Raw genomic sequence first — 144,179 nt, forward strand, 5'->3', positions numbered from 1 at the left:
AAGTTTGAAAAAGTTGTGCATCCTTAAGACATTTGTGGGTTTTGGGGGATAACAATGTAAAATGTTGAACAATTAAAAAAATTATAGATAAGTTGCCTTAATTATGAGGGAAAATATATTGTCTTCTTTGCTCCTAAAAATTGTTTGACGCGATTACTTTTCAGTATTAAGTGTTTTAATTTCATGTTTTAAATTTAAAAGATCTCAGAGAAAAGAATTCTAGTTGGGACAGGTAATGTTTAAGAAAAAAAAATTAAAGCATGTGTTAGAACAGTTTGTTCATGTAACTTGTGTGGGAATTCCTCTAAAATCCAAGGAAACACCATGAGAACCCAATAAATAGAAAACATTAAAATATGGTTAGAAGAAATGTCCCTGGACATTAAATTCCATTCTTAGCAGATCCCCAATATGATCATTACGTTTTAAAAGTGTTTAAAAAGAATACAAGGTTCTTCCCTGGATGATTTTAAGAATCTTGAAAAAAGACGGAAGGAAAGAAAAGAAAGGTGATTAAAATATTTTTGGAAGAAGAGGGTCCCCAGAGCAGGCTGGTATGCAGTGTTCATTGAGCTGAAGAAACCTTAACATACTGGCCCAGGAATCAGCCAATGAGGAGGCTGAGAACCATATTTCCATAATGATGATTGGCTGGTGGACTGGAGGCTCAGCTGAGCTGAGGATGGGACGGAAATGCTCTGTTGAGAAAATAGCAAAACAACTTTCTGGCTTTCTGTTGTTTATTGCATATTCTCCAAATGATTGTAGTGATTCATCCTTTAGGAAAGCTTGTTTTGAAAACAAAAGAGGCACAGTTGTTCACAACGAAAGTGTTACTCAGCAGCCAAGGAGCTGAGTATAATCGTATTCTTTTATTTTTCTTTAAAATAAACCTGTCTCCTGATTTTTTTCTAACCAAGTATGTTAAGACTTCCTAGGCGATTCATAAGGGTTTGATTTAAATTATAAATTAGACAAGGGCTATAATTTCTGATACGCTTTCATCCTTGCTTTATTAATCTGTCAGCTTTGTGAAGTACGCACAAATACAATGTAGTTTGTAAAGTGTGGGAAAGTCCTTAAATTCTAGTGCCAAAAGCGTATGAAATACTCTCACAATTAAGGGGATTCTGCTACCCTCCATAAAGAAGCTATATTAGGAAATCTTTTTCATGTAGTCATATACGTATGAAAGCAAGAGATACATTTATCAATGTATTTGGTGTTACTCTCACAAATGTTTACACATACATAAAAAATCCACTGTCATTAAGTCATAGAGATTTTTGAAAACAACCAAAGGGGGAGCAGAAAAAGGGAGGCAAGGAGGAAAGATGGAGTAGAACACGGCTGTATCCTGCTGCCTTTTGGCCCTCTCCTGCTTGGTGGTTTGTATTTTGTTGTAGTTGTTTTAGATTCAAATAGAGCATTGACAACATTTCACCTCCACATTTTAAAACTTGGTTTTACAATCATTTTTTCCACCAACCATCTTTCTGGAAATGAGAATAATTCTATAATGCAGATTAAGCAGAAGTGTTTTTCAGTTTCTCCCAGTGACCATTCCTTGGCTAGCTAACAGACCAGCCATTCAGAAGCAATTTTCTTCAGGCTGAAATTATGTGCTGACCGTAGCAGATCACTTCCCATAATAACCCTTCCCCCACCCAATGCTAAATACAATCTGTCTCCTACCCACTGTAATAACGTGCAAATGACTGTAATTTTGCAGACAAGAAACAGCCCAAAGTGAAACGTGTCTAAACAGAGGTCGATTTGAAAAATCAGGGCTATTACCTAAATCTGTAAAATACATATTGTAATAAAACCAGCAACAGCAATCTCCAATAAGTAGTTTTAAAAAAATGTAACTTGTGTTTTGATCTTCTTTAGGCACCCGGTCTCCACTGGCATAAAAGAAAAATCCTTTTCCAGAAATGGTTTCATTACATGCGATGTAAACTGCCTTCCTTTGCTAACTGATCTGCAGACCTTGCTTGGGCACCCGTTCAGATATAGTAGCACACACCACACCAGAAAGACCCGGCAAGCAGAGGTAAGATTTCAGATACTTAACACTGACCTACATCACAGTTCTCTCAATGTGAGCAGTATACAGATGTTTTCCTTTAGAAGAATGTGCTGCTTTGCAATATTTTGCTGGGTTCCCTAGGACTGTATGGCATAAAAGGGACAAGATTTGCTGCTTTTCCTTTTGGATTCTTTTCAGGTTGAGGTTTGGGAGAAGGAATGGGGAAATACCGACACGTACAGGGAGAAACTCCTTTAACTTTACAGTTCTTTACTATTAAAATTCATTGTAGTCGTGAGTCTCAGAGCATGGAAAATTTGCTTTATATCATTTCAATTTGTTTAAGCAAAACCGTGTTATAAAGGTTTTGGAAGATAGACATCATTCTCCCTCCCTTGGATGTAGAGTCCCTTTGTTTTACGCTGAGGAGTTTAAATAGAAGGTGAACTAATAGAGCATAGAAATGACCTGAAAAGTTAACACAGCTGTGTTTTACAGTGTGTGTGAATGTCTGTATTCACAAAATGTATATCAGAATGTCCATGGGTCTCTCATGAGGCGTCTTCCATGGCAGGGTGAACACCATCCGTGTCTTGCTTCCCTAAGTACTTCCCCCATTCCTATGGGGATGAAATAAAATGTTTCTGTGCCAGGTCCTCTCTCTCCACTAGACATCTGTTTCTTGGCACTCTTTTTTGGTCCAGTGATATTTCAGGATATTGCAAAAACGTCAAATGTTTGACTGAGAACACTGCCTATCTCTTTTTGGGGACAGTTGTTTAGAGATGGATATTGTTAACAATACAGAAACTTGAATTGGATTTAGGAAGCATGTTTGAAAAGAGTTTTCTCTAAAAGACCTTTCCTCGGTAGCAAGTTAGGATGTTATCTCTAGGTAAAGTGAAGAACATCTAGTGTTTGTGCGGGTGTCTTAATAAATCACCCATTCCATATTCCCTAGAAACCAGGTCACTTGCCCACAGCCTTGAGGCAGGTCTGTTCATAACCAAGCCCAGACAGATAAGACCCTTTCTCCACAATCTTCCTGGGCAGCCAGAAAGTTTCTCATTATGTCTAAATTAAGTTTATTTTCTCATAAGTCCATTCCTAGGTAGGTTTTTTTTTTTTTTAAATAACTTTGCTTTCCACTTTTTCCCCTTGGTCTTGAACAACTCTCTAGTGTCAAAGTTGGCATAGATTTAAAAAAGTTAGACCCACGTACAGACTGCCTTCCAAATAAACAAAAATCCAAGAAATTATTTCTGATCCTTTTATGATACAGCACAAACCAGAGGACATAGGCACCAAAGAAAGACCACTGTGTTTTCCTGTGTTACTGCCTGAAGCCCCTGGCCTCAGCACTGAGCTCTTTGCCCTTAAAAAGGAGGAAAAGTCTTGTGCCAGGATCTTCTGATCACCTAGTAATGGAAGCAGTACAAGCAGGAGCTCAGCTGGTGGTGGTGGTTATTGGAGATGGGATAGCACTCTTTAACTGCTCCTTTTACACTATCCTTCTCCACCTCTTCTTTCCTCCTAGACTCCTTTCCAGACAGCTGCTCCCCTCTACCACATCTCTGAGTAGACACACACTAAGATGTAAAATTACAAAGTATACATGTTATACAATAGTGTACTGGTATTATCAACTATATGCGTGTGGATATCAGTACGCAGGCTAGTATGTTCCCTATCATCTTGATAAGAGAGGCGGATAAAATTTTCTTCTCTAAAATATGGTAGAACTTCCTAATTTTGTGAGGGGAGTAGCTCTGATTTTCTAAGCCGGTAGTTAATTATCTTAGTTTCATTCATCAATTAGCTGATAGCCCTCTGATGTCTCTTGATTGGCCCCTTTGTCAAACAAAAGAAAACAAACACTCACAAAGCCAGCAGAATGACTCTGGTTGATTCAAGTCTCTAGGCGGAACTTGGAGGGTAGGAGGTGGGGGCGGGGTGCGAACGGAGTGTGGAGATGTTGGAATGGAAGGAAAATGCTTGAATTTATCAAAAACGGTTTGGGTTAAATATGTGATTGAATTTGGCATAAGCCTTTATCTTTAACCAGGTGGGGTTTATTAAAAAGGTTGAAGAATTAGGGTTAAGTATTGAAGTAAGGGTTAGATCAGATTATTTGAATATCAGGAAGCCTAAACTTTGGTTTTAGTTACACTAAATCTATACTGCAGAGCCTGTGATCTGCTTTTACCAAGGGAGTGTGTTGGAGGTATTGCTTCTACCCTTTATGAACTTCAGCAGGTCTTATTTTCTATGCCTTTTCAAGTCCAGTTGTTTTAAAAGCTAATTATTGATTTTTCCAAGCTGATTATACAGGGTAGCCATGGGCTTCCAAAGATGGAAATACTCCAGGGACATAGGAGGTGTCTGAGTGATCTGGTCCTTTGAGGAACCACTCTTCTAAAAGAAGAAGAGTTAAAAATCAACGTGCATGTTCTATTAGCAGTGGGACACACACAAATTGTAAAATCTGTACGTTCAAAATTATAAAACAAATATGAAAGTTAAAATAGACGATAAGTGCGTATCAGATTATCTTCTCTGCCCTATTTGTTAATGTACGGCTTTGCTTTGAAAATAAATCTATTTAGGCAGATCTAAGGACTATTATAGATTGCATTCCTCTAGTTTATGTACCCCAGCAAAGGATGGAAACTGCTGTTTATTACTATTTTAGCATCAAATCGAGTTCATCTTGGGTAGTGAAACAACTAATTGGCATTTAAAAAAATGAACTAAATACATCGAAAGCTCAAACACGAGTCAATAGACATTACTTAAAACATGTGACATAAATATTTTTATTGATCCACAAAGTCATCACTGAATATTTATATCATAAGCAATCTTCTGCTAGCTCTAATTCACTTTATATGTCCATTTGACTCAGTTAAGACACATTCTTAAATTGCGATTGTCGTGTGGAAATTACAAACCCGGTAGTGCTGCATCTTTAACACTTGGGATCATGACACTTTCAATTAAATTCAGTGCACCCTTTGACTTTAAAATTTCCATATTCCAGCTCCTAAAAGTGATGGAAAATAACAATGAAAAATTAAAACTAAAAGTGCTTTAAAGGCTTAACATATATAAATACATTAGCTTAAGTATATTAACGGTTACAGTACGATACTTGTTATTGTTAAACTTGTTATTTCATATTAACCTCTCTGGTCCTATGACCTCAGAGTCCCATTAACTTGGTTGCTGGCATTTGTCCTACAATACATTCTAAAATATTTTTGTGTTCTTGGTGGATTGCACGGTGCTGCGTTCAGAGGACTTTGACACCGGCTCTCCCCAAGAGAGGGTTAAATATTTGGGGAAGGGGAACTCTGACAATCCCTCGGCTTAAAAATGGTACTGGGACTGTTTAACGGGTTAATCTTCCTAGTATATTTATCTCCCACAAATCGATTTTTTAAAAAAATGAGACTAGCCCGAAGTGTTAACATGGTTGGCCGGGACCTCATTTTTTAAAAATTAAAAAAATTTTTTTGGAGCTGCCTAGGACCAGGTGGAAAAGCTTTGTTACTAATTCCAGGGAAGAACCTTTCACGTAGTGGTGGTTAAATGGTTGCCAGCTTTCACATTTCATTGCTTGTGGACCAGAAGCCTGGGAACAAAAGGGTTACTTGTTTCCCCACCACCGCCTTCACCCCCAGATCGATTTTTCTTATTTAATCAGCGAATAAAATGAGAGACACAAGGAAAAAAAAAAAAACACCCATTGAAAGAAGGGCAAAGTGGCGGGGGGAGAGTTGAAAGCCAGAAGGTGCAATACAGAAAATCAGTCCGGGGAGTTTGCGCTGCCGAGTCCTTGCAACACGGAATGGAAGCCGGCAAAACGCTCGCAGTCATTTCCACACAGCCAACCTCCCTTTTCTCCTCGCTACGCGCTAGTGGCTCATTTGGCTTCCCTCTGCCACCGAGCGATCACATACATTATTTCCCCCAAGATAACACAATCAAACTTATATTTACCGACATCCTCTCCTCGCAGCCTGTTTGAGATTTGTTTTAATAAATAAGTGTTTTATGTGAATGATGTAGTAATTGAAACAGGCGCACCATTTTTTTTTTTTTTCATCTTACTGCAGGAGGTTCCTCAACCCCAATCTGGTTGGAAAATAAAACGCTTTGTCTCCACAACCGCCCCCCACCGGACCCCCACCCGCTCTCAGTGTGTGTTTTATACGTGTGTATATCTCAACCCCCTACAGTAGCCAAGAGAAAGCAGCTAGCCAATGAGAGAGCCCAGTTTCATAAAAGCTGCTCTCTGATTGGCCCGATGAGAAAGGGCAATGGGAACAAAGAAAAGTCCCTTTCAGGTATAGAGGCTGAGAGCTCCTTTTGCTCCACTCCCCCTGTGTGTGTGTTGTGTTTCAGTCCTGATTTCAGTGTTGCAGAACAAGCTTGTTGTGTGTGTGCACCAGGGGAATTTTTCTTTTCTTTTTTTTAATTTGCATTTTTGTTTTTATAAAAAATACACAGGCCGGTCTGTGACATTTGATGGTCCATCTTCTTTAATAATAAATTTGTTGAAGAGATTATAATTTCCAAAATAAAGCGGCTGCAACCAAACACATTCAATGCAGTTAGAAGGAAAAGGTCAACTCGATCCAATACAGACCGTAAGTACGGTTGCGTGGTGTGTCTCTATATAGCACTTAGCGGGGACTTCATGCAGGGGAATGTGCGAGTTTTATGCATTGAAATGAGGAACTAGTTACAGGGTTTGGCTTTTGCATTGAGAACAACAATCCAAGAAGGGTGAATTTTTATTCAGTGGAGGGTGAAGCATTTGTAACTTCTTCACACAAATTAAGCTTGACTGGGCACTCGGGGTAACTTAGAGTAAACTACCTTTGGGGCTCTAACCCAAGGAGAATAAAAGTGACACAGTTACAAATCTTGATCTGGAGTGTCCATTCTCTAGCGCACCTCACCCCTCCCTCTCCTATCCTAGCTGGGAAGGACCCTCTTCCAAACTGAACCAGGAAAATGGGGGCAAGGGCAGAACAAGCCGATTTCTGTCTCTTGTCACATCTAGTGCCCATAATTTAATATTAAACAAGGGAATAGTCACCCATTACCTGTAATGGTTATAATTACCATTTTCCACCTCCTTAAAAAAGCAAGCAGCAAAAACACCATTAAGGGAAAAAAATGCCCCACCCAGCCCGAACAAACCCGCAAATAGTAACAATGGTGTGTTTATTACAGGACCTGGATTGGGAGCTAGCAAAATGTTTTTCTTTGTTTAAGACATGAGGGGGGGTCCCTAAAATCCAAGTAGCGTGGAGGTGCCCTGCCCCCCTCGCCTAGTCGTCCCTATCCCTGGCCCCTTGGCAAAGACGGCAAATTGGAGATAAGCTGAGGAAAGGTTTATAAGGTGTTTCTTTAAAACATCTGCTTTGCTCTTGTACTCATTACATTTCACTCCTTCCGAACTTCCGAGAGCCTAGATCTGCGAGAAATGTTTCACATTCATAACTTGTAGCTGCTCCCACTGCAAGGGCGGGAGTGGGGGGAGGCGGCGGGGGGGGGGAGAGTGTGTGCCGGGGGAGGGGAGAGACCTTCAGCTTTTTTTTAAAGACCAGATCAGTATTTTCTTGATACGCTTGTCACCATTTTTGTTCTCACGACAACCAATTGAGCCCTTGATCCTCACGTGATGTGAAAGGCTTGCACTGTAACAAAATCGCTCCTTTTCGATGGTTGGTTGTTGCTAACTCGCCCATCCCCCTCCCCCAGCCCCGACATTTCCAGCAAAGCGACTCTCCACTTCCAATCTATCAACAATTCATTACTGCTTTTAGCTTCCAAACGCCAGCTAATTAAAAATACTAAGCCAAGCTCTGGGGCCATCTGACTAAACACAGGAGGGGGGGTGAGAGAGGAGGAGGAGAGAAAAATAAATAAAAAGGAGACGCACCGTTTGCTGCGACTGTAAACGGGAAAAACTGTCCTGAAAAAGGTCGCCTTAAAAAAAAAATCTTTTTTTGACTCTAATTATCTAATTACCACATGACTGATCGGCTTGAACGACAGCGGATTTTTCCCCCCCTCGGGGACTATACTAGGAACTCGGTTCCTTTTTCTTAAAACAACATAAAACAGGAAAACATCACATCCTTTAGGTTTCGAAGACTGAACCAATTTTAAACGCCGTTATTTTCCCTACCCCGCCGCCCCCCGGCCCCCACCCTGAATGCTGGTATAACTGGTTTATCAGCTCACTGAATCATCTGCTCCCCTCCCCCTCCACACCTTTCTTTTTTCTCCTCTTGCTCGACTTCTCATCCCACCCTTTCCTCCACCTCCTGCTCCCTCCCTCCCCCTTCCTCCCCCATCCCCTTCCCCCTCCTTTCCTCTTAAGTTAGTTCAAGAAATCAAATCTGTCAGGACGGGCGGAAAAATGCCACTTCCCGACTAACAGGCGGAATCCAGCCCAGATTTTCAGTCCTTTCTTCTTATTCTTTCTTCCCTTTCACTAATTTATCCCGATGTTAGCACATTCTGTCTTGTTACTAGCGGACGCCTGTAGGTTTGCTACATGGGATCATTACTTACTGATCACGGTGACTCTGAAGTCTGGAACTGAAGGCGGAATGAGAAGTTGGGAAAACTTTTTTCTCTAAGCTCTCTCTTTTTTAAAAACTATTATTCTCGATGCTTGTTAAGAGGAAAAAAACCCTTTGGTGCTTCTGTTGTGAATGTGAAACATTATCTTCCAGCTGTACAGTGACACATTTTTTTAAGGAGAAAAGGACTGATCCGTTTGCCAAAAGGGGGGTGGGGAAGTGGAATAATGTTATCGAGTGATTATTCTGGCTGAGATGTGTTATTTGGTTCCTTCCTTCTTGATCATTTGGTGTTTAAGTAAAATGAGGCACAGGCTTGTTTGCCGAGTGGAGTGGGAAAGGCATTTTGATTTGCTGGCCTAATTAAAAAATGATAAAGGAGTAAAGGTAAGCAATGTCTGTGTGTGTGTGTGTGTATGTATATTTATTTATTTTTTTCCTTGACAATCAACTGTTAAAAAGGGGCTGATCCCTTTAAAAACCGTTTTAACTGATCTTTGTCAAACACACACTCATTTGCGGTCATTGAGGCCACCTTGGCGCAGATCACTTAAAGTGTATGTCTTAATCAGTTTCCCGTACAGTCAGTAGCACCATATTTAACAGATTGAGCCAGTCTGTGACCTAGGAATACGGTAGAATTGTTTAGATGTAATTTCTTTTTCTCAAAAGGCATATATTTAGCCTTTTATTTGACACTGTCTTTTCTAAAATAGAGAAATGCTCTTAAAGACGTGTGTGTATATTTCAAAAATAAAATTGTATAAACTGTTGGGGAAGAGAGGATGGGGGGGTATGTGTATGGGGGCGTTATTGGTTGTTTTTTTCTGTTCCTTACTGGGAACAAAAACCAGATTGCCCAGACAATTTGTAAAAAGAAGTAATAAAATTAGAAATGAGGAAAATTTAGCAACATCATTCTGAAACTAGCCTTAGAGAACTTCCAGGGTCTGGTCTTTTAAAAACTGCAAGATCTAGGACATGTTTAAGGATGTTTAAAGCGTGTTCCTTCCTCTTGTCCGAGTGTTCAGGCTGTGTTTCTGGGGTTGTTACCATGTGTCTGTGCTAGAAAAAAAAATCCTAAACTCTTTTTTTTTTTCCCTTAAATCTTTCTGGACTTGACTCAGATCCTTAAGATATTTTAATGCTTTTTAAAAAGTGATTATCCTTGTGTTGTTGATAAAGGGCTTTTCTTTTTTAGCTACTGTAAGATGCTTACTGTCATGGGTACGTTTTTCGGGTTTGGTTATTTTTCTTTAAACCTGATATTGGACTGTGGAGACAATACATGAGCCACCTTCCTCACCATCCTTCCCTGTACCCCTCACTGACTCCCCAGTATTAATCGTTTTTTATTCTGGTAACACCCAGACAAGAAATATTCGACTTTTCCCCCCTTCACAGGAAAAGGTGGACCTGGACTGAAGGGTGTAAACCCCCTGGACCCATTCCTGGGGCAGGAAAAAGAAGAGGAAGATTAGAAGATTTTTTTTTTTTTTTTTTTTTTTTTAAGAGAAAGCCCAGCGGAGCTAAACGAATGTCCCCTCATCTCCAAAGGAAAGTTCATCGGATTTTTATTCTAGAGAGCTCATCTTCAGGATGTCAGTGAACATTTCTACGGCAGGAAAGGGTGTGGATCCAAATACGGTTGATACTTATGACAGTGGCGATGATTGGGAAATCGGGGTTGGAAATTTAATAATTGATTTGGACGCTGATTTGGAGAAGGACAGACAGAAATTTGAAATGAATAATTCCACCAACACCACTAGCAGCAGCAACTCTAAGGATTGTGGAGGTCTGGCCTCCAGTGGGGCCGGTGCTACCGCAGCCTTAGCGGATGGCCTAAAATTTGCTTCTGTTCAGCCCTCTGCTCCCCAGGGGAATTCACACAAAGAGACCAGCAAATCAAAAGTGAAAAGGAGTAAAACTTCTAAGGATGCTAATAAATCTCTGCCTTCTGCTGCCTTGTATGGGATTCCCGAGATCAGCGGCACTGGCAAGAGGCAGGAAGTCCAAGGGCGCCCTGGAGAGGCAACTGGCATGAATTCAGCGCTGGGTCAAAGTGTGAGCGGCGGCGGCGGCGGCGGCGGCAACCCGAACAGCAATAGTACCAGCACCGGCACCTCCGCTGCCACCGCGGGAACGGCCTCCTGCGGGAAAAGCAAAGAGGAGAAGCCAGGTAAAAGCCAGAGCAGCCGAGGCGCCAAGCGGGATAAGGATGCGGGGAAATCCAGGAAGGACAAGCACGACCTGCTTCAGGGCCACCAGAATGGCAGTGGCAGCCAGGCCCCTTCCGGGGGCCTCTATGGCTTTGGGGCCAAGAGCAATGGAGGTGGCGCGAGCCCCTTCCACTGCGGGGGCACTGGGAGTGGCAGCGTCGCGGCTGCTGGGGAAGTTAGCAAAAGTGCCCCGGATTCAGGGCTCATGGGAAACTCTATGTTGGTAAAGAAGGAAGAGGAGGAGGAGGAGAGCCACAGGCGAATCAAGAAACTGAAAACTGAGAAGGTAGGATAAAGACGCCTTCCTAGATCTCCTACTTTCCTCTTTGTGTGCATTTGTGTGGGTGCGTGGTGGGTGGGGACGTGCCTCTGTGTGCCTTACACTTCGTGCTTTCTGGTTCTTTGTGAGATTTCTCTTCTGTGCATCCTTCCTGTGAACTTTTGGTATGGGGCAGCTTAACTTGGGTGCAGTGTTTAGCTCCTGCTTCTGCTGCTGCTTGTGGTGCTAGTGTTTGGGTCCCCAGGTGGGAGGGTCTGGGTGTTCCAAGTACCTTTTGCCCTGCAGAAGGGCTCTTGGCCAGTCAGCTCGTTGCGGTGTGCTTTTAACAGAAAACCTGCTCCTGTACCCACTTACCTCTTCTCCTGATTTCTCCCCCTAAGGAGAACTGTCTTCTGTTTTAATTTACACGTCCTAGTATTTCTGGTAATGTGTCCTTAGGTGCGGGGTTCACGTTGCCTCCCCGGAGAGGTATGTCGAGGATTCGAATTTGCACTCCACCCTCCACCCATTTATTTTTTCATGATATTCTCCAAGATAGTCTTGTCAAAGGATATGGTACTGTTATTGGTCCCGAATGAAACCTTGGTCTCCTAGGGTCATTGGTTTCATAACCGTGTAGCAAGAATGGAATGGTTTTGGTGAGCGCCAGGACTCTTTCCTTGTTCCCTTGCCCAGTTCTTAGCTGGAGATTTAAGAGTGTTATCACTTGGATTTCTTGCCTGACCAGGGAGCTGAAATGTTGGTAAGAAAAGTGGAATGGACTTGGTGGATTGGTGTGCTGAAAGGTGAAAACGGAGCCAAAAGATACCCGAAATACGTGTTGCATTTGAGCGGTGGGGAGCGTTGATTTAGGTAATTCGGACCCTTTTTCCCATCTTTGTCATTGTCGGAAAGTCTAGTGAGACACTGCCTTCGAAAAACTGCCCCTCGTGTTGTGCTGCTTTGTGCTGGAGGCCTAGGACTTACTGGTCCGGCAATTACTGTGCATTAAGTGATGTCCCAAGAGCTGAAGGTGCTCTGTCCACAGAGCAGGTTGGGAGTGAACCGGTGGAGTGAGTGCTGTCTCTATAAAATTAACGTTTAATTCTACAGATTGTGCCTTGCAGAAGCAAATGCGTGTCGTGTGGTTCGTGGCATGGTTGTTTGGTTATATGCTTATTAAATAATTTGATCTTTGCTCTTTCTCACTTGGTCAAAATTGTGAAGTGTCTTTGGGTGATTATTTCTGTGTACAATTTCTCACTGCTGTCTATTTAAACCTTTTTCTTTTTGCAGGAATAAAGTTTCGGTTTTATGATTTTAGAAGTCGATGAAGGTACATTAAGGTGTAGATGATGCCAAAATCGCAAAAAGCCTCTGAACGCCTGCTTCTTCTAGCCATATCCCCTTGGTCAGACAGCATTTTACACTGATGACTTTAAAGGCATTAAAAAAAATACAATCCAGGTTTCGATTCTTATGCTGAAATGTGGACTTTCACATAATTTCTGCTAAAAGGCGTTCTGAAGTCTTCTTATTAGTACAGTAGAGCATTTACTTTTGTTGCCAGTAGTCTTCAAATTGCAGTTCTAATCTGCCCTAACTATCTAGATGAATTGCCCTAATCCAGTGCTCACAATGGCTGTGGTTAAGGAGTCAGAGCCATTTGATTGGATTCACTGCTGCCTGGAATGTGGGAGGTACTGCCCTTAGCCTTTTAATCTTCCAGCCAAATGTTCACAGTCAACAATTTTGTTTAGCTGGCAATTGGAACATTTCAGTATCTCAAAGGCTGCTGTCATGGCAACTGAGATGAGAGCGTGGTGTCGGTTCTCCAGTTTTTGTGTTCTTTTCACTTTCCAGTCACACAGGAAACTGGATGAAAAATGGAAGAATTAAGTTATTCATATACATGCAACTCATCTTCAGTCAGAGGAGTATAAGTGTGATAATGTGAATTACCTAAATAAAGAGCAAACAAGTCATGATGGGTCTGGGGTGGAGGGAGGGGAGCGAGCACAGTGCATTTAGATTCATACCACTGCCAACCGTAGCTGCTGGTATGGGCACAGGGCCCCTTCAGGGATGGCTCTGAGGGGCTTGAATACTGCAGTGTGGGCCATTCTCTGTCAAGCTATGGTGCTGGCTCAGGATCTGGAAGCCTGTTCCTTCAGCTTTCCTCCCCACGCCCACTGCACCCCAGAAGGACTTCTCTTAAGAACGCTTTCCTCCTTGGCACACAGAGATGGCACTCCCTTGTACAGATGCCACCCAGGGAAGTCGCTCTAATTCCACTAACTCCTGGTTGTGTAAAATTTGACTTCAATTTAGAAAATACTTCTTAATGACAAGGAGGAGACCTCTTGAGGCGGGAAAGATTTAGTAGGACAAGCTTTACCTGGCAACATAATTCGACACCGAGGCATCCTTTGAGAAAGGTTTTTTGATGTTTTTGTACAATGTTTTAATTTCAGCCTTGTTTGATTATCTGGGTTTGTGAAGAGTAAGTGTCTTAAGAGTGAAGGTGGTTAATTTTCAGCAATCGGATGTGGCTCATGAAGGGGTCAAATGTGAAAACCAAAGGGGGGTGTAATGTGGTGTGTGTGCTTTTTTCTTTTTCTTTTTCCTGGTTGGATGGTTCCAGGAGATTCATAAGACTTGCTGTCACCGGTGAATTTTCACAGCATGCTTCTATGTCTATTTTTGGTCTGTTTATTCTGTTTCTTCACTACACAAAGTCATGTAAAACATGATAAATTGGACCTTATGAGAGGTCCAATTATGAAATTAAATCAATGAGCGTTCTAGTCCTTTATGTGGAAACCACAAGTATGTTGTAAAAGTCGCCACTCTCTTACTATGTGAACAAAATCAAAACATGCCATAATTCTAAGATACTTGAGCTGTATTTCTATAGCCCATTTTGTGGTTAAGCCACCAGTGACGTGTCTGAATAAGTAGATTTGACGGTTTGGTTTTTGGTTGTTAAAACCAAAGCACCAAAGGTGCTTCCCCACCTGCCCCCTCCTTTTCTTTTGAAGCATAATAGCCTGTATTGAGGCTCTTCTGCATGTATCCTCCTTAACCGTCTTACAGTTTTGACCTATCAGACGGAGGCATTCGGCTGGGCTAATAGTTCAATACAGTACATGGGTTTATTTGATCGCTGGGATATTCCAAAATACATACAAGAATTCTTAAAAACAGCTGAGACTTCAAATACATGTGAAGAGCATAGGAGATCTTACGGTTGGGTCTTAGGATTCTGACTCTTCAGTATGCATTTAGAAAAGAGAATGATTTGAGTAATATCATGCTGCTTTCATTAAGCTGGTCCTTAACAGCCTAAGTGTGGGCTCTACAAATGGACCTGTCTATAAAGGATATCACTCATTTTATTTTATTCTCTTGTAGAAGCCTTTTTACACTTCACTAGGGAATTCTGGCACGTTTTCTAAGTGAGTGTGATTAGTTGAAGAACATATTTTGATTAATAAGTTTTGTGGATGATATGCTTCCCCCCCAAATACAGTGCCCCCTACAAATTCTGCTTAGAGAGTGCAGTTTATCTACTGTGAAATAAAAGGGCAGAAAGGTCACTTGCTATAATTAAAGAACAAAGTCCATTGTTGTTGGACAGCAAACTGTTTTGAAAGCTACATAAGGGATTTAGCTGTTGAAAACGTTGGTAACTAAGGGTGGCTCCCGATCAGCATTGATTCAGCTCCTTTCTTTTCTATAGGCTTCCTCGGAGGATGACAGGGCTTTTGCAGTGGGTGCAGAGGGGCTGCTCTTTCCCCAACGAAGTTTTCTGTGAGACCCCGTGGAAGCTTGGAAGATTTGCATAACCAGGCACATCACTGGGTTCTGAGCACAGTATTTGTAATCTGCTGGGCTTGCTGGAGAAATTTTAAAAATTACTCAGCAACTGATCAAGATTGTGCTAAAAGAGATAAATAACGTTTAGCAACTTTTAATAACTTTGCAAATAGTCTGTAAAAAAAAAAAAAAAGAGGCGGGGAGGGATTGATTGTCCAAGTGTCATGAGGTTAAGAATGCTCTTCAAGGGAAATTGCTTGGCTGCAAGATGGTTTTAATTAGGGTGTTAGAAAGACTTATTTTTCCTAAGCAGCATTTTATAGTTAGTAAATGAAATCTATGCCGAAAGTGCGAAGCAGAAATCTCCCTAACCACAGAGGTGTTCAATAACCAGATTCAAACAACATGGAAAGAACCATCTGTTCTTCGTTTTCAGCATGAAAAACAAGGATTGAACGGCTGAGATTTGCTCCAATTTTGACTGTGTGCCTTTTTTTTAATTTAAAAAAAGTTCACCTGGTACTTCATAGCAACTCGAAATTGCTGTAATATGAGCAACACTGTGAAAACACGTGTTCCTACATTTATTTTAACCAGTTCCACTTTTATTTAAAAGATTTCCAGAAGCTCAGCCATTGAACACTTTATAATGGTTATTCAGTTCCTGCAGGCAATCACAATGAGGGGTCAGTTCTTCAAAGATCTAACTATTTAGTCAGTATCTGAATTATTCTGTCAATTTTCCCCCTGGAGGCAAGGGGGGGGCAAAGGCTCTCCCAGGCTAACTCTGGTCAGCGTTTATCCGTTAATCTAATTGTACGTGGTAGCCACACCTGGACCGATGTTTGTTCTACATAGACCTTGCTCTGGTTCAGAGCTGTTAGTCTAGGATTGTTGATCATGAGGGAAATATTCTTTTAACACTGATAACTTTGGAGTCCTTGACTTTTAGATGGTAAGCTTCTTGGCTTCTGGTTTTAGTAAGAGCCCTGGGTAAAACATTATCCGGCCTTTGTTTGAGGTCTTTTATAGAAGCTAATGACTGGGCTTGTGCCTCCCTCAGATAAATGACATTATCTCTGAGTGGGCTGACAGGAAACAGACATGTTAATGGTGAAGCTGCGGGGAGGATCTGCCCGGGTTCTGACAAAAGAGTGGAGAAGGGACCCCTGGTTGTGGTCATTAACACATAATGCATTCTTGCTCTTCCTAAGAGGCCCTTGATAATTGGAAAGCTATTTTAGCCACAAGCACTTAAATCATAAATCTACCACTCCTAGTTCCTTTGCATTCTTAAAAGTAGCAAAGTAATGTGTTTTTTGTTAACAAGTGTGTGATCTGGTTTTTAAAAATGGTGGCAGTTCTAGGCGGCGTGGTAATGACGTTTGGGAGGGCTGCACATCCCACTGCTTCTATCAGATGGGATCTCTCTTTGTCTTTCACCAGGGCTCAGTCATCCCTCTACTGTAGTAAACGAAGAAGTGGGTCCAAAAAGTAAAAAGAAATCATTTTTATACTTGAAGATGTCTCATGGAGAGGGATAGAATCTGTTTTTTCTAAGTTGGGCAAAAGATTTTGCTCAGTGATTTGAATGTAATGAAACCTGCCTTTTGAAGTGTATGTTTAAAAAGTCATGGGTATAATTGAGTTTCAATGCAGTTTAAACTCTCTGCTTCTTGAACAGAGATAATTGCCATGTTGAACACACTCTAGAGGTGTAGAAGAGGTGGAAGGATCATGTTATTCTATTCTTTAATATTAAGCACTGGAAGTTTTTCATAGTAATTACTGTAGCACAACATAGTTTTGATTGCCAGCACTCTGAACTTGCCGGTGATCTGAACATCAAGGGTTTTGCTTGAATACTAAACAGTTTATTCCTAAGTTACTTGTATCACATTCTTGTAGAACATGGAAACCAGAACTAAGGAAATACTGGGCGCTCCTTAGCAACAGCGGAGTGGAAATAACCCCTCTTCACGAGGACAGTTGTCGATAAATAATAATACCCTTTTAATCTGTACATTTAAGGTTATAGGGAAAGAGAACAGGTGAAATCTCTGACCCAGGAATGACTTCAGTCATTACAGGCTCATACAGGGATCAGACTGGTACCCTGTGTCTGGTATTTATTTCATAGGTATGTGTGTAGAAATGTTATAATGGCATATATAGCTGTTGGGTTGGGAGTGGACTGGGAGTGTTTAGTAAGTGTGGGCTTTATTCTTTTAAAAGAAGTCACCGTTGATTTTCTGTTCCACTCTGCTGCCAAGTAATTGGCCCCTTCATATCCATCCAGTTCTCTCTCCCAGCTGAAGTTTCTTTAGTGACTTCTTGCTCTCCGTAGCAAGTTCTTTTTAATTTAAGCTAAAGGTTTTGGCAGTGCGAACAAAGCCTTTGCAACTGAATGAAAGGTTGTTAAATAATTCATAGTAGATTGACCATCAGTCGGGCTGTTTGTAATGCTATTTTGAGCGCATAAAGGATATTCAAGACGGGGAGATTGGCACCTTGCTCCTAGAGCTGAGTTCTGCTAAATATCTGCTAAATTTTGGTTAGAAATACCTTTGAGAAAGTATTAAAACAGATTATAGGTTTTGCCTGAAGAACTGAAGAGATTACAAAGCGAATACTTCTTATATTTTGATAGGTCAGTGGCCTTTGAACCACCTGTATCTCATCTGGTACTCAGAAGGCTTCCCCCCTTCCCCATGAAGCTAAATGAAAATTTAGAAATATATATTTTGGTTGTAATAGAGAACTCAACGAGAAGGGTGCTTCGGTCCAAACAAATGGGTTGGAAGTGATGAATAAATACTGCTGCTGGTTTTTCAAAGCTACTCTTTCTTCTTTCTCATCCCCACCTCCCAGCCCAGTTTGATTATTATTCACTGTGACTATTCTCGCTCAACCACTGAGCTTTTTGCAACTCCTGGTAATCCTCATTCTCAGCTAGCACCTTAAGAAAAACGTGCCTACGGGGGACATTTAGGCACATTCCAATAATGCCATATGAAGGCGGCTTTCACAGTTTAAAAATACATCGATTGTATTTTGTGTTGTACATAATGATTTTAGAAAGCAGATATTTAGGTTGTGGAATTGGCTTATTATCTTAACCAGAGAGCAGATGGCATGGTGCCACAGACGTATAATTTTACTTAAAGGGACTTTTAAGGTTTTGATGTGTTTTCTTTTCCTCTTATTTCCCTGATGGCTTCTTTTTATTGAAGGGTAACTTAAGGAGACCTGGTAGCAATTTTACTGCCTTCCCCCTGACAGTTTGAAATAATAGCTTGGTCTTTGGTTGTACTGATCTTCTACCAGTCAACTTGATTCTGGTTTTTGTCATGTGGCAGTGAATTAAGAAAAAAAAAAAAGGGTTTGTAGTATGTTTTAAGAAATGGACTCTTTTATATGCTTCAATTAGCAACAGACAACAAAGTTCCAATTGGTCACACTTTCAGGAACTCCTAGAAGTGACTGTTCCTCCTTTTGATTTAAGAAAACTCCTGATTTGGTTTCTTAGGAAAGCACGTCTGGTCCTTTGGCTGCTTTAGATCCACCTTTTTTGTCTTGTGCATTAGTTCCTGCAGGTTCAAAGGTCCTTTTTGAGTTGTTCTTGGTAGGTTAGCACGCTTTCCCCATACTGGAGGGCTGTCCTTTTTTTGGTTGCTACGCCTACCACGTGTTTGAATTCACTTGGCATAAAAATACCATTTGTTTCAATGACTGGATTTTACAGTTTTACCCATTCTTCACTTAGAACATCATCAGGATGAGTTGGAAAGCATCTCTCTCTTTTTTTTTTTTAACAAAGTGCGCATAGCCAGACCAGATTACTTTTGGATTTCCTGTCACCTCCTTGGCCGATTTATGGATGGCTCATGTTAAAAGCAACAATAATGTTTGAATTGGAAGGGCTGAAGCCTCGGGTTTTCATTCTTCACGGAGAACTGTTTATTTGTGTGTGGTTCACCACAGTACATGGATAATGCTATCAAATCTGTGCTTTATTATAGGCTTATGACTAGCACAGCAGCACTTAGTTATGTGTTTCTGCGTTTCCCTTCTTTGCCAATTCTTTTGTGATGGAAATGAAATTAGAACCGAATCTTTGCAGCCAAGGAGAAAATAGGCACAACAAGTAGAAATTGTCCCTTGAGCCAGTTCAGAAGTAAGCAGTGGTGATTTAAGAAACATTTTTCTCAAAGGAAGTGAAATCCATAGGAAAAAAAGGACTCCGATTTAACTTTTCCGTGAAGATCAGTGGAAGATGAGCCGCACACTTGGACAAATGGAGGCTGTTCCAACAGAAAGGCTTTACCCCTTTATATTGTTTCACATCTGAAGTAACTGATTGAAGAGCGGTTCCCATTCCCAAACCTTTCAGCTGCTTTGAAGGTGGAATGTGAGTTCAGTAATATTGTTGGCTTCTGCTCCCCGAAGGGAACAACATGATTTGAAGACAGAGCAATTGAGCTTTTCCGCATCAAACTCCATTTGGCCAATTGTCTCCATTTACATTCCTTGCCCAAATCCTTCACCAGCCTTTCCCATGATGCCGCAGCAGATGCCAGACACTGAAGTAGAAAGCGAGCAGCTGTTTCCATTACTCCAAGGCTGTATTATCCTCCACAATCTGCTTGCTTTTTCGCTCCCCTCCCCCACTGGAAAAAAAAGAAAGAAACCTTCTCTCCCTCTGACGTTTGCCCGCTCGCTCGGGTTTATCAGCCTGCGGATTTTCTATCTTATCAGGACCACGGATTTCTCGGCAAGGCCCGGTTTATTGTTCCGCGGGGGAGCAGATGGAGGGCCCTGGGCTCCGGGGAGCGTGGCCGGGCCCGCGCGCTCCCGAAGCTGGGGGCCGTGGCGGGGGCGCGCCGCCGGGGCCGCGCCCTCCTTCCCTCCCAGGACCCGTTTATAGCCCCGAGCGCAGTAAATCTGTCAGCTCTTCACGACGCCGTCACCTCTTTCTTCATTTGCTCCGGCTTCTAGTTTGACAACGTTCCCCTGAGGCGGAATTCTAATCTGCTTCCAATTAGTTGCAAAATGTGACTGAAATTTCCACATTATGACTGCTGTTTTACTTGCACGCATACATCCAGAAACAAATTAATGCTCTTGAATATTTATTTTTTGAGCCCTTGGATTTCCTTGAAGAAGAAGAGTTTCCAACTGTTGGGAATGACTTCCAGGATTTGCATTTTCTTCTCTGGAAGCCTTCTCTACTCAGTATATTGCACAATAACCACCGTGGGGTCCCCCCCATCTCTTAATAAGCCTTTTCCAGCTTTTTCAAGATTTCTCAAAATGTGTCTGTTCAAGTTACACAGATCAATTTTTTAGTATTTCTAAAATAAAACAAGGATGTTTGCCCGAGTTTAATGGAGGGGGCCTCCTGGTGCATGTTTTAATAGAACACGAATACACACAAATTTGCTTCTAAGTATAGCTGAAATACATTTGGTCAAGGCACAAAAGACTTGTTACACACTCTTAAATACTTTCATGTGATATTCAGAAACTGAACGAATCGAGCGATTAGTTAGCCTAACAGATACAAGGACAGCATTAAAGATGTCACTATGGGCACTAATGTTATCCTACCAGTTTGTGCCTAGATCCTGAGCACACCTTCTGGCAGCTGTTGGAACTCGTGGGCTGCAGCGGACATAGTCGATGGCTTCCTGTGACTCTAGTACCCCTTATCCTACATAATCCAGTGTTACGAGAATGTCTTGGACTCTGGGTTTCGGGATGGTTCTACTTTGAGGGAGCTCAACTACTCCAACTCTCTTTCCTCCTTTTTAGTGTTTGTTTTTTTTAACAAAGATACGGATCCATCTGATTATATGTAAATATTAGAGTTGTTTGCATCTTGGCTGCTGAGAGGTCAAATTTAGCTTTATTCCTTGTCTAAAAGACTACTCTCTCCTGTACTGCAAATTTTAGTACCGAGGCAGCGGGGTCTCGGCTTTAGTATTCGCAGGAAGGTGGTGGCCTTAAAGAATGTAAACAGCCACGTTTACTGGTGTATTTTATTGTAGTGTTCAGACTTCAGCATCTTGGCAGATTGATATCAACAGTAATAATGGACTCTAAAAAGGTGTGAAGAATTTTATTGATGGTAAAGTGGTTATGTTGATCACGTTACTCTGTATTAGTTTCTAAATAACACCTTCAAATGTAAATAGATCAAGTTTTTTCTACGACGTTGTCACATATAATCATAAAAGGCCTATATTGATTGATTTATAATGTCCTTTTTTAATGTGCTGTTTTCAATCTCTACAACCAGGAGGTGGAGCATTTATTTTACTATGTTTAAAAATAAAACTTATTTTAAATTATTTATTACATGTAGGATATAAATTATTCAAATTATTTTATCAAAAAACTTTCAGCTATGCTGGAATTCCACAAAAGAAGTAGGAACGTTCTTTGTTTTGCTTCCTTTCTTTTTACTCTATGACTGGTAGTAGAAAAAATAGCGAGATTGAAATCCTTAAAAATTTAAAATGTGGGCCTTTCAGGCTGTAGAGACTTCCTGGGTTTAAAAAAAAAAAAAGAGAAAAGAGTGGCCCCATAGTGAAATGCTCACAATGGGCACGATTGTGCTAGCCCCTCAAGTCCTGGGGTTCACTAATTGCCCTTTAATGAGGTCGGTCTGCCCCAGCTTTTCCCCTACCTTGGGAGGAAAAGCACACAAGACAGTTGGAGTTCAAGTGGATCTTGCTGTATTTGCAACTTAGCATAACTGCTTTGAAGGCCCCCAGGGCGCTTAATTGGGGCTGGGCATTTTTGTTTTGGGGGAGACTACACACAGCTCCCCATTGTGTGTGTAGAAGCCACCGTGCGTCTTGGAAACATTACATGCTTTTGTTGATGGTGCATAGTTTTATAAACTCCAAATGAGCTTATTGCCTTTTAACCACTGGGATCACTAAATAGTGGAAGAACCTAGAAGTCTCTGGGTTGGGTAGCCGCCAAGCAGTTAAAAAAAAAAAAAAAAAAGAATGGTTTAATTGTAGAGCAAACCATTTGTTTACAGATTAAGATTTATTCAGTCACCAAATCCTATGGACCAGGAGGTAAAAGAATGAGGCCTTAAGGTATAGGAATTGAGTGCCCGGTGTTATGTTTTGTGATCATGCTTAGCTGTTTTTACCCATGTTTTTCACAAAAGAAGAATGAATTGTTGAATGGTGAGAACTGCTTGGCCAAGTGTACTTTTTAAGCTCTAAAGAGAGAGGGGAGGAAGGAGGAGGCAGGTTGTCATTTCTTTGCTGCCTGGTCAGGAAGCTAAAGACTTAAAGTTTCTCCACCTGAGAGGGGGACACTGGCTGTCGCTGAATTTTCCTGTTCAAATGAGGGGGACTGGTGATGGTGGCGGTAGAGGTAGGGAGTAAAAAGTAGGAAGGAGGTGTGTGGGAAAGCGGGTGGCTGGTGGAGAGCCTTTGTTAAAATGGCCCTAGACAATGCATTCTCTTAAATAATTGGGACCCTTTTACAGAAATTCCCCACTATTTCATTAGTTAGTGGCCGTGGTACTGAATAGAGAGAAACTCTCCAGCCACGGCGGCAGGGAAGTGGTATATAATTTTGGGGGGGGGGAGGAGCTATTGCCTGGCAGCCAGAATTTCAGGTTGTCTTTTTTTCCTTCCCTCCCTCCCTCCAATAGAAGAGCAGAAATCCTGGCATTTGGTCCCACTGTAGTTGTCGTCCTTTTAATCCGTTTTTGAACAAAGGGTTTAAGGACATCACTAGATCACTAGTAAAGTGCTATTTTCTAGAAGTGTCATTTTGAACACTTCCCAATTCACTGTTTTTTATTTTTGCATTAATCTTCTTGGGAATGAAACCCTTTATCTCAAAGTGCTCTTTTGTGTATAAACTGTCACCCTAATGATAACTCTGGTTACTTACAAGTATTGTTTCTACGAGATGTCTTTGTATGCTGTTTGGCCATGAAAAAGCCCATTCCTTCTGTAACATTAAAATTACTTGTTTGCTACTTGATGCACATTTGATAAATTGAATTTTCAAATATGTTAAATTGGCTTAACATGATCTTGTTTTGTTTTTCTCCTTAACTAAGTTCTGGTACTTTTATTTTGGTATGATCCTTTTGAAATGGCTTGATTTTCGAGTCTAAATCATGGCTGATAGCTTCACTTTACAAATCTTTCCTTTGGCGGGTGGTGAGTAACAGGATTATAGGAATGGGGGCGCAGAGAGGGTGTAAAGATTTAGGTGTAAATGTTTTCAGACTTGTCAAACTAGTGACTTTTTAATGTGCCGTTGTTCATTCTAGATGCTTTTCTATTAACATTTTCTATGTTAGTAAAGAAAGAGACTGGATTTTATTCTGTGAGCATCCAACATAATTTTTCAAACTTTTAAAAAAATTTATTCAAGTATAGTTGATTTACAATGTTGTGTTAATTTCCACTGTGTAGCAAAGTGACTCAGAGATATATATATATACACACACACACACACACATTCTTTCTCATTCTTTTCCATTATGGTTTATCACAGGATGTTGAATATAGTTCCCTGTGTTATAAAACTTCAAACTTTTAAATCTCGTAAAATTCAGCACTGTCATAGTCACTAAGTAGACTGAATTTGTGTAAATACATTTTTTAAAAATCATGTTTTACCAAAGAGGTAAATCCCTGCAAAGGCCACCTAAATTTGATTTCTTTGGGTGTAGTTTGACTGATGATACGTGCTCAACCTAGGTTTACTTAGGAAACCAAAACAAAAATGCAAAGATAAAGAAACATAGCTCATGTTAATATTTATGACAGCCTAGAGGCTTTGCAAGATTGAAATCTCTTTGCAGTTTTAATCCCCCCTGGAAAGAAAGGTTCCCCAACCCCCCACCGCCCCAGATTGTTAGTGCCTCCACAGTGTGAATGCTTCTCTGAGGGTTTTAAAAAGCACCTAAACATACCCTGTATTTCAGTGAGTTTGGTCTGTGTTCACGTGTACATAGAGAATGGGGAAGCGGTGCTGAGCTTCCTGCCTTATTAACAAGGGTTCTCTTTTGTCTGATTCCTCCTCTCTAACCTGTTCTGTATACTATTTTAATTGGTTGTTTTTTCTTGTCCATATAAAATGTGAAAGGAAACATGCTAACCTTTTTAAGATGCTCTGAAAATGACTTTTATAAACCTGCTTACACCAAAGTCAGGTACTTTCTATTTTAGCTCACATGAAAGGCTTAAAGTCTCCTTTGAAAGGCTAACATACGAATCTATAAGCCTGCTATAAATTCATTTACCTTATTTCCTTGTAAAAACCAGTGTTTTCTACTTACCTGGAGTTGTTAGTACAGCTGCGGAGTTACTTCCCGCAGATACTCCTGTCCAGTCTTAGGTGGATGGAAGTTCTGTACCATCTACAACTCTTTACCTGTGACGGGCTGATGACACAAAATCACTTGCCCTTGTTGGATTTCAGCTGAAAACTTAAACACATTGAATTTTCCTTTTCTGACACATAGTGAAATCTGAAGAGATTTGTAGACTTTCATACTTGAAAAAATCTAGAAAATGCCCAGTGTATTCAAATCACATTTTTACTGGTGTTCAACATGTAGATACAGTTCTCTTTAAATTACCTCTGAATTTGGTGAGCAGCTTGTCAGCACACACTAGTAGTAGTAGGAAGTTTAATGGTGGAGGAAACATATACCTGTTTATCTTTTGCCTGGAAAATAAATTCTGCAGGGTTTTTGAAGAATTTCATTTTGGCTTGTTTGTAACTCACTCAGGGCTCTGAAGAGTAATACTCACTCTACAAATATTCTGTGCGATGTGGTCTGGTCGCCTCCATGTTATTTGAGCCTGGATGTGCGTGCATAATTGGAGAGATTATTGGAGAGAGAGTGTTTTGCTGTGGTAGATGTGGTTTAAATCCTAGCACTGAGCATAGCATTTACTTTCTCAGCTTACCCACAAAATCTGTGACTAATTTAGTGAATGTGAAGATTTTAGTCCAGATGGTTAGGTTTAATTGTAAAAACTGGAAAGATTTCAAAGTACCCTTTGGGGGAGTGCGGGAAACAACAACTAAACAACAAAAGAGAAGGAGAAGTAAGTCACTAAATATAGCATATTTGTATATTACACATTTATAAAACACACACCCACACCCACATATATATATATGTCTGTATATACAGTCAAGGAAAAGCTTGAAGAAGTTTTTATAGCAGTCAGCAAGAACAGCTAGGATCAAGAAGATAAGTGATTTTTAATGTTTAATGATTTAGTATGTTCTTTTTCAAGTGTTTCCTACTATTTGTGTGTTTGGCCTTTCCTGGGCTCAAAATAGGTTTCCTCTCAAGCGTGTTAAGAAGGTACCACTTTCCTGTCACCCTCTATTCTTGGTTAAAGAGTGTTGGCAATTACCTCATCGAGAGTTCGGGAAATACCACTCTTGCCCAGGCCTTGGCCTGTGCCCCCTCACTGTGGTGCTCTCTGAGGCTTGTGCCAGCCTGTTCTTCTGCAGCTGTGAAGCTCAAAGAGGGAGTAAGCTTGCAGAAAGGGGCTGATGATTAGTTAGGTGGTGATTAGTGCTATGGAGGGACCAGCCTCCTTTTCAGCATCATGTATTCTGAACAGCTCTTGTGCCAGCATGAGTACAGTCATCTGAGCGGCTGCTTTGAAAGTTGCTCAAGACCTTCTTCTGGCTGCTTCCTATTCAGATCAGACCTTAAAGGATAGAAATTGTCCCCTTCGCTTATTGTAGTTGGGATACCACTGACCTAAAGTCTTGGGCCAATAAATTAGCTTTGAAGTTGGTAAGCTAATAGGGCTCTAGAGTGGACTTGCTTTGTACTACCTGGAATTAAAAGGAGAGATGGGGGGAAGGAGAGAAAGTTATCAAGGGGCAGGAGAAGGTTAGACCATGGGGCTATTGATAAGATCTACTTGGTTCAAGTAGAATGGCTGGGATTCATGGAACAGTGATCTACGAGGCAAGCAAATGGAAATATGCCCAAATACATAATGCATGCGTACATATATGTGTGTGTGTGTGTGTGTGTGTGTGTGTGTGTATACACACACACACAGATTTCATAATATTCAGGAAATGTAGAGAGAGATGAGTTCAATTTGTATGTTTTTATTTACTGTGTATCCAGTGCTTTAACATTTGATTATTGAGCTCTCAGCATTGAAAAATGGCACAAGGAACAAGCGTGAGGTTGTCTTTCACGGTAAGGAAGATAAGCAGAAGGCCAGCTGTGTGAGGCTAATGATTTTCAGATTATGGAAAACCTGTGTAATACAGGCCAAGAGAAGGCGCTTCCTGAAGAGAAGTAAGTGTAGATCTTCAAGGCTATTATTGGGAGCATGGGAGAGCAAGATAAACGGAAGGCCAGCCACCCCAAAGCAGAGGTGATCTTTGCTTTGCTTTGCTTTTGCCTTGCTTACATTACTTTTAAAAATATCTTTCTTTTACCTTCTGGTATCTCCCCATCTGCTTAGAGCCTAATTTTTCTCCATTTATCAAGAGCTTTGCCCTACAGCAATCCATTGAATAAGTGATTAAGGTGATTTTAAGATGGTACCATCTTAAAAGTCTACTGTGAGTAGACTTCTTAAAGGCTCAAGAATGGAGCTCAAATGTCAGGACTTTCTGGTAGGAGGAGAGGCCGGGCTTCCCTGGTGTCTTCATCATACCTTTGGGGCGGTCATCTTTTCTGCCCCCAAAGCTTATTTTTTTGTACAGCTGAATTTTGGAGAGAACCTCTTCTGTAGATGTTTTTTAACATTTGAAGCTGACAAGGTGTAAGTGATGAGGTTGAAGCACAGTCTGACGTGGCTTTTTTTCCCCTCTGTCCTGATTTCATAGTGGATATTGTAAGGGACTTTTGTAAGGAGTGAAGCTCAAATTGGGACCTGATAGGCACATGAAATCCTGAGGATTGGTATTGCCATTAAGTTATGGGGAGAGTCAGACTTGATAGTAGTATAAATGTCACAAATTTCTATTTCCCATATGTGTTGATATATTTTTATATATATTTATATAATTTGTGTTTTCTTTCCACTTTTCTACTATACCTGATGAATTTGATTTGAGAAATAAAAATAATAGAAATAATGTGCATAACTGAAGAAGAGCTATGCGGGCAGCTGTACAAGGTCAAGGCTACTAGAATTCTAAGGACGCAGGTCAGAAAGATAATGGGTAATAAACTCACCAGTGCACCTGTCAACTCACCAGAGTTCCCCACAGTTTGTGCACGCAGTGGTGCCTCTAATTTCTCTGAGGCCTTGCCTTCGGGAAAGAAGAGGGTTTTAGGGCTGACAAAGCCCACGGCTGTGTATTTTTTTCTGTTGGAAACCCTGACGCATCTTAGGACACAGTGGAGAAGAGAGTCATTGGAAACAACGGAGTAGAAGATTGCCTACTTGTTGAGAACCTTTTCTCTTGACATTTCTTTAAGACCTCTGACGCGAGGAATTGGGTGTAAGAGATAAGTGTGAAGCAGGGTCTGATGTAGGTATGGTTTTGAAGCCCAGTTGCAGGGTAGAGAGCTGTGTCAAGTATGAACTTGAGATGGGAGAGAAAGAATTGGGCTGACTTGAGGGATATCAAAGCCTGTTCTCACGATTGGTTGGATATTTACACTTTTTTTTTTTTTTTTCTGGACACACTTCCTAGTCTTTCTCTTGGTTGACTGCACATGCTGTTAACTGCACCAGATAATACACATGGACTGTGTTCTGGGCAGACCATGTTGTATTGGATTGGGAGTTAGACTCAAGTCAGATCATGGAGGGCCTTGTAGACCATGGTAAAGAGTTTGGAGTTTAGTTTGAATATGATGAGAAGACTTTATGCAGTTTTGAGTAAGGGAGTGACATGATTTGGTTTGTTTCTAAAAAGTTGCCCTTGACTGCTGTGTGGAGAAATGACTATAGAGAGAAATAGGGAAATGAGTCAGTAAGACTTTTTCATTCGTCCCGGTGAGAGAGGATAGACTTCTTCATGGAGGTGGTGAGAAGTGTTCACATTGTCTCAGGTAATGAGGACAGGACTTGGCTAGGGAGTGGTGAGCGGATGAGAATTAAGGATAACATCCAGGATTTGGGGGTGGGTGTAGTCAAGAATTGGGACACACCATTGATATACCTCATAGCTGCCAGGTAATGATGCTCAGATTGGATGGCCAGTGCTAGAGGCGTTGATTGGAAGAAGTGGGAATGCAGGTGGGCTTTAAAGTCATGGGGCCGGAAGAGGTCACCTAGAAAGTATAGCTGGAGAAGACGGGGGCTCAGGGCTGAGCCGCGGAGCATTGGAGGAGCCAGCACTGCATTCACTGAGGAGGAAGATAACCAAGCCAGTCTGGCGTTTCTGGAAAGCAAGTGCAGAAATTCTAGCAAGCAGTGTAATCATGATGCAAGAAGATGTGTTAAATGATGCCAAGAAGTCAGGTTAAGATGAGACTCAGAATTGACTCCTGACTTTGGAAGGATGACTGTTGTTTGTGATCGACCTTAACACAAGTGGTCCTAGGTGAGGGGTGGAGAGAGCTTTGTGTTCTGACAGTAGAAATATTAGAAAGGGGAGGTGTCCGTGCAGGTCTCAGTTTATTCTTTCATTCATTCCTTCACGCAGCACATATGTTTTGAACACAGATTAAATGGCAAGCACAGCCTGGGTCCTGGAGATACAGTCAGCAACAAACAAAGTCTCTGCTCTCACGACCCTTATATTCTAGTATATTTGGGACAAATAAAGATATTTTGCTTGGTGTTAAGTGCTGTAAGGGAAAATCAAGCAGGAGGAGGTAGAGAGGGATGTGGAAGAGGAGAGTTGAGGATTTGTTTACACTTGAGTAGGGATGTGATAGCCAGTGAGGAGGAGCCATGTGACTCCCTGGGGAGAGAACTTTCTAGACCAAGGGGACAGCCTGTGAAGGAGCCTGGAGCAGGGAGTGTGTTTGGTGTGTTGCAGGAGACAGCAGGGTTGCTGGAGCAGCAGGAGGGGTGGATGAGAGGGCAAGGAGGTGAAGTTCAAGTGGCAGCAGTCAGGCCAGGCTCCGGGGATCCAGGAAGAGCTAAGTAAGACTCAGAGATGGGGAGGGATCGGTAGTTTTGAGCGGCGGCGGGCCAGGCTGTGGCTTAGGCCACACAAGGATCTCAGTGGGTGGGGATCTACCCTAAGCTTAACTTCCGTCCCTATTCCTCGAGTCTTTTGATTTCATTCTAGTTTCTGAGTGGTTAAGGGAGATGCGGGGTGGGGGGGGCGGGGGCGGGCGGTTATCTCACATGATTTTATCAACTGATTTCAGGTGCAAGATCATAAGTGTAAAATTTTTTTCCCCAGAGAATGGACAAAATGGCACCTTCCTCAGAAGACATTAAAAAGGGACTGTTACTTTCCCCAGAGCGAATGTTTACCGGATGTCTCTAGTTGTGTGTATACACACACACGCACACACACTATTGTATGAAATAGTTGATCATTACTAAAATTACTAACAACAGAAATTTAAAATGATGAAGTCATAGTATAAATAGAAATTCTAATTTTTTTTTTCTTGCATCCCATTGGAGTTCTTGTATGCTCCCTGGGGGTTTAACATGCCTCCTACTTTGGAGACTGATCTAGGGCCCTAAGAAACTAGTTGTATTTATTAAAATACTTTAAATTTGACCTGAAGTTTAAAAAGCAGTACATAAATTGTTAAGCTGTATGCAAATATTATATAATGGAAAGTAGATTTTACTTCCCCTTTAGACCTACTCCCCAGGGTCAACTACTTTGAACAGTTCTGTATGTCTTTCTTGAAATAGTTTCCATGTGTTCGAGCATGTATATTTATATATCTTGTCTCCTTATACAGATCAGAGCATAGTAAAGAAACAGATCTGCACCTTGCTCTTTTCACATAACTCTGTGTCTTAGATATTATATGTTCCCTTTCTATCTTTGATTCCATAATTTATTTAACTGATCCTCTGCTAATAGCATTTAGGTGTTTTCTAGTCTTTTTTTCTAGTTACAGAAGGCTCTGGTGAATCTCATTTTGAATGCATTTCAAGATTGTCCCCCAACTTGATTTCATCAGGTGTATTCCCACCAACAATGGAACATGAAATGCGTGTATTTGTACAATTTAATGCTGTGAGTTCTGATTTTTTGGCTTTAACCTGTGATAGATAGTAGTCCTTTTTAAAAATTTGTACTTTTTATGTTTACAAGCCATTGTATCTCCTACATATTGAGAATTCATAAGCTCTGAGTAATTTTCTAATGAGTTGTTGGTCATTTCTTATCGATTTTAAAGTAGTTGAGTGTATATTAGTTAAATTACTTTTTTTCATGTTTTACAAATATTTTTTCATGTGCTTACAATTTTTTTTTCCCCTGTCTCTTTGTTTGTCTTTTGATTCTGTTTATGCTAGTTTTTTTTCCCCCTGTGTAAATATCTTAAATTGTGTGGTTAGGTTTATAATTCATTTCTTTTTATGGCTTCTGGTTTTTGTACTGGTGGAGAAAGATCTTTCTGCAAGATTATTTAAAAATTTTTTTTCTTGTACTATTTTGATGGTAATTGGCAATCTTTATAGTTTTCAACTTGAAGGTGAACATGATTTCCATCTTACTGGCTTTTGGGGTTTATATTTCAATGTAAATAATATTTGACCCAGTATCCAAAATCCTTGAATCAAAGACATTGTTTCTTAATCAGAGCTGTATGTCTGGATCACCTGAAGAGTGCTTAATTTTTTTCCTTTCCCCAAATACCCTGTCCCAGGTCCCCTACCCATTTAGTGGGGGGAGGGGGCTTCTTTGGGTGCATTTAGAAAAAGCTTCAGATCGCTCATTTGAAGAAGTCTTTTTGGGAGAGCAGGAAGGACTCATGATTTGCAGTTCCAGCCCTAGGAATATTTAGAGCCTGGTAGACACCCTTGCTAGTGTTTCTTAGACTCCTAGAGCAAAGGCATGCCTGCGCAGTGAACTACTTACATAGTGAAGATGGCCATGGCTTTGCTTAGTTAACCATTTGGTTTGAGCAGGAGTAAGCTGCCTCACACGTTTTGAGACTGTATGAAGCATGCACTTGGAGTAGGTCATCTCTCCTGATCCGCTGGGCTTCAGAAAATTGCCAAGTTGCTATCGTGTCCTCTTAGTCAGCAGAGCATAGCCAATGAGCCCTACTGATGTTGGCCCCGTGCGCCTTCAGGTAGACTGTTCCCTGTAGCAAGTCCTTTACTCTGATTCCTGCCTGGGTCGTGATCCAGGGGAGAAGCTCAGGGACTGGGGATTGAGAGACTGGGACCCACCTGATGCTTTGGCGCTGTGTTCTTTCATGACCTTGGGCCTAGTTTCTTCTAGGACTACTGTGTCTTAGTTTCTTCTTGGACTATGTTTTCTGAGTGTCCTTTTAGTTCCAAAAGGAGTTGTAATTCTCCCCACTCCTAGCTGCTCTACTGGAGACGCGTGTATTTGATTTCTACCTCTTCTGTTTCCCCAAGCCTGAGACCTTGGAGGGCACGGGTTCCACCTTACTTACTTTGATCTCCTCAGCATCTAGCACTGTGCCTGATTCTAGGAAACGCTTGGTAACTACTTGCTGACCTGGCTTCTCTCTTAGTAGGGTTGTAGAGAGAGGAGGGCCTTGAGCCAGGCTCCACAGGGTCCACGTCTTCTATCTTTCTTCCATGCAGAGATCATAGGCAAAAACATTGCTGGGAATTATCTGGATTTTGGTATATCTTGCATTTATGTGGCATTTTTCATTCTCTAAAGCACCATCATCTGTATATAATGGGTTATATCGCACCGGCCTGCCTGGGTCTGCTAGAGCGTGTCTGTTGAATTTTAAAGATAAAGATGCTTTACCCGGAAGAGTTATGCTGTGTCAGAATAACAGATTGCTGTGGCATCCTGTTTGTGGCAGATTTTTGTCTGATGATTTCTTTGTCACCTGCAAAACCCTCAGGGCAAGAATGGAAGGCTACTCCTAACAAAAAAGTCATTATTCAAGTGAGAGAGAAGTGACTATTATAGCTTACAGCTTAGGCGTGACCTTAGGAAAATTGTTTAAACTGAGTTAACAATCTAACTTTGGAAAAAAAAAAAAAAAGCCACTTCCGGAGTTTGGAGTGTAATAAGATCTTAGGAACTCAGGGATGAATTTGGCCCCTTTATCTTTGGTGAAATTTGTCTAAGAACTTGGAGCACAGCCTGTTCTGACAGCTTTGGTGTATATTCATTGATTGTAATCATATGTCATTCATCGTCATAACTGTTATTGAATAGAACAGTGGTTTGATTTTTACCTTGAAGTTGCCTATTAAACTCATCATGTTATTAAAATATATTTTTCAAAATAAATGCACTTGCAAATATACATTTAATAGCCTGAGACGCTATGTGTTTCTTGTGAAAGACTTTTTCTTCTCTTCCAGTGTTGCTGTGTTAGGTGGCCAGGGCACAGTTGTGGTTAGTTACTATGAGTTCTAGAGTTTCTGACAATAAGAGAGCTTTGGCTGGAAAACTGCTAGAGAAAAGAAATCTCATAATCACAGGTGAAAAAAAAGATGATGAGGCCCATAACTGAAAACTGTAACATCTTTTGGAGTGAGCTTCTAATGCAGCATCAATAAAGCCGGGGAATAGTTTCTTTTTCTGAGGACACCCCCCTACCCCCCCAAGTAAGTTTCCCAGGTGCATTATTTACTCAGAAGGCTATTCCTTTCTAATATCAAAAATGCAATCAATAATTATTAGTCTTTGTACAGCGCCTAGCATCTTGCTGCCCAAGGAATGTTTGTTGAATTTATTAATACCTTCAATTATGTTTAAGTACTTCTAAAGCCATATCCTGTAGGTTTTTATGACAGCCTTCGAAGGTTGTCAGAGAACACGTTACAGTTCTGGTTTTATAGGTGAAGAAACTAATGCAGTGCCTTTACCTTTGCAAACATGTATTGAGGATGCACTATAATGAAATAGAAGGATAGCTCTTGCCCTTGACTTTACACTAGGTCCACGCTTCTTAAGACTATTCTAGGTTATGACTTTATTGAGCATCTATGGACTCTCTCTCTGGGAAAAAAAAAAAAGAAGAAAGTGCGCCTATGTGCAAACATAAACCTTTGCTTCTGTAATTACAGGGTTTCTCAGACTCCACAAAGTCTTTGAACCCCAGGTAAAGAATCTTTGATTTAACAATTGCTTGTCAGCAAGGCCTTGAATTAAGTAACTTACTTAGGGGCCAAATAGCTTGACTCCTAAGAAGTGACAGGGACCCCATACTTCTCTTTTCTCCCCTAATGATTTTTCCTACCACCCCGTGCTGATTTTGAAATGATAAGCAGCAAATGAAATATTAGGAAAACACTCTGTAAATATAGAGTGTTTTACAAATAAAAATGCAAACAGATCTCTCAGTGGCAGGGGAAACCCAGGCCATGCATTTTGTAGTGTGGCTTATGTTCTCGTATTAGGGAGCCTGCTGGAACCCCACTAAACCCTTAGTTGCCAACTATTTGGTTTAACCTGATCATTTACAAAGATGTAGCAGTCCTCACTGGTGTGTATGTTAAAAGCAATATAAATGAAATCAGTGCTGTGCCTGTGACATATATTTTTGCAAATGCTTTCTGTGTGTGGGTTGTGGGAGCTGGCTTAATTCTAACTGCAGAAATATCAGTGGGGTTTATATCTCTCTTCCTGAGATAGCTGGAAAGAAGGAATTTAAGTACTTAGAGACCACACATTTTGATTTTCGTCCTACTTTGGTCAGAACCATGTTGATTTGAAGCAGCTCATTAATGCGCAGGGTAGTACTAGTTGTTTCTCTTAGTTAATTAAATTTTGTTGGCTGGTGGAAGTAGAAGAATAATATGAGGTTTTACAGAATTTCTGATTGGGTAGAGACAAAGTCAATGGATACTTCTCCATGCATACTGTTAATAATTTAAAAATAATTCACTAATTCCACAGTGACCCCATTTGTTTCATTCCAGTACTTAAAAAAGGGACATGAGGGCTTGCCTGCCTTTCTTCACGAAATAGCTGTTTTACAGACCCTTACAAGTTCCCATATGTTAGTGAAAAACATTTCCCAAGAAATTGGCAGCTTTGCACTTTGTAGCTGATGCCAGCTACTTCCTTGGGCCAACTCGACAGAGAGGAGAAGGGAAAAAAGTGCCTTGTTTTTAGTGGCTGAATTACTCTGACAAGCTCTCACATTGCCCCTCCTCTTATTAATATTCTTTTTGATGTGAGCTTGTAAAACAGAGGATTGGCTGTTAATCTCCAGGATCTCAAGGGCTTTTGGCAGTGGCCCATAATTGATGTGTTCACATGGCTGTTGTCTGACTACTAATGATTAGACAGCAGTGTTATCTACCAGCTACATCAGTGTTGCTTATAAATCACACTTGATAAACTGCAGTTTCATTTCTTCAAAGCATCCCGACGTGTCTTCATACTTTGATAGAACTGCCAGAGGCATCTCGCGATTCTATGACAGCTTAGATTAGGTTTATTTTTCATTTCTGTTTGACAAAATATTAGACTTTCTAACGCATGAGAAAGAGAATGTGTTTGTTCCTCTAACCAGGCCCTTGGAGAATGATAGGCAGAGAAAGATAACCTGCTGTCAGTGGGAAGATGTACAGGTTGGGGTCCCAGGTTGTGTTTTCGCCTTAGGTACTCACGCCTAGGGGAATGGAGTGGGACCATGCCTGTTGGAGCTGTGGCACTCTGCAAGAAGAAAGGAAGAGGCCACTGGGGAGGAAGTCCTCAGAATGTGTGCCTCTGCTCAGATTGTGACATGGCGGGGGTCGGCCATCTAGAGCTGTGAGATTGCACTGTCACTGTGCAGTCACAGTGTGTGTTGACCCCATGCCTCGCGGTATGACTGCACTCTGTACAAGGGCAGGAGAAAGCAAGAAGCTTTTACTAGGGGAAGAGGTAACTGCCACAGAAATCATATCTGTTGTCCTCCTTCACTGCCCATATGGCAACACTTCACTGGCCCAACACACACCCAGAGTCCCCTCTCTGCCCAGAGCCCTGGGCTCTGCAGAGGTGAAACCAAGTTGCACGTTGCATGCGCACAAGGAGCTTAGATTGGGAACCTCTGCTGAGTCTTGGGCCTTTGTTCTGCTATAAACTCCTGTGTCCTTGAGCTAACTTTCCTCATCTATAAAACTAAAAAAAAAGGAAGACTAATTTCTACCGTAGTTTTACATATCCTTGGGGGCTGTGTTATTCCAGAACCCCTTAAAATCTTTTTGTTAACATTAGTTAATTAATCTTCACTTAAATTTTGAGATGAAATATTAGATTTCAAAGGAGTATTTATAATTATTTGTGATTTTAAGAACTGGCTTTTTAAAAACTGGTTTTTAAAACCACTGCTTTTAAGAGACAGTTATGTCGGCTTAAGGTGTGTCAGAGGTTATTTTATCAAACTACAATTTTTATTCAGAATAAAATTATGTGGTAAAAATTGGGAGGAGAGTTTTTTAAATTAATTTTTGGCTGCATTGGTCTTCCTTGCTGCGTGTGGGCTTTCTCTAGTTGCTGCAAGCGGGGGCTGCTCTGTTGTGGGGTGCGGGCTTCTCATTGCAGTGGCTTTTGTTGTGGAGCACGGGCTCTAGGCGCGTGGGCTTCAGTAGTTGCGGTGCACGGGCTTAGTTACTCCGCCGCATGTGGGATCTTCCCGGACCAGGGCTTGAACCCGTGTCTCCTGAATTGGCAGGTGGATTCTTAACCACTGTGCGACCAGGAAAGTCCCAGGAGCAGAGGTTTTGTTAATAAATTGTTAGAGTTTAAAGAGTTACCAGAGTTCTAGAATATAAGAAGGCGTGAAGAACACACTTAATACCAGATCTATCCTAAACAAATTCCCCCAGCCCACCCCACTAAAACAAAACAAAACAAAACAGAAGTCACATAAGATATCAAAGTGCTTCAGTTATTATTAAAGATATTTAAAGTGGTTGGTTAAAACAACTGCTTGATAGATGTGCTTTTTATACACTATTTGGTATTTTATGTACATAAAACTGTTTTCTCCAGTTTAGTTTCTTACTTGAGTCCTGACTTTTTTTTTTTTTTTTTGCGTTTTGGAGGCCTCTCCCTGTTGTGGCCTCTCCCGTTGCGGAGCACAGGCTCCAGACGCGCAGGCTCAGCGGTCATGGCTCACGGGCCCAGCCGCTCCGCGGCATGTGGGATCCTCCCAGACTGGGGCACGAACCCGTGTCCCCTGCATCGCCAGGTGGACTCTCAACCACTGCGCCACCAGGGAAGCCCAAGTCCTCACTTTTGATAAGTGTTAGCATTGAAGAATAGAGATGATTAATAAGCTGTTTATCTTAAAATGATTTGCCGTTGAAGAAAATGCCCTTTTTATTTTTATTGATTTTTATTTTATATTGGAGTGTAGTTGATTTACAATGTGTGTTAGTTTCAGGTGTACAACAAAGTGATTTGGTTATACATATATCTATTCTTTTTCAGATTCTTTTCCCTTTTAGGGTATTACAGAGTGTTGAGTAAGCATTTCCTGTGCTATACAGTAGGTCCTTGTTGATTATCTATTTTATGGAAATGCCCTTTAAAAAAAATTAAACAAAACAATGTAAATTATTTTGGTTATGCTATTAGATTTTAATGCTCTGTGGGAAGAATTCGTGATTAACTTAGAGAAGATAGTCTTTCAGTGATGTAAACGGATGCTTCATTTAGTTTTGATATATAAAGGAATAGTATTAGAGTTTCTAATGTAGCTGTAAAATACAAAAAAATCTATTAAGAGGTGTTGAGTCTTTTTGAGCATATAAAATATGTATGCATATGTAAGAGCTATATGTTAATATTAAAAATAATTGGAATATTTTAAAGATTTTTGATACCATATTTAAATAATTTTTTAAAAAAGCAGTATATATTATCTGAGTTTTATGAAGCTTATTACCATTATGGCAAAAATAAGTATGCGCTTTTTAATTTTAAAAAGATACCAGTTCTTCTTGACTGATGATTTAAATCATAATTCAAATCAACTAGATTTAAATTTAGCTTAGTCTAATGCTAACTCTCTTTGCAGGTGTTTAGCAACTGACTGGAATTTACTGTACTATTAAGGGATAGAGTACTAGAAATATACATTTTAATATAAATATGGAAAGTTCCATCGCCCACAGGGTGCTTATTGTTTGGTATTCGTGTATAGAATATGTCCTCCATCATTTGCTTTGTTTTGGGGGATGCATCATACACGAATTTCTTGTTCATTGGTTACATATCCACTAAAAAGTGCGGCTACCTGTTTATTTTGGAGCCGATCTCTTATGGTTCTATGCGAACAGGATTTAGAGTAGGTACTCTTTGGTAGGTATGAGATTGAGTGAATTGCCCCTAAAAATTAGGCTTAGTAATTTGTTGTAGCCGTCTAAAATGTATCCTGAAATAAGACACATGGTAAAATTAAATATTCTGGAAATACGGTTGCTAAGATAGTGTGACCCTGTCTCCCACCCTCTGCTAGCCTTCATTGTTTTTCGACACCAGAGAGTAACTAACTGGATTAGTGAGTGTGATAGTATACTTTTTAAAATTTATATTTGTGCTTTCTTTCGAGACCGTTTTCAATTTAGTTTGATTCTTGAAGTACCCCTATGAAATAGCTAAGGCAAGCATTCTTAATGCCATTTTGTGGACGCTAATCCTGATTTCATTATTAGACTTAAGATTCCTCCCAGGACACCAGTTTCTGGAAGAGGAAAAATCATTGTTTCTCCCAAATCAAATCAAATCATATACCTGATTCTAAGTAACTGTAAATGTTTGATTATAGATTTATCTCCAGATATTTTGATGTTTTTCATTTCATTTGAAAAACCTTCCTCTGGTTTCCAGAGACCATAGGAGCAGGTTTTTAATGTGTTGGTTTAGCCATGTGACACACTGAATAAGTTCTGAAAACGTTGCTTTTGTGGTTTTGGTGGAAACTGTGTGTGGATGACAGGGGCCGCTCATGTTGTCTGAGCGCTTACTACAGGATGAGGATGATAAGGGCTTGATTTGGGTGACCTCATTTCATGTGTACATTACATTAATTGCAAATTGGTAACATTATACACTGCAATCCCCACTTTATAGGTGAGGAAACTGAGGCTTAGCAGAGTTAAGTGAAATTGTAAGATGATGCAGCTAGTACGTAAGTGATCTGAGAGTCAAACACAGAGACTTATTTGTGACACACACGCTCTTACTCAGTTTAGAAGTGTTAGTGGGACACTTGGCATGAGACGTTGACCTGTCCGTCGTGATACTCTGTGAGAAGTGGCTTCTGGAACTGATGATCCTAGTTGTCCCATTTATGACTAGACTTCCGGATAAAAGAACCCAAGTTTTTGGGATCGCTTGATTCATTTCTAGCTCCCAACCAAATGTATTTGAGAATCATAATTTCATCTCATTCACTGGCTTAAGCCAGTGAAAATTAAGATAAAATATCCTGGTTTTCAAGATTAAAAATATGACCCAAAACACATTGCAGTTACACAGGATGCTTAAGATTCCTCTACTGGAATAGAGAGGTATAATTGATCAACAGTGTTGTTATTTCAAAAAACTTGACTTGTGTGTAAGCTCTGTGCAGGGAGGGATCTTGGCTGTCTTGGTTATCGTTATGTTAGTGCCAAGCTGTCATAATAAAGAGATGTTCAATAAATATTTATTGAGTTTTTAAAGTCATGACTGCTTAAGTTAGAATTGAAGTGTACCTCCTGTGTCTCTTTTGTGGGTTATGACTCCTGAGTTTTGATGGGAAAGCTAAGCATAGTAGTATATTAATTTTTTTTTCTTTTTCCCTCATTCAGAAATGAATCTATGCGCTTACTCCTTATTCCTGTACTTCTTCCTGCTTCCCTTTTTCCCTTCCTTCCTGATCTTTTCCAGCACCCCCCCATCTCATCCCTTTTCCCTCTCCCTGGTAACATTCATTGGAGTCCACCGGTGAACCTAAGTGAGCTATTGAAAGGACCAACATTTCACATTAACCCAGAGCAGGGGCCAGCAAACTTTTTCTGTAAAGGGCGCATAGTACCTGTTTTAACCATGTGGGCCCAGATGCAAAATCATGGATAATATGTAGGTCCTTACATGATGAGGGAAGGAAACAATCTCTACAGATGTTTTTTTAATTGATGAAAATTAAAATCTAATGATAGTAATTGAGTACAATTCGTTTGTAATACAGGTCTACTCATGAGAAGAATGGAATTCTCTTTTTATGGGGGAGGTGATAACATTTCACTTCATATGGGTTCAGAGTTAGTGGTTGTCATCATTAAATTGATTGTAACATTTCATTTTTAAAAAACATGCTTAGCTTGTGGGCGGTACAAAAAATTGGCAGTGGGCCAGATTTGGCCCAGTGGCCTTTGTTTGCTGCCCCTTGAACTAAAGACATCCCAGGCAGGGTACACTGTTCCTGATATTCTTCCTCTGTAAAGGATCGTTGCCTGGAGACTGGCAAGGCAGGGTGTTCACACTGGGGGAACTGGGACTTGCAGGCTGGGAACAGGAATGTAGGCAACGAGGGGACGTGTTTTTAAAGGTACCAGAGTAGGAAGATAGAAGGGAAGGCAAGCGAGTTTACCTCTACTTAGGGTCTGGCAGTGATTCTCAAGGGGAGGTGCCTTGGACCCTTCAGGACATCGTTTGGGGAAGGGCAGGGTCAGGTGGGGGCAGTCTGAAAAAGCATACTCAGAACGCCCACCGGTTTTGTGATAACAGCCTCCTGAAGTGAAGGTCTCATCATCATCTTGGCTGCCAGTGACACACAGAGATGGCGGCAGGAGCTGGCATTTGGGGATGAAATCTGGGTTCTCGCAGATCAAGTCATCTGATCTGCAGTCATGGTGGCTGCAGTCATGGTGTTGAGTCATTACTTCTTCACCTGGATTGAAACGGAAGGTTCCAGAGAGGTATAGGGCCCACACTGTGGGGCTGCCAGTGGCTGTTAGGGTGAATTTAAGGGCTTGCTATTAAAAAACTAGCAGTCTTGCTCTTCTGGTAGATGGGGGCGCGAGGCCCAAGCCAGCTCCCCAAGGGTGGGCACTGTCTCCCCTTGACTGCTCTTTGGTGTTGGCCACCAGACCTCCGAGACCATGGTGACCTTGGACCCTCTCTTCTTTGGTTTTGGTCACTCAGCTCTCCCCTGATTTGCTGTGACCTCAACAGACACGCCGCCTGCTCTTTTTCTGCCCCATCAGTGTTGGGGCCTGCAGGGTTCTGGCCCTTCTCTTCGTACTTTTCACATTTCCCCTGAGCCGTCTCGTCCTCTCTGCTGGCTTCACCACTTTCTCTCTGCCAGTGACTACTCTCTAGTCTAGATAATTCTCTGGAGCTCCACACCGTTCTGTCCATCCGCGTGATAGACATCGCCCCTCCACCCTCCGCCCATCCTTCCCATCCCAGGGAGTGACGCCCTGAGCCCCTGAAACAGAAACCTGGAACTGGTCCTCGAGCCTCCCCGCTTCCCCACCTTGCAGAGCATGGCCTCTCCCCCGACCCTCTCCATGGCCGCACCCTCTTCAGTGGGTGACTCTAGTAACTTCCTAACTGTCCTCCTTTCCTCCAGTTTCAACCCCCTCACACAGCTTCCTTTTTACCATAGAAACTGTCCATCCTCCCATGCCCCCACTTTCATATGCTCACCGCTCTCTGCTAACTTGGCAGTCACCCCCCAAATTCTTATCCTGACTTGGGCTCTTCACGAGCTGTCTGTTTCTCCATCCTTAATGTTCCATCTTTTTCCTGACCCCCTAAGCCCCTTAACCGACTGTGCCGTCCAGCATGGCTCAGCTCTGCCCACACCTCCCGCCCTTCCCCAGGCTCAGTCCTGCAGTTCCTTCAGATCCACCTTGAACACTCCCTGCCCCACCCCTTGGTGCTCCCACAGTGCCCTGGGCCTGACTGACCACCGCAGCCCTGACCCTACACTGCTCTGCAGCCACTGTTGGTCTCCCCAGCGTCCTCGGGGCCCCCTAGGGCTCACGGAGCAATGCTTGGTACGTGGTGGCACTTGGCCACCAAGATGAGTGAACGACTTCCCCACTGGTGAGGGGCCTTTAATCAGCAGCCCTTGTAAAGAGGAGGACACAGGGTCAATACACCATCTCCCATCACACACACCAGGTCCCACGCAGTAACACGTTGGCTTGTTGATTTCAGGACCTCTGCACAAGGAGTTGAAATAGTCTCAATCACGTGCCTTCTCCCTTCTGCATTAGCATTTGTTTCCTTTTATTCTAAAGTGGAATGGCTTAGCATCTTTTTTGTTAAAAACTAGTTTTTAAAAGAATTATGAAAGTAGTACATATTCATGTTAAAATTCATGCAAGCACAGAAGGCTATAAAATGAAAATCGATCCCTCCTCATTGCCCCGCATTTTTTTATACGGATTAAGTTTCTAGAAGGATGCGTAAGAAACTGTTAGAAGAGAGGATCTCCCTGGAGAATGACCTGTTGACTTTTAAAGTCTGACTTTTCCTTCTGTTCTCGGGAGGGAAAACAGAATTCTGGGCCTGTGGGCAGCTTTTTTGTCGGGGTTTGGGAGGGTTCTGTGAGAAGAGAACTTTAAAAGTTTCAGTAATGGTACAAAGCTTGGTAGAGGGCATGGCAGCCCTCACTGGGATAGCCTGTGGTCTCTTCTTTTGCTCCTGACCTTGTGAGGTAGCTTACCTCTTAAGACTTTAGTTTCCTTAGTTTATAAAATCAGACGAGAAAGCCCACTCTTGCCTTTCGGTAGAGCTGAAATAAGAATGAATGTAAAAAAAACAAAAAAAATCCAAAAAAGGATTAAAAAAAAAAAAAAGAATGAATGTGAGTGTCTCCAGGGTGTCCTTGAAGACAGGTATGGAGGTGGCTGGGGGAGCTTCGTGATTTTCTTTCGTTCTGTAATCGTCCATCTCTGCGATGAACTATGGAGAGCTTTACTTAGTTGTTTGATATGAAATTAAAATTTCAAAGCTTGCGTTAAGAGAGTGATGGCTGTTTTGAATCCGTGTTTGGAAGTTATGGAAGGATGAGGGATAAGATGTTGATGATGCAGACTGAGCATCTTAGACCTGAATTTATGTGAGCAGCGTTTAGGTTTTGCAGGGAGGGAATGGTACCAAGATAGTATGCTGGGCAGGATGTCACAGCTGCCTCCTTCCGTGGCTGGCCCACCCTGCTGTGGAAAGCGGGGCTTTGACCCTTCCCGAAGTGCAGTCTTAGTTCCCATAAGGTGCGACTCAGGCACTTCCTTGCTTGAACTTGTTATGACCAGCATGTATTGTGTCCATAATTTAAGTGTCTAAAATATTCGTCGAAAATATTCCTTTTAGGTGGTTGCAGGTGAGATTCTCTACTATAAAGAGAAGAAGTGCTGTTAGTTGAGAGGATTAGGAATAAGGTGATTTTTCTTTTTTTCCCCAAACAGCCTTCTCTTTCGTTCTTTCCCCTTCCTTTTTCCCTTCTTTAAATCATATCTGTGTCCAGAGATGGTTGAGGATGATAGGCCTCCAACCTTTCCCTAATTTCAAGGGGAAATTGGGGTCATGCAAAGATAGGCAGTACATTGATGGCCAGTATCTACGAAGATACCCAGTAGTCAGGGATTTTGAAATTGATTTCCTTGCTGATACAGGTGCACCCACGTGAAGCAAAATGCAGAGTTAAAAATTCAGAGTTTTACCTCTGGGCCTCCTTTTTTTAAAAGTTTCACTGTTAGGATTGGGGGCCAGATCTAATTGAAAGAAATGGGATTTGTGTGGAACTCTTCAGGAGTTTAACTTTACACAAAGTAAAGAGACTTGTGAAAAGGATTAATCCAAGAAGACAGACTTTTTAAAATAGCTTTTACCATTGCCTCCTTTGTGTGTGTGTGCGTGTGTGTTTAAGTGTCTTTGGAAATAGGCAGGATGTGAGGAAATCAGAGAACCCTTACGAACAAGATAGGAAAACACTGATCCTTTCCTGCTGTTTAAAACATGCCCAGCTTGCTGAACAGTGGAAGATGTCACCGACACTTTTAAAACAGGTGAAGGATCTGTCGCTCAGCAATAGGACAGATTCTTTTTTTTTTTGCAAAGAACACAAATGAGGCTAAGTATGTGACAACTGCTGTGGAAAGTGCCCGAGGCTGCGTCCCCGTGTCCCCTCCACCTCCACTGACAGCGCTTTCCTATGGAACTCAGCACAGCTGATGGAGGGCCTTCTAGGGGAGAATTTGGTTTGGCTTCAAAACAGCAATCAAAGAACTTAAGACACTGAGTCTGGAGTAGTTGAATTACACTGTCTTTCCATACTCAGTACCTTCTCTTTTGCTTTGAAAAATTGTCATGGCTAGAGAATGAAGTTAAGGATCGTCACTGTGGTTTAAAATATATTTTACACCTGTGGCTGGCCCGTGTGTGCCTCTGCCTTGTGACCTGCACGTATGGAGTCACTTCTGGAGTGACACGCTAATAGTCAGGGACCTTCCCTTGACCACCCCCCCGCAAGCAGCGCCACAGAGACCCTGGGCTGGCATTCTGCGACTGCAGCACGGCTGAGGTCCTGGTTGGAAAGAAAGCATCCGTCTTGGCCCCCTGGGCCAGAGCCCTGTTTCAGCCCCAGGCTGAGTCCTACCCGTTCAACGGAGAAGCTCTTAAAAGCACTTGAACAGCTAAAAAGTACTTTGGCTTTTTATTTGGGGCGGTCTCTGATCTTTATACCTGGGGATGAGAAAATGAAAATAATGGTATGATTCCCAGTCATTGTACCTAGCTGTTGCTTTTGGAGTCGGATGATTTAAAACAATAACAACAGCAAAACAAAACCTGAAGCAGCCGCATAGCACAGGGAGATCAGCTGGGTGCTTTGTGACCACCTAGAGAGGTGGGATAGGGAGGGTGGGAGGGAGACGCAAGAGGGAGGGGTTATCAGGATATATGTATATGTATAGCTGATGCATTTTGTTATACAGCAGAAACTAACACACCATTGGAAAGCAATTATACGCCAATAAAGATGTGTAAAAGCAAAACAAAACAAAACCTGAGCTTTGGTTTCCGTGAGGTTTTTAGTTGAGGTTTCTGGAGGGATGGCAGTATTTGCTTGGACACAGCGAGGTGCACCATTCTGAACTAGGTGTTGAGAAAAGTGAGCAGATGCGTGCGTTCTAACATGCAGAAAAGGGTCAGAAATCACCTGGGGAGGTAGGTTTCAAACATCTTGTGTTCTCTTTTACAATGAGAAGAGTTTCTTTTGTCGTTTGACCAATGTGGGTTCAAATTCTGGCTCAGCCACTGACCCTAAGTTACCTTTTAAGTTTAAGTTTCTTATTCCTCATCTGTAAAGTACTTTCAGTCATAGCCTGTGAGGACTGAATGGGACAATGCCCAGTATAATCCCTCCTGTGTTATATGTGTTAAACAGTAGCTACTGATGTCATTAGTGGTTTTACAAGAAAGCCCATGGACTTGGAAATCAGAGAGGTTTGGCCTTGAATTTCAGCTCTTTGGGTAAGTTGCCCATCCTCCGAGATCTTCAATTTCTGCTTCTATAAAATGGGGACATAATGAGTGTCAAAGGAGATAGACAACATATGGGGGGCCTGGTGCACAGTCGGCCCTTAGTAAGGGTTTGCCCCTGTTGTGTGGCGGCAAGTTGTAGAGCATGCATTGCCCTGATCACAGTTCTAGATGGAAAAGTCTTCACTACATGTAGGAAAGATAGACTTAGGAATGACAGAAATACAATTGTTGCAGTTGTGTCTGACAGGGATGGAAATTTACCCTTGACGAATCCTTTTAGGGAAAAGATGGGTGCTTAAGGAAACCATTTTTTTTTTAACATCTTTATTGGGGTATAATTGCTTTACAATGGTGTGTTAGTTTCTGCTTTATAACAAAGTGAATCAGTTATACATATGTTCCCATATCTCTTCCCTCTTGCGTCTCCCGCCCTCCCACCCTCCCTATCCCACTGCTCCAGGCAGTTACAAAGCACCGAGCTGATATCCCTGTGCCATGCGGCTACTTCCCACTAGCTATCTACCTTACGTTTGTTAGTGTGTATATGTCCATGACAGGAATAAAGACACAGACCTACTGGAGAACGGACTTGAGGATATGGGGAGGGGGAAGGGTGAGCTGTGACAGGGCGAGAGAGAGTCAAGGAAACCATTTTTTAAGCTCCCTTGCTCTACTCATGAAGCAGTGATGTCAGGCAGAAAGGGTAGTTAAAATGCAAAGTGATAGACTGTGCCAGTGGTCACCTTTAAAGAGCTGTGATTTCCCCTACACAAAGTGCAGTCTCTGTCTGATGCTTTTTAAATTAAAGAGGTGACTGTGGGCAATCTCATAAAACAGCCAAATACCAGGATATGGAGAAAATGTGAGCATTAAGTAATTGTGCCCTGGCGCGCTCATAGAAGGTAAAAATATTGACTCGGAGCAAAATAATAAAACACCACTCCCGCTCTGGTTGTTGGTGACCTGAGAATCCCAGGATTGAGGGGTTAAGAGCAAGATGAGCATGGAGATTCGTGGCAACAGATGGCAGAAACCTGGGCAGGCTCCCCAGTGGGAGTTCAGACCTGCAACGGGGTGTGGGAGGGAATCTTTCCTTGAGGCTTGCCCGTCTCCAGGCTGTGAACTTCCTTCCCCTCTGCCTGGCAGCGCTAGCCCTCCCCGCAGCAGAGCCACCTGACTGTCCCTTTGTTGGGTCTGAGCGGAGCCGGAGTGCCCTGCCGACCCCCCCTCACTTGCTGTCAGTTTGTGGGTCCTGGAAACCCATCACCGGCTGCCACAGTCCGTGCTCGCGTGATGCAAAGCTGCTGCCACTCACGCTCCAGCTTTGCAGCCTTCCTTGCTCATCGGCACTCAGGAAGCTCTTGAAATAAGGTGAACAGAGAAAATATTGCCAGAATCTCTCTGCAGATTTTTTCCCCCCAGTCCTCTGATTACACACCCTAAGTGCCGCTATCTGTGTAAATAACCTCTTCTTCCCCGCCTCCCTCTCCCCTCTCTGCTCCCCTACTCCCATACTCTTAGGCTCTCTCGAGTGATAAATAGCCGGGCTACTGCTCAGCGTGCACCAACACCTGGGAATAATCATGCAAAAATAACAGTGAGAGACTGCCGCGCGTCTGTTCTTGACATTAACTTTCCTCAGTTTGACAGGCTGCCACCACCAGCTGTTAGACTTATGGGTCTTTCTTTTTTTTTTTTTTTTCCCCACTGGAGATGGCTGCTTTCCTGCTTTCCTCTTTTGGGCTCTAGCTGGTTCCATCAGTGTCCCGTCAAGATAACAGAAAAGAGCTCTGACAAAGGAACGATCGCTAAAACCGGCCAGTTCTCTCTTCTGCTCTTTTATTCCATTTATTGGTATTATTTGACTAATAATTCCCCACCAATGTTTAAATGGAATATCTGATGATTACTATTTTAGGGTACTTCCCTCCAGAAAGGTAGTTATAACTGCCTCTCTTGAATTGCCTTTGAACGTAGCAAATCCTAGCATTTGGCTTTAAAGGGCCAAACCACCTATTGTTTTCTTTTCAGTTCAGGTCTCAAGTATATTTGTAATAATAATCATCATATTGACCATGGCAATAGCTTTTATTTATTGAGGGCTGTTCCGTACTGGGCCCTGGGCTAATGTTGTTGGAATGATCTCAGGTAGTAGTCACCTTAGCAGCCAAGTGTTATTTACATCTTACAGATGAAGCCACTGAGTCCCAGACAGATCAAGCACCTTGCCAAGGGTTCTTAAAGGTTGAGATGGATTCCGTATCCAGAGACTGATCCCTGCCCCGCACTGTCTTCTACATGCTGTTTTTTGTGCTCAGGCCACCATGGACAGCCCCTTGGATGAGGTTCTGCAGCGACACTTGTAATTTTGCTGGATTTGTATGTTGATTACTGCTACAGTCTTGCCCACTCTTGTTTTGCTAGCGGCGCCTGACACACAGCAGGTGTGTTAGTAATTATTTATTGGGTGGACATGTGATCGAGTTGAGGTGAATAAAAGGAGACTTTGGGGAGAGCAGTGCACAAAAAAAGAGGTACAGCTACAGACGAGTAGAAGGAGACTTTCTAGAAGTGCAGGACTCATCAGGGCCTGCTATAAAGGGGGGTTGGATTAAGCCGGTGGACGGCTGCCAGATGCCAGTGCATGAAAGGAGCAGTATTTCCTCAGGCTGAGCTTCTCAGGGTTAAGCCCTTTTTCTTATACTTTTAACACACTTTAACCGCCCTTAACCATGCATTTGGAGAGGATTATAGATTTATGTTAAACATAGTAGGATATAAAAAGGAGCTTTGTAAAAGTGGATGCAGGGTTAGAGAACTGTAATATCAGACCAGGGACTTTCTTTTTTCTTTTTCAAAGTCATTGTTTACTGAGCTAAGCACTGGGCATGAATCATCTCATTGCCGTCTTCACCACGACGCTGTGCAGGTTATTGTTACTCTTATTCCCATTTCTTAGGTCCAGACACTGAGCCTTAGAGTAGCCAGGTCATTTGCTCAGGGTCCCGTGCAAGCAAGTACCACCAAGGTCAGGATTTGAATCCAGCACAACCCGAGGTTTATCACTGCCCAAGTCCAAGTGTATGTTGCTTCCTCCCCGGACTCCCTCATGGGAACTGTTGCTGCTCTCTGTCTTAAGGAGCCTCATCGGGTGAAGAAATTACGTTTCAGTGTATGATCAGTGAGTGACTGAGAAATCAGGGTGCAGTGGAGTTGACCTTTTGTATAAGGCAACAGTAACTGTTGAAGATCTTTCAAAATCCTGCGTGACGTATGGTGTCACGTGACTGTGTATTAGCTACCATGAGATACACAAGAGAACCAAAACCTTTTTGAGGGGAACTTCTCCCACTGGGGGTGTTAGCTGGTAGGAAGAAATGGCCACACTCTGAATTATTTCCCTTTCACCTCTCTTTTGTCTCTAGTGTTAGTGTACGTTGAACCCGTTCTGTGAAGGTCCTGCTTGGAGGATGCGGCTCTTTTGTGCTCACCTGGGCTGCCCCTAGAGATGCTTAATTGCCCTTGCACACACTAACAGATATGGGCCATGGTTTTGTCTACAATGAGTAAGTTGGGTTAGATGACATTCTACCGCCAACGTTCTGTGGTCGTCTCGGAAAAGCTGGAAACGCCAACTCACTGCTTGTGCCTGGGTAGGTCACTGCAGGCTGAGGGAAGCTCAGGCCTGTCAGCTGATGCCACGAGGAAGGTGGGCCCAGCATAGCATGTGAGCCAATTATTATGTTACGAGATAGTGGAAATTCAGACTTTTCCCTAATTTTTTGTGTTGGTCAACAAATGAAAAGGTTTTTAAAAGTAGCATACCTGCCAAATAAAACCTGCCTCTGGGAGTAGCTATCATTCCCCACCCCTTTTCCAGTTGGTGAGCACTGGGGAAGAGGGACCCCCAGTAGACCACGTGGGAGGTCTTTGTTCTCCACTCTAAATCCTGAAATCTCAAGGGAGAAAAGTTCCCTTTTCTATTCTCACTGATGATGATGATGATGGGTACCTGTGGGAATGGGAGTTTTGAGCTACATGGAGGAAGTGAGTACAGTGGAAAAACTAAGAGAAATTCACTTGTGCAAGTCAAAGAGTTGAACCTTTAAAACTATATTACCTATTGAGTTCTCCTACCAAGTTTAAGAGTTTTAGACTATTACCACATTGGGGGGCTGTTTATGGTTAAGTTCATATTTACAGTGAAACTTCTCTGAATCTTACTTTTCTCATTTTAAAACAAGCATGCACAGGGCTCCAAGGTCCCTTCTTTAGATGTCATCAGCTGAACGGTTTTCATTGCATTTGAATTGTGTTAATGGAAATAAGTACAGTTAACTTGCTGGTAGGCCCAGGATACCATGGCCTCTCCCATCAAGCTTCTAGATTCTTTAGAAACTTCATCTTTGAAATTACATAAATATCCCAAATAAGTATGTGAGTGTATCTCTATACAAATATATTCATAAGCAGAGTTATACTGAAATAGGGCTTTGGTCTAGAAATTCTGTTGTGAGAGGATTCGTCATCACTATTAGAAGGCCAAAGAATACATTTTCCAGTTGAGGAACATGGGCCTTGGTGAGGTTAAATGACTCTCCCAAGTCACAAGCTTAATTAATGTGGGAGGTGGGGCCAAAGTCCCGGTGTCAGCACACCCTGTCCCTATAACTTCTGTTGCACGTGTCGCCCCAGGGTGTCCTGAAATTCAAAATTAGAGAGTTGATACCGAGACTCCTCACCTCATTTATTTTATTCCATTTTCTTGTGTATCTAACTGAAGCTATATTTGTTCTCTTGGAATTAATGTACGCTGTCGATCAAGGATATAAAGGATATCTTGAGAATATTGTTCCATTTTGTCTTTTCAGTTTACATGTGTAGCACCAAATTACAGTTGACAACTAACTATACGGATTAAGAGGTTGTTGGGAATCATGCGCAAAAAAAATGTGCAGTGTAGTGGTTTATAATTTTCCTTGGTCTTCTTTTTTTTCTTTTTTAAATTCTAGAAAGTGATTTCAATCTCACGTAATCTTTTAGTTGTAATAAAGACTACAAGATTGCATTGGCTTCCCCTGTCCTCCTTAAATTTTCTTCCTCAGAACCCCTTTCTTCATTTGTCAGCTCAGTTTTAAAATAGGAACTATCAGTGTGAACTTTGATCCATGTTAAACTGCATTTACACAAAAGCATAAATCACCAGATCTGGGGTTTGGGGCTGTTAAATGCTTTCCTTTCTTGGGCTCTGTGATCAAGAAGGAAGAACAATAAAAAGCATGGGGCAAAAGGAGTTTTATGGCAGCTTTGAGAGCAGGAAATTAAGTTTCTTTAGTGTGCAGTTGGATGAAGGGCTGTTCTATTGCATCTTGGATCACTCGGGCATGTGAACGTTGCTGTATCATTTTAGTGAAATGCAAACTGTAGAAATAGTTCCTACAGTCATATGAACAAGGAGCCCACACAGATGACTGCTTCAGCTGTTTATCTAGGAGCACACTTCCTCATATGACTTCTCTTGAAATACACTCTGTGTGTGTGTGGGTTTTTTTTTTTTTGACGAACAAAGACTATATAATATTATGTCTGTAGCCAAATGTTGATTTCTTGCAAACGTTTACTGAGAATATATAAACAGACTAAGATGGCATTTTACCAGAACAACCTTCTCTGTGTCCTTTTTACACATCTAATTTGTTAGCCCAACTGATAAAACACATACGGTATCATCTCTTGTGTGTAGGTGGTGTCTCTGTGCAGCCTGAGGACATAGGTGATGTGGAATCCTGGCGCAGACGTGCTGTGTGTTTGGCTCTTTCTCATTTGATAACCTGTCAGCAGGGCCAAAGCTATTCCGTAGCAGTCACAACAATGGTTAAAATGAGCGGAAGGAATGAATGAGTCTGTTGACCGTCTACCTACTTAGTACATGCATAGTCTTTGGTTTCATTATGGCCTGACTCCTAAACTTTTTGTGGTGAAGGACCCCTTTGCTTGCTCTCCTCAGGATCGGGGTGCAAAGGAGTTATTGTACCACAAGATCTTGTTTTGGCTGTCTCTTTTCAGACATAGAGAGGGCTGCTGAGTCTTGGTCCAAACTCATCAGGAATCTTTGTTGAACCACTAAAAGATTTGTGCATTGGAGAAACTCAGATTCTGTTGAGCACACGTATTTATTTCTCCATTTATATGAATTCTGCCAAACTTTGCAGTAGAACACTTAGTTAAAAGTTGATGCTTAATACATGCTAATAATATCCAGTTTCTGTGTTTCAGTGTGTGTAATCAAATTTATGTATTTTATATATTTGGCAGAGTAGTTAATCTACTTTAGTAGTGATTTAATTCATTATGGTTTATAAAATACTTTGCAAACAATTTTAGTCCATCTCCTGTACTTGAATGGCCAGTGATGCCTATACGGGTATTTATTAGAGTTTCTCCTTTGGAAAATACTGCAGTGTTGAAGATACGATTTCACGACAAGTGGGAAATAGTCTTCCTTTGGCAAAGCATATTTCATTCACATCTGTGGAGGCCGAGGGTTGTTAATTGGTGAATTTAGAAGGACCTTGAAGGCCTGTCTATAGCACAGGAAGCTAGAGCTCCAGTGTTTACCTTGTGTCATGAAAAACGAAAATGCTTATTTCTATTCTGCTCTGTATTTTGGCACCATTAAAACACTCAAAGCGTATTATAATTGCAAATGGAATTTGGAATGGTGATGTATTCTGGAAGTGATGTAAACAGATTGCATTGAAAAGAGCTCCGAGCATGCAGCACCACTGCAGTAAGCCTGTCTGTCTTTCAGGTTGACCCCCTGTTTACAGTGCCAGCACCACCGCCGCCGATTTCCAGCAGTCTCACGCCTCAGATTCTGCCCTCCTACTTTTCCCCATCTTCATCCAATATTGCAGCACCGGTTGAACAGCTTTTGGTTCGGACTCGTTCCGTGGGTGTCAATACGTGTGAAGTTGGAGTAGTGACAGAGCCAGAGTGTCTTGGGCCCTGTGAACCCGGGACCAGTGTGAATTTGGAAGGGATCGTGTGGCATGAAACAGAAGAAGGTAAATACAATTTATTTTTCATCTATTTTCCCATGCCCTCTTCCTCATGATGTATGTGTGTCCCACCTGTAAGGGGAATTTGCTGTGTGGTGTTCAGAGAGGACAGAAAAGTGGTTTCTATGCTCTCTCGATTTTTTGTTGAAATCAGAGCTATGTTTCTCTCTTTGTTCATGGCTGCTCTTACATTCACGAGCAATATGGTGTCCCTCAAAGTGGTTTTCCGCTTTAAGCACTAACTTGGAAGGCCTGTGAGAAGCAGGGTGAAGGTTACCCTTTCTCCTAGGAGGTGTCATGGAAATCAGAATGGGACATAGATCTCAAGTTCATTTCCTTCTTGGTTTGCTAACAGATCTGTCTCCGTGTGGGTGTCGTCGTGTTGTTGAGGCTTATATTTTCCCTTCTGAATCGACACAGGGTTCCTGCATTTAGCAGGGGCCCTTGCTGTCATGTGACTGTGGCTGGTTGTGCTGAGAGCTAATGAAGCCAAGGTCAAAGACTTAAGCCCCATTTGAGCCAGTCAGTTCTTTTCTGTGGCTGGAAACATAGCATCTTCCCAGCCCTTAACCCAGCAAGCCCTCTGGCAAGTGCTATTCATTAGTCACAAGAGAACCCAAGGTGCAAGAGAAATGGATCAGGGTGAATGTCTCATTGCTATTGGAAATACACATCAGGTGTATGTCGTACTGACAGTGGATCCAGACCGTGGTTGGCCACATCTCACATCTCATATGATCATCAAGTAGAGCGTGTTTCAGATGGCCCGTGTCCTTGACAGAGGCCAACAGATAATTACAAACTGAATATCAAGGAGAGAGCTGCATTGCTCCACGGGGGAGTGAGTAGAGGAGAGCACATAAGAAAGAAGCATGCCCCAGGGTACACCAGGGGACCAAAGGAAAATAAAAAACACAGGGGAAACATTTTTTCCTCTGAGCTGGATTGGTCAAGGATAAGGAGATGACTGTTGTCAATATCATGGTCTTTCGGGACAGGAGTTCAGAGCAAGGATAAGGGTAATAAGCATCTGAGACACAAAATCATCGTTTAGGTTCCTCTGTATCAAGGGGAAAAATTGAGGGCTGAAACTCAAAGGAGAGGACGTAAAATATATGCTAAAGAGGCTGAGTTGATGGGAAAGGAGAATATATTGGGGGTAATTGTTGGGGAAGAAATAGTTGGGAGAAAATAGTTAAGAACAGTGACAAACTAGGGAATGAGAATAAAAATGAAGACTGAAAATCAGGTGACAGGTGTAAGCATAGTGGTCAGAAGCCAGAAAACAGCCCAAGCTGTTTCAAGATAGGAAAAAAAAACTTAAGGGGAAAATATTTGAATTCTACATATTACATTGAATGTACTCTTCTTGTAGGATGGATTTGGTAATTAGATTTAAAATTTTTGTGGATAGCATCATTAAGGAAATAGCAAGATTGAATTATGTAAGAAGAGACCAGAGAAAGGGAATGAAAGCGGTAGATACGGGGAGCTCTCTTATTTGCTTAAATAGAACTGAGCAACAGTTAAAATTTACTCTTGGTTTTAGAAATTTGGGGGGTTTTGGGGCTCCTCCCTCTTTGTACTTTTAACTGGAAAGCCATTTAAAACAGAACTACGCAACCACAGTGGGAGGAATTGATGTCAGAGGAGCGGGAATTAAACCTCTCCTGTCTTGCTTGCCTGTTTGGCCCCTGTTCAGTGCAAGGGGTCCATGCGGGGAGACGGCTTCTCCCTCATTGCCCGTGGGTTGTGCACAGTGCATCTTCCCTTAGATTTTCCCTAGAGCAGAAGTGGTGGATAAGAGCTTCAGACTGGCATCTTGGAGAGAAAAGTATAGAAAAGGCATCAAGACATTAATAAGGTTAATTAGTAGAGGTGACTTTCAGGAACAAAAAGATTTGGAAAGAGTAAGGGTTCATTCCCATCAACTTAAAAATCAGATTTTCTTGTAACTTGGATAATTGATTCCTTAGGGTGGAACACTGTCTTCCCTTTCCTAGCTATGACTTGGTGCCCATCTGTATAAGGCTTGTCTTGATTTTATTTATTCCAGCGTGTGATAGGACAGGTTCCCGCGGTGTGACCTTCCTGCATGGTAGATGTTGTAAAATTAAATTAAAAATTAAAAATCCAGAAAGCTTGTCGCTCTGGAACAACTATAAGGCTTGGGTTATTTTTCACTGTGCTTAGGAGTCTGCTGGGTTTTGCCTTTTAACCTTGGCCTCTAATAAAAGATGAGACTATTTAGGGGGGAAAAAAATCTGTGTTTAAAAACTATAGCAGTACATGAGTTGGTCAGTAATTCTGATACTCTGGGCATGTGCTTAAAGAGCTTTCATCGTCATTATTATTTAGGAGTGATGTACATAAGCCCTCCCCATTTTCTTCCTGTTCTCTGAAAATCCGTCTCCTAAGTCTGATGTAACTGCTCTGATCCACTGTGATCCACGCATCCCTGTGGGTGGCTTCCCTTGATTCCTACGGCAGACCAGTTGCTGTGGAAGCTTTTGAGGCACAGCAGTGGAGCCCTCAGCAGCTCCGGCCTCCTTTGAATTGCCTCACATTTTCTAGGATTTGGAGTGTGTGGATATTTACTGTGGTGACAAGTAGGAGACGGAGCTGTTAATAGAGTTATTCTTGCTGAATAAACTAAACTTCTGACCTCCGTAGAATTTAAGAACTCGCCTTAGTAGAGGCCTGGGTCATTAGATGTGTGTTTAATGTGTAACCATTTTCAAGAGCATTCCGTTTGCATTTTTTTTTCGGTACAGTGTGTTTAAAGCTCTTGTACCGATTTAAAAATTAAACCCACTTGACCATTAATTTTTCCCTTTCGGGAAAAACAAAGAGAGAAACAGAACAAACACATTTGGAGCCACTTATTTGGCAGAGCTAAAAAAAGATGGATTTGGGGGGAAGTGAAGGGAAAATAAGCTGTGGCTGTTCCTAGTATAAGTTTTCCCTAAGAGAGCATTTGTAAAACTGTCAGTTGCCTTTGACTAACGTCCTATAGATTGAGTTGAATAAAATCTCTTCCTTGGTATTTTCGTTTTGAAGATATTGTATAACTGGTAGTGTTTTTCACAGACCCAATTTATGTGCATTCACGCATATGTGAAGCGTGTGTGTGTGTGTGTGTGTGTGTGTGTGTGTGTGTGTGTCTTAAGATCCTAGAAGTCTTAAAAGCTCCTATCTGCAGTCTTTGGGGGAATATTGAGTGTACTTGTGATTTCGTTGGAAGGTGGTAGGAACAGCAGAACTGGAATACGAAATCCCCACTAGGTACCTAATTGTTTCTTATGCTTGGAATTCCTCATCTGAGGAGTGTTCTTTTAATGACACTTTCCCACTTGTATTACTGCCAGCCCATGAAGTCCTGGTTGCCTAAGAACCAAACTACGCTTCGGAATAAAGTGTTAGGAGAGAAGTTCCCTCTGGAAATAATTAGTGGGTTTCAGATCATGCTTAATAGTAGAGCAAAACTATTACTGCATTTGGATATATAGTTATTCTACTCTGATCTTTCTTCTTTAAGGTGAATGCATAGGAGCAATGACGTATTGTACAAAATTACTTGCAGATGTTAGAAGGAATTTCCTTAGCATTTCATTCCTGACATTTGGGACACACATGCCAGTGTATAGTTATTTGTTTGAAAATTTGCTCTTTTGGGGAGGGAAAAACAGAAAGAAAACATGGTGTATACAGCGATGTATGTGAATACCTATGTGTTGAACTTGGCTTTTTAGCTTTCGAGAATGTGTTTTCCTTTTGATTCTTGAATCCTATTTCTTACTGGTTTTTTTTTTGTTGTTGTTTTTTGCCCACCCCGAGAACATACTTGTTTTGGTTGGGTCCATTATTCATTGTTATGACTGTTGTTTACCACAGCTCTGCCATTCTGTCCTTAGGCAAAGCCACCGAAGAAAAGGAAGTGAGAGAAAGAAAATCGGTGTTTGCCAGTGATAGTGATGTCCTTTTAAACATCTGTAGGTTAGAGATGACTGGTTCTCCACTTTGTGCCTGTGAATCACCTGGAGAGCTTTTAAACCATGCGGATGCCCAGGCACCATTCCCAGGTATCTCCATGGTCTGGGCTGGCATCTTGGTCTGGTTTGGTGACCTGCCATTGGTGTTTTTTCATATGTCCCCAGGGGCTTCTAATGTGTAAGCAAGGATGAGAACCATTGTCTCAGGGGAAAGAGGGAATGTCCTGGCCCTTTGCAAGCTGCTCAACTTTTTCCCTTTAAGGAAGTCACATGTATTATTGTCTCATTTTCTCAGGTATGACATGGGCAGAGACACCTGCCATGTTTACCTTACAGGGTAGATAATGTCTGTCAAGATGCAGTGGTGTGACAGGTGAGCATAGCTGTTTAGTGACTGTGCTAATGAGAAAGAGGGTTCAGCTTTGATCCTGACCATGAATTCCACATAGGTTTTGAGGGGCTTAATGCACAACTGACTGGTGTACCGCTCGTCCTAATTTATTAGTACGGTGGGGTGGACCTTAGTTTGTTTCTCCAGTGAGCCAGACACTGTAACTTCGTCTCTGTGTGGTCTGCTGAGTTATTTTTGAAATAGTTCAGAAACCCAGAGTATTAAGGAAAGTTGATAAAAGTAGCAAATAAAAGATTGTACTCAGAAAACATTGAGAGTTTTCAGAGGGGTCGATGGGAGTGCAAATGATGACTTATGAGAAAACACCTAGCGTGAGAGGAAGAATGCTTGTTTATGTCAGATCCTTCACCTGATGTTCTGTGTGTTTTCTGAGGAAAGAAAAGTGATCTTGAGAATTCATGTTTGGATTAGAGAAGTAAATGATTTTTAAACCATCAGAGATGTTCTTAAATTCTTCTGATTTTTCTGCATCTCCAAAGTCATAAAGAGGATAGTGTTTAACTGTGCAGTAGAGGGGGTTTCAAGCTAATTCATTAAAAAGCAAATGATCCTACATAATTGACGACCGATCTAATATTTGGTATTGTTATTCCTATTCTGCAGTACTTACTTACCAATCTTTTTGAAAAGAGAACGTTCTTTTTAAATCTTGATTCAAGAGATTAAGTATTAATCCAAGCTTACTTTGTATTTTTAGTAACTGAGCATGGAGTTGGTGCAGTACTTTAATGATTGAAACACTGCTGTTTGTTGAGACAGTTCCCAGTGATCTTATAAGTTCAGCTTTGACTCATAAGGGGAATAAGATGCCCACTTTCACTTCTGCATTTCATTACCTGCCATACCAGTGATGATTACAACTGTGCAGTGATGGGGAACTTTAAGATGGCTGGTGGGCAGGCTCCCTATCAGTACTGTGCTCAGTGGAGATAAACCAGCCCCTAGGATGTGAGTTTGCCAGGTGAACATAGTTGTTTAATCACTGAGCTAATGAGAAAAAGGGTCCAGCCTTGATCCTCAGCATAAACTCCACAGAGGTTTTGAGGGGCTGAAAGAACTACTAGTTACTTCCACTCTGTGTATCGTGCTGGGCGCGCTTGCTCCCCCGTCACCTTCCCGGGCCATCTTGCAGTGGTGGTTGCTGATGAAAGTATGGATTGTTTCTTGAAATTCATCACCATTGGTGGAAGAGCAGCTCAAAGGATGCCCCTTCCACAGTGTACAAGTGCTACTCATTTTCACCTGCAAAACGCAGCCCATATAGAAAATCAGATCCACATGTTTGCTGGACCGTATGCCAGCTTAATTACCTCTGATTATTCTGTGTACAACGGTGAAAATTTTTTTAATAAACTAAAATTAGTTTGATGATGTATATTATAAACAACTACAAAGCTCGTATCACAATTTTTTTTTTAAAGAGTACTGAAACTAATGTTAGCAGCTGCATAGAAAAATACAGAAGGTAAAAATGGAGGCGAGGTCTTCACATAGTAGACGCTCAATAAAGATGTGTTGACTGAAGGAGACAGGAAGGGAGGAGGGAAGCATTGTCTGGGCCATTTTCCTGAGTTTTGCTTTATGGTTTCTTGGACCTGTTTTATGCTTTTCTGATGACGTAACATGGCCAAAATCTGGATATGATGAGTGATTGTGCGTTGCTGGAAAGCCATAACACAGACAGTCACTTCACCTCTTGTTATTGTGAAAAATAACCTGCTATCAGGTAGGATTCAGCTTAATGTTTTTGGATCAAACATTTGTTCTTTTGTGTTATTTGTATATGTATTTTGGTGGTGACATTAGGTGTTAAGTAATGAAGTGGTAAGTTTCAAACTCACTGTATTAAAGGCATTTTGTTTCACCTTTTGGTTGGTTGATACTGCAGCTAAATATAGTCCTGTATGTGAATACAGAATGTAAAACATTTTAAACTAAACTTTTCTTCGAACTAAGGTATATATAGTGAAAGATTTAAGAAGTTGTCTTATAAGATTTGTGGCTGTGTGGTATTGTCCTGTGTGCTTGTTTATCTTTTCCCTGTAAAGGAGTTGGTAAAAAAATCTGAGTCTTAATATTATAGTGACTCAGAACTGAAGATACTATTTTCTAATTACAAAATTCACACAGTCTCATGGGTTGCAAAGAATAGCTGTTGGCCCATCTGGATTAAAATATGACTTAAAATATTCCATTGGGGCTTCCCTGGTGGCGCAGTGGTTGAGAGTCCGCCTGCCGATGCAGGGGACCACGGGTTCGTGCCCCGGTCCGGGAAGATCCCACATGCCGCGGAGTGGCTGGGCCCACGAGCCATGGCCGCTGAGCCTGCTCGTCCGGAGCCTGTGCTCCGCAACGGGAGAGGCCACAACAGTGAGAGGCCCGCGTACCGCAAAAAAATTTAAAAAAAAATTCCATTGACTTTTTTTTTTTTTTTTTGCGTTATGTGGGCCTCTCACTGTCGTGGCCTCTCTCGTTGCGGAGCACAGGCTCCGGACATGCTGGCTCAGCGGCCATGGCTTATGGGCCTAGCCGCTCTGCGGCATGTGGGATCTTCCCGGACCAGGGCACGAACCCGTGTCCCCTGCATCGGCAGGCGGACTCTCAACCACTGCGCCACCAGGGAAGCCCTCCATTGACTTTTTTAAATACAATTTTTTATAGCAGTTTCTTGAGCTATAATTTACATAACATACAATCCATCTGTTTAAAGTGTAAAACTTGATGGCTTTTTAGTGTATTCAGAGTTGTGTAACCATCACTACAATTCTAGAACATTTTCTTTACACTCAAAGAAGCCCTGTATTCATTAGCAGTCACTACCACTTACCCCAGTTCCCCATTTTGTAGACTTTTACATCTTTGTCCTTTCCTGATTCTTTGTTGTTTTTATGTGTAAATATGCGTGTTTTATGGATAAGGGAAAAGCTTGTTGAGCACTTACTCTGTGCCAGGCACTGTGCTGGGCGTGCTTGCCGGGTAATTTCCTTGAGTCCTCAGGACAAAATCCAAAGTGAGCTCACTCTTATTATATTTTATTTTTTTAAAAAAATTTTTATTGGAGTATCGTTGATTTACAATGTTGTGTTATCATGTTTTAAAAGAGGAGACTTAGAAAGGGATTCACCTGTGCAAGGCAGCACACCTGGTGAGGGAATTTGAATCTATGGTGGTTGGACTTCTAGAGCCCTTGCTCTTCACACCTCCTCCTGGGTGTTCTGGATTTCTGTCACTGCTCGAAAGACCCTGTATATCTCTCAAAGTGCTCTTTGGAGAGAGGGAGTAAAAAGTGATGTAATTGCTGGAGTTTTTATTTTTAAGTGTGGAATGCTAGGAAGTTCTTTATAGGTCTAGCGTCTGATTTTGGCAGGAGTCATTGAATCAGCTTCAGCTGGGTTGCTGTGTACAAACCATCCCTTTCAGCCCCACTATGCTGTAAGCTTCCTTAGTGCACAAATCCCATCTGTTTTGTTCACTGTTGGATCCCCGGCGCCTGGCACAGAGTACGTATGCCATACATATTTGTTGAATGTTGAGTAAATTCGCAAAACAAAGGGATATGGTCTTGATACCTGTTTAAGTTTGAATAGTGTCGCTTTCTACTCAGGAATATGCTACTTTTAAATTAAGTTTGGCCTACACAATCTGGAAAACAGAGTTCCAGAAATCTACTTTGTCACTGATTTTTTTTTTTAAAGCCATTATAAAATCTGACAATGTTTTTATTGTATTTCAACTTCCAACCTTGCTGTTATTAGACTTATTTCCACAAAAAAGGAGAAACAAAATATTTGGCGTGCTTCTTCCCTTCAATCATTTACATCCTCAGTCTGGTTTTAATTTTTTGATTATAAAAGAAATACATGGCCATTTTAAGACATTTGGGGGAAAGAAAGAAAAAAATCTATGATCTCACTATTCAGGCAAGTACTTCAATTTGATTTCTTTCTTAACTTTTTAAATATCTATTTAAAAAAATGTAATGGACATCATTCAGTAGTATACTTTTGAATATTCCTTTCTCTCCTTTTAATCTTAACATTAAAAGATAAGCATTTCTGATGTTATTAAAATACTTTCTAAGACACATATTACATTGATATAAAATTACATAAAATGGACGCAAAAAAATTTAAATTCCTCTCATGGCAGCTTTTTACTTTGCCTTCAACTCCTTAGATAGCTGTCGGCACTGCGTCCTTGTGCATGAAGTTTTTGTATTGTTTTATGGACTTGCGATTATTACGCTAGCATCAGTTTTCAAGAAGCAAAATTGCTGAACCCAGGACACAGGCGTTTTTAATGCACTGGAAGACATTAACCGCTTAACCGCTTTCCCAAAATGCTGAACCGGTTCACACTGCCCGGTGGAGTGCCCTCCTCCGTTACCTTTCCCAGCTGTGGCCTCAGTGACATTTTGATGACAAAAGGCATGAGGTTGTAAGTCAAATGCATAGCTTGCAGTGCCCATATCCAGGGTTCTGTCCTAGACAGAATGGGAATGGGACTTTCCCCTTGTAGTAAATATCAGAGTGGTCCAGCCTGAGAAGGCAGGTGTGCACGTGAAGTGACGTTCCCAAGAGAGCGTGCCGCCGGGGCTTTGCCTGGTGGAGGCCTTTGCTCTGGATGGAGGGAGCTTCAGATTTCATTCCTGCTTGTGTCTAGAATGACGTTACAGCTTTTTTTCCCCCCAGTGAAAGAAGTTAAAGAGACTTTTAGATCTGAGGAATTCAAACACCCAGGGGAGAAAATTAGCCTGTCAAGCATGCATTCTGAATTGGGAGGAATGTAAGTCACTTGTGTTTCTGTCTCTGCAAGCATCTTTCTTTTGGGTTCTTCTCCTTCAGAATAAGGACAGGCGAAGGACAGGATCTTTATAGGAAAACCTTCGCGCCGCATGATTTGTTGATAACGTGTAGTTTGTCACTTGCCATACGCCAGCGGTTTTCGGATTTTTCTGGGGCGCACCCCAGCCCTGCCCTGCCCCCAGCATTCCATTTCCTCTCATAGCCCCTTGTCTTGGCAGCCTCTGTGTATAGACACAGCAGGAGGAAGAACTATCCAGGTAGTTTTGAAAAGTAATACCTACCAGAGCATTCCCATATGGACCCAGGCCTTCTGTTTTCAGAGAAGTTTGGTTAATATTTCCCAGGCAAAAAGCAAACTAAGGTGTAGGGAGAAGGAATAACATAAATTGCAAAAAAACTGTTCTCAGTGAAGTTGGGGGAATTAGGCTCATGGGCACGATTACAGAGTAACCAGCAAAGTCTGCTGGAGCGGCCCGGAGACCCAAGAGGGGGGTGGATAAAAAGTGATATGAGGTAGGCAAGACCCTTACTGCTCACTTGATAATCGCTTTTAACTGAATAGTAAACCGAGCAATCATGTACTCACCACACCCATATATATTCATTTCCTAATGATGCCTTCTGACTCAAGTATGTATTTGAGACACTTTCATAGTATTGCAGTCCTCGGGTGTTAGAAGTATGGCTGTTTCCTTTACATGGCACATGACGCATTTGGCAGGCCTGAACAATTAAACAGTTTTGCCCCGGGAACTTTACATTGCTCTGCCAACACCATGTAATTAGCATCTCATTTATGTGGAAAACTCCTGTAATTAGCCCTATTATTCTTCTAGAGAAACTGGGGTCCAGACAGTCTAAATAAAGTGACTGTGTACCCTTTCTGGATTTCTAGATTCTACCTAAAATGATCAGCCTTGCCTAGTTTTAAGTCTGTGTTTGTTGATGTATGTGTGGATGAATATAACCAATTATTTTAAAAATATGCTAAAAGGCAAATAAACATTTGCTTGTCAGTTTGAGGTTTTGACTGAAATGTGGGAACTCAATTCGGCTTATAGAGGGAAATGTTTTTAAAAAATTTAATATTCACCAAATATTTTTACAAAAATACCCCAAATGTCATTTTCGACTCCATATTTCCTAACAAGAAAAAAAAAAAAATGGCCCAGCACTTCCCATGCGTCAGAGGCGGTACCACATGTTCTTCTGGCTCAGTGGGCAGCCTGTTCCCGCCAGCCCTTCAGGGGCTCACACGTACATCTGCACCGTTGGTATGTTGCCATGTCGATGTCTTCTTGGTATCCGCGTTGACAGACAACTTTTGAAGGAAGTCAAGTTGAAAGAGCTGACTAGGGAGAACATTTAATGTGTCTTATTTCGCCTGAGTAGCAGCAGAGACCGACTTGTTTAAAGAGAGCCAACGAAGACTGCTTTCCACCACTTTCTGCAGCTTCAGGAGAAGACCCAGTAGCTCTCCAGAATATGAAAAGCCACCCAGTTCCAGCCAGTGCTCTCAGAGAGCTGCTTCTTACCAGCACCTCGAATATATACATACGGAATTCTTCCTAGTTCAAACAAACCTGTAGGGGGTGGATGCTGGAAGAGCAGAAGAACCATCATTGGGGTCAAGGGCATTGGCTGGGCGCTCTCTGAACCTGGAACCTGGGTGGCTGCAGTAAGCAAGCATGTGAGAGGAGCTCTGAGTTCCAGAAGTCTTCGAATAGTCAAGGGCAGACAAGTTAGGAGTCCGTAGACCGGAACTGGGACAGGCTGCTTTGCAAAAGCACTAGTGCCACGTTGTTGTCTCTTCCTTAAGACCTCTGCTTGGTAGCGGGACTAAAAGGCATTATACATTCACAGGGAGTTCTAAAAAATGTTAAGTGCTAAGTGGGTAGTGGAACAGATGACCCGATTAGGGGAACGGGGGGTCAGTTTTCAAAGAAGCAGAATGCAGTGAGCTACTTAAAATTATATTGACTGAACATTTATCTTCAGTGATTCAGAAGGAGACTGTTAACCTCAAACCCTCAGCCAGTTACTAGAGAATCTCTGAAGTGTATTCCCTCTAGGACATCTCACTTTATATCTGGCTTTTGAATTAAATACCTTCTAAAAGTAAATATCATCAGTCATACCAGCCCACCTTGCATTTTCTTGCAGTAGCACATTTCCAAGTATGGAATTTCAACAAAGCATGACATATGTTGAGTGTGACCGTTAAGTATTTGAGGCTGTGGTTAGCGTTTTCTCAAAGCGAGGAAAATGGAGTCTGGGGAATTTATGACTGGGGTGGAAATCAAGGTAGGGTCTTAAGGAGAATCGAGTGCCACTGAGTTCCAGTAGCTTCCATGATGGCATGGGAGGAATCCAGTCTTGCCCACATACCCTCACCTCAAGGTTTCAGAAGGATATGGGCTGGACCATACTGAGCCCCTCCTCTGAGGAGTCATTCAGCTAACCCAAATTCTCTGGGGTCTGGGTTCTGGCTCGTCGATAAGCCCTTTTTTCTTCACGTTTGACTCCCACCCTGATCACCCATGATCAATAGAGTCAAGCTTTACACTACATTTCACCCAAGGGAGATGCAGATCTCTGCCAGAGGGGTAGCCACCCTTCACTCGGGTACGTTTACTCAGGGTAAACCTTTGCATATTTTGGGAAGTAGAAAGAAAAGTCTGGTGTTTAAAAAGGAATGTTAGGGAATTGTCAGGGAGCCGAAATTTGTGTTGTTCATTCACTCTGCAAATTCTGGTAGCTTCAACTTGTTAGGATTCAGCGTTTGGTGTCATTGCCCTGTTTATTTCATTGTGATTATGAATGAAAAGTGACAAGGGATAGCAGGAGTGCCAGGCCTGTTGGTAAGCGTAATGTGATTGATTAGAACCCAAAAGAGGGTCAGTTTTCAAAGAAGGCAGCCAAGGCCTTTCTTCTATTGCATATGAACTTCTTTTTTTATTTTTTGGTTACTTGAATAGTGAAAAGTATTTAGAGTGACAGTACCTGAGTAAAAAAAGTATGTTGAGTGGCTATGTGCCTTTATAGTCCCCCATGATAACTAAACAAAAGGAACATTTTTATACTTCTTACAAAATACTGTGTATCAAGATTTTCTGGAAGGGCACAATTGCATCAAGCAAGAAACACCTGTAATATTTTTATTAAAAATTCTCCTCTTGGCTGCAGTGGTTCTGATACCTGTCCATTTAGCAGACTTTTAAAAATGTATTGTTGCAGAACCCTCAAGAGTTCTTGGTGTTGCAGTTTGTGTTGGCTACTAGACAAATGGTTTTTGAGAAAAGACGTGTGACTAAACCACGAGAAAAACCAGATTAAAACAAAATGGTGTGATTGCTATTACTTTGGGGATGCTAGAAGGTATTGGTCTTAAGAGCAAAGGGAGACTAGTTGAAAGGAAAAGGAAAACTGTGACTGTAACTAATAATGGTAACTTCCACTTCCCACTGTCCCCATTTGTTATAAAAGTGTACCTGTACGTAATGAACTAATGAAGTTCTTTGAGAGTGTTTGTTTCTTCTTCAGCTTTTCCTACAATAGCTCGTGTTCACTGTGAAAGCTAATGTATTTTACATAAGCTAAATAATATGATGTAGTTCAGAAATGCCTTTGGACTTGTAGGGAAGCTTGACAAGGTACCAGGGAAAACCAGAACCCTAGAAAATAGCACTAGACCAGGTATCAAGAGAACCGGGGTGTTGTCTCACTTTCCTCCTGTGTGAAAATGGGGGGTGGGGTTTAGAGTACATCCTCTCTTGAAGATACCTGAAGTTTGGGGAGCAAAGGAACGTGAATATCATAGAGGGTTCTTGCCAGAATTATTTCGGACTTAAAGGATCTGGAACAGAATTCTTAGGACACAGCCTTGATGGTATTACCCTTAAATCACCCTCTGGGTTAGTGCCAGGTTCTGTTGAACGGGTGGCGATGGCCTGAGTCTCCAGAAATGAATCTGTTTACTCAGATCGTTTATTGAACTTTTAGCAGTTGTGCAGATAAAGTGGAGTCTAGTCTGAGTTTGGCTGACATTTATTTTATGCTCTGATACACTCCAAGGAAGAATGAGCACATTGAAGATGTTATCTGATAAGATTCCTAAAAGGTAGAATCCTCACAATTTCATTAGCAGGTTTCAAGCCCTTGGTCATTTGCCTGCTTAAGGTCCAACAGCTTCTAGCTCTGCTCTATCTACAGCTGGTTAAGACTCCCTAAAATGCCCAGATGACTGCTGTGATAATAGAGAATTGATTGGATGCATGAGAGTAAACACATACATGTAGTTTAGTTTAATTTTTCACTTTTTTTAAATTATTGAAGTATAGTTGATTTACAATGTTGTGTTAGTTTCTAGCATACAGCAAAGTGATTCAGTTCATATATATATATATGATATATATAATGTATATATATCATATGTATATATATTCTTTTTCATTATGATTTATTACAGGGTATTGAATATAGTTCCCTGTGCTGTACAGTAGGACCTTGTTGTTTATCTGTTTTATGTATAGTAGTTTGTATCTGCTAATCCCAAACTCCTGATTTATCCCTCCCCCACCCCCTTTCCCCTTTGTTAACCATAAGTTTGTTTTCTGTGTCTGTGAGTCTGTTTCTGTTTTGTAAATAAGTTCATTTGTGTAGTATTTTAGATTCCACATATAAGTGATATCATGTGATATTTGTCATTCTCCTTCTGACTGACTTCACTTAGTATGATAATCTCCAGGTCCATCCATGTTGCTGAAAATGGCATTGCAGTATTTCATTCTTTTTTTATGGCTGAGTAGTATTCCATTGTGTGGATGCGCTTTCCATGTGTACACTACATCTTCTTTATCCATTCATCTGTTGATGGACATTTAGATTGCTTCCATGTCTTGGCTTTTGTAAATAGCACTGCTATGAACATAGGTGTGCATGTATCTTTTTGAATTAGAGTTTTCTCTGGATATATGTCCAGGAGTAGGATTACTGGATCATATGGCAATTCTATTTTTAGTTTTTTAAGGAATCTCTATACTGTTCTCCATAGTGAGAACACCAGCTCACATTCCCACCAACAGTGTTAGGAGGCTTCCCTTTTCTCCACATCCTCTCCAGCATTTGTTATTTGTAGACTTTTTCATGATGGCCATTCTGACTGGTGTGAGGTGGTGCCTCACTGTAGTTTTGATTTGCATTTCTCTAGTAATTAACGATGTTGAGCATCTTTTCATGTGCCTATTGGCCATCTTTATGTCTTCCTTGGAGAAATGTCTCTTTAGGTCTTCTGCCCATTTTTTGATTGGGCTGTTTGTTTTTTTGTTATTGAGTTGTATGAGCTGTCTATTTTGGAAATTAATCTCTTGTCGGTTGTATCATTTGCAAATAGTTTCTCCCTTTCTGTAGGTTGTCTTTTCATTTTGTTTAGTTTTCTTTTCTATGCAAAAGCTTGTAAGTTTGATTCCGTCCCATTTGTTTATTTTTGCTTTTATTTCTTTTGCCTTGGGAGACCTAAGAAAATCTTTTTAACTTTTAATCTGATTATACATGTATCTAGTTTAAAAAGCAACGTAGTTCTCTGAGGCCCATAACAAACCCAGCAGTTTCTTGTTCCACCTTTCCCTCACCCAGCTCCTCCTTGCCTGAAGCAACTAACTACTTTCAACTCTTTTTTTTTTTTTTTTGCGGTACTCGGGCCTCTCACCGTTGTGCCCTCTCCCATAGCGGAGCACAGGCTCCGGACGCACAGGCTCAGTGGCCATGGCTCACGGGCCCAGCCACTCCATGGCATGTGGGATCTTCCCGGACCGGGGCACGAACCCATGTCCCCTGCATCGGCAGGCGGACTCTCAACCACTGCGCCACCAGGGAAGCCCTACTTTCAACTCTTTTCATTGATACTTTTCTCTCTATTTTGAAAACAGTTGTTTACGTGGCTGTTTCTTATTCTTCAATTTTAGGTTTTTTTGTATTAACTTCTTATTATAGAAGATGATTCAGCTCTCTTACTCCCCTCCCTCCCTACACAAAAGACAGTAAAATGTCTTCTACTGCCTCCCATCCTCCCAATATAGTTATGAGTTATCTGTAGCTGTGTAACAAATTACTCCAAAACATAGTAAGTTAAAACAGTGAACGTTTATTATCTCCTAGTTTCCATGGGCCAATGATCTGGGAGCAGCTTAGCTGGGTGCTTCTGGCCCAGGCTGTCAATCAGTCTGTGGGACTGGGGCCACAGTAAACTGAAGGCCGGAGTGGGGCCGCAGGACCCACCTCTCTTCTCACTTACTTGGTTGTTGGTGGGCTTTTAATTCTTCAGGGGCTGTTGAACTGACCTTAATTCCCTGCAGTGCCCCACGAGCCTCTCCGTAGGGCTGCCCGTAGCATGGCAGCTTATTTCCCCAGCAAGACCCAGGAGACAGCTAACCCAAGATGGGCTGGAGTCCTTGTATAAATGTTAGAAATGACAACTGTTCGCTTCTGCCATTCTAGTCATAAGAAGTGAGGAGGTCCAGCTCAAACTCAATCTGGGGGAGGGCATCACACAAGGATGTGAACAGGAAGAAGCAGGGTGTTTAGAGGCCAGCATAGAGGCTGTCCTCCACAAGAAATTTCGGGTTAGGTCAATATCCAGTGTTAACGTTATCATGACTATGCATATATTATTCACAACACAGCCATGTACTGTGATTACCCTTCTTTCCTCATCCAGCTTTCTCCCTGGAGGTAACAATTGTCTTATTTTTTGTTTGCTTAATGTTCTATGTGCCCATCACTAACTCACCACAAACTATCATGCCAGAATTATAAACTGCCTCTCAATTTGTTGCAGTACGTCAAGCATTTCTAGACATTGTATCTTTCGGGGCAGTCTCTCTAGAGTCTTCTGATCTGCTCCGATCTGGACTGATAGCTCAGGCCTTATGCAGAGGTATGAAAATCAGAGCTTTCTCTCGTACATGCTGAAGATTCATTCCATTTGCCCTTTAGGTTGGATACCCTAATTTTCTGGGCCTGTGTACTCTTCTCTCTTGCTTTTGTCCGTTCATTTTGGTGAAGCACGTCTCCCAGTAGCTTCCTAAGAAGGGGTTCATGGGAAGTACAAATTTTGAAATCTTGACGTTTGAACATGTTTTCCTTATACCCTCTCACTTGATTGATAACAGTGGCTCCACGAAGAATTGGTTAAAATCATTTTCTCTCAAGGCTCTATAACTTTGAGTCGCCCAGTGTTGTCTTGGACAAGTCCAACACCGTCCTGATTTAACGTCCTGTTTGATACCTGTTTGTTCGCCCAACTCCCAAGCCTTCGTCTTTTCCTTGTCCCCAGCATTCTGACATTTCTCAGTGACATCCTTCTTTAATTTGTTGTACTGTACTTGGTCCTGTCACTGGAAACTCAGGCCCTGTAAGGTTGGAAGTTTTGTAGATGTATTTCTTCGGAAAGTATGTAAAATCTGTTTCTATGTTCTCTGTTTCTGGAGCTCCTTTTATGTAGAAGTTGAACCTCCTGTATCAATCTTCTACTTTTCTCATCTTTTCCCTCCTTTTTCAGATCTCTGGCTTAATAGGTTTTTTATATGTTTTCTGATTTGGGGAGATTTTCTCAACTTTATATTTCAGTTTTTACATTGAAAAGGAGATCCGTTCTCATAGAATTTTCATTTCTAAAAGCTCTTATTGTTACTGGAATTGTTTCCTTAAAAGCCTCCTATTCTAGTTCCATGAATGCAGTGTCTGCTCATTTCCCCAAAGGTATTAATTACCCTCCCTCTCTCTTTCCTTCCCTTCTCCCCCTCTTTTTATTCTCGCAGCATTGTTTCTAATTTCTCTTAAGTTCCTTTTTTTGTTTGTGTTTGCTTTGGCCCCTGTCTTCGGTGTTGGAGATTTTCCTCAGATGTCCTTCGCTGACAGTGAATGATATGCTAAGAAGCTAGTTTGAGGTTTCACAATCTTGGGTGGACCTTTCTGATGGTGTAGGGAGGTCTGGGTGGATGGTTTCTCTAGGGGTCTCCCAGCTGCCTTTTCTCTTGCTTTGATCAGTTTCCCCAGAAGAGCCTTCTCTGATTTCCTGGCTACCAGCTTTTGGGGTACCCATTTCAGGGGAAAATGGGTGAAGGTTTCACTCTCCATTGTATAAAAAATCTCATCTTCCTGTTTTTTTAGTAACTATGATATTATCTCCATTATACAGATGAGAAAACTCTTAACGAGCCTAAAGTTCCTTTGTTGGGTTTTCTTGGTAGCTACCTTTTATTTCATGGCCTGAAATTGAGATAACTTCAGGTGATTTGGAATGTGCTGTCATAACGATCACTTCTATAGAGAGATCAAGTCATTTAATTTATTATTGTCATGGCTTACTTGGCCTATTCCCCCACCCCCACCCCCAAATGTGGCTTTAGTTACGCTTGGTTTTCAGACAGACTCTAAGTTTGGGAACTTAAAACAGTGGCATATAAATGAAACAGCAAACCGCCTTTTTTGTTTGGCTATTCGTTATCTAAACAAAAGAAATTCAGTAGCTTTTGGAATGGACAGATTCTTTCCTAACCCCAGCTCTACCCACCTCCCTTCTGGGTCCTGGCCAGATCATTATTTTGGGCTTGAACTCTGTTCTTCTTATCTTCAGTTAGCAACATGAGTTGTTCACCAAGCTGGTTTTTCACAAATTCCTTTCAGTGTTTGTAGCAAAACTCTTATCCCCCTGGTTTTGACTAACCCTTTAACATCTGCACGTCTAAGACTCTGAAGTTGAGACAGACCTCATAAGCACTTCCTTCTACAAAGAACAGCTGTGTTGAAGGCACCTCATGAAAGCCAAGGTCCCTTGGCCGTGTCCTGTGGTAGAACCAGGCCCCAGGGGTATCTGGAAACACTCTGCTCGCTTAACCAACGCACATGCAATTACTTGCATTTCCAAGTTTTTCTTCTCAGCCTAGAAAGGAGCTTTTTCCTTTAGTCCACCTACTTTTGTATAATGAAGGGTACTTACCTTCTTTATTGAGTATAAAGACTGTAAAAGTTGATTGTAAATATCACATCCATATCTTACCGCGAGGCATTTTTTTGTCTGTCTGGTTGGTGCATGTATCCCTAGTGCCAAGCACATGGGTAAGCAGCCAGTAAATAAGTGTTGTCTGAGTGAATGCATGGTGAAGAGAAAGGAGGTCAAGTAAGCCCATGACTTTATTTATTTAATTAATTAATTTTAAATTTTTGTTAGCGTGTAGTTGATTTACAGGGTTGTGTTAGTTTCTGCTGTACAGCAAGGGGTATCAGTTCTACATATGTCCACTCTTCAGATTCTTTTCCCATAGAGGTCATTGCAGAGTATTGAGACGAGTTTTGCCCATGACTTTAAAACCACCCCCCTCCGCCTGTCCCCTCTTCCCATTGCTCAAACCCACGCTGGCTCTCACAGGGATCTTGTGCGGCTTTTGCACGGTTCTGCCGGTCTAGTCAGTAAGGCGACAGGCGGTAAGCTGCAGGAAACATTTTTATATCCCTAAAAGTGTTATCTTCGAGGAGCATAGTTTGTAATACTGGAGTGAAAAGAAGCCTTCTTTCAGAGGGTTGGCTTGATGCAGGCAAAGCTGCTAATTTGTTTTCATCTTCAAGGAGATTTAGAGCCTTGACCTCCATAGCAGTAGCTCACGGTGGAATTGTTTTCCTGCTTCTTCATCTAAGTCTCCTGCACGACAGTAGGGAAGGCTGGCCATTTACAGAGCTGGCAGCAAGAGATTCTTCTTTTGCAGACAGTTGAGGAGATTGGTTGCCCGGGACTTTTCTGACTTAATGGTGTGCTCTTGGGAAAATACACTAATCTGTTTTCATATCTGAGGGCAACCACAGAACCTCCCGTGGGAAGGCCAACTGGCGTCCGGTCACTTACCTGCTGGGAAGGGAAGCATCAGAGTGAAAGTTCTTGCCCACTCGCCTGAGTAGAGCTGTTATCAGGCCTGCCTGAAGTAGATGGCGTACAAAAACACCCACATCCAGCAACCAATGTGCGACGTCAGCAAATGCAGTCAGATTCGAACTTGACCAGGTCGCACCCGGGCTTTGCCCACCAGTTGGAGGTACGAGAGTGGGAACTGAGATGACAGCCCATTGTCGTGGAGGCGACACTTCCAAGATGTCCTTTCTGGCCCCTGGTTAAGCCCTCAGCCTGTTTAGACTTTTACAGGAACACACCAGTGGTACTTATAAGGGGACCATAGAAACAGAAACTCTAGTGGGTGGTTATGTTTGTACACTCTTGGTCAGAACTTTCGTTATTATGTGGATTTCTATAGTTAATTCGATTACTTTTAGTCTTTCACAGTTCACTGAGATTTTGTCCCAAAGTGGAGGCGTTTGGGGACTGAGGGTTGAAGTTTTAGCATTTCTTGCTAACGCCTGGATCAACATTCTAGGAATTTGCTTCATCGATGCCAGCTTTCCTTTTTTGGCAATGGAAGACGCGTGAATAATGCCTTCTTTGAAGCTCTAAGGCACACAATGAGCTTAAGAACTCTCTAATTGAACTTTACAAGCTGAGGGGGCCGTGTTGGACTTACGGGCTGCATTTAAACAAACTTCTAGTCACCATAATTTAGTAAGGGTTAGCTGCCAGAAGCCATGTGGGGCTTTATTTGATCCATTTATGAATTAAGAGCCTGCAGTAAATTAATTACCGTATATTGGGGCTAATAAAAGCTGCAGGATGAGAAGGCCTTTGGGTTCTTGTGTGGAGGGGGACCGGGACAGAGCTGCTTCCTGGTGTGGGAGCCTTTCCTGGCCCCGGGCCTTCCGAGATGCCGGGGGTGGGTGGGAATGGTGTTCGTGCTCTGTGTCCAGCGAAGAGGCATTGGAGCCACTTTTGGCTCTGCAACTGCAGGAAGGCTGTGCTTTATTGATCATAATAAGCTGTTCTGTCTTATTAAAGTTGCATCATGGAGTCTGGTTTTTAGGAGCCCTATTGAGACGTAGTCGCAGAAGAAGCGATTTGCTTGTATTTTCCGACAGTTAACAGGCCAAGCAGATGGGAGAGCAGACCTGAAATAGTTGCGTTGGCTGCCTGCCACTGGTCTGTGAATTTTGATTTGCATGGATATGTAATAGTTTGATTTTTCCCTTTTTTGGAAGTGCTTGCCTCTGAGCCTCGGGGAAATTAATCCTTGGTTTCCTGCGGAAGGCCCCCCCTTGGAAGCGAATGTTGCCAAGATGGGCCACACAAGCCCCCTGTGCCAGGTTGGGCAGATCAGGACACCACCGGCCCCATGTTGTCAGGAAAGGGCCAGCCCCGGCGTCCCACGGCTTTTCAGGGAAAACTGCTTCCACTCACCACTTGCCTTGCATTTTCAGGTGTTTTCCTTTTCTTCAGCCTGTGTTCATCAACACACTGAATAACTGAAGAAAGGATGTTAACCTTACGCTTCCAACGAGACATTTGTATACAGCTGTGAAATAAGCCAGAGCTGCGTGTGGGCAGAGATGGTCTGAGTTCTTGCTCAGTCAGCTGTAAAAACTTGTTCCGTTAAATATATGGAAGGTACGATTTGAAACCTATGTGTAAGGTATAAAGAACAACATGAAAGCAAACATGTATTTCCTGCCACCTAGATGCAGAAATAGAAAATTGTAGTTTTAGGACCTTTGAAAACCCCCTGATGGCCCTTCCTTCATCCCACTCTGCTGCTGCTTCTCTCTCTCTCTTTTTTTTTAATTTTATAGATATCACTCCTTTTTAAAAAAAAATTTATATTTATTTTTGGCTGCGTTGGGTCTTCATTGCTGCGCACGGGCTTTCTCTAGTTGCGGTGCGCAGGCTTTCTCATTGCGGTGGCTTCTGTTGTTGTGGAGCGCGGGCTCTAGGCGCACAGGCTGCAGTAGTTGTGGAGTGTGGCTTCAGTAGTTGTGGCTCGCAGGCTCTAGAGCGCAGGCTCAGTAGTTGTGGCGCATGGGCTTAGTCGCTCTGTGGCATGTGGGATCTTTCTGGACCAGGTATTGAACCCATGTCCCTTGCATTGGCAGGTGGATTCTTAACCACTGCGCCACCACGGAGGTCCCTATACCATTATTATTTATCCATTCCTGTGCCCATGGACTTTTGGATTGTGTTCTTGGTTATTTCAAACGTCCTCCATGTGAACATTCTTGTATATGTCTCCTAGTATCTAAGCCAGTTTTTAAAAAAATTATTTATTTGTTTCTTTATTTATTTTTTGGCTGCATTGGGTCTTCGTTGCTGTGCGCGGGCTTTCTCTAGTTGCATTGAGCGGTGGCTACTCTTGGTTGCGGTGTGCTGGCTTCTCATTGCAGTGGCTTCTCTTGTTGTGGAGCACAGGCTCTAGGTGTGCGGGCTTCAGTAGTTGTGGCACATGGGCTCAGTAGTTGTGGCTCGCAGGCTCTAGAGTGCAGGCTCAGTAGTTGTGGCACACGGGCTTAGTTGCTCTGCAGCATGTGGGATCTTCCTGGACCAGGGTTCGGACCCGTTGGCAGGCAGATTCTTAACCACTGCGCCACCAGGGAAGTCCTAAGCCAGTTTTTAAACAAACCAATCTACTTTAAACACTCTCCTGAGTTTTTTTTTTTTTTAAAGATTTGTTGTGCTAAGAGGGTATGCCACAAAATATTTCAGGTATTATAGATTATAAAATGGCCATTTATTACACACTTCAAAGAAAGGCCTGTATTTACACGACAGTATAAAAGAACAGTAGCTTTATTTCTCTGCTCTTAAAAGTGGTCCAGATAAAAGTCCTCGTTGCTGCAAAATGCATTTCATTAATGTTTGTTAAAACTGCAACTTGAAGAGTCAAATGGAATTTTAAGATCAAAAAGACAAACGAGAGCCAACAGAAAAGAAAACCAACAAGAAATACCTGCTTCATTTACAGGTGCTATCTTCACCTCTCCTTCCTGGGTTCATGGAACATTTATTGTTTGCACTTGCCACTAGGTGTTCTGGTTATGTTTCTCTAGTGGCACTCACTAAAAGCCTTTGATGGCATCTCTTCAACCTCTATAAAGTTGAGAACACACTAGGTTCTCCATAAATATGTACCACTCTTCAAGTATGTCTTCCAAGAGCAGCCACGTTGAATTAAGAAGAACTCTGCATGTCTTCTGGAGCCTCGTCTTGCTGCCCAGGGGCTTTTGCCTCCCTTTTCTCTCTGCACAAAGCCCTCTTCTCCCAGGTCTCTGCGTGGCCCACTCTCAATGTCTGTCTTGGCTTACATATTACTTCCCCAGAATAACATTCCTTGACTCCCATCCCCAAACTAACTTCTCTCCTGTTACTTTTCAACCCCTTATACTGCTTTATTTCTTCAAGAACTTAGTACCTAAAATTGTAGCTCCTGATTATTATGTGTCTTGTCCCACTTGGTATGTAGGTATGGAGTCTGTCTTGCTAACTGCTGTTTTCCAAGCCTGCAGTGGTAGCCAGCACTCAGAAGGGGGGCATAAACATGATTAAGTAAATGAATTTTCCTTAAATAACGGATAGATTAAAGATATTTCTAAGTAAAGGATGGCTGTAGTCTCATGGAGTGTATCCTAGTATAGACGAGAGACGTTTAAGTAAGTCATCAAACTCCTTAGGACTTATTTTTCTCATGTGTAAAATGGGGTTATGGATGTAGTAAGTATAAAAACATTAATAGATATAAAATCCCTTTTTTAAAAATGGAAAAGGTGTATCATTATTGTATGTATGGTTGACATTATGTAAACTGCCACAGGCATACTAGCCCTTAAGGTTGTTGAAGGGAACTTGGATTGAGAGTGTTTTAGAGTTTTTCTATAGGAAAACACTCTTTAAAGATAAAAGAACCAGTCAAGTTGGAAGGCTCCAGAAGACTTTGTTTGTTTATCTCAAACCCATGACTCCAAATCACCCTTAGTAATTTTCATCAAGAATCTGTCTGCTTCTACAATCTTGAGAACGAAAAACGGAGCTGGAGGAATCAGACTTCCTGACTACAGACTATATTACAAAGCTACAGTAATCAAGACAGTATGGTACTGGCACAAAAACAGAAAGATAGATCAATGGAACAGGATAGAAAGCCCAGAGATAAACCCACGCACATATGGTCACCTTATCTTTGATAAAGGAGGCAGGAATATACAGTGGAGAAAGGACAGCCTCTTCAATAAGTGGTGCTGGGAAAACTGGACAGCTACATGTAAAAGTATGAAATTAGATCATACTACAAAATTAGATCACTCCCTAACACCCCTAATACACAAAAATAAGCTCAAAATGGATTAAAGACCTAAATGTAAGGCCAGACACTATCAAACTCTTAGAGAAAAACATAGGCAGAACACTGTATGACATAAATCACAGCAAGATCCTTTTTGACCCACCTCCTAGAGAAATGGAAATAAAAATAAACAAATGGGACCTAATGAAACTTCAAAGCTTTTGCACAGCAAAGGAAACCATAAACAAGACCAAAAGACAACCCTCAGAATGGGGGAAAATATTTGCAAATGAAGCAACTGACAAAGGATTAATCTCGAAAATTTACAAGCAGCTCAATAACAAAAAACAAACAACCCAATCCAAAAATGGGCAGAAGACCTAAATAGACATTTCTCCAAAGAAGATATACAGAGTGCCAACAATCACATGAAAGAATGCTCAACATCATTAATCATTAGAGAAATGCAAATCAAACCTACAATGAGATATCATCGCACACCAGTCAGAATGGCCATCATCAAAAAATCTAGAAACAGTAAATGCTGGAGAGGGTGTGGAGAAAAGGGAACACTCTTGCACTGCTTGTGGGAATATGAATTGGTACAGCCACTATGGAGAACAGTATGGAGGTTCCTTAAAAAACTACAAATAGAACTACCATATGACCCAGCAATCCCACTACTGGGCATATACCTGAGAAAACCATAATTCAAAAAGAGTCATGTACCAAAATGTTCATTGCAGCTCTATTTACAATAGCCAGGAGATGGAAACAACCTAAGTGCCCATCATCGGATGAATGGATAAAGAAGATGTGGCACATATATACAATGAAATATTACTCAGCCATAAAAAGAAACGAAATTGAGTTATTTGTAGTGAGGTGGATGGACCTAGAGTCTGTCATACAGAGTGAAGTAAGTCAGAAAGAGAAAGACAAATACCATATGCTAACACATATATATGGAATCTAAGAAAAAATAAAATGTCATGAAGAACCTAGGGGTAAGATGGGAATAAAGACACAGACGTACTAGAGAATGGACTTGAGGATATGGGGAGGAGGAAGGGTAAGCTGTGACAAAGTGAGAGAGTGGTATGGACATAGATACACTACCAAACGTAAAATAGATAGCTAGTGGGAAGCAGCCGCATAGCACAGGGAGATCAGCTTGGTGCTTTGTGACCACCTACAGGGGTGGGATAGGGAGGGTGGGAGGGAGGGAGATGCAAGAGGGAAGAGATATGGGAACATATGTATATGTATAACTGATTCACTTTGTTATAAAGCAGAAACTAACACACCATTGTAAAGCAATTATACTCCAATAAAGATGTTAAAAAAAAGAATCTGTCTGCTTTTAAATGGTATGAGCACCTAGCTGACATGACCTGGCACTTACTAAGAACTTTTTTATTTCCCTCTCAACAGTTAGGTATTCAGAGTTCTATAAAGTTTGCCCTTACTGATAGTTTGTAATATTCTCTCGTTCTTTTTAATGTTCTCACCACAGGGCATGTGGGATCTTAGTTCCCCCACCAGGGATCGAACCTGTACCTCCTTCATTGGGAGTGCGAAATCTTAACCACTGAACCTCCAGGGAAGTCCCAATATTCTCTTGTTCTTTCATTTAGTGTATTATTTATCTGACCAGCTGAGTTGCACTCTCTTTAAGAGGAGACACTGTTTTGTTTGGAATTTGTTATTCTCCTGGACAAACATAGTCATGTGCTTGGCTGAGAAAAGGTGTTTGGATACAAGCTTATTAAGTTGTTTAAATACTTTTTATTAACTTTAGAATCTACTAGACACATTTTTCTCAACCCAGACTGCACATTAGGGTCATCTTAGGAGCTTTGGGAAAATGCCATGGCTCAGGTCTCATGTCCAAAGATTCTAACTCAGTTGGTTGAAGATGGAGTCTAGGCATTGTTTTTTGTTTGTTAGTTTCTTTGTAACTTCTTACAGGCTTTTCTGATGGGCCCTCAGGGTTGAGAACCAGTCAACTAGAGTTGATCATTCGTTTACAAATGTGGCTGTCCACTGGGGTCACCTGGGGAAATTCGAGCCTGCTGGTGCTTGGGGCCCACTCTCAGAGGTTTTAATTTAAATTCGGGCAGGTTTCAGGGTTTTTAAAAGACAACTCAGGAGATTCTAATGTGCAGCAGTTTGGGAACCTCAGTGCTCAACTGTGGGCTCCTTGAATGCAGCACGAGACCCAAAGAGGTCTGGCAACTTTGCCTGATGTTAAGATTTACATGGAATACATGTGAAAATACAGACCCCCTCCACCCAGAATCTCCAGAGGAATGGTTGGGAGCCCCGAGCTCCACAGGTGGTTTTATGATCAGGCAAGTTTGGGAAGCATGGCCTATTACCATATTATAGTTGTGGGTGGATTTTCTTATAATTGACTTGGTTTGCCTCTGAGCAATGAAACCTGCTTTGTAGGCACTCACTATCTTATGAATAATGAAGACAAAAGTCTTTAAGATTTAGGAAAATGGAATAAGCAGGAAAAGGTGTCAGTGTTGTAATTCAATTGAACAATTGCTCCCTTTTTGTAGTTAAATAATGGGAAACTAGGTGCTGCATAAGTCTGAAATAAAAAGCCTATTCAGAGATGAACGTTTGATGATAAGAATGTAGCAAATTCTCAAACGTTGATTATGATTTGGGATATCGTGGATAAATGAAGGCCAAAACCCAAGAAAAAGTCTTGTAGTAGGTGATGGTCTTCTCCCCTGTTCTCCCCCGCCCCACCCTAGTCTTTTTAAAATTTGGGGCTGTTGTCTGGTTTGTGTTTCATTCTGTTTCATTTACATGATTTGGTCTTGTGGAAGTAATCAATACACCAATATATTAAAAACAAACAAATAGGGACTTCCTTGGTGGCACAGAGGTTAAGAATCCGCCTGCCAATGCAGGGGACATGGGTTCAAGCCCTGGTCCAGGAAGATCCCACATGCCGCGGAGCAACTAAGCCCATGAGCCACAACTACTGAGCCTGTGCTCTAGAGCCCACGAGCCAGAACTGCTGAGCCCGCGCTCCACAACAAGAGAAGCCACTGCAATGAGAAGCCTGTGCACTACAGTGAAGAGTAGCCCCTGCTCGCGGCAACTAAAGAAAGCCCGCGTGCAGCAACAAAGACCCAGCACAGCCAAAAAAACCAAAAAACCAAAAAACACAAAAACAAACAAATAACCAAGCAAAGGTGAAAAGCCAAGAACCTTCAATAGAATTGCCCGAAATCCGTTCCGTGCCTAGCATTGTGTGAGCGACTAGAAATGTAAAGTTTAAGACCACCTCTTGTGGTTGGAAGATAAATATGAATGTTTTGTAGTGTCTGAATAATGTGCAGCCTGTTTAATCTACCAACTGGTTAATCAATTGCACGATAATTAAGAGTGGGAGATGTATATAATACATCATACTGTCTGGTGTTTCTAATCATCTGTAAGAGATTTGCAGTCATTTGTAGAAGAAGGATATCCTTTCCCATGTGAGTTAAGAGACAGAGTTTAATAATGACAAATATTCCTAACTTCGTGCAGAATCCATTTGAAAGATGCACAAACTGTGCTCACATTAATGGTGGGGATTGGGTGTGTGGAGACATGTAGAAACTAGAGTTAGATCCCCTTCATTGGATATTGGGGTCTCCAGAAATTTATTAACTGCATGTGCTCAGTCTCTCATGTTATATTTTTTTCTGCCATTTTAGAAGCCAGTCCATTGTACTTCCCCTTCCTTGTTTTTTCTTAGCAAGTCACCTTAATTTAGTAGAACTTTCCTGCTGTCACCACGTACTGAATACAAGCCTATGATAAATGAGTTGGGTTCGCGCTCCACTCTGATGAAAGAACTTTTAGGATACGTATTTGTTTTCTCTGGGTTTCCTCTGAACAATGTTAAGATCTGAGATGTTTGCCTTTTAACATTTGAGATGCTAACATCAAAAGGCTATTTCTTCAAAGAACTTCATGTTGCTATTTAAATGGTAATCACTTTTCTCCTGGTTTAGCTCTGGGCTTGATAAATTCAACAGGCTTGGTATTTTTATTTTATATTGTTGGTACTGGGAGATGAGTGTCTGAATCAAAAACATTAAATTCTGATTAGGAAGACAATTGAACACCTAGATTGAGCATCTGCTCTACTGTTACCTCGGGAAAAATCTTAAACTATGTTCCAGTGAAAATAAGTGAGTGATCCTTTTGCTTTTTGTAGTTATTCATTTTGTATGCATTTTTCCTTTAGTACTGGAAACAGCTTTTGCATTTTCCCAGTCAGTCTAGCCTACTGCTGTTACTGAGGGCATAGTTTGATTCATTCTTCTGAGATTGATTACTTTCATGGAACGAAGGATACTAATCGTGTTTTTAAATAGTGCTGGTCCTGGAACCCCCGATCAACTGAATCACGATATTTAGGGGTCAGAGCACAGTATGGTTATTATAAAAACTTTTCCCCTGTAATTCTAACAGTAACTGATACAAACCAATTCCACATTTCATTTAGGTGAGGAAGAATGAAATCAAGTTTATTTAGCGAGGTGCTAATCGCTGGTATTTTATGTCATTTCTCAGTAGTGTATTTAGGGGAAGAAATTGTCTTTCCGTTTTTTAATCATTTTTCTGGGTAATTTCTGGAATCACTATTGGATCCTTTCTTTCTCTGTAGAATCGGGCCTTCATGAGTTCCGTTACCTTTTTTGTGCACTCCATGATAAAGGAGCCCGAGGACGATAGATAGCATGTGTGTCTGTTGCTTAATCACAAAAATAAAAGCCAATTTCTGTTTTCTTGTAAAATACTTTGGGTTACGGGCAAAGAGAGAAATTTGACTCTTGAGGTATTGTGTGAGTGGAGGCATTTAGAAGAGAAGGTTGGAAATTGGATGTGTTGTACTCACTGTGGGCTGGAGTCCTCGTTAGAAATTTAATGTGGAATGGGATTTGTTTCCGTGGTTTCGCATGACCTTTTGGTTATGGCAAGTTATTTGAAAACCCCAGGTGGTCAGGTGAGTCTTGGCACGTCACCAATCTAATAATTGAGCGGGAGACATACAGGCAGAAAAAAAAAGACTTTTCTGGGCTTTGCTTTTATATTGTGTATCTTTGTTTCCTGACCATTTAGTTGGAGCTTCCTTTGAATATTTTATTATCTACTTGGTTTATAATCAGGACCACCCACCTGATTTTAGCCTGCTGACTTTTTTCCCTGCCTTTTTATTCCCTCAAGCCCACAGTGCGTGTGTATTCATGTTTTTGCTTTCCATTCACGGAGGTCTCCAGCTGGGAAAATATAGTGTGTACAATACTCTCTGCCTTCAACTGACGTTGCTCATAAATTGCAACAGAAACACTGCTATCAGCAGCTTAATAGCAGGTAGGATACAGCTCTACATATCAAGTCTCAGCAGGATACAGAAACTATGGTTACCAAATTTCCAAAGGTGGAGAGGAGGGGGGAGAAAGTTTCCTCTATGAGAATAACTGAAACAACATTGCAGATTGATTCACTGAAAGCAGCTTTTTGAAAAGGACATATAAGGGTTGCCTCAGTGGTTGCTCTTCTGTCACTTTTTGCTGAATTGTTAGTTTTGAAGACCTCACAAGAGGTTTTTGTGTGGAGCAGTGTAGAAAAGGCAAGCTTGTTTGCTTCTTTTCTCTTTTCTTTTCTTCCTTTCTTTTCAACTCTATTCTCTCTCTCTCTGTCTCTCTCTCATCCTTTTAAAACAAAAGGGCTTAGTGAGAAGGGTACTGGTTAACTCTAATTCTAAAGTAGGGTGAGTAGGCAGAGTTAGAAGCTGCCCTCAGCCACATCTACCCTCAGGTAAGCCTATATCTCTGGCCGAGGCATCCTGCCTATAACAGTGCTATTGGTTTTGCCTCTAAGCTACAATTTATTTTATCTGCACAGTGACCTGTCTACTTACTTGACCTCTGGTAAAAGAGCACACAATTATATAGCACATCAAGATGTTAATATTTGAGGCTAAGTTGTGAAAATGGACACTCTTAATTATAGATCCTTTCCAGTAAAAGAAAATAGATGGCTTCTCCAGTGTGAGAATTTCCAGTGCTTTAGCACATCGTTTTATCTTAATAAGTGAGATTATATTAGTATTTTTAACATTAAAAATCAAGGTTTGCACCCCAATATTCAGAGCATCCCAATATTCATCGAGGGAATTCCCCTCGAAGAAAGGATCACTGGGCTCCATCATCTTTTGTGAGTGGCTGTAGCAGAATTCCGCCTCTTGCCAGAAGAGATTAGTGTGGATGGCGAAATAATTCTTGCTTTAAATCGAGTTAAGCTGTTGTATTAATACTCCTGTCAAAGGGCTCAGGCAGATAAAAAGTTCTCAGCCTCATTCCAGGCTCTTTGGTGGCTTTTCCCAAAGGAATAGAATAATACCTCCTACCCCAGAATGTCAGAAAGTAATTAATCAAAATCATTATTCCCCATTTCTTTCCTGGTAAAACTCAACATGGTTTATGTGTATCTTATTTTGTATGATGAACATTTTTCTTTAAAGTCTGTTAGCTTAGTTTCTCTGCTAAGAATCACCTCACATGCTTGGAGCATGAGTAGACGTAAGAATCAGTGTTTTTAATAAGCACTCAGGTGGATCTGTATCATCCTGCAAGTTTGGGAAAACATTAGAGTCTCATAAGCCTGGGTTTGAAACCCATATTCCATCTTCTAGGGTGTGCGTGTGTGCACATGTGTGAAGAGATTGACATATTTCTCTGTATTCCAACCAGGAACCCAGGCTCAGAAACATGCCCTGTGTTTCCCCCAACATTGGAACCTTGATTCCTTTTTTTTTTTTTTTTTACCTGAAGTATAGTCCCTTTTAGTTTCAGGAGGATAGCATATGATTCAGTATTTTTACAGGGTATACTCCATTAAAAGTTATTACAAGATAATGGTTCTAATTCCCTGTGTTATACAATATATCCTTGTTGCATGTCTATTTTTATATGTAGTAGTTGGTATCTCTTAATCCCATACCCCTATCTTGCTTGCCCCCTCCCCTTTAGTAACCACTAGTTTTCTGTATCTGTGAGTCTGTTTCTGTTTTGTATATACATTCATTTGTATTATTTTTTAGATTCCACATAAAAGTGATATACAGCATTTGTCTTTCTCCGTCTGCCTTATTTCACTAAGCGTAGTATTCTCTGGGTCCATCCATGTTGCTGCAAATGGCAGAATTTTGTTCTTTTTTTATGGCTAAGTAATGATGGGCACTTGGGTTGCTTCTATATCCTGGCTCTTGTGAGTAGTGCTGCTCTGAATATTGGGGTGGAAACCTTGATTTTTAACAGCAAAGCCTATGGAATTGACTGTAACTAACACTCCATTTGGTTTAAGTATTGTGTGTTGTCCACCCGTTCTTGCCAGGTGACTTGCCCATGTACCATCTCCATAGGCCAGGAAGGTGTGGTGACTGATTGCCATCCTGAGAATGCCTCATCTCCCAAAGCAAAGATGGAGAACACCTGGGGATGCAGCCCTGGCCTTTCAGCCATCATTGGTTACTTTTGAGCCTTGTGATAAAATGAAGCAAGTAGAACAAAGGGTTCTCGGTGCAAGTTTAGATAAACTCTATTTTGTAATGTTATTTTTGATATCATTCCATCAGCAGGTAACGAGTGTGTGTGTGTGTGTGCGTGTGTGTGTTTAGGCTTGATTAAATGAACAGAGGAGTCCCTCGTTCCCGTGTCACGTACCACGGGACTTTGGTTTTATTGTTCACTGCTCTGGCTCTTTCTTTACCCAGATCTCAAAGAAGCCTTTTCTTGATGACCCCTCTCCTCCAAAGCAACTTCTAATCTTTTGGATGTGTGTTAGTCTCACTGGAGCAAAATTCTGCAACGGCTCCTGGCTGGTGATCAGACCCCTCAGCTGTGTGATGGGCTCTGAAGGGACCCCTTGCTCATTGGAGAAGCACTGAGAGCCTGTCGACTGGTATCCTGTTTGCCACTCACCTTGGGTGCTTGTGTGTGGACACAGAGGATCACTGTAAGAGAAGGAAGGCTCTGTCCTCCTTCGCCCTGGGGCCTGGGACCAGACATTTAACATCTCTGGGCCTCAGTTTCCTTCTCTGTAAGGAGAGTGATCTTCAAGATTCTTTTGTGCTTGAAGATTACATGAGTTTTTGATTTATTTTATGGGAATTCAGGACATGATATGATGAAGCTTACTGTGTAAAACGAACTAGGGCAAAGGGCAAACCCCTTGAATCGAGGGCCTGGAGGGTACGTTCATCCTCTTTGTCTCTGTGTCCATGGGGTTACTGGGTCATTGTCACGGGCTGGAGCCAGACCCTCTGGGTTCCAATTCCCAGTTCCACAGCTTACTGCCTGTGTGACCTTGGGCAGTAACTTACTGCCTGCTTTATGCCCCAGTCCATCATTGGTAAAATGGAGATAAATATAGTATGCCTTACACCCTCCCTCCCCCAACACACATTGGGTTGTTAGGAGGATTAAATGAGTAAATATCTGTAAGACATTTTGAATGGTGCCTGAAACATATTCAGTATGAAAGGCGCTTGTTAAATTAACAGACACACAAAAGTCTGCTCCCCAGCGTTGTAATATTTGTTCTAGGCAAAGACAGGAGTGTTCTTCGGTCGTCTGCCAGAATGTTCTCTAAAATGTGAGATTCCATCTAGAAGACAGGAAGACCCTTGGACTTGTAGGTTCTCTTCCACTTGCCAGGAGCAGTGTTAATGTTGGCAGTGTGTCCTTTCTGACAGCCGCATCAGGCTAGCAGGTGTCTTGACAGCAAGACCTTCCAACACGGGTGACCGTGAGAGGAGGGAGATGGCGGCAGTCAGGGAATGTGTGCATCTCGGGATCTGCAGTGGACGAACACTTGTTCCCAGGAGGCCATTTTGACTGCTTGTCAGAGACAGCTTTCCTGTGGGTCATGTGGAATGTAAACTACAGGAAGAGGTGTGGAAGCAGTGTCATTGGGAACAGTGCTTCATGGGTAAATATTTATTGCCCCCAAACCCACGTCAGTAAATTTCTTCTTTTAGTTTCTTTCATCTGGGATCATGAACGCACCCTGAGTAGAAGTGATCTTGAAGGATTGATCTTAAATAACTCATGCACTCAGCGATCAGGCAATTCACTTTTTACTCTCCGTTGAATTGCTAATTGAATACATTAAGTAAATGAGAGTTTACATGTCTATCATCCTCTCTCCCCAGGATACCCTCTGCATCTACCTTGACTGTATTAACTCGTGTGTTGATTACTGGCATTTCTATTGTTGCTGTTATGGCCATTTTACTTTAGAATAGCAATTTTTTATAAATTTTTTTTTTTTAGTTCTATTTTGTAGAGTATTTGCCTGCACACCATGCTTTACATATATTTACCAGATTTATATTTAAAAATATGCCTTCACATAAAATTAGGCTACTTTAATTAACTAGAATTAAACATTAAATACTGTAATTTGATGAGCAGATTAAAACACACACAACAAACCCAATTTGTGTTTTGATCATTTGAGTTGTGAAGAGACTAGTCAAAATGAGTTACCAATCTTCTGGGGGTAGGGGAAGTGCCTTTACTATATTGTGAAGGTAAGAATATGGAAGTGGTTGGTGTTCGTCTCCTTCCTTGTATGAGAAGCCAGGCACATGATTCCTAATAGCTAAAGATGTGACTTTTTAAAAAAAATTTGAATATTTATTTATTTGGTTGCATCGGGTCTTAGTTGCGGCAGGCAGCCTCCTTAGTTGTGGCTCGCTGGCTCCTCAGTTGTGGCATGCGAACTTTTAGTTGTGGCATGCATGTGGGATCTAGTTCCTGGACTAGGGTTCGAACCCAGGCCCCCTGCATTGGGAGCGTGGAGTCTTAAATTGCGCCACGAGGGAGGTCCCAAGATGTGACACTTTTAAAGAAACTATTTGTATTATTGGGAGACCTGAGATAACCAAAAGCACACTGGGAAAGAAAATCATCATTCTGCATTTCACTTGGCATCAAGAAAGTCCGTAGTAGAAGTCACAGGCCACTTGTTGAGGACAAATGGTGCCTGTCCCATTTTCAATAACCCTAACCAAAGGGCAGGTGACCTCATCTGTGCCAACAAGGATCACACCTGGAAAACATCACTCAAAACATCACCTGAGTCTTTTGCTAGTAATGATCATGAATGTGTAACCCAGGATTTGCACTGCTGAGCAGTAAGTTAAATAATTGTATTATCTCCTTGAAATCAATTTCTGGTGATCACACATGCAGATTGAAAACCATGGCTTTAAGATTTACATGCGGCAAATAAAATTTACGTTCCCTGAAAGGCAAAGAAGGCTGTCATTTCATGCTTCCTAAGCTTCATTGTCTATTTCCCTTTGGTACACACAAGCCGCCTCGGACGCACCAGTGTGCGTCCCATTATGGAGAGAGAGTTTTCTGCTCTGTCAACTTTGTTTTATAAAAGCTCTGTTTTCTTTATTACCTCTGTCTATTACATCTGTAAAATTTATTTAAGCAATGACAAATCTCTCTTTGGGGCCCAGAGTCTGGGAGAAGAACCAGTAGCAGGCTATTGGGAGGAGATTTGTTGGACCTGACTGTTCGTTAAATTGGAAAGAGCAGGGGGAGAGGCCAGCGGTCCAGATCTGCCAGGGCTGGGTGGGTTACGGTCTGTGTACGTCTGCATCATGTGAGCAACAAATGTACCTCATCAGTTGCTTTTGTAATAGTTCAGTAAAAGTGGATGGCTCTTGAAATCCCAGAGGAAGGTTCCTGGTTTCTTTAACTTATGAGGGTACTTATACTTAGTTCACAAAAATTTCTAATAAAAAATGGAAGATAAATAAAGCCAAATTGTTTACATCTATATTATCATCATCTGAAAATGGAAAGAATCAACCGAGATGGGCTCCTTCACTTAGGAAATATCAGAATCGGGTGATGAATGACGCTCAGCTTCACGGTTTTTGCTTTTATATTTTAATTTGTGTATATAATTATAATACGGGGGTTCCTTTATGCTTTTATTCATTTTTTATTGAAGTATAGGTGTTTTTCAGTGTTGTGTTAATTTCTGCTGTACAGCAAAGTGATTGTTATATATATATACATTCTTTTTTAAATATTCTTTTTCATTGTGGTTTATCATAGGATATTGAATATACTTCCCTGTGCTATACAGTAGGACCTTGTTGTTTATCCATTCTATATAATAGCTTACATCTGCTAACTCCCACTCCATCCTTCCCCAAACCCTCTCCCCCTTGGCAACCACAAGTCTGTTCTCTATGTCTGTGAGTCTGTATCTGTTTCGTAGATAGGTTCATTTGTGTCATATTTTAGATTCTATATATAAGTGATATTAAGTGGTATTTATTTGTCTTTCTGTTTCTGACTTACTTCACTTAGTATAATAATCTCTAGTTGCATCCATGTTGCTGCAAGTGGCGTTATTTCGTTCCTTTTTATGAATAGTATTCCATTGTATATCTACCACATCTTCTTTGTCCATTCATCTGTCGATGGACATTTAGGTTGTTTTCATGTCTTGGCCACTGTGAATAGTGCTGCTATCAACATAGGGGTGCATGTATCTTTTTGAATTAGAATTTTGTCTGGATATATGCCCAGGCGTGGGATTGCTGGATCATATGGTAGTTCTATTTTTAGTTTTCTGAGGAACCTCCATACTGTTTTCCATAGTGGCTGCACCAACTTACATTCCCACCAACAGTGTAGGAGGGTTCTTTTATGCTTTGATTCATTTTAATGTTTCACTTGCCTTAAAAGAAAAACCCACTTATTGAGTACCTGCTCTTTGCCAGGCACTTTGAAAGAGATGGTGCTTAGTCTGAGAGGTTGGCAGGTAAAAATCGGGCATCCTGAATGTTACGGTAAGTTCTGTGATAGAAATATCCACGGATGCAGTCAGGCAGCCTCAGGGCTTCCTAGTTCAGGCACCTGAACTCAGACTCCAAAGATTAAGGCAGGTCCAGGTTCTCCAGGCAAAATGTAGGAGCAAAGCATGAAGTGACCTGTTGTGTGCCAGGGAAGTTTAAAGGCACCTTGAGGTGGGAGGCAGGGGAGAGGTAGTGGTGAGTGGAAAGGTAAGCAAGGCCTGACTGGACAGTGGTATGGATGAACAGGAGGGGGTGGAGTCGGGAGAGAGTTAGGAGTCAAAATAGGCACGACTTGATGACTGATGACACGGGAACGCTTAAACAGAAGCCGGTCTGCGGGTGTGAATTGTGACACATTTGAAACAACACCTAAAATCCTAAGAAGTTAGAACTGTAGTCTACAGTGAGTTCTAGAATCATCCCTTGGTTTTATACTATGGATAATACCTTCTAAGCAGTTAAACATAAATTGAATATAGAAGCCTTTCCAGATTCTGTGCTTTTCCCAGACCACTGTTTTCTCTGACACGGCACGTTATAGGAGAGAAGAGTAGTTCAACAAATTAAGGGTTTTAAGCATTGGTATGCTGGTAGATAGTTAAGCGCTGGCTCTGGGGTGGGAGGTGGGAGCTGAGAGGAGGGGAACCCTGATGTGTAGTGTTTGCTGTTTTCTGTAGTATATATTCTCACCACGGTTCATTTCAAGCTTCCAATGTGGTGTCTCACGTGGAGCTGGGACGAGACACACGCACAGACCTCCAGTCTCACCACTGATCAGCACGTACATGGCTGTAACCTTGTGGGTTCCCGTCCGTGCATGCGTAGTTTCTTCATGAAATTGTGTTGTTAATAAACTTAATGTTTATGTAAACTTGTACAATGCATTTAGGAGCATGGTACAGATGCCATGCCTGCCTGTGTCAGCCTGCCTGTGTTCAAATCTCTGACTGGGGGCAAGTCAGTCAGTTAAACTTTCTTATTGTTAATTTGCTCACCAGTAAAATAGTAATAATAAAAGAACCTGGCATGTAAGCGCTGAGAAATAAATGAGGTCATCTGTGTAAAAGCACTTCTTCTTGTGACCTACACATAGTAAAGCACTCAATCAATGTTCTTATATTTATTTTCTGTCTTTACGCCCTGGGGACAGTAACACAAATGTTAACTGCCTGTTGTGTAAAATAATGCTGCCTTTATTAGTTTTGGATTGCCATCTTTGAAGCTTCAGAAGAGACTCCAAATTCAACTATACCAAGATGCAGTAGCAAATCTCGAGTTCATTGTGTCTAGAGGCTTAAACATTTCAGTAATCAATTTGGCCCCCTTTCAGCTTTAATCTTATTGACTCAAGACTTATACTTTATAGTCTGTTTTTATATGTAGCAGTTACTTGAATATTTTAGTTGGTTTTTCTCTGAATCTTTTCCTAGCTTTTTTCTGGGTGGTGAGACATAGGACGACTCAAGGAAGACCTTTTATGTAAGAACAGGCTACGCGTGCAGTTTTGTCTCGAGTACTTTACAAAAAACAAAAACGTTGGCCCTGGTAGCCCGGGATACTTATGAGTTTAATGTGCTTTGACCATTGCACTCTTGGTTGAGTTAGAAAATGATAGTTTTCTTTAATATTAAAGTTGAGTTGAACTGAATGGCACCAGAAGATGTAACCTGTGCACCAAGAGATTTTGTTCTCTTAACTGTCACCTCTTGGGAAAGCTTATCAAATCTAGTATTAACGTTCACATACCTTGGAGTCAGTATACTACCAGACACACAGTGAAAAATGGTTTTCTGTTCACTCGCTTGGAAACACATGCGCTAATGTCTGTGTACTGATTCATATACCAGTATATACTAAATAAAATAGCGTAATCTATCTCGTGGCTAAATGGTATAGGATTTTGTGACCCCAAATCTCTAAATCAAAAGCTAAGTAAAACACCAAGCCGTTTGGATTTTCTGTTTTTCTGTATCCAAGAAATGTGATTTCTACAACGTCAACATGTGATTTTCTCCTTGGCACCAAGGCTGTTGGTCAGCAGTTTCAGCACGTTTGGAGGGACTTTGCTGTGTGGCATGCCTGGTCTGGGCACCCACTGCACTTAAGGGACCGTCCTGGTCCTGTAAGTGCTTGCCCTTTCCCAGGCCCCGGCCTCCCCTCCCCTCCCCTCCACTCCCCTCCCCTCCCCTCCCCTCCCCCTCCCTCCCCCTCCCCTCCCCTCCCCCTCCCCTCCCCCTCCCCTCCCCCTCCCCTCCCCTCCCCCCCTCCCCTCCCCTCCCTCCCCCTCCCCCTCCCCCCTCCACTGGGAGGCCCGTTTGGATAAGAAACACATGGTCTGCCTGGTTTTTCTTTCAAAGAAAATGAGAAAGCCTTTGGACCACTAATTCTGCAACCCCTTTCGAGTGCTACATTCCTCAAAGGAAACCTGAGTGGAATTTTGTACCCTCACCCTGAGGCCATCCAGTTTGTTGCTACCTGCTCACAAATCTAACTTCCCATTTCAGCTGAAAAAGGTCTTTAGTTATTTTAAGCAAAGGACATCAGAAGGAAATAATATGTTTCTACCTCATTTCTCCATCCAGCGTTTTCCTGTCCTGGGTACTAATCCACACAGTTACTTGTCGTCCAAAAAAATACTTAATGTTCCATATGCCAACTGCCGAGTGGTAGCATTGTCCCACCAAACGTTCCGTGTTTGTGTTGGTATTAGAATTAGCGATTTCAGGGTCTGTGGTGGGTACAGATCAGATTTTGGTCGTTTGCGTTGTATGTTTTCACTCTTGGGAGAATTACAAGGCAAGCTGGAAGGATGCTGAAATGTTGAGTCAGGTCTTCTTTCCCTGGAAAGAGGTGTATAAAACACACCCTGATGATGAGCAGCAATTAACAGTGCATTACTTTCTGGAAAAGACTTCAAGCTGGCTGCCCTGCAGGTCAGAGTCGATAAAGACTGAGTTACTAACAATAGCCTTTCTCTCCTGCTGAAGCCTTGGACTTAACCCTAACTTCATCAGACCTGAGAAGAAGAGAATCATGTGAACAATGGGAGTCTTGGAGGTTGACTTGGGCCTAATGCTCAGAGGCTGTAAAAGCTGTCAGAGCGTTTGATCGATTGGCTCTCACGCCTTAGTCCCCAGTGCAGAGCTCCAGCGGTCCAGCCTCTTCTCAGAGGCTTGATGTGCCACCTGGGGTCAGAACTTATCAGCCTGCGGGGCTAATGTTTCAGAGGAGGCCAAAGTGCAGTCAATAATTTATACGGAAATTTGTGCTCAGAGTTGCAAAGAAAGCAAGTTTTGACTCGAATTCTTGTTGGTCCAAAAAAGAAGTCCAGGTCAACTTAAAATATTCCTGCTAACATCATTGTTGCGTGTATTAATACCATTTAAGGCAAACTTTAATTGAAGAAGAGAATTCGAGTCATCATGGGATATATCTATTTAGCATTTATCATGTGGAGCTAAATTTCAGAATCAGTAGGTGAATTGGGGAAGGAAACACTGGCTGTTTGGAATTTATTAAAAAGCAAAAGCCAATCACCCCTAGGACGTAATCATATGACTTTGGAAACTAATGAAGTGTCCTTGGGGAGTGTCGGTTTACAGGCTCTAGAATTGAGGTCGGTGGTACTGACAGCATGGAGAGAAACGTTAGGTAATATCAAGGGCTAGAGGAGATACAGGTATCAGAGAGGAATTAGGTTTCAGTTAGATGCCTTGAATCCTTCATCTGGTTTGCAGAGAAATGTCACCCAAAGTTAGCCGAGATGGCTGCGCGTGACTGTGTATGCGGGAGTGTGTCTAGAGCACCTCTGTGTCCATGTAAACACATGTATTTATACACACGGTATATAGAAGCAGACAGCCAAGCAGTGACACCGAGCGAGGATGGTCAATCAATAACCAGCTAAGTTTTGTTCTGCTCCAGCAAAACGATGACTTGCTCCAGCAAGTGCTAACAAAGGCCCTTTTCCCTGTGCTCTGCTCTGGGAGAGAGCACTGTTAGTCACGCTTCATTAGGCTTGTTTACAGAAAAGAGCTGGTCTCTAAGCACGTTATTGAAATACTTGTAACTCTGTGGGGCTGTTTTCTTCCCTGAAAGATAAGAACTTTGGAATGTGGGATGGGGGAGGGTGGGAAGGCAGCCTCTGACCATTGTCATGAAAACTGGTCTGCTCAGCTGGGGTCGGAAAGATGAGTTTGCATTTAAGCTCTATCTGCATCCCCCGTCTGGTTTCTGTTGTCGAGGTACCGGGGACCTTGAAATTTGCTTTTTGGTAATTTAGACAGATGTCGGGTGTTCCGTTCGCTGTTCCTGAAATCTTGATGTGAGGTTTCCCTACCCCATTTCAGAGAGGACGCTTCAGGGATTTAGAACTGCATTCCTCAGTGGCTTTACTATTGAGTGCTGAAATGAGGAAACGTTTGTTTTAAACGGTGGATGTGGTAGGAAGGATGACTTGTTATTGGTTGAAACTGGTGGTAGGTATAGAAGTAATAAAAGTTCTTTCTTAAAACCTTGAAGTATAGTTGATTTACAATGTTGTTTTAATTTCTGTATACAGCAAAGTGATTTGGTTTACATCTATATATATTCTTTTTTAAAATATTCTTTTCCATTGTGATTTATCATAGGATATTGAATATAGTTCTCTGTGCTATACAGTAGGACCTTGTTGTTTATCAAGTAATAACAGTCCTTAGTATTGGAATTTGCAGCCCCTAAGATTCTCAGAGATAGATAGATATACCACATGTTCAATAAGCGGGGTCACCAGGAATACAGGATAATTAGTACAGATGCCCATATCTGAGGTTGCTTCCCCTGGAAGCAACACAGGAGGCCCTGCTTGCTGCTGGCTGTATTTCCCAGTGGGGGATCCTTAGTACGTTGGCATCTCCCTCCATTCTTCAGTGGGTGGACCTCAGTTACAGGAAGAGTCCAGAGGTGAGAAAGCCAGAGTTCATTTGCTGAGTGACTATTTTGTGTCAGTATCCTGTTAATTGCTTTCCACAAATTACACCTTCTCTGATATTCATATTATTCCTACTCTGTAGATGGGGAAACTGAGGCTCTGAGAGGTGTAGTTCAGGATGAAGCAGCAACGAAGTGGGCTTTGAGCCTGGTGGGTCTGTCTCCAGAGCCATCTCTCTAGGCGTTTAGGCTGTTCCGTTCCATCCCCGGTCACTCTGAGTCTTTCTTCTTCCCTTGTCCAGTCCTTGAAGTAAAATAGACTGCAGACTGAGCTTGATTAGACTTAAGCCTTCAGTTTATTTATTTTTTTCGATTACATTCAGAACCTGAGCCATAATTATGTGGCTTCACTTACCAGAGGGTGTGAATTACCTCCCATGCTGCCTGCTGGCCATGGCCACCTCCAGGTGTGAGCAGGGAGGGTCCCCAGTGACAGAAACCTCACTTATCCCATTGCCTTAAGTTGCGAGGCTGGCTCTGGCTTCTCTGACGTCCACGTTCCTCATTTCCTTTTTAGATGTGCAAAGACGGTGAGTCTTAGGGGACACACAAAATACACCCCTTTGTGTGCCAGATACATCAGAGCCTTCCCGTTGACGTACACACACACACATACACACACACACACACACACACACACACACGATTGAGAGAGGCAGTTCCTTGTTTTTCAGCTGCTGTTGTAAATTGCTATTTTAAATTTCAGCAAGTGGAATAATAGCAGAGTGATCATTTCCAGTAAATGCTGTTGGCCTTTGTAAAGAATGGCTTGTTCAGAGGTTTTATGATTTACGGGGACACAGCTGGTGGCCAGCAGAGCTGTAGGAATGTGTGCTCTCCTGGGCCCAGTAGAGCTGCAGATGAAAAGGGCCCAGAGCTGGCACAAAAGCAAATAAGCGCTCTGGCTTTAAATAAAGCATCGTAATTTATATGAAGCCTGGCTCTTCAGTCCCAGGGAGATACATGCATCAGTAGCAGCTTTTTGATATGAGCGTAATTGTCAATTGGTTCCCACTGTCTCCTTATATCTCAAGGAACTGGGGATGGTAAGAAATTACTTTAAAAATGCAGTCCTAAAATCTCTAGTTGTGTTAACGCAGATTCTGACAAGCAATTCACTAGCATTTAAATCTGAAACTTCTAATCACCCACCGAGATTGATCTACAAGAGGTCTGTGAGGAAGACAGGTGATGAGAGGTATTGGGAGAACGGATGCCTTCGTAACCCTTCCCCGAGCCTACCCCCTTCCCCAAGTGTGTGAGGGTTTTCAGTCTTAGATTTTATTTCCTTTGCATCTTTCAGTTTCGTTCATCCCAGTGATTACTTTGCCTCCCCTCTTGCCCCGTCCCTCTGCTGCTCCTGCCACGGGGGAGCATTGGGCATGAAACAGACTGTGGCCTGCAACAGGAAACAGGGACAGGGCAGGTATCTGTTAAATGACCTTTCAAATTCATGGCTTCCTGTGCCTTCCTTCTTCCTTTTAGCCCTAAGAACACTCTCTTTTAGGGGCAGTGGTGTAGAGGGGAAGGTTCTGCCTTCAGTATAGTTTATTTGTGGCCTGGTTTTGCTGTTCTATTTACCTGTTTTTCAAGTTGCAGAAACAGCATTGTGGAGATCCTGGAGGCAGACGTTGTTAGCTGAAAAGATCCTGTAATTAATATTAAGTGCAGGAAACAACTGGGCCTGATGATTTGAAAGGCCTGCATTCTTCCAGTTGCTTATCTTCAGTGGCCTGCGAAGCTGCAAGTGGGAGTGTAGAGAGGCTGTTTCCCTCTCCTCCTGGGGCATGCTGGCTGTGTGCTGTCTGCCCAGGGCCCCTAGCTGTCTCCTAAAATAACCCTGTTAAAGGAACGATGTGTTAGGAGGTAATAAAATAACAACCATATCGTTATCATGGCTCATTGCAGGCCTACTTCGATAAATACTTATCAGATACCTTTCCCAAACTTCGGAATGCTTTTATTTAAAGGAAGAAAAAATGATCTCCCAACGAGCTAATAATTGAAGCTTGTGAGACTGGATTGGGACAGGGGAGTCCATTCTGTTACTGTTGGCATTGAACCCTCGTCTTCCCAGGGAGAAAGAGAAGGGAGCAGGGGGGGGATGAGAAATCATTCTCCCACTCTAATGAGGAAGTTGTGCCTCCAGAAAGGAGAGGGCCCGAGAATCCTGCCAGCACTAGAAATCATTCATCTAAGTGCATCTGATTTCACATAAACTAATGCCTGCCTGCAAAGGAGGAGGAGAAAATTCAGGTTTAGAACTTTGCCCCGGAAACCAGAGTGGTGCTGTCGCTTATCAGGCCTCAAGGATACCTTACTGAGACTTTCAAAGACAAGAAAGGAAACCTCTTTGTACAAATGTTTACGTGTGTACATATACTCTGCACAGGTACCTGTTCGGTTAATGCATTTAAATTGCTCCAAATGGCTGTCTCAGAGACTGTGTGTTTTCTGTTCTGTCTCTTCTCTCTTTCTCCCTCCTTCATCTTTTATCTTTTACCTGTTGTGTTCTGTCTGGGCCCTGATGGATCACAACCTGAAAAGCATCTTCTTGGGAGCACAGGGGTCGGGGGGGAGTGAGGGGGCTTTGGACGCAGCCTGACTATACCCCGAAATGTCTATAATGACACCTGTGAACTATGAAACTTGCTAAAACATAAGTACTGATTATTTAAAAGAAGTAAAGCATCTCTTAGTAAATATTATTTGAGCTCTAGTGATCTGTTTTGATTTTTTAAAAATTATATCTTGGGCTATCAAAGTTTTCATGAAGGCTGAAACTTGTGTAATTCTTGGTCAGTGAAAATACTGTCACCATACACATATATGGTGCAGGCTCCCATGCAAATGTGTGGGACAGCATTTCTGTGTTCCCGGTGGTGCCTTACAAAAAGAGCCTTATTCCTGCTCCCCCTTTTTACCCACAAGACTTCTTCACAGGCCATTGTATTTTCTAGAAGAGGGGAAGGATAACGTTTCTAGGGAAGTGAGAAAAGAAAAGCAGCGAGAGCTTCTTTGCGCTGACCAGTCAACTGGGTATCGACCACCTGTCTTCACGGGAAAGAAATAGATGGCAGTGAATAAGCGAGAGTCTAGTTTTCCAAGAAGCTCAATGATTTTCCCAAATCAATACAGCTCATCAGGCCTCAGAACAAAGGCTGCGGGGGAGGTGACAGTGATGGAAGTGGCTTTCTGTTCTTTTGTGTATTAAACCATAAGACCCATGGGGAAACAGGGTTTCTTTAGCCAAGTTTCCCCACCCCCTCTTCTAGGGCTTATCCGATGTATTTGTGGTGGTGGGGGGGGGAATCCTTTCAGGTTTTTTGTTTTGTTTTAAGATTTCCATAGATTCTATCCTGATGATCAAATGTACTTTTGAAAGAGATAAGCACAGTCAAGTAAGAAAGAACATCATCTTTTCAAATGTAGATTACAACAGCCTTTTGCCATTGCTTTTTGGTATTGGTTTAACACACTTATTTGAATGAAGGTCTTACATTTTTTTCTTGTTATTTATGGAAAGGCTTTAGACGAACCAGAAAGAAATGTCTCAGTGTTCAGATTAACCTCTGGCAAATAAAGAATCATAACTGTCCTCCCATAAACGGACCTTGTTCCTAATGTCCTGAAAATAACACACCGAACCCTACTAGGAATGCTGAACTGTCATTGGAGAGGTTATAATTAACGTAGACAGCGTGGTGCCGGCATTTTCCAGCCGCCGGCAGAGAACATCTATCCGAACCAGCAATTTTTAGCCCTTCATTCCTTTAATCTTTAAGCTCACTGTGCTTTCATAAAGCAGGACACTAACACCAGAGCAGTGCGTCTCTGGGGTTTATGACTGGGGTGGCGGCACACTAGGGCATAAAGCGTTCATTACACTTCCCCTTGTTACTACTGCCCTATCTCCCAACCCCATTGCCTACACTATTTGTTCAGATAAAGCCCACTGTTCAGGGTGACTAATCGCAGCACTGTGTTCCAGATGGTTTGATTACAGGATGTGGTTAAAGTGACTCTTCAAACATTCAGCCCAGCAGTAGAGCTCTTTCTTAAAAAAAAAATACTGCATTTTCTGGTCATGTCACAACACTTATCTTCCTGGTCCTCTCGTGCTCCATACGTCCTTGGCAGAGGTAATAGGAAGGTCCCTCTGTTCTTTGGCTGTCAGGTACTTCACTGGCAACCCAGTTGTGAATTTAAAATTCCCCCCAATGATTATAAACTCAACTTTGTCCTTTGAAGAAAGACCTATCTGAAGGTTTGAAGCTCTGAAGCCAGAAACATGAACAAGGGTACTAGACAAGACTCAGCTTTTTAAAGAGTACCAGTGTTGGGCACAACAGAATTTTAGAAGGAGGGAGTTCAGTACAGAGGAGTGGTGATAAATCCTACCTTGTACAATAGTCACATTGTATAAAAATCGACAGTAATGTGATATCCTAAATACATGAACTTTATCCTGTACTCAGGAAACAGCATATTGTGACATTCCTATTGTCACTAATGTTTCTACTAGAAAAAAAAAATGGAAAGGAGGAAAGAAATGTGTACACTTAAAAAAAAAAAGGATCGTGGCATAAATGGGTTCCATTTCGGTGTTACTGGAGTGAGGTTTCTGTTCACTGCACAAGTGCACACCCAAGCCATCCAGATGTGGCAGTGTGAATAAGAGGGTCAAAAAACGATGTCGGATTCCAAATTCGGCATTTGCAGTGCTTGGTGAAAGACTTCTGTCCCAGGGGTGAGGCACTTTAAAAACTCTGAAAGAGTCTGTAAACTCTACTATAACCAGAGTTAGGCTGATCCGCTGGGAAATCAGGCATTTGCCCAGTTCTTGAGGAAACATCTTCACAAATCCCAGAAACAGTAATTCATAAACCATATTTATAACATCTTCAAAGCGAAATCTCTCCACGGAGAATTCCTATCATCTTGAAGCTAGTGCGAGACGATGCTTATTGGGAAAGTATGGTAATCGTGAAAAGAAGACACTGGGTAGCATTCCCATCTCGATTTTCTTCAGTCATCATCTAGTAGCCCCTGGGAGTCGAATGAACTCCCTCCATGTGCTGGGCACTGTGCCCACAGGTACGGTAGGTGCAGACAGTACTCATGTTTTCAAGGAGTGGAGTCGGGTTGGAAGAGACAGGCCTCTTGTGTATATGAGTGGAGTAAGGTTTTAAAGGGACCGTGTAGTTTAAGACAGTCTCCGCAGTGTTCAAACAGTAAGAGTCTATTTGCTGCTCACCTAATGGAGTGAATTCGGTCTTCCTGTTGGATGCGGGTTCTCCTAGTCATAGGGTCCCAGCTGAAGGAGGCTCTGCCATCTTCTGTGGCCTTCCGGGTTGCTCTGGTCTCCATGCCAGCGAGCCAGGAAGGTGAAGAGGTCTGAGGCACATGCACAGGAGATGCTTCTGGGTCAGGCCTGGCAGTGGCACTTATCGGTTCACTTGCCTTTCATAGAACTGAGGGACAGGAGCACGTCTAACCAGTAGGGAGGAGGCTGAGAAAGTGCCTAGCTGTGGACTCAGGGAAACCATGGATTCTGGGGAGATCCACTGGGGAGAGGACTTGGATGGAGCATAGTGGGGACTCGGGAGGGAGTGGCCGTTTTCTGGCGGTATGCATGGTCTGTGTGTCTGGAGAGGATTCATAGAAGAGAGAACGTTAGACTTGGTCTCTGCTTGGTCCTGATTCATTAGAAACCTGAACTTTCCTTGGGGATTTGGTCAAGTCCATCTGTAAAGGTTTTTTTCCCCAGGGCAATTAAAAGTGTGATAACAAGAATGGTTGAAGAAACTTGTTTATGCTGGAGGGGAAAAAAGAGGGCAATTGGAGGCAAAGGGAATATCGACATGGTCATCGACCTTGCGTGGGTGAAAGGCTGTCAAGTGGACTGTCTGTAGGGTATCAGAAGGCACAGCCAGGACCTAGGTGTTCAAAGACAGATTGTAGTTCAGAACCAGGGACAACTTTTTTTTTTTTTTTTTTTTTTTGCTGTACGTGGGCCTCTCACTGTTGTGGCCTCTCCCGTTGCGGAGCACAGGCTCCGGATGCGCAGGCTCAGCGGCCATGGGTCACAGGCCATGGGTCACGGCCATGGGTCACGGGCCATGGGTCACGGGCCCTGCAACGGCAGGCGGGCTCTCAACCACTGCGCCACCAGGGAAGCCCAGGGACAACTTTTTAACAAGATGACTGGAAAATATCAGGACAGTCCTAGGTCCTGGTGAGACACCGCCCCCCCCCCCACCTCCACCCCGTCAGTGATGAAGTAGGCGGGAAAAGGGACACACAAATATGAGGGCCTTGCACTACCCATTGGCCTCTGTCTCATAGCTGTTATATCCTTGTCTCCATCATGGTCCTCTCTCCCTTCAGTAGCTTGTGACCTACAGGTTTCTACTCTTGTTATCAACTTTCCCTTCTATACCACTAGCTCAGATTCCCAAAGCACATCCTTGTTTAGTTACCTCTGCTTCAGTTGCCCATCACTGGAACAGTCAGAGGAGGCCAGGGTTAGGATAAGTGGTCTAGGAGCCTAGTCTCCTGAGACTACCCTCTGAGCAGGGACTGTGGGCAGGGCGGTTACTATGAAAGTCACATCCTGGGTCTAGTTTAATGAGATCGATTAAGGGGCCTACTCTCTAGTATGGGTAATATGCAAACCGTACTTCCACTTCTGGAACACAGGGTATCCCTATGTTCGGCTACAAATTTGCAGACTCTTAAAAGTATAGAGTTTGTATGGAGTTACAGGCAAAAAACATGGTTGATTCTGTAGCACCAGATAGGTTCCTAGTGTTGTATACCCTGTAGATGCGCAATAAATGCTTAATGGGCCTGACCATCTCTCTGGGAACACTTAACTGCAAAGTATTGACAGAGGAGATAAGAGAACACTGTGAATGTGGAATCCTTGTGGGATCTCAGGGCTCTTTTGGCTTTTATAGAGGTAAGGAAAGGGCTCAGGTTATAGAACACAGGCCACCTTCTTACTAAGTGTCCAGTAGGTAATATGCTTTGTGGCGGCAGCAGCTTAGATTGTGTACCAGTATCTAAGACCATACCCTTAATACAAAGAAGAAAACCCTGTGTGGGAAGCGCACCCAAACCATCTGTTGCTCTCTTCAGCTTTATTTTTACTTTATTGGTGATAATCTGAAGATGTTTTTCAAATTTAAAGTGTTACAGGGCAGGCATTATTAGCATTTTGAGAAAGATGATGCCCAGTCTGTGGGTGGGAAGGGAAGATGATAAATCTGGTGGGATACCTGAGAAGATAAAGATGAAAAGGACTTGTACAGAGTGTCCCCAGCACCTTGCAAATTGCCCAGATGTTTGAAGGAATAAGTGTGTAGTTAGAGAAATATTAACTCTTTTTGGAATAAATGTACATTTGTTTTTAGTTTATATATGATAAGTGAGAAAAGTAACCATGCCCAGGTTTATAAAATTCAAATTTGGGCTTCTGAAGGACTCATGTTCATGTTGGGCATTTATGCCTTTAAAAAAGTATAGTCTGCTTTATATGGCCATGGGTTACAAAGTGTTCAAGATGCTGTGACTCCAAAATAATAAGCCGTTTATATCTTTTAGAACTAAACATTACCTTTGTACTTGGCCCCTCACAATAGGATGTTGTCTAAACATAGACTTCCTGACAAAGAAACAGTACACTTTGTAGTTTATATGAGAAGCATTCCTTAAGCCTTCATTCCAATACAGAGCAGATTTGGCTGCGTAAACATGTGCGTGCGTGTATTCGCACGTGAATTCTAGGCAGACATAAATATTACGTGACATTGTGGACTGTGCATATAAAGAAAAATAGACCAAGCACACGTATTTAATTAAGAAACTGTTCAAAATCTTCCAGGGAGTAGAGCATTTATTTTGAACATTTTTTAAAATATAGAGGGATTCTAGGAAAATTAGGCTGACTTATTGAGGCCCTTTGAAGTTGAAAATACACTATTTTTTTCTTTTTCAGAATGATAATGATTATAATACTGTCACTTGTACTTAGATAGGAGTGTGGCTTCAAGAAATAGTGTCAGGCGATGGGAATAGTTTTGCAGTGTGGAAGTTTCAACTTGAGTTTCTCCCATGTGACAGCTTCACCCGATAACCCCACCTAACCAACGATTAACTTTGTGTTGGGGTCCCGTCCTTCTCTCCGGCCCCCACGTTTCCCTTTGTCCTGTTCCGAGACCAGGAATTTGATGCTGAGACGGTTGTGAGCCGGCTGGCGTGATGTGTGTGCGTGGAGCTGCGCAGTGTGGGTCGTGCTGGGAAAGCCAGCACGGTCACGCGGACAAGTAGCCTTTCAACACACGGATCAGCCCGCGTTGATTTACGGAGCTGGGCAGCCCTCTGTCCCCAGGAGAGCCCCGGCTCAGGGAGCGCGCCCTCGCCTCGTGGCGAGCCCGCCACCGCGGCCGCCTCTTCCCCTGGCGATGATGCTCCTTTATCCCAGGCTGCTGCCTCGCTGGTCCGGGCGGCCGCCCTCGGCTCAGCCAATCAGACGCCGGCGTTCCCAGCAGGCGTCGGCCAATCCGCGGCCATCATTTGCTGGAAACGCGAAACCCTTTGGGGAAAGGCAATAACAAAAGCCTTTCACTGCAGACAAATGTTAAGTGTCTGTGCAGACTTTTCCTGTTTTTAATTTTATTACTGTAAGAATGGAGGGTTTGTTGTTTCTTTCATGTTTCCTTTCAAGCAATTTTAATTATACATTTGTGCTACATCAGGGACTCTGGAACGCGGTGTTTCAGCCTATTGCGTCTAAAGCTAAAATGCAGTACCCTTCTGGCACTACAGATAGATTCCTGCACTGTAAATATAGCTGACATGCTAAAGAATTTTAAGCAGCTGCAAAGGTCTTTGACACCACACACAGTGCCCCAGAGAGCAGATGATGAGAAAACCAGCTCGTCTTCCCCTTCGCCTTGTCTCCCACCCGCTCCCTTTTCCTGAAGGGATGTGCTCATAAAGAATCCTTTCCTCCAATTGTTCCGTCTTGTGCACATTTTGACCAAATGCCTAATTACCATCGATTCTCATCTCAATAAGAATTTTTATACTCAATGGCTTTAATTTTTTTTTTCCCTGAAGGAATTAGAATGGAGTCAACTATGATTTGAGGAAATGCTTGCTTTGCTTCGTGCTAACTCCCTCTCAACCCCCCCCCGCCCCCCACTGATATAGTGAGTAAGTTCAGCTGTCACCTAAGTAATAGTAACACAGACCATATGGGAAACAATTTTTAAATCTCTTTTTGGGCCTTTTGAAAGAAATCCTTTCTTCCCCACTATGAGTCCCAACGATGCAAATATTTTACCTGCTGTTAAAGACATTCCCAAGGAAATGAGTCTTACCTTGTGAGGTGTCCCTTGCCACAAAGGAGTTCAGTACAGATTTTCTGCAGAATTCAAAACGGCAGTGAGCAAGCGAGTAAACCGGCTAGAAATAGACTTTGAGTATTGCCCCTTGGTGTTTCCAAGAAAGAAGGGGGAGTGGTGCTTTATAGAAACTAAGACACACTTAAATACTTTATTTCTTTACCCTAATATTTTATGTGTGTCTGAAAATCTAGGTCCTTTTACTGTATGCTTTAAAGGAGTGAGTTTAAAAAAACACGGCACTTGTCCTCTAGAGAAATAAAGAGGATGTTATATTTTGTTTCCCTGTGACATTTGGTATACTAAGTGCACTTAAGTTTAGTAATTCACAGATGCAGCGCTAAATTAAATTGTCTGTCTGCAAAGCAGTTGGGAAAAGCAGAATGGCTTGCAGGAAACAAGTGTGTTGGTTTTGAGGTTGTTGTTGTTTTTTTTTTTTCTAATCCTCTGTGGCAAATGCTTACTAAAGTTGATTCTAAAGATAACCCCAAGAGCAAACCTATTGTGCACATTTATTTTCTTAAGAGGGCTATTTTAGGAGTCCTTAATATGAAACAATACCAAACAGTGAAACAGATACCATACCAAGGCTGATTCTTGTCTCACAAAGCCAGAGAGGGGAGGATTAGGAAAGAGAAATCATAGCTGATTGTCTGCTATCTGAACTCCAAGCTCCCGCTTTCCCCCCTTCTAGACCTATTTTTGTGCATGCGCATCATTTTTTTCCTAAATAAAAATCACTGTTATTTTATATTGCTGAATTGGAAGCAAAACCGATCCCTTTCAGTCACCTTCTGGTTTAAGCACGGGTAACTGGGGCTTAGTTTTTGTTGGCTGCTTGCCAAACGAAAGCAATTATGTGTAATAATAGAAAAATTAAGAGGTGAGTGTTGCTGTTTTACAGCAGGACATGGCAAAAACCATTTCCTTCTGTCAGCAGCATCTTGATTACACTCTCACACGCAGCCCTTACCCTTTTGTACCACGCGCGTATGCTTGTGAACACACACACATGATTTCCTGTGGGTTTTTGCTTGAGGTCACTGAAACCAGAAAGAGGAAGAATGCAAACCACAGCTTTTGAAAGCAAATGAGAATAGAGCTTTGCTGGTAAAAAGAACAGTAATAATAAATGAACTGGAAATAGGGTAATTTGTGCTAACCTTGGTCCATCTTCATTCCCCACTCCTGCAGGTGTCCTAGTGGTCAATGTCACGTGGAGGAACAAAACTTATGTAGGGACCTTATTGGACTGCACCAAGCACGACTGGGCCCCTCCCAGGTAGGCATGGAGCCTTTGATTTCAGGCTCTGTTTTCCTCTCCTCCTTCCTCTTCTTGCCCTCTCCTTCCCCCATCCTCTCTTTGCAAGGAGACTACAGAGAGAGATTAATAATACATAGAAGTCAGTTTGTAATTGAAACCAGGCAAAAGAGCAATGAGCAATTCAGGATTGAATACAGTAAAATGCAGATGCTGGGTTGCTTTTTTGTAGGGAGATCACTACTTCCTGCCCCCTTCTCTTTCTCCTTTGTTTTCTTTTTCTCAATATGGGAATTTGAACTGGATTGGAAACTTAGCTACACGAGCTGGTTTTCTGAGGAAGAACATAAGCCATTGGAAGCCTGTTCTTTCTCAGGTGTTGAAATTGTCAGTGGAAGAATCGGGTGACTTTTCTTTATCTGGGCCCAGCCCTCAAGCTGCTGGGGTGTTGCCTGCTCTTTGCTGCATTGCGTGCCTTGTGATTTCACTTGGCTCCTTTGGGGATGCTCGTTTTGACATCTGTTACTTGCTTCCCTAGGTTCTGTGAGTCACCGACCAGCGACCTGGAGATGAGAGGGGGCCGGGGCCGGGGGAAAAGAGCGAGGTCTACCGCAGCTGCCCCGGGCTCGGAGGCCAGCTTCACAGAGTCCAGAGGGCTGCAGAACAAGAACAGAGGGGGGGCCAATGGGAAAGGGAGGCGGGGCAGCCTTAATGCCAGCGGGCGAAGGACACCCCCGAATTGTGCTGCGGAGGACATCAAAGCCAGCCCCTCCTCCACCAACAAAAGGAAAAACAAGCCTCCGATGGAGCTAGACCTGAACTCCAGCTCCGAGGACAGTAAGCCCGGGAAGCGTGTCCGCACAAATTCGAGAAGCACTCCCACCACCCCTCAAGGGAAACCAGAGACGACTTTTTTGGACCAGGGCTGCTCTTCTCCCGTGTTGATTGACTGTCCGCACCCAAACTGCAACAAAAAGTACAAGCACATCAACGGCCTCAGGTACCACCAGGCTCACGCCCACTTAGACCCAGAGAACAAGCTGGAGTTCGAACCGGACAGCGAGGGCAAGATCTCGGACTGTGAGGAGGCCTTGAGCAACGTGGCGCTGGAATGCAGCGAGCCAAGCACGAGTGTATCGACTTACGAGCAGGTGAAGGCGCCAGTGTCCCCTGGCTCGGGGAACCCCCCCGGAACCCCCAAGGGGAAGAGAGAGCTGATGAGCAATGGCCCGGGCTCTGTTATTGGATCGAAGCCTGGGAAGAATTCAGGCAAAAAGAAGGGCCTCAACAGTGACCTCAACAACCTTCCCGTCATCTCCAACATGACGGCCACCGTAGACAGCTGCTCGGCAGCAGACGGCAGTTTGGCTGCCGAAATGCCCAAACTGGAAGCAGAAGGCTTAATCGACAAGAGAAATTTGGGAGAGAAAGAAAAGGGCAAAAAAGCCAACAGTTGCAAAATGGACAAAAACCTCTCTAAGCTTAAAAGTGCCCGGCCCATTGCCCCTGCTCCGGCCCCAACGCCGCCACAGCTAATCGCAATTCCCACTGCAGCCTTTACGGGCACCACCACGGGGACCATACCCGGACTGCCCTCCCTCACAACCACGGCGGTCCAGGCCACACCAAAGAGTCCTCCGTTAAAGCCCATTCAGCCAAAGCCCACGATTATGGGGGAGCCCGTCACCGTGAACCCAGCTCTCGTGTCGCTCAAAGACAAAAAGAAAAAGGAGAAGCGGAAGCTGAAGGACAAAGAAGGGAAAGAGACGGGGAGCCCGAAAACGGATGCGAAGCTGGGCAAACTAGAGGACGCCAAGGGGGCTGGCAGAGATGTATCTGGGCATTTTTTAAAGGACCACCTCAACAAGAATGAAGGGCTGGCGAACGGACTGTCCGAGTCACAAGAGAGCCGGATGGCCAGTATCAAAGCCGAGGCTGATAAGGTTTACACTTTCACCGACAACGCTCCCAGCCCTTCCATCGGGAGTGCCTCGAGGATGGAGTGCAGCGCTTTGGTGAACGGGCAGGCGCCCGTGGCCCCGCTGCACGTGCTGACCCAGAATGGGGCCGAGAGCTCCGCAGCCAAGACGAGCAGCCCTGCCTACTCGGACATCTCTGATGCTGCCGATGACGGCGGTTCTGACAGCAGGTCGGAGGGCGTGAGGTCCAAGGCCAGTTCCCCTTCAGATATCCTTTCCAGTAAGGACGGTGTTGTAAAAGGGCATTCTTCAACGACAGCACAATCATCTCAGATGAAAGAGTCCCACTCTCCCTATTACCATGGCTACGATCCTTATTATTCTCCGAGTTACATGCACCCTGGGCAGGTCGGTGCCCCTGTAGCTGGGAACAGCGGGGGTGCGCAGGGGATGAAGATCAAGAAGGAGTCTGAGGAAGATGCAGATAAGAAAGACAAGGCAGAGCAGCTCGAGGCCAAGAAAGTGGACCATAATTCTGCATCCCTACAGCCTCAGCACCAATCGGTGATCACGCAGAGACACCCGGCCCTGGCTCAGTCACTGTATTATGGCCAATATGCCTACGGGCTCTATATGGACCAGAAATCTCTGATGGCCACCAGCCCTGCCTATAGACAGCAGTATGAGAAGTACTATGAGGACCAGAGGCTGGCAGAGCAGAAAATGGCCCAAACTGGGAGAGGAGACTGTGAAAGGAAAAATGAGCTCCCCTTGAAAGAGCTGGGCAAAGAGGACAGTAAACAGAAAAACATGCCATCGGCCACAATCTCAAAAGCTCCCTCTACTCCGGAGCCTAACAAAACCCATTCTAAACTAGGGCCGTCAGTGCCTAATAAATCTGAGGAGACAGGTAAATCACAGCTTCTCTCCAATCACCAGCAGCAGCTTCAGGCCGACAGCTTCAAAGCTAAGCAGATGGAAAACCACCAGCTTATTAAGGAAGCTGTAGAAATGAAATCTGTCATGGACTCTATGAAGCAGACAGGTGTAGACCCAACCTCGAGATTTAAACAAGTAAGATTGTGGAGTGTGGTCCCCACAGGGAGAGAGCAGTCTGAGGCTTGTACGTGGCTGGGCTTGATCTGGTTAAGAGTTCTTCACAGGAAGTCCACCCAAGGGCTCCTTAGGCTGGATTCCTCTTCTCCTGAAAAATATTTTCAATGAATTCTCGGGAGTTCTTGTGTACCTCTGAAATGTACATCGCTCACTGTTTCCTTGTCATGTTGTGTAGTGAAAAGAACCTTGGCCATGTGCTTTGCAGACTCATGTTCCCTGCCGTTAACTAACTGACTCTGATGAGGTCCCTTCACTTCTTTCTGAGTCCAGAGTGAGGGAATTCTACCCCACAGTGGCTGAGTTCTCTTCTAACTCTGAGATTCTGAGTCTGAGCACTCAAACAATTTGTTCTTTTACATTTTCAAATTCATTTTGGCATCTTCTGGGCATATGAAGATGGCGACCTTAAATTCACATTTCCCACTCATCTTTTTAATGAAACTCGGGGTGTCTTGAGGTGCCTAGAGTTCCGTTTTACGTTCTACATTAAGGACCCCAGGGCAGAGCTCAGAGCTTCTCGCTTGTGAGGAGAGCGGGGAGTCTGGGCGGATGGGCCTCAGGCAGTCACCCCAGAGCCCCCCCGGTCAGCCAGTCTGAGGTTAAATGTGACAACACCTGAAAATCGGTCACCGTGAAACCACGCATGTGCCAGCACTTTCTGTCACAATTCAGATGTCCTGACTCAGCTGCAGTCCCACGAGTATGAATTCTGGTATTTCCCAGCATCCCAGCCCCCACTGAGAGGGAGGGGGGCTTAGAGGTCCCTGGTGAATCAGAGCAACAGAATCCTTTCTTCATGCTCATTTCTGTCCCAGAGTTGGGCCTTAACCCCAGATACCCAGTGGGTTTATATCATGAATGGCATGGGCAGGTCACAAAGGCCATTTAAGGACCCTCGGTTTCCCCATTTCTGGAGGCTCGAATCAAGCTGTGACTTCACAGGGCTGCATTAGAACTATACAATTTGGGAGGTTTATGGATGCCTTTGTTTCCTGGTAGAAAAGCCATAATGTGTCCTGTTAATTTTTAATTTTGATTAAGGTGTTAGCACATAATGAGACGTGATGCAGTTATATTAAGCCTCAGCTGCAGTAGGTGAAGAAAATGTATTAGGAAACCAAGAGTTTTCCCCTCTAAATGATGTAAATTGATATAATAATTACTTAAACTATAGTAAAACTTACTTAAACAGTAAGTAAAACATTGTTATCAGCTTGAGTTTTCTGAATTCTTTTTACCTGTGTGAGATGTTAAAAGGAAAATGAGGTTAGATTAAATATGTCTGAGGATGTTACCTAATGTTAAGAATTGACCTTAACAGCCCAGCTCTGAATTCCAGCGGAGCTAAGTTTTGAAGCTCAGCTCCACGAACTGGGCAGCGGTGTGACCCTGATATTACTTGAGCTTGAAAAACTTAGCTTTTGTCTTCTGTAAAAGGGATTATTCATGATGCCTACCTCAGACATTATTCCTCTGTAAGAGGAGACGGTAAAGCTCGTTGCGCAGTGCGAGCATATAAATAAATGTTCACTTAGAAGTCATAGTAATCGTGCTGTCATGGTGATGAATGAGTTTTTCTTGAAAATTGAAATTTTGAAACATGTCTTCTTTTTTCCCCCAAAATCAGGATCCAGATTCAAGGACGTGGCATCATTATGTATACCAACCCAAATACCTAGACCCGCAAAAGTCAGAAGAACTCGATAGAGAGAAGAAACTAAAAGAGGATAGTCCCAGGAAAACCCCCAACAAAGAGGGTGGTGTGCCCAGCCTTCCCGTATCGTTAACGAGCATCAAAGAGGAGCCCAAAGAGGCCAAGCGTCCTGATTCTCAATCCTTGGATGAGAGCAAGCTGAAAAACGATGATCGCAAGACTCCCGTGAACTGGAAGGACTCTCGGGGAGCCAGAGTGGCCGTCTCCTCCCCCATGAGTCAGCATCAGTCCTACATACAGTACTTGCATGCTTACCCTTACCCGCAGATGTATGACCCCAGCCACCCTGCATACCGGGCTGTTTCTCCCGTCCTAATGCACAGTTACCCTGGTACGTGTCACGGGTTCTCACTGTATTGGAGGGAAGAGGCTGTGTTCAAATACTAGCTATTTTAAAACTCAGGATAAATTAGATGCTTCAAGAGTGACCTTTGTTTGGCTTGTATTTAATGCTACTTAAAGAAGTCCCAAAGATGAAATGGATTTCATGGAAGATTTTTCATTTTTTAGACGAAATGTCAAGGGTCCTTAGCTCTAGTTTCCATAGGCTCTGATGGTCTGCTGCAGCCATTAGACTGACAGATACTTTATGGCCTAGGAAAATATTCTGAGCACTTACTGTCATAATCATAACAGTTACTGTTCCTTGGAGTTAAACGGACACATAAACATATGAAATGGCTGGAAGCTCATTTCTTTTTAGAAACCTCTGATCATCAGGATGAATTAACTGGGAGAAGAGAATCGGAGAACCTAGATACAGTTTAACGATGACGTAGCCCATTCTTAATGCAATATTTCCTACTTGAAGATCTCCGACTCTTGTCCCAAATTCATGTCATCCAAATGGTTTTTGTTTTTTGGTTTTTTTTTTAAGATGTCGTCTGTAACTTGATGTGGCATTTGTTGTGTATCTGCAGGGGCCTATCTCTCGCCAGGATTTCATTACCCTGTTTACGGGAAGATGTCAGGGAGAGAAGAGGCAGAGAAGGTCAATACCAGCCCTAGCATCACCACGAAAACAACCACTGAATCGAAAGCACTGGATTTGCTCCACCAGCACGCCAGCCAGTACCACAGCAAGTCTCCCGCTGTATGCCTCCTTTTGTCATCACTAACAAGTACTATGTTTCAGGGGGAGAAAAGCAGACAAGCTAGAGAACAGTCTTGAAATATAAATGGTTTTGGAACCCAGCTGTGATTTCAGGGTGCTGTTTTAGTCTAATATGGAAAGAATGGCATGTTAAAAAATAAGATGCTTTCATACATGGGGGAAAAATTGTGAAAGCGTGTAAGGTAGCAGCAGTCTTTTCTGTTGGAAAATCTATACCTTGCTTACCCAGGAGGATGCTTGTTAGCCAGACATTTAAATTCATAGGAACCAACCTTGGGCGCGAAATATTTGTGTCGCACTCGTGTGCCAGAGTGAGTCACTTGGCTAAGGAGTGGCGGCTGTCTCTTCTGCTTTGACCTTGACTCCTCCACACATCCCTGTAGCTCTGCGGAAGTGATTCAGACCTGTGTCTTTGTGAAAGACGGCTCCACTCCCACACACCCACCTCCCCCAGAAAAGTGCAATTGCTAGTCCTAGAGACTGTTGGGAAGAGAGAAAATACAAAGGATGTGGTAGTTCTTGCCTAGAAAAGAGAAGTTCGGAATAAATTAAAATATGGGCACTGTAATGTGCGTCTGAGTGTGCCTACCTGAGACTCTGTAAAGAAACCGGGAAAGATGATTCATGACTCCTTTCCTAAGAGTACTCCTAGTGCGAAGATTGTTTTCAAGTAAGAAAAAGAACTTTAGCGAAAGAGTAGTTAAGTTCTAGTGGGTAAAAATGTCTCGGAAACCCACGATCCTTAACCAAAGTATGATTTGGGAGAACTGGAGCTTCTCTGAGTGTTCAGAGATGGAGAGATTTTGGAATACTTCCGGAGGCGTAGGGCAATGATTTGCTTTGCTTGATATTAACATATAATATTAGGATGTATGTTCTTAGTGGAGGTAAGTATAAAGATAGGCTTAAAATTGTGAGATATAGTCCCCTCACAAATTGTAATTAATATAGAAGAGTAATCAGAAAACTTGACCTTAAATCTCTACAACTCCTTCTTCTCCTGATCCCCATGTGCAAGTTGTTTCTAGGAAGAAATTGGGTCGATTCTAAACCTGCAATTATGAGTGAGATGAGAGAGGTCCTCTTATTTCAATCATTTGAGGAAAACATTGATGCTGCTTTGGCGGGGAGCAGTACTGTAGTGTTGGCGCAATTCCAGTGGAAACTAATGCATGTCTTTTGAAATGATCTTCCATTAATAAAGAATTTTAAGTGTCTGTGTATTTACTTTTTAATCGTTAGCACCTGTTGCCAAAGGGAGCAAGGTGGTTTCCTGCGCTCCTCCGGATTGTTGTTCAGAGGATTAAGGGGGGAATCTCTCTCTTTTCTGTTGCAGCCTGTGGAAAAGGCTTCAGCTGAGCGAGAGCGGGAAGCGGAGAGGGAGAGGGACCGCCACTCCCCCTTCGGCCAGCGGCACCTGCATACACACCACCACACCCATGTGGGCATGGGGTACCCACTCATCCCTGGGCAATACGACCCTTTCCAAGGTCAGCAGCTCTGTCTTACTTGTGCCTCTGTTCATCCTGCTTTGGAAAACAGTTGCCAAAACTGCCTTCCTTGTCTTCAAATGAAAAGGTTGAGCTTTGAGTGAATTAACTCTGGGGAGGGTTTTTAAGACTTCTTTCCTGGTATTGCCTTGGGACACAACTAAGGCTATTCCCACATCTCTGTATTCTGTTAGGAAGTGAAATGGCTACCACTTAATAATTGTCACTTGTTGACGTTATCGGTGGTGGTCAGTGTCTGGGGCACTGAATATAACAATCAGAAGATCAGATAGCTGCTGCAGGGAAATTGTGGCAGACAGGGAGGGTTGGTGGGAGGCTTTGGTGAAACGACTAGCCCTGATCTCTGCAGGCCTTGAAATTGCTCTTTTTCCCGTGGAAGTAATGGGAGTCATGTAATCAAGCTCAACATTTTTTATAACCTAATCCAGGGACTCTTCCAGCCCTTCACTCCTGGGACTCTTTCAGTAAAGAGGAGAAACATTTTTAAAGAGTCACAGCAACTGACGTGAGGAACCTTCAGTTTGTGATGTTTTAGTTGAGCATTTGTCCTAGCTCTGTCACCTCATGGCAGGGGTGGGGGAGTGGCACCGTCTTTACCAGCAGATCACTTGCTAGGATCTTGCTGTCTTAGCTTTGGCTGTCATAACAAAATACCACAGTTTTTATGGCTTTAAACAACAGAAATGTATTTCTGTTCATAGTTCTGGAGGCTTATAGTCTGAGATCAGGATGCCAGCATGGTTGGTTTCTGGTGAGAGCTCTCCTCCCAGCTTGTGGACGGACGCCGTCTTGCTGTGTGCTCCTGTGACCTCTTTGTGAATGGGGAGAGCTGGGGGGCCGCGGCGGGGAAGAGAGTTACTCTCTCGTATCTCTTCTTATAGGGACACTAATCCTGTTGGTTCAGGGCCCTACCTATAGGACCTCATTTAACCTTAATTACCTCCTTATAGGTCCTATCTCCAAACACAATCACATTGGGGGGTTAAGGCTTCCACATAGGAATTTTGGAAGGACACAATTTGGTCTGCAGTGCCTGCCAAGTTGCCTCTTACTCTGCTGTCTGAAAACAATAATAACAAAGAATAATATGTTTGAAGGTACTTCCAAAAGTAGGAAGCGCTGTCCCCACGTGAAGGGGTCATTTTAATTTATTCAGCTCATGTTACTTGGAGTCAAATAGTGGTGTTAAAAGAGACCATAGAGGACATAGAAGGAGAGAGTCATCTTCCCGAAGTTTACATTTGTTTCCTCTATTTCTTTCCGGGATGGTTTTCTAAAGAATTTTCTGTTAGGCAACTTCTTGCCATTTGGAGCTATTACATTCTCTTACTGCTCCCTTTCTCTTGCAGGGTAAAAGTTAAGACTATTTCTAAGTTCAATTCAGTGATTCCATGTACCTTATGGGATACATTGGTGTTCAGTCACTGGGGAAAACGTTAAAGTGGTAAAAGTTATTATGAAAGTATTGTATTCTAAGCAAATAGAATGTCGCTTCTATAATTCACTGTGACTTTTGATTCCTGTTGTTACCTGGTACCTGTCATTCCTCCTGAGCTTCCTATTCAGGAATGCGTGCAAACCATTTAGCACCACGCAGAGCCAGAGAGATGGAATGCTGTATTCACTTTGAATAGCTATTAAGAAAACCGCCGAGTATTCAATGAAGGGATGGGTACTGGTTAGACCGAGCAGTTTGTAGTCTGTCCTCGATGCATGAAACATTTCATGTGTGTGTGTCGAAAGGACAGATGGCTACTCACGGGGTCTGCAGCCTTTCACCATTGGGCCTGCATCTACTTTTACATTTCTGAAAGTCACAGAAAGCCTGCATTTTTTCCCCATTAGGCTTGACCTCTGCTGCCCTCGTTGCCTCTCAGCAGGTGGCTGCCCAGGCATCTGCATCAGGAATGTTTCCTGCACAAAGAAGGTAAAGAACCTCTATGTTTTGAATCAGTTTCCTAGGTAGAGACATCTTAATGGTGGGAGGAAGCAAGTGTAGGCTTTGTAGACCAAACACTTAGCTCCTAAGGGTTTGATATTGGAGTGAATGTGCTTATTTTACCACTATGCTTCACATGCAACTTCTATTCCATTCTTATAGCTGTAATGTACATTAGTGATTAACTGACCTGTGTCTTAAACGGTTGAAACTTTCTTAGGTTGTCTTCACTGCTTTGTTAAAATAATTCACCATGACTCCCTTTGTTTTATTATGTTTAAAAATGAAGTTGCAAATGGAGGAATGTATTTCCATAGTGCTAAAGGTAATGTTTGTTCTTTGATATTTTCAATTACCCCTCAAGTTGTGTTAAAAAGGAAAATAATTTATTTTTCACGTTGTCTGTCATTACCCTTGTGTTCATTCACTTTCTATGGAATTGAGTTCCATTGACTGAATAGAATTAAAATGTCTGTTGGTCTTACAGTTTTCATATTTTCAGTGTCAAATGTGGATGGAACCCCTCTGCTAAGGTTTTCTTTTCTCTTGCAGAGAATAACAAGATTGGAAATGTACGTTGTCATGTGACTGGATCACATGGGGAAGCGCTTTATACAGACATCAGTTCCATGGTGTTAATTTGAAATGCCTTAATGGCAGGCAAAAACCAGTCATTTCATTTTTGTAAATTACAGATTTTATCAGAGAGTAACAAATGTTGCTGTAATTAAACTTCTGTTTTATATATATATATATATATATACGTATACATATATGTATATACACACACACACACACACACACGCACACACACACACACACACACACACACACACACATACACATATATATTCTATACTTTTTGTATCAGTAACCAGGCTCGCACACACAGGGTCTGCTGCCGGGTCGCAAACTGCTCAGTAAAGGAGATAAAAGATGTGCTTGTCAAATTGAGAAGTGTTAGCCACGGAAGGCTGCTTACTTTCTTTTCCTTTTGCTTTTCAATTGTAAATAAATAATGTTATGTATCAGTGTGCCTGAACCTTGCGTATCCTTCGTATATTTCCCGTAAGCCCCTCAGAAAGGCTAACTGTGATGACGACACTTGGGTACAATTTAGATGTCTGTTTGGTGGCTCCTGTTAAGATGCATCAGTGTAAAATGTTCCTGTAGTCGCTGTTTGTACTTGTGTATTGTGGAAAAAATACTTTTGGAAGGCATGGGGTTGCCAGTACCACAAAAACTGTGTTGTATATAATGTAAAGATTAAAACGGGGAAATAATGAGCATCTGTGAATAATGAGGTGTCATTTTTGATAATCTTGAATGGCAAATAACCCAATAGCCTGCATACCAGAGACATCTGTGATTGTTCTATTACTTGAATAGTCCTGCAGTCCTTTTTTTTTTTTTTTTTTAATGTTTACAATTATCCAGTTTTAGAAGAGAGAGACTTTAACGCCATTGCCTGGTTACTTGTTTTATGCTGTAATCTAGTTTATTTTATGTAAAATGTATATTGAATGCTTTCCTTTTTTATACCCGCCTTAAATAATTTGGCAATCAGAATTAAAAAGGTTTTTTTTTTTTAATATATATAATGGCTTCTTGTCTGTCTCATGTTATTTCTAGCTGGCTGATAGTATTTCTAATTCCCAAAGAAAGGTTCCTTAATATTATGAATGTCCATTGCATAAGATACAGTACAGAAATACTGACTTTTCTTATATGACACCCAGGTTTAACAACCAAATAAGTGGATTGAATCCAGCAGATATATGTATCTTTATTGGGTATTTACTCAAATACAGAGTATAATATCACTACAAATTCTGTGGTATGGAATGATATTCCAAAGATGTCAGGCTTGTGACGTGTGGACAGTAGGTAAAATGTGTGAAAACTTGACTTGTCATTAAATTGTTTTACTAGCATATGTTATGCCGAACATACAGAATTAACTGCTTTCTCACTTTTTTTCCTTTTCCTTGCTTCCCTTTTCCCCTCCCTTTCTCCCTCCTTCCCAGCAAGTACTTTCTGAGCACCTACTTTATCCCAGGCACTGTACATGTGCTGGGATATAGCCATGAACAAAGCAGACAAAAATTCCTGTCCTCATAGAGTTTGCATTTTCTAGTAGGTGGGGTAAGCATAATAAAATATGTAAGTACTGTGTGGAGTATGTTAGATGGTTGATAAATGCCCCGGAGAAAAATAAAGTCTGGGAGTGGGCATGAGGGATGTGTGGGTGTTTGTAACTATTGGGTTGGCCAAAAGGTTCATTCGGTTTTTTCCTGTAAGATGGCTCTAGTAAGTAGCGCTTAGTTGTCTTTAACTTCATTCGAAACAGTTTTGTTAGATTGTATTGTGACAGCTGTCATATTAGCGTGCATTAAAAAAAAACCTTATCAAACCTGGTGAATTTTTGTGTAGCCATTCTACTATTGAAGATGGAAGAAAAACAACATTTTCGGCATATTATGCTTTATTATTTCAAGAAAGGTAAAAAACACAACTGAATCACAAGAAACGATTCGTGGAGAAGGTGCTGTGACTGATCGAATGTGTTAAAAGTAGTTTGCAAAGTTTCATGCTGGAGACTTCTCTTTGGGCAATGCTCCACGGTCAGGTAGACCAGTTGAAGTTGATGGCGATCAAATCGAGACATTAATTGAGAACAATCAACATTATACCACCCAGGATATAACCAACATACTCAACACGTCCAAATCAAACGCTGAAAATCATTTGCACCAGCTTGGTTATGTTAATCGCTTTGATGTTTGGGTTCCACATTAAGTTAAGCGAGAAAAAAACCTTCTTGACTATTTACGCACGCGATTCTCAAACGTAACGAAAATGTTCCGTTCTTAAAACAAATTGTGACGGACGATGAAAAGTGGATACTGTACAGTAACGTGGAACGGAAGAGATCGTGGGGCAAGCGAAATGAACCACCACCAACCACACCAGAGGCCGGTCTTCATCCAAAGACGGTGATGTTGTGTATTTGGTGGGATTGGAAGGGAGTTCTCTATTATGAGCTCCTTCCAGAAAACCAAACCATTAATTCCAACAAGCACTGCTCCCACTTAGACCAACAGAAAGTAGCACTTGATGAAACGCATCCAGAATTAGTCAACAGAAAATGCATAATCTTCTGCCAGGATAACTGAAGGCCACATGTTTCTTCGATGACCAGGCAAAAACTGTTACAGCTTGGCTGGGAGGTTCTGATTCATCCCCCATATTCACCAGACATTGCACCTTTGTTTTTGTTTTTGCGGTATGCGGGCCTCTTACTGTTGTGGCCTCTCCCGTTGCGGAGCACAGGCTCCGGACGCACAGGCTCAGCGGCCATGGCTCATGGGCCCAGCTGCTCCGCAGCATGTGGGATATCCCCGGACCGGGGCACGAACCCGTGTCCCCTGCATCGGCAGGCAGACTGTCAACCACTGTGCCACCAGGGAAGCCCTGCACCTTTGGATTTCCATTTATTTCGATCTGTACAAAATTCTCTTAATGGGAAAAATTTCGATTCCCTGGAAGACTGTAAAAGGCACCTGGAAGAGTTCTTTGCTCAAAAAGGTAAAAAATTTGGGGAAGATGGAATTATGAAGTTGCCTGAAAAATGGCAGAAGATAGTGGAACAAAACGGTGAATATGTTGTTCAACAAAGTTCTTGGTGAAAATTTATTTATTTTTACTTAAAAGCCAAAGGAACTTTTTGGCCAACCCAATACAGGTAGAGTGATCAGGAAAGGCCTCACTCACGGAGATGAGGAAGCAGTCATGCACATATCCGGTGGGGGGAACATTGCAGTGAGATGCAAAAGCAGAGCCAAAGCCCTAGAGTTGGGGTGTGTGTCATGTGTTTGGACTGGTTGATGCTTTATCCCAGCTGTAAGTTTTAATGATTTTACTATAACTACTACTAAGAGTTCTACCCCCTTTGTTTTTCCTAAGACGGTTCTTTAAGTTGACAGAATTTGTCTTGGTATAATTTGGTTAGTTTTCCTACTTGGGGGCCTTTGCTTCACAAATGAATAGATAATTGCAATCAAAAATACTTCCTCTACTTTTGGAAGCTACCTGAAAGCGGCTTTTCTTATGAATTTTGTCAAACATTGTTTATGGTGTTAGCTACACGTCAGCGTATTTCACCTATTTTTCATCGCTTTTTAAAGTTATCACATTTTTTCAGTTCTTAGACCATGTCTTGATGTGTCCTTGAAGACCTGATGTAATTTGTCTTATACCAGTTAAACAAGTATGTTTCCTCTGTTCAGAATACTGTTTAAAGTATGACATTTGGTTGCCTACGTGCTGCTCCAGTTCTAGAACTGACTAAACAATTCAGCGTCGAAACACAGGACCAGAACTAAGGTCAATTTACATCTTCACCAGCCGTGTTATCATGTTCCTGGTGGTGGCTGGGGGATACTGTGGATTCCTGATGATTTTCCTGCCTTTAGTAATAAATATTTTAAAAAATCATAGGGAAGCCAATCTCGCCTGAGCTGCACAATGATTAGATATATGCTTATTACACACCTAGATATATGCTTATTACGCACCAGGCTTATAATTACTTCTAGTTAGGTGCCTAAATAGGTAGAGTATAAATATGGGCATCAGACCGTGCTTAACTCTGCTACTGTAGTAAACAGGAGTGCTGATAGATACAAAGAGATATATGACCGAAAGCAGAATGCAATTAGAATAGGCTCTCCCTCCAGGTTCTTACTGGAACATTATTCATGACTGGTTTCCATTAATCACTGAATGAAGTTTTGTTTCTTCCCCTTACTGTTACAGTGTTGTCTCTGCTGATGACAACATGAATTGCCAAAGGCCAGAGCTTGTTTATATTATGTGTGCCATTTCTCTGGCTGAGTACATAGTCAGTACTGAATGGTAAATTAAAGATTCCCAGAAGACAAGCCTACTTGGCTCCATTATATTACTATGATGAATCTGCCATTAATACGGTTCTAATTGTTTTACTTTTATAGACATAAAATCAGTCCCCTTAGTGACTAATAATAGGGTTTATTGATTTTACTAAACATTATTCATTCCAGGCCTGCTCATATCAGCTTGTCCTGAACATATGCAAAAAGCCTGCAGTGCTGACACAGTGCAAATTAACTTCATGGAGAAATGAGACTGAAGAGTTGTTTACAGCTGTGGTCCCAGCGAATACAGAATATTAAAAACAAGGTAATAGGCTCTGTGTATAGAACCATTTGTTCCTAGATTAGGATCTCAGATGGCTTTTTCATGGAAACTTGCCATTGATGTTCAGCCCAGGTCATTAGCACTTACAGAATGAAAAGACTGGCCTTACATATTCACCCTGGCCGTGACCCTGATTTAGTGTGGTTTCAGCCCAAGGGTCTGAGAGTAACCAGAATGAATAGCTCTGATTGATGGAGGATAAAACAGCAGTTTAAATGATAATTACTGGTCATTTCATTCCCTCCCTGACTCTGAAAAAGAGACAAGACAGGCAAAGCCATTTATTACTGTTTTTTTGTCACTGACCACAGTCGTCCATCCCCTGCTTCCTGCAAAAGCTTGAGTCATAAATGTTGTTTGCTTTCAGTTAACTTTAGGAGAGAAAACAGAGTGAAACCCACTATTAGCAGTTCCTCCGTTGTGGTTTCTTTTTTATTTTTTAACAAAATCACTCTCTAAAGCAGGGGTTCCCAGCCTTGGCACTGTGGACATTTTGGACGGGAAAAGTCTGTGCTGGGCGATGGGAGTAGGGGGCTGTCCTGTTTATCGTATAGGATGTTCAGCTACCTCTACCCACCAGTTGTCCCTAGCAGTTTCCAACCACACCCCCCACCCCCACCCCCAGCCCAAGTTGTGACAGTCAGCTGGTCATGAAATTCAGATCTCCTGCCTAGCCCCTGGCCCACAGATAGACTGGTGCATTTTCTTGTTTTTTGTTGCTTTTAGAAGATACAGAAGGCATCAGTGGTGCCTGGTGAACCCATGAAAATATAATGGGGGATGCTCATTTGACCAACATGGATGAAGTTGGACCAGATCTTTTAGCTTTTTAAAGAGAGTTGGATGATCTAGATTTTAACCTAATAATTAATAGTTTTTATAGGTTGAAAATGAATTCAGTCTAAAAACCACGTCTGAGGGCCGAATTTGACTCACAGCACATCAGTTAGCAAAATACACTTTACGTATGTTGTTAAAAGTCCTCACGCTAGCTCTCTAAAATACGTATTATGTTTTCCCCAGTGTGAAGACTCTCCAGTTAGAAAACCTGGAGGAAGGAGCCGTTCTTAAGTAGGTGCTGGGATTTTTTCCTTCCCACAGGTAGTGCCATTCAATTCATGCACAGGAATAAACTTTGGAAGCTTCTCAGACGCACCATACATTTCTGTGAAGATTTTTTTTTTTTTTAACTTAGACATGTGAAAATAAAGTGAAAGGAAACAGGACAGACCTGGAAATTGAGAGGAAATAAAGCTCTCCAGGGCCATCATGAATACAAGACACTGATGATGCCCATGAATGTGGGCCAGTTCAGAGTCCAAGTTTATGGTCTGGTCAGGTGTATGGCCCTGGCCCGTCTGTGGTCATCCTGACTCCTCATGGAATTTCGAGTAGGTGCAGGTGGGACGAAACTCCTTGCCTGAGTTTATAGCAGAAATGGCTAATCGTTGCGGCTCTCCAGCTATGTGTGGGTGAGCCGTCACCATCTTTTCAGCTCAGCTCTCTGGGCAGCTACTGAAAGTGGATCAAAGTTAACATACAAAATAAAGCCAGTTTCACATCCCTCCAAGAAACTGAGCTCTTGAGGGATGGAATCATGACCTTGTATCTTTCAAGGGCATCAGAACCCCCTCATTTTCAAGCCAGGAGACTTAACATGGCACTATGCTTTCCGTTATTAGAAAACTTGAAAGTTATTTTATTTACCTTCAGTGTTTTAAAGCAACCGTTATTCCTTTAGTCAGAAAAGTTGGGGCACCAGAATCATTATTTATTGACTCATCTTTCCACTGATTTATGGAGGCGTTCTTTTTGTTTTGTTTTGTTTTTAACTTTGTCATCACAGCTCTGCTTCCTCTCCTGCTCCGTCTTATAAGGATCCTTGATTAGATTGGGTCCACCAGATAATCCAGGATAATATCCTCATTTCAAGGTCAGGTCAGTGGATTAGCAATCTTAATTCCGTTTGCAATCTGCATTTCCCTTTGCCATGTAACTCAACATATTCATGGGTTCTAGGGATTAGGAAGTAGACCTCTGTGAGAGGTCGTTGTTCTGCCTGCCATCCACCCAACACAAGTTCCTTTCTGCCTGGGTAGTAATCGGAACACAATAAATAATTACATAGGATTTACTGTGCACTAGACACTGTTCTTAAACACATCACATAAAACAATTCACTTGATGCATGTAACGACCCAACTACTATTCCCCTTTAGAGTTGAGAAAACTGAGGCACAGAGGTAAAGTGCTTTGTCTGAGTTCATGCCGCTATGTAAGTGATGGTCTGGCTTCATGACCACTGTGCTGTGCTGCTTCAGACAAGGGATCCTAAACTCCCTAGGTAATTAACAAAAGCTAGCCAGCTTTTTCCTTTTCTGAGGTATGTCTTACTTTCAGAGGGGCCAGTGAGGGAAACATAGCCTTTGTCTCTAGTTTTTATGAGACAAAGCCCTGTAGAGTCTTTCAGGAGCTGGGTGGCAACCCAGACCCGGAACCTGGAAGCCCGGAGGGGCCTCAGCACATTGCCGGCAGAAGTTGCCAATATTTTTACTTTTTTTCTGGCTGTCGTGGTGGTCCTTGCCACCTTTAATCCTCTACCACCTACACTGGATAATTAAAAGCTCAGAATTCAAGAGTGAGGCTTGGTGGGAATGGGTGCTTGGGTGTCCGGTTACCGGGAAAAGCTGATGCTTTTGTGATTCTGGAAGAGACCATCAGGGAGTCTGAGAAAGGATCTCCAATTCAGACCTTTGATCAGCTCCAAATGATGTTATACTTACTGTCCCAGAGGGCTTCTGAAAAGATGAGAAAAGGAAGACCTTCAAACTACAGCTTTCAATTCATTTTCCATAACCAGATCCTTTTCTAGAGCATTTTATGTACACTGAAGTGGGAGGAGGGGATATGGGAAACATACTTAACATTTGCAGAATGTAAACATTTAAACTATACTGATTTCTTGTATTGGAATTACTTCTTTATTTTTATTTTTATTTTTTTTGCGGTAGCGGGCCTCTCACTGTTGCGGCCTCTCCCGTTGCGGAGCACAGGCTCCAGACGCGCAGGCTCAGCGGCCATGGCTCACGGGCCCAACCGCTCCGCGGCATGTGGGATCTTCCCGGACCGGGGCACGAACCCGTGTCCCCTGCATTGGCAGGCGGACTCTCAACCACTGCGCCGCCAGGGAAGCCCTACTTCTTTATTTTAATGTAGTGGGAGCCTAAAAAAACGAAATGGCCTAGATTTTTCTTGGCCTCAGCAGGCCTTTGTTCCAGATGGTATATGCTGGGGGCAGGATATGCTATTTGATTCAAAAATTCTTGCTAATAAGGGTGGCAGGGGGCAGGGGCTCAAGGCATCCTGGGCACCATGCAATCATTAAAGGAGTGTAGGTTGGACACAGAAGGTGGTCCCATCTCCCTATCACTCTCCAGGGAAGGTAGTCCAACCACCCACCCCCTCGTTCTAGATCAGATCCTGAATTTTGCGGGGTCTGTTTCTAGCCTGGTTATTGGCAGGTGGAAGAGGGGTACAGTCCCCAGCCTAGCAGGGTTGACCTCTTGGCACGATCATGGAGAGGAGGGCATCTCTAGCAGGGTGGTTGTAGACCTGGATATTTTCAGCTGTGTGGAACAGAAACTGTGGCTCAGACTGCCTTAAACCACAAGGAAATGCGTTTTCTTCCATAACATGAGGCAGAGAGCAGGGTGAGCTCCAGGCACAGCCTTCTGTGCCACTAGTTCTGCTTCTCTGCAACACTCTCTGCTTTGTCCTCTTTTTTTTTTTTTTTTTTTTTTTTGCGGTACGCGGGCCTCTCACCGCGGCCATGGCTCACGGGCCCAGCCGCTCCGCGGCATGTGGGATCTTCCCGGACCAGGGCACGAACCCGTGTCGCCTGCATCGGCAGGCGGACTCTCAACCACTGCGCCACCAGGGAAGCCCTGCTTTGTCCTCCTTTATCCCTCCTGTTATGGCCACGAGAGTTCCAGGAGCCCCGTCCAGGGGACAGGACTGAGTCTGCGTCTCTCTTAGGAGGGAAGAAACGTTTCTTGGACACCTCTGGAACATACCCCGTCACGTCTCCTTGGCCAGAACTGGGTCACATACTCACTCCTAAATCATCATGGACAAGAAGATGAGATTGTCAGGACCTTCTCAGGCTAAGAAGGGTGAGAACGGGCCCCTGGATCATGCAAGGGGACAGCGGGGGATCATGGCTTAGAACCAGAGTTCTGTGAAGGGAAACGAAGGCGGAGGCGAATGTTTTGTTGTCTGGGAATGAACCTTTCCTTGAGGCCAGTGGGATTTGGTAAATTCTCCTGGCGTCCTCTCCGGCTCTCCTGGGGTGCGGGTCTATACGGGACAGAGGGACGGGGGGAGGCAGGCAGTTGTTTGCACTTAAGCAGAATTCAGAGCACACTCAGTAGCAACTCATTCTCCCCTAGACAGTCTGGTGACGGGGCAGAATTAGGGTAGTGAGGCCCTCAGGTCATGGGCTACAATGAACATCCAGAAGGAGACAAAGGGATTCAGAAACCTGCTGAGTAGGGCTCTACTGGAGGAGAAAAAGATGCCTGTCGCCACTGCCACCCCTAACACACACACACACGCACACACGCACATGCACGCGCACGTGGAGTTATGTGCTCATTTAGCCCCCTGACAGAGGGCAACTCTTACCCTTTCAAGAACAAGGAAGATTCCTTGGGGAAGAGAAACCAAGCTGGAGCCTGGGGTCATTTGACTCAGGGTTACTGAAGTCTTTAGGTTGAGAAAGAGCCTTATCTGGTTCTGAAGAGAGTCTTGTGGTTGCTGGAAGGGCAGGAGTAGGTGTTAACTCCTAGGTAGCCCGGTACTGGGTGGGGCGTGATCCTCTTTGCCTCAACCCTGCCCTCCCCTGGCAGAGAGCAGAGCGCTTAGTAAGGAAGAAGACAGAGGAGTGGCCCGAATTTCTTTCCCCTCCACCAACCCTCCCCGGGCTCCAGTGTACATAAGCTAACCTGCTTACCCTCGGAGGATGGACTCCCTCGCTTGATGAGGGATGGGCTGGGGCTCCACTAGCAGGTCTAGTGACTAAATGCCTTCCAAAGAAGGAATTTTGAAAGAGAACAGCATCGAGGCAGAATTCATTCGGGAACCATGTGAGTGCCTCCTAACCTCCTAAGGGCCCAGTGTTTCCCGGGGGCTGAAAGCTCAGACCCCTGGGCTCACAGCCCTTCCAGTAGCGTGGCACGGCCCTGCCTTCTGTCCATCAGCCGGGTGTCTCTGCAGAGCTGGGCACAGCGGACCCCAGCAGATCTTTTGCTGACTGCAAAGATCTGATGCACAGATGAGCACTCGCTTTGGGGACTCTGCAGCCAAAGCTCATAAACCTTCCCTTGTGATACGCTCAGCCTCAGAAATCCCCAGGTGCCTTTGCGTCTGCCACCCACCCGGAAACCCCCACTGTCCCCTCGGTGATAAGATAAAGGGACAGACAATAAATGATGGATTTTATGATAGTAGTTGGGGAACCAGACCGTCTCCTGGTCCAGGCCCCCCACGTGGGGGCTGAAGCAGGATGAGTCCGGAGAGGTCCCCAGCAGGCAGCTCCAGGAGGTCCCCCGACGGCATGGCCAGATGTGCCCAGAGGTGGGGCATTTGGGTGACTCATTTCTGCCCCTGGCCTGGAGTCTGTTGGTTGTCTAGTCAGTGAATGGCAGAATCAGAGGCAGAAAGTGCCCCCAGCCCAGGGGAGCCCTGATGCCTATTAGAGGCCAGCCAGTAAGTGGTTACTGTCTCGAGAGGCCTCGCGCTGTGGCAGAGCAGTTTCTGGAAACCCGGTGTGACAGTCTCTGGGGCCCAGGAATGTTCCTGTGACTGACTCTGGCCGGTGAGGCGGGCTCAAGTCATGCAGGTGACCAAGCAGCATCCCCAGGGTCAGCTCAAGGGACTTCCCTTTCATTGTCTGGTGGTGGAGACCGAGGAACTTGTGCGGAATATGAATGCGTCATGCTCCCAGAAGGCCACGTGTCTCTGACTTTGTCCCACTCCTTGCGAGCGGCTCCGAGGGCCTCTGAGGCTTCCTCTGAATGCTTGGCAGGCTCACCTGTGGACCTCTGCTTGCTAATGCTACCTTGCCTTAGTCAAGGACTTGTCAGCCGTAAATAACACAAACCTGTTCAAGCTAACTGAAGCAATATAGGCAAATTTAATGTAGGGCAGAGAGGTCTTAAGGGAGCAAGGGTAGGAGGTGTGTACAGGCGTCAAGGGGGCTTGGGACACTGGGACCTGGGATGTCTTCAGGCACCTGGGCAGCCTCTCCCTTTCCCTCTCCTCCCGCCCCCAGTCTCTCTCTGTCTCTCATCACGACTTTTCTCTCTGCTCTTTCTTTCCCGTCTCATTGTTTCTCATGCTGCTCACTGGCTACCTGTGATTCTCCAAACACGTGGCTTGCCTTGCTGGCAGAACGATCTGGCATCTCTGTTCTAATTCCAGATTCCCAGGAGAGAGGATCAAAGTGGCCCAATTGGGTCCAGTGAGCCAGGAGGGTACTGCAGTTAGAATAAATTGCCTTGCTGAGGGAACAGAGGCTGAGGGGTCAGGGGTGGGAACAGATCGCTAAGCTGGCTCCTGGGTGTGGCTTCTTCAGACCAGCCCTATACCTCTACCATCTGCGCTCTGTGGCCAAGAACCATTCAACCCAGCTTAGTTACAAAGAGGGTTTATCGAAAGCTGACGAGTCAGTCTCATAATACCCAAGCATAGGAAGGGAACTGGCAGGTCACAGTGATGCTTTTTAGAAAGCCCCTAAATCTCTCTCCAGTGTCGCATAATCTCTTACCTCTGCTTCTTTTGGTGCAGCTGTCCCATTCTCGTGCTTCTGTTGACAGACTGACTGTTTCCATCTCCTTATGGCTTTCCCTGCTCCTGTTACTAAATGTGACTCGGGACTGCTATGGACTTCACTGGCCCATTTTTCACCATAATTTAATGGATTCAGTCTTTCAGTTCCCACTCCAAATTCCTATGCCAGGCGCAATGGATTTCTGTCCCTGTCATGGCCAAATGTGGCTGGCTAGACTTGGGAGAGGTAGGGCAGAGTCATATAGAACCCAGGACTGTTCTTTCCAGCTTTACTGTGGGTAAAGCAGATTCTCAAAGAAAGGAGGTGAGGTGATGGCAGCTCTGTCCTGACGTGACGTCCACTCACTCAAGTGACAAATATTTACTGAGCGCCTGTTTTAGCCTAAAAGCTGTTCTGGATGCTGGAGATAGAACAGTAAAGAAAAGAGATCAAATCCTGCCCTCATGGAGTTTACATTCTAGTGGGAGGACATGACCGTATACAAATACACAAATGAATATATCACACGTCAGGTGCCGGTAAACGGTAAGTTGGGCAGCGAGAACGGGGAGGAGAAGAAATGTCTGTTTTTGTGGTATAATAAAAATAGAAGTTTTTTTTGTTTTGTCCCAGTTCCTGGCACAGAGCTCCTAAAACCCTTGGAATTTCCTAAGTGATGGAAGTGTCTCGCTATTCATGAAGAGCCCCTTTTGACCGTACCTGAATTTACGCTCACGAGATGACTCTTGGCAGGTCCCAAGTTAGCTTCAGGATGGGGGCTGCTCACCCGGGGACCCAACTGGGGGATTAGAGGGTTGGAATCTTTCAAGGGAAGAAGGACCAGAGATTACGTTCAATCACAGTGGCCAGTGATTTGATAAATCATGACTATGTAATAAATTTCAATAAAAAAACTCTTCAACAGGAGGCCCAGGGAGCCTCTGGGTGGGTGAACACTTCGCTGTGCCTGGAGAGGGATGGAACCTCTGGACTGTCCCCCGCCCCCCATATCTTGTTTTTTGCATGTCTTCCATTTGGCTGTTCCTGAGTTGTATTCTTTATGATAAAACTGTAATCAGAAGTATAATGCTTTCCCAAGTTCTGTGAGTCATTCTAGCAAATTATTGAACCCGCTTGTGGGGAGGAAGATTGCAGGAACTCCCAAATTTATAGTTGACTGGGCTTCTGCAGGTAGCCTGGGGACCCCATTTGTGGTCGGCATCTGATGTTGTGTGGGACTGAACCCTTAACCTGCTGGGTTTGCACTAACTCCAGGGAGTGTCAGAAGTGAATTGTAGGACCCAGCTGGTGTTGGAGAATTGTTGCTGGAAAATGACACGATTTTATACGGGAGTTTCAGGGAAGAGACACCTAAAGGAAACGAGGGAGCAAGTCTCGTAGTTGTCTGTAGAATAGTGTTTCATGTAGCGGGAAGAAGTACAAAGCTGCTGAGGTTGAATGTGCTTGGAAAATTTAAGGGAAAGCAAGGAGAACAGTGTGGCTAGAGCAGGGTGGTCAATCACGCGTGTATGGACCCAACCTTGCAATGGTAGCCTCCTAGTACACAGCCAGGCAAACTATCCCCTAGCCGTGGGACAGAAAACTCACAGATTTAAGACACACAAATCACACCGTTTATTGGAGCAATTTAAACCAAAGCATACAGTTCGAAGCAAGTGGAAGAAAATGGAGTGGATTGACATGTTTAGGCTGGGGTACAAGCAAAGGGAAGGGCCATGTCCCCTGAATTCTGTGTTACCAAATGTTCCTTTGTCCTGTTTCTCTCTGTGTCGCATCGGTCTCCCCCGCTGATGGTGTGGTTATGAGGACCACAGGTGAGGGTGAGGAAGACGATGCCTGGAGTCAGCACAGCTTTCTTTATTGGAGAGCCTGGTCAGGAGCTGTGGCGTTAGCCTGAGGAGCACTTATGGGCTTTATTTGCATGTCCAGGACAGAGGGCAGGTGGGGCTTTGCACAGGTGTCACCAACAAGTGGCTAAAGTAGGACCTCACCGATACTGAGTGCTTTATGACCTCATGTATATTCATGAATATTCAGTGCTTCCTGTGCCTCTTGTATATTTAGCATGTCATGAATATTTATTATTTACTTGGTTCTTCCATTTCTTTCTATCTAGGTTCACATATATGCTCTACTTGCTTTATCTAACATATCTCCCAGGGAAATAATTTAATTATCTATGCTTAACACATCTAATGATTTGCATCCATCTCATTTGATTTCTTGTCTTCTGTCACAGAACTGAATATTTTCACTGTGGCAAATGCGCATCCCATGAAGTCCAAGAGATGGCTGTGTGTGTTTGGGTGGGGAGGAGGCTTACTATTACGGTCTTATAAGCTATTGTAAGGACGTGATTTTTACTCTGAAGAGGATGGAGGAGCTGTCTGTTTAGATGAGCTTACAACTTCATCACGTGCACGGAAGATTTTAAGAAAGGCAGGAGGTAGGAAACATTATAGAAGCAGGGATCAGCAGACTCCTTGTAGATGAGTGTAGTATAAAAGTGCTGAGGGCTTCCCTGGTGGCGCAGTGGTTGAGAGTCCGCCTGCCGATGCAGGGGACACGGGTTCGTGCCCCGGTCCGGGAAGATCCCACATGCCGCGGAGCGGCTGGGCCCGTGAGCCATGGCCACTGAGCCTGCACGTCCGGAGCCTGTGCTCTGCAACGGGAGAGGCCACAACAGTGAGAGGCCCAAGTACCGCAAAAAAAAAAAAAAAAAAAAAAACACGTGCTGAGAATCGGGTTATTGGAGGGTGGGGTGGATCATAGATATTAATTTTACTTGTTTGTCTACCAGCTGTTTCAATCTTGTCATGGTGGCAAGGGGACAAAAGCATACAGGATAAGACAGCCACCCCAGGATGCAAAGGGAGGTGCTGGGCACAGAGTGGACAAGAATTGTCCTAGAGACCAGATACAGCCAAGCTCTAGACGGAAGTTGAATGGGACAAGTTTGCAAGGTAGGAGATAAAGTAGTACCTTTAGGATTGAGAGGCATTGCTGCTTTTAACTCATCATTCAGTCTCTGCCATAAGCTTGACTTAACTCCCTAAGATGTCCTATTCCAGTTATTCTTTATATATTTCCTCCTGCCTGTTTGAATGAATTTTGGGTGACATATAATGCACTTTAATTACACCATTTCTGTGATTTGGGTTAGCTGGGGCAGAATACTCATCTGTTTACCACTTGGATAAAAATATTGCAGTGTTTGTTCATAAAGCAAAAGAGTATAGCAGTTTCAACTGGTATATAACCCTAAAAAGTCAATTTTAGCTCTACTGAGAAAGTCATTTAAAAATGTTTTTGTGGAATATCATTGGTTTCACTTTTTAAGGAGTCTGTCTTGCTGAAAAGAATTTGGAGATTATTCCATTCTCATGTTCCTGTAATGCAGAATGTTGTTTATTTGTAAATTGCAGAATATGTTTCTTAAACATATATTATAAAACTTATGAAATTACTGTAGTATACGATTAATATTTTTGAAAAGTAAGATTAATACCTGAAAGCATAAAAGTAATTTCATCTTTATTTGTAGTCAAACATTGCTTGACCAGCAAACATGCTATGTTATTGACTTAAATATACCTCGACTCACTGGTTGGCTGTATGGAAAAAAATAGCCTGGAATCCAACATAGCTTTTTTTTGCGGTATGCGGGCCTGTCACTGCTGCTGTCTCTCCCGTTGCGGAGCACAGGCTCTGGACGCGCAGGCTCAGTGGCCATGGCTCACGGGCCCAGCCACTCCGCGGCATGTGGGATCCTCCCGGACCGGGGCATGAACCTGTATCCCCTGCATCGGCAGGCGGACTCTCAACCACTGTGCCACCAGGGAAGCCCCCAACATAACTTTTTATAACAAAATAAGTTCCAGAAGGATCAAACATTTAGTGAAAGTATCATGGTACTAGAAGAAAACATGGATAATTTAGTTATATGCTCAGAGTGGGAGTGATGCTTCTGTATATATCATCAAATTCAGAAGCCATAAAAGGAAAGGTTGATAGTTTGATTACATTAAAAAATTTAAGTTGCATTTGGGGAATAACATCATTAATAAAGGCAAATAACAGAAAAGAGACTGGGGGAAATATTTGCAATATCTAATACCTCAGGCAAAGGGCCAATCCTTTTTAGGGTCCTACAGCACTTATCTTGATTTTGTTTTATTTTATTTTTTAAATTTAAGTTTTGTTTTATATTGGAGTATAGTTGATTTACAATGTTGTGTTAGTTTCAGGTGTATAGCAAAGTGATTCAGTTATACATATACATGGATACATTCTTTTCAGACTCTTTTCCCATAGAGGTTATTACAGAATATTGAGTAAAGTTCCCTGTGCTGTACAGTAGGTCCTTGTTGATTGTCTATTTTATATATAAAAGGACCAATTTTTATACTCAGATTATTTTTAAAAGCATTGAGCCAGCAACCTCATAGAAAAGGTGGACAAAGGGTATGAACAACTAGTTGACAGAAAAGGAACACAATGACTAATAGAAATACCGGAAGATGGTCAGATGGCACGTTACAGGGACAATGGATTCTTTTTTCCTATTAGTACAGCAAAGGTTAAATGTTGGTGAAGGTGTGGGTCAGAGTTCCTACACTGTAGTGAGAAATGTTGTCAGGGGCAAATTTGGACTAGTTGTCAAAAATGTAAATGCACATAGTAATTTCCTTTTGGGGAATTTAGCCTACAGCTATTCTCACTCAATTGCACAAAGACAGACGTGTTCACTGCATCGTTTTAAGCAACCAAGAACTACTTATACATCCCTCAACATGGTCTGGTAACGGTAGAGCCACAATCAGTTCCCTGGGAAAGGATGAAGTAAGTCTGTGTATTCACATGCTGTCATAGGCACAGCATGTCGTTAAATGGATTTGCCGGATGTTACATATAGGGTGTGGGAGTACAATCTCTTCTGTAAATAAATGAGTACGTATTTATATACGTGTGTGCCGTATGTTTGTGTGTATGTATATGTGCATATTTGTGCAGTGTATTTGCATTTGGATAGAAAACCTGGAAGGCAAGCCTCTCACGTCGTTAACAGTGGTCACCTGTGATGAATGGGAAGTGGGGTGAAGGGGCCTAGAGGAGGAAGGACTGTATTTTTAATTAATGTAATTGTGAACTGCGACTTTTTAAAATGATGGACATGAATCACTTTAAAAATAAGCTGTCATTTCTCTCACCAAGAATTTGTGGCATGGTATCTGTCTCTATCTCTGTCCTATCTCCATTTCTCTTGCCTCTCTTCACTGTCTCTACTTGACTCATCTCTGTTTAGTTAATTTAATATATATAACTTTAAGGGAGAATGTTTATTAGCTAGTTATAAAGTATTTCACAGTGATGTTAACTGCTTTGAAATTTATTGTACAAATTTTGTCCTTATTTATTTGTGTATAGTAGTTTATTTTAGCATAACATGTGCATCCTCTTACATGTTTAATGAGGAAAGTGCTCAAACAAATAAATGTCTTTATTAATGATAAGGTCAAGTACCCTCTTATGGTACTTAATATGTCAGAGTTAAAAATAGAACATATCAATTGTGATATAAAGCTCTTTAAATAGAGGTTTTATCTCATTTTGAAATAAGAGTTTCATCATTTTAAGAAACCCAGTTGTTAGGAGTTAAACAATGGACTCATCTGCATTGTGGCTGCCATTTTTGAAAGGTAGCCTAGAACCCTTGGAGACAAAGGACATACAGTGGCTTACGTGTTTAGCAAGAAATGAGTTTAGTGAGGAGTTAAGGTTAGTTAATCCCCAGAGGAACAGAAAGGTTTCCTTTTTTTTTTCCTGCTTAGCATCTAGGGACAGGCAGTACCTGATGGAACCAGAAGCTACAAGAAGGCTTAGAATAGCTCTTAAAGCAAAGTAATCATGTCATCTTTCCATCTCATATACTCGTACATGTCTATGTCAATAGAGGTAAGCTTGCATTTTTAAAATTTTGCATTTGCCTGGAAAGTCTTTGCCTGTCCTTTCGTTTCAAGCTTTCTAAATCATTTGTTTTAGATGTAACTCTTTTATGCAGAATAGAGATTAGTTTCTCTATGAAATCCAAAATGAAAATCTCTTTCTTTTAGTAATTAACTTTAGCCCATTTTTTTATGGCTATGAAAGATATGTTTGTTTCTCTTCTGTCATATTATTTTATGTTTTCCCTTTGTTTATTTTAACATGGTGATTTACTTTTGATATTTGAGAATGTTTGTATTTTTGACAAATATTTTGTATTTTTGTATAAATATTTTATCTAACTCTCTTGGATTATATAAAGCCATAGTCACCTCATACAAAGGCTACTTTATACAGTACAAAGGTATAATCCCAATTACAGTCCCCAGTAAAAAATTAGCTTATGTTCTCTCCTTTCTCTATATAGTCTCCCTGTCTCAACTGTAGTGTTGTCTTTTTTGTTGTCACTTTTGTGTGCTAATTATATTTTCACTTCCACCCTTTGTTTTGTCAGTATTATAATATATTCTTTTGTCCTCACCTATTTTCTACCTCCTATGTTCTTCTATCAATTTTTATTTTATGATTTTTTTAAAAAACATGTTACATAAAAACATTTTTCATACTTAAAAAAATTGTAAATGACTGGGTCCTTAAATATCCAGAGGATTATTTTTTTCATCTTAAAATTCCCATGGCTTTAATTAGAGTATGTCTCAATGTTGGTTGTTCTGTTTTAACTTTTCGTAATACATGATATGCCTTTTGAATGTGTAGATACAAGTCTTCATTTATTTCAGGAAAGTTTTGTTACCGATCATTTAAAAATCCTTGCTCTGTTTTATTTTCCCTTCTGGAGGATTCCAATTATGTATATGTTGGATATCCTTTGACTTATGTATCTATTAGATAAAATTTATCTTTTATAATTATTATTGTCTCTCTAATTAAGATTTTTTACTTTATTTCTATTTCATTTTATTAGCTTATTTCTATATTTAATATTCCTTTTTGGTTTTCCACAGTTTCTATTTTCCCCTTTGCTCCTTACATTAAAAAAAAGAAAAACTCGGTTCTCTAACTTTTTTTTCTTGTATTTTTTTCCCAGAGTTCTGCCAGCACCTGTTTTACCCTCCCTCCTCTGCTCTGCATTCTTGCATTTTTATTTTGTGGTCTTCCTTTATGGAGATAATTGTTTCATTTTTTTTTAATATCATGGTAAAATTTGTGATTATAAGCTCATCTACTCTATGGCAGTATTTTTCTGAGTGTATTTTTAAGCTGTTGCTAAGCTTGATGCTTTCAAAAAATTCTTTAAAAAAATATTGTGATAATTATGCTATGCATGATTGATTGGGTTTGATTTTCCTGGACCATCTATTTATAGGATGGTTTGTTAGGGGTGGGGATAAGGACAAGATGAAATTCTAGGCTTTGTCACTCAAGATGCTTTCCTTTGCTGCCTGAGGGACATTGTGCTTCAATATGGTATCTCTGTGCTGTGCAGTCATGCTTCCTTTGCTTCTCTGACCTAATAGCATGATCTTAGCTCTGTTTCATCTCTGCTGTTCCAGAGTGACATGCTCTTTAATCTTTCACTTAAGAGTATCCCTTTCATTCTAAGAGTATTTGTACTTATACTTGTTGGGACCTGCAGCCCTCTTGAATCCCTTCAAGCCTTCCCAGGCTGCTCTCTGCTGCTTCCAGGACAGCTTCTTTTTTTTTTTTTAACATCTTTGTTGGAGTATAATTGCTTTACAGTGGTGTGTTAGTTTCTGCTTTATAACAGAGTGAATCAGCTATACATATACATATATCCCCATACCTCTTTGCTCTGCGTCTCTCTCCTACCCTCCCTATCCCACCCCTCTAGGCGGTCACAAAGCACCGAGCTGATATCCCTGTGCTATGCGGCTGCTTCCCACTAGCTATCTATTTTACATTTGGTAGTATATATATGTCCATGCCACTCTCTCACTTCAGGACAGCTTCTTTTGGGGATCTGCTTGACCTCAGCTGTCTGAGACAGCATTAATAATAATAATAATAATAATACATTTGTAGTGTTCTTGGTATCCAAGTGTTACACAAAATTTTTTTTGCATGGTCATGGCTGTTCAGAACAGTTTCCAGGAAGAAAAGAGAAATCCTGAGTCAAACTGTCTCATTGTTTATACCAGAAATCCTTACTCTCATGTTTTAAACATTTTTATTTCTGTTATATAATTTTTTCATTGCACAAATCATATATAACTAAATGATTATTTTAAGAATTAATTTAAGCAAAAAGGAATAATAAAAGAAATAAGTCTCCCCTCTTAGTCCTCCCCCCAACTCCTAAAGAATAACCATTTCTCATTGGTTGATGCATATCCTTCCAGATGTTTCTCTGTGTGTGTATATGAAATTTATATTACATATTTTGAAATTTGTATCTGTAATCTTGTCCTTTTTAATACTCAGGTTTTTTCTGCTTTCAGTTCCCTTACCCCATCCTACCATTAACTTTGTTTTTATTCAACAGCTACAGAACTTGCTGATAAATTGATTTAGGAATTATTGGTCTTGAAATACAGCAGTTCCTTCTATCTTCAAGGGCAAAATGTTCAGTAAAAGTTGAACATGATGATTGTGGCGATTCTTCCATTTCTTTTATCTGAGCTTTCATGTAAACCCTTCTTTTTTCCAAAATCCAAACACAAGAACTGAAGTTATCTTCCCTCCCCCCATCTCCCTTTCTTTCTCTCTCCATCTTTCTTTTTTATTCCTAGCAGATTCTAAGATCCTGTCTTGCAAACACAGGACAAAACCTCTTTCTGTGAAGACTGTTTTGGAGCAATACTCTTTTTTTTTTTTCTTTTGCTAAAATTGTCTTTTTTCCCCTCTGATGTGTAGTTAACTAAACTTTTTAATTGTGAGAATTATTTTAATTTAAATATTCAAATTTACATTTCTGAGGTGAACTTTATGAAATACTTTGTTTTGAGCAGTCACTTCAATGTTTAAACAATTTCTCTTTCTAATCGTAGCAATGAAAAAAGTTGCCTTATTATGTATAATTTTTTCTCGTTAGTAGTCACATATAGTCCTCCATGATATAAGAAGATGAAAGAACGTTTTTATTTTTGGCCGTCTATGTCTTCACGCTGAGTCCTTAAATTAGACTCACTGCACAGCCTTAGCTCAGAACACTCATTTTCTTGTGCCAAATAAAGAAGGGCTGCCATCACTCTTGTGGCCACTGTGTGAGTCATCTGATTGAAAGCTTGGTCCTTGACAATCTATCATCTGGACAAAATAGTCATTTGGCACAGTTTAGATTTTCAGAGTTTATTCACAACAAAGATCACGAATAGCTGCATAAGGGGAATTCTGCACAAACAAAATTGCTTGGAAAGAAAAACAACAACAGACTTGGAAGGAAAAGAAAACCTAAAATTGTACTTATCTGTGAGATGCAGATACTTCTCACAGTGTTGGTTACCTCAGAAAGATATTCTCGTTCCCATGTTATCAGCTAGGCTCCTGGGATGCATGAATCCTCCTGAAATAGCAGGCAGCATTTTGCGTGACATGGTCACATAGACGTTTTTCTGGAGGGAAAGATCTTTAGTTTTAACTAGATCCCAAAGATATAAATGAATGAAATTTAAGAAGTATTACTAGAAACACTCATAGTTCACTACCACTTCGTTTCTGAGTGTTGTGGTCCTTTGTTGTTTCTTTTTGTTGTTGTTGTTGTTGTTTTGCGGTACATGGGCCTCTCACCGCTGTGGCCTCTCCCGTTGCGGAGCAACAGGCTCCGGACGCGCAGGCTCAGCGGCCATGGCTCACGGGCCCAGCCGCTCCGCGGCATGTGGGATCTTCCCGGACCGGGGCACGAACCCGTGTCCCCTGCATCGGCAGGCGGACTCTCAACCACTGCGCCACCAGGGAAGCCCCATTTGTTGTTTCTGCCTGGCATCCATCTCCCCGCCTTTGGTCACTTCACCTCAGTGTTCCTTTGGGGGACTCGCTCTCCAGGTGGAGCCCGGGGCTCGGGTGTGGCTGATGAGCATATCCTGCCCTCCTGGCCACAGTGCTTGGTTGAGGAGTGAGCAAGTGACTCACTGTGAAATTTAGGTCTGACAATTTGCTGGAACTACTGGGACAGAAGCACTTTCTTTTCAGTGGTGTTGCTGAAGAGATAGAATATAAATCTGAGTCTAACGGGGGCCTCCATGTAGTGAGGGTTTTCCTGAAGGTGCGGCTAACGTGAAATGAAGTTGAGCCAGGGGATGGTGGGAAACAGTCGTGATAACCTTTCTGAGCCCCTGAATCTAGTGGTGTCTAAAGCAGCCTTCTGTGTACTTCTTCATTTATCTGAACCCATGAACACCCGTTCCCCACTCCTTTGTTTGTTTACATAAATCCGTTTGAGCTGCGATTTCGTTACCTAGGTGACAGCCTTGGCTGACATCTCTGCTCTGTGGATATGTGTGGTTTTGGAGTATGTGTGAGAATGGTCTCTGTACAATTTGGTATGCATAGCAATAAACCGAGCATCATTTAAAAAACGGAAGGGACAGTTTTGCATATTTAAGTCTGGTGACATAAGATACTTTTTTAAGGGCTAAGAAGACAAATAACTCTTTGTTTTTCTAACAGGTATTATAGTTTATATTATGTTCTTGGCCTACCAAGTTTTGCTCCTGAAAAAAAAAAAATAATAATAATGCCTTCCTGCTAAAAATGACTCTCATGTGCGTTGAGCTTTGTCTGATATTTGAACTGGGCATTGGGAATGCCCTCGTGGTACCCTGGGACCCAAAGAGGAGAGCAGAAGAAACGAGACAACCTGGAGGGCACCCAACTGGGGCCTCAGGATTTTTCCTATTTCTTCCATTTGGCAATAAGTAAGAAAGAGTGCTTGCTCTCTTTAACTCAGTGAAGTAAGGAGAGAGAGCATTTTGAAAAATCTGCTCGTAGCTTGAACAAAGGGGGTTCTCTTATCTAAGGTCCAGACACAACAAAGATAAAGATAAAAAAATACTTTCATACACTCAAGTACTTTTTCAGGTTTTGGAAAAAATCAATACCATATTCACATTAATGTTTACTTGTACAAAATATTGACTGTAGCTCCATGCCTTTTAGTCCTTATGTAAAAACGCCCGTCTTAATCGTCAGACGGGTTCTAATTGTTTCCCCTCCCCTCTCATGGAAAGAGTAACAGAGGACGGCTAAAAGCATTACTATATAGTTATTTTATAACTGGCACTAACAAATTTCGCCAATTACAGAGTCCATTCTGTAAGCAATGAATGTGAGTCTCCCAATTAATCTAGTGCACCTCCAGGCAAGGTCTAAATCAGCTGGATACAGCGAAAGCAATTTGCACACAGCTAAAAGCAAATTGGAAAATAAGTGTTCCACGCTGCTGCCTATCTTTCGAAGCCAAAGACGCAATCAGCATTCTGGCAGCAGCCCTCTGTCATGTTATTTGCAGCTATCAATTTTAATTATAACAATTATTGATTAGTTAGGAAGGTGAATAATCTGAAGCTCAAATAGATGACTCTGCTGCTTGGGGTCTCCTTCCTGCCCCTCACAAGGAGGTGTTAGTACTGAGTCTGACGTAAAGATTCCACCTGGATGTCTGGACTGGTCCCTCCGCCTCCCACCACACACACAGTCTGAGTTTTGCAATTTGGCTCAAGGACTGATCTGACCTGAAATAAAGCTGGGTCAGCATCTTACTTCTAATCAGAAAATTCAGAGACAATTATAGAAAAGATACCTTGATTTTGAAGATTTGGAATTCATTAAACTATGTTTTGTTCAGTTGGGTGAAGAAGTGAGAAAAGAAATTCTGTAGGAAGAAAAATAGAACCACAAGAAAGAAAAGAAAAATGATCACTGTATCCTCAGATGGAGCAAACAAGACAGTGTGGTTTAGTGAAAAAAAAAAGAAAGGAATTTGGGATCAAAAGGCATGAAAGAACTTTTCTTTTAAGCTCATCACACCACACTTGTTAACTTTGTGATCTTGTGGAAATCAAATAACATCGCAGAACACTTGTCTCCTAATCTGTAAAATAGGGATAAGAATAACACAGTGAGAATAACACTTTCTTCATTAGGTAGTTTTAGTTTTTAGGTGGAAAAGGTTAGGAGCCGGGAGGCAACTAAGTGATTCAGTCTATCAGGAAGTTTCTGTGAGATGGTTACAAATGTTACATTGAGCACTCCCCCACAAGTTCTATCATATTTGTTGAATTAACCAGATTCTTCTCTACTCAATTTTCTCCTGTCAGATTCTGCATGAAGGAAGCCCCAGAGAGGTAAGCAGATATAGAGGTGATAGATATGAACATAAATAAATTCAGCTCTCAGTTTATAAAATAGATGCATGCTGGCAGATTTGGCTATAAAGTGAATTTCTGCAAAGCAAATCCCATTTCCCTATTGATGTCTATTATAAAATCAAATATATATCCATGGAAAAGCATTTCCCAAGATACTAAGTCAAAAATTGTCAGAGGACAGCAGTAGTTACTTTGAAGTAAGTATGTTCAGAATTTTGAAGTGTTTGGCATGATTTTCCCAACTCTGGGATTCATCCTGGAACCTATCTTTGCAGAAGAGGTTGGTTAATAACTAAAAGAAATCAACAGCTCTTGGTACTAAGCTGCCCTCCTCCTCTGGTCTAGATGCTTACATAGTCTCTGGACCCGGGTTATAATGATATGTGCTGCTAATAGATGGTGTAGCTTAGCATGCAAAGCAGTACCGTCCCTTAAATTTTGGAGGAGGTAATAAGTCGATGGATTCTGTGTTTTATCACTTTCTTAATCTAAAACTTCAGCATATTGAGCTTATTTATTAAAGGCTAGATAGAGCTGGACACCACCAGTGTGGTCCATTAGGTGGTCCAGTCTGAATGCCATAGCCACAGTCCAAGGCACTGATGGTCTGTGAAGTTCCAGAGTAGGACGTGATCCAAGAACTAAAGAAAGGCCAGAGCCTTGTTATTCGTAGCAGTTCCTACAGAGGAGCCATTAAAACCTCAAATAACTCATAATTAGCCTCTGCTTGATTCTTCTTGCGGGGAGAATCATACATTTGGAGAAGCAGGCTTGTGGGATTCAAACCTCATGAAGAGAATAGCCAAATAGTTTCATGAAGTTCCACTTTTTTCTGTAGATTTCTTATAAATAGTTTCAAATTGTATAGGGGTAAAATCTACTTTTATTTTTCACTTACTCTAAGGAAAGGCATAGCCTACATAGTTTGCTCTGGATCAGAGAATATGGTTTTGTTAAAAAGCAGATATGATCATATGTCTAATTGCTAGCAAGTCTGTCACCATATTTCAAGGGACTCTATTTATTACTTTCATAAACATTTAAATTAAACACCGGGGTAAAAAAAAGATCTGCAATGGTGATATGAACAGGAATTCTAACTATTCTAGAGTTAAAATTTTTTTAAGCATCCTATTTGAATATGCAAGATTAATTGTATTGGTCATATTTTAGAGTAACAAATTCTTTTTTTAAGGACCCCATTGTATTTTTGCTTTTAAATCTGCTTTAACGTATATTATAAACCACACAGTACTGTATTTCAATATTTGCTACTCAAAATGCTTTAAGGATTTACCACATTTCAATCAATTGAAATTCTTACCATGAATCGAATGGGCATAAAAATGTCCTTCTTTGATAAAAGATTATTTACCAAGGGCTGTACTCAGATCAAGAATGTCCTTGGGTTATAGCTACGCTTAAAACAGGACTTTCTCCACTGAACGTGGATGATTTGGTGGAATCAGTCAAGAAGTGTCTATATTTAACTCGAAGTATGAGATAGGTCATAGGCATAGTAGAAGGAGCATGAGATTTGGTATCAGAAACACTCTGGTTAGACCCTGCATCTGTATCCTTTGATTTTATGTCCCTGGGCAAGTTATTTAACCTCAAGGGGCATCAATTCCCTCATCTATAAGGTGGGGATAACAAAACAAAATGGACGTGTATTAAAGAGAAGTAAATAATGAATTGCAAAGTGCCTAATAGTTGCACATTAAACATGATTTTTCTTTCCCATTCCCTTTGCTATCTCAAAATAACATCAGGTGGTGCATGAGGTAGCCAGGATTCCTCAACTGCTAAATGAAATGTGTTTACAAACTTTCCGACTTCTCTGCGCTCAAAATCCATCAAGAAATAAATTTAAAAATTGAGCTGGGATTCATTATTTAAAAAGACAAAATCTTTATTGTAAGGGATTCTTTATCTAACCAAACCCCTTTGAAATTCTGAGCTTTGGACAACATTCAGCAGTATTTTATAGACTCACAGAATCTTGATATTATTATAGAAGAGATTTTAAGCATCATCTGGTCTGATTGTCTACCTAGTGTTCTAACCCCCTTTATCTTACAACTTGGTCCTGTCTGAACAGACACAGAGAGCGGACTGCTGGCAGGGGTCGGGGGGAAGGTGTCACCAGACTGGAGTTTCACATGTGGAGCAGCACGGTGGGCTATAACCCATATGACCTTGTTAAGTTTGTTTCTTCTGGAATGGGCCCCATCTACAAGCCTTTGGGGTCCTTGGTAAGTTGAGGAAGCGTTCCCCCACTTGTCCTGTGTGCTTATTTTCCTGTGCCTGCTCCAGGGGACCAGGCTGGCTGCTCAGGCTTCTCCATCTACAGAAGCTTCCGCCCAGGCTTGCACTCCCCTTTGGCCGATCTGGAGTCTAGACCATTTGCCGCCCTTGCCCTTCTGTCCTTCATTGTTCTGGACAGGCGGACAGATTTGACACACTAATGTATAAAGTGTTAATGATTATCTCCTCTCTTGGGATTATTTTCAGCCCAAAGGTGACTTGTAAACTACAGTGACCTCATCAGCAGAAATGAAATGGGCCTATCTATCTAGGAGTTGAGCAACCTCATGGCGGACGTATCTTGGGATAGCGAGGCATTTGGGAGGCCCTCCCTTCTAAACATACAGGGTATTTACCTTCCACCTGTTAGTAAGATTAGTGTGTACAAGCATTCATGTTCACCGGACAGAGAATGTCTCTCTCCTCTTACATGATTACTCAGTGCAATTGAAATGCTTTAGCCTAAGATTGAAATAACCCAGGAAAGGCTGATTCCTATCACGTTAACTTCTCAATGCCTCAGCTGTTCAAAGTTTCTAGAAAGAAAAAGCCAGCCCAACTTCTTCATGTTTCAATCTGGCACCTTTTTAAGAGGCTGTGAACAGGTAGGGAAGGCCTGCGGGTGAACCCCTCTGACAGGGGGAGCTGGGAATTGTCATCCCTGTCTTCACAAGGCTTTGCTTTTGAGAAGCAAATACTCAAGTAATGTGATGGGGCTTCAGTTAGAAATACCAACCACACCTATAGAAATTCTCTGTGCTGAAGGGTTCATGCTGATGCTGTGAGCATTAGAAGGAGGAATTACTCAGAAAAGTGGATTCCCCAGAAAGACTGTGCTGTTACCTATGCCAGGACGCTGACTCGGGCCTTTAGGTGTCTGTTCTATCCAGCCATGACTGGAGAGCATGAAGAGAAATTCAGAAATTAATTCAGTCTTTCTTTGGTTCTACCAGATGCCATGATTGTCTGTGTAATGTTTCTCCAGGTTAAAAGAAAAAACCAACCAAAATAATGTTTTTGTGGGATTTTCTTTCTCTGGTGAGTCCTCATTTTCAATTTTCATCCTCTCCTCACCCTCTCTCTTTCCTCACTCCTGTCTTTAAGAAAGAAGGTCATTTTCCTTTTTGCCAAGTTTGCCCTTTTTTGCTCTCTTACTCCCCTCCTCCCTTTCCACCTCTTTGGGGCCCTTCCCCTCGGGTTTATGTTGCCACCTCTATCGTCTTTAATGCGGCCTTCCCTTCTCACATAAACACGATCAGCTAAAAAAATCTCAACTGCTCAACCATCTTAGCCCCTAATGCATAATGCTGTCTCCCTCCTTTTCACCGTCAAACTTCTTGAGCTCTCTATTGCCCTTGCCCCTTCTTCCTCACCAGGAGCTCAGTCCTTCACGTTTTGAATCCTTGTGTAGAAATCTCAGTCGAAACCCTCACCTTTCCAATGAGAGTGCTTCCTTGAGCGGGGCCTGGTGATTGATAGATTGAAATGGCATTTCTCTGAAGCATCTGTCCTTGACGTCTGCCAACGTCCCCAACTTTTTCCTCCCTTGGAGTCTGAGACTTGTCCCGCTGTAATCTTATCTTTGTTTTTTGAACTATTCTGTCTCCTTTGTGGCTCTTCTCCCTCCTTTTGCCCTCAAACTTAGATCTTTTTTCACCCCTCAGGTCACTGTTCTCTTTTGTCTTTTCTTCCGTCTTCAGAACTTTAACTGCTACTGTCTACATTACCACTTCCAAACCTGTATTTCTGTTAGTGAAATAGAAATGTTTCTCCTATATTTCTAACTACCTCCTAATGACCTTCAGGTAACTCCACCTAGATGTCTTTGTCTGTCTTCACCTTAATAAATCTGAAACCTAAACCCCTGTCCTCCCCCTACACCAGCTTCTTTTTCCGATCCCCCTGTGTCTTTCCAAGTGTGACCTACCACTTGTGCTCAAACCTTGGAGTCTCATTAATTCCTCCTAAATGGTCAGGACTTTGTTACTTCTATTCTGCAGTTTCTCTTATATACATCTCTAACTTTTTTGTCATCAGCATAGTTCAGGTTCTCATTCCTTCTTGTGTTTACTAAAATAACTTCCTGAATCATGTCTCTGATTCTTGGTTCTCTCCTCCAGGGCACTCTATATACTACAGGAGAAACCTATAGAGTACAGAATATTTCTCTGTATACTACAGTAGAGATCCTCCTATTCGAAATCATCAGGGATTGGTAGCTCGTGGGTTTGTAAAACGAACATTAGTTAAAACAGGGAGTCATGAGTGATGATGGACACATACTTTAAACATTTTGTTTTAACTTATAGCATATAAATGTGCGTTAATCTAACACTTTTCTGGGCCAGTGATTCATGTCCTGCATAATCTTTTCTGCATGAGCGTCTCAACTGCATGTTTTCTTTGTTTTTTTAGAGGAAAAGGAACTTACATTTTTGAAGAAATCTGAAAACAAAATCTTCCTAAATTTTTATATTATCCCACCAGTCATTTACAATTTTTTCACCTACACCTAATTTGAGGACATTAAACAAAACAAAAACAAAAACAAAACTCAAAGAAAGTACAAATCTCTTTCTTCGGGCACTTTTATTTTATCAGTGTGTTTTAAATAGTAAATACATGACATAATCATAATAACAAGGGCAACTTGTATAAACTGGTTGACGAGCAAACACAAGTTACTCTTGGTTAGTATACAGGACAACTGATGGGAGCAGAAGTGCTCAGATATTCTGTCTAGACAGGAGCCCGTTAGTGATGAGCTACGCTGGCCATCTGTGTGCGGTGCCAAGCATCAGGACCAGGAAAGACCAGCTACTCTGGGAATTTGGCTATTTGGGGGGCCGCTAGCAGAACAAGCACTGTATTGTCAAATTACCTGGAGTGAGATATCTTTGTTTCTGAAATCCTAAAGAATACCACTAACAGTCCATAGAGATACCTGACCTCCTGAGGACCTTACTTTGAGGTGGGAGAATGTTGCTGGAATAATACCTTATCGATACCTTCTGCCATCGGCAGAGATGGCTAATGGTCTGCCATCCAGCTAGGGGTCTTTTCAAAGAGACTTAAAAAAAATTCACATATGCAACAACAACCAAAAAAAAAAAAAATCAAAATGAAGACATTTATACACATCTGATGTTAATATAGAGTTTCCATAGCAACATATTACTCATTGTTTAATGTTCAGTAACTTAGAGGCTGATTTTCCCATAAAACAATTGGGTAATGTCAGATCCGGATTATAGGAACCTCATTCATTTATAAAATATTATGATCTTGAGCCTTTCCATCTACCATGAGTTAATGCCTACTCTGGGAATTGATGGCATATTCCCTAATTAGAATCGCTTCTGGAGAGCAAAAATAATTTATGAGAAAAAAATCATAAAAGAAATCAAGTGTACTAATCCATGGATTAAAATATAATTTAGAAAACTCTTTCTGACTTAGAGTTCATCTGTGAAGTGATTTGACTGAGTCTCATTCTCTGTGAATAGTGGCATTGCCCAAACCCAGCATCATTCCCCTTGAACATTTAAAAATGTATCACTAAGCCCCAAAGCCAGCCAAACACCATCTTGAGATTCTTGAAAAAGTGCTCCCCTTCCCAAATCAAGCCACTCACTCAGCACGTTTCCAGAGGTTTACTGACTATTAGACGATGTGAGGTTCAGATTTCATTGACATGTAGAGTGGACTCTGTATATTCTTGTAGGACCCTCAGACCAGGCTCCGAAAAGCTGGCTTGGCCCTTTCCCTTGGACCTGTGTCACTGTGCTGTCACTGGGACTTCGGAAACATTTGACAATGCAGCCCTGAACTCGGGTGCACGGATGACTTGTTTTTCTGAAAGGAAAGGAGGCCAGCATTACTATGTAAGCAGAGGAAGTTGACACGATCTCATTCATGGGCCTTTCTTCTGTTTGTGTCAGGGAATCCGCCTCTGCAGAACAGCAAGCCACACATGGCTGTCTGCTTCATTTTCTTCATTCTTAACCTTTGCCTTCTCCTTGGAATGAAGTGTGAAATACTGCCAAGACTCTGCATTTTCTGTGTATCTCCCTCACAACAGTCAGGAGGAGCAGGGTTAAAGATGTTTGCACACCCCAAAAATAACTCCAGCACCCAGGGCCAGATCAGAGCAGCCACCTACCAATGGGAAGAGGTTCCACGTAAAAATGGGTGCAGAGAAAAACATTGGTTTCTGTCTTATACAACATACGTGGTAGCAAGCTAGTTAAATGTTGTCTAATTTAAATTAATGATAAAAATATCTTGTAAATAATGGAAGTCCTGAAAAGCAAAACTTTTATTTAACAGTACTAATTGCCTTTGAATCAGTTTTTCCCTTTAAAACTGTTTTAATCCAAGCAGCACATAAATTATTGAATAATATTTAAATCCTTGTAAGAATTTAACTTGCCTCATTGTATATGGTGGTGCTCTATTTTTTTTTATTCTTTTGGTTGCTGTACATTTTGTAGAATTATGAATAATTCTATAGATAAGATTGTTTTGAGAAATGTAGAGATAAAACGTTGGCTATTTGTAGCCAACAATTAAATACACATTCTATGATGCCACACAAGACGTTTAGGTAGGTCTTTATCTCGGTCTCGGTTGTGACCAGAAAACGTTTTGTTTTTACTGGTTTACTTAAGAGAAGAATGAAATAGCTCTATTTCTAAATGTATGGTGCTAAGGTCAGCTGGTAAACAGTGACTTTATTCAAGGTGTTCTATTTCTGAACTTCCTAATTCTCATTCCCAAGGGAGGAAAAAGAAGGAAACCATACTCTATATAAGCATTTGAGAAGAGAATATAGAGGTGTTGTTTGATGATCTGTATATTAGAACTACAGCTCAATGAAATGTCGCACATACCTCCGTTTTCCCTTTCCCAATCTTTTTAATGCTCCATCATACAGGAACCAAAGAGGACAAAATCCTCATGGAACTCATTTTTCACTCTATGCTATGTGACTTTGGCAGCCTCGGGTCTCCCGGGAACCTGCACAGCACTCTGTGCCCCCGTGGGGTCTGCCAGGAAAGAAGCCACTCAAGGCCACTTGCTGCTTTCTTCACATCTTATCTTAAAGGCACTGCTAGCTTCCTCCTACGGCTCTGTTTTTAATCTTTTTTTTTTCCTTTACTCTTTGTTAATTATAACAACATGACAGCATTTTGGAAGACAGAATAGAGGAAAAACCCATTTCCTTTCATAAAATTATCCCAACACAAATTGGTATCATTGTTTTTTACCTATTGTCATCCAATCTCTTCTATATGATTATTTTTTTACATACTTTATAATCATGGTGCATGTGTTGGGTCTAATTGTTTTACACTTAGCACAGAAACATTGTTGCATGTTCCTACAGTCTCCTTCATCATTATGATTTAAAATAGCTGTATAATAGTTCATGAAGGAGATGGTCCATCATTTAAGGATTCCTTCTATTTTTTAAAAAATTTGTTTGTTTATTTCCTTTCACTTATATGTGTAACTCTATAATAATCCTACCAGTTCCTAAAACTTTCTCATTTTTTAAAATGTCCTTGGACTAGAGACCCAGAGGGG

At 42.2% G+C, this 144,179-nt stretch overlaps 1 protein-coding gene across 6 annotated transcripts; it reads left to right on the forward strand.

Moving 5' to 3' along the window:
* Positions 1-6,407: 6,407 nt before the first annotated feature.
* ZNF608 (zinc finger protein 608) lies at positions 6,408-113,305 on the forward strand. 6 transcript variants are annotated; one of them, XM_049707167.1, is made up of 10 exons: positions 6,408-6,684; positions 10,042-11,145; positions 51,326-51,581; positions 102,481-102,568; positions 103,086-105,540; positions 107,210-107,627; positions 108,217-108,389; positions 109,747-109,900; positions 111,767-111,848; positions 112,413-113,305. In XM_049707167.1, the coding sequence occupies exons 2-10, from the start codon at positions 10,237-10,239 to the stop codon at positions 112,417-112,419; spliced, it is 4,542 nt and encodes a 1,513-aa protein (XP_049563124.1). In that variant the 5' UTR covers positions 6,408-6,684; positions 10,042-10,236; the 3' UTR covers positions 112,420-113,305. The 6 variants fall into 6 exon arrangements, with proteins under 6 accessions (XP_049563124.1, XP_033279604.1, XP_049563127.1 ...); XM_049707169.1 differs by lacking the exon at positions 6,408-6,684 and adding an exon at positions 8,430-9,024 and having other exon boundaries at positions 107,210-107,513; XM_049707166.1 differs by lacking the exon at positions 6,408-6,684 and adding an exon at positions 8,431-9,024.
* Positions 113,306-144,179: the final 30,874 nt, after the last annotated feature.

This window comes from Orcinus orca, chromosome 3, assembly GCF_937001465.1.
Source record: "Orcinus orca chromosome 3, mOrcOrc1.1, whole genome shotgun sequence".
Classification (NCBI taxonomy): Eukaryota; Metazoa; Chordata; class Mammalia; order Artiodactyla; family Delphinidae; genus Orcinus; species Orcinus orca.

What these genes read in the sequence shown, in the direction of transcription:
- ZNF608 (XM_049707167.1), top strand. Translation starts at nt 10,237, where the DNA reads ATGTCAGTGAACATTTCTACGGCAGGAAAGGGTGTGGATCCAAATACG. An exon ending in AGAAACTGAAAACTGAGAAG is followed by an intron (nt 11,146 to 51,325) that starts GTAGGATAAAGA and finishes TCTGTCTTTCAG; the next exon opens with GTTGACCCCCTGTTTACAGT. An exon ending in GTGGCATGAAACAGAAGAAG is followed by an intron (nt 51,582 to 102,480) that starts GTAAATACAATT and finishes CCACTCCTGCAG; the next exon opens with GTGTCCTAGTGGTCAATGTC.